The sequence below is a fragment of the Vidua macroura genome, chromosome 1 (genome assembly GCF_024509145.1).
Source record: "Vidua macroura isolate BioBank_ID:100142 chromosome 1, ASM2450914v1, whole genome shotgun sequence".
NCBI classification, from domain to species: domain Eukaryota; kingdom Metazoa; phylum Chordata; class Aves; order Passeriformes; family Viduidae; genus Vidua; species Vidua macroura.
The window spans coordinates 96902698-97046876 of record NC_071571.1 but is presented as its reverse complement, the minus strand read 5'-3'; the positions used below and the strand labels follow the sequence as shown (position 1 = coordinate 97046876).

Here is a 144179-nt window from a genome sequence, read left to right as displayed (position 1 = left end):
AATAAGAAGGGGCAAGAAGAAAAAAGACATCATTCCATAGGAAGAAATGCATGTACTTGCGTAGGTATCACACAAAGTTATTTTCAACACTTTACACTCATCAGATCTGATTTATTGTGTCTCCACATACCACAGAAGAATCAGAAGCTAGAATAACACTTGTAAAACAGACGTACTGGTAAAGGAAACGTATATATGTACATAAATCCTTCTCCAAATACATACATTAGATTTAAGTTATCAGTGGCTGTGGCTTGATTTCCCAGTAGCTGTTGGATGGCATTCAATGTGTTTCTAGAAAGCATCATCCAGAATAGATTCATTTGAAAGAAATAGAGCTCATGGTCTTCCAAACTGCTCTACTCCTAGAACCAAAACATTTCAGAAAGCACAGCTTTCAAACAGCCTAAGCACAGCCCTTCCAGCTAAAATGGTAATGTAGATGAACCTAGCTGATGTAAGATACCCAAAGTGTCACTGCAGTGTCACTTTGAGGAAAAACATATGATTCTCACAAAATATGCTGATTTGGAAGGGAACCACAAGGATCGTCCAAGTCCAACTCCTGGCCCAGCACAGGATAACCCAACAATCTAAGAATCACACCATGTGCCTGAGATTATTGTCCAAACACTTCTCGGACTCTGTCAAACTTGGTGCTGTGCTCACTGCTTGTTCCAATCCCTAACCATCAAACAGGTTAAAAACCTTTTTCTCATATCCAAGCTAAACCTCACCTGACACGACTTCAGGCCATTCACTCTGGTGCTATCACTGGTCACCAGAGAGAAGAGATCAGTGCCTGCCCCTCCTCTTCCCCTTGTGAGGATGCTGAAGACTGCACTGAGGTCTCCCCTCTGTTTGCTCCAGGCTGAACTGACCAAGTGACCTCAGCCACTCCTCACATGGCTTTCCCTCAAGGTTCTTCACCATCCTTGTGGCCCTCCTTTAGATGCTCTCTAGTAGCTTAATGTCTTTTTAATGGTGTGGTGACCAAAACTGCACAGAAGACTTGAGGTGAAAACAAAATCCATTGCAGACTGAATACCCTGTCTTGGGAGTTTAGTACTTTCTAAGAACTTAATACTTTTCAAAATGTTGCTGCTCATGTTTTTTAGCTCAACAATGAAGACAGTTGTACCAAGAAATACCATTCTGTATTTATTTCAATGTTTCTGAATATATTTCTATTTCTGCTCTTCATAAATGTCCACAATTTCAAAGGAAATTTATAATATGAAACCAGGGAATATTTTATGCCTCAAGAAGCATGTGAAAATAATCCTATAACCACCTGTGCCTTATTTTCCTGTGCAAAACTTCTGCTCTGTTAGACTATAACAAGCAGAACACAGATATCATGCCTGAAAGCAGTTTTTTCCCCTGTGAAAGTGCAAGGAGATGACCTAGGACTTTTTCTTTAATGTTTTGAAATGAGGTATCATTTGCATAACTAAAATATTTCTGCCTAAATACTGTTCTGAAAAAGCATTTTGAGGCGACATTGAGAAAGTTCTTCAATATTTTACCTTTGGGAATGAAATTCTGACTCCACCAAAGTCAAACCTTATACTCACAATATCAAGGTTGAAGATGAACTATTCTTTATCAAAAGTTTGTAACAGGAGAGAAATACTTATCTCCACATATATACTATCTATCTGTAATGTGGTCCTGGGATACTTAAAAATACAAAATCATATTCTTGACCAAATGCAAATCTTGTCATAATTGAATGGCTATTCTTTCTATTACAAAAGAAAAAAAACAAACAAAAAAAACAAACAAAAAAAAAAAAAAAACAAAAAAAAAACAAACAAAAAACAAAAAAAAAAAAAAAAAAAAAAACCAACACAAACCTGAGCATATAAAGCCTATATACCTTGCCTATAGAAACATATATATCTAAAAATATTCAGTCTATGAGTAATGTTCAGATATAATGTAAAAAAAAAAACAACAGTAATCAGCAATGATATATTTCTTCAAAACAATGTGGAATGTAGAACTAGAAAATCTTTCTCCAATCCCAATTTCTCTTCTGCAATAACCTTGCAATATACTACTACTCTGTATGCCACTGAGTGATTAAATTTTGATAAAGCTATTTTTCCTTAAAAAGGAAAAAATCACCAGAGAACTTTTCTCTCACCTCATTTTTATGTCAGGATGCAGCCCATTTTGAGTGAGAAAAGACATTGTCATTCAAGTAAAAGAGGCAAAAAACCAAGGTAGACTTCACTGCTAATAGTTCCATCTCAAGGAGCCACAGAGTACAAGTGTACTTGAAGTACAAGAGTAACTAACACGTACATATCATAAAGTGTTTGAGATGCAGTAGGTTTTCCAGCCTTTACAGTCCAACTAGGAGATTCCTACATAATACAATTTTATTGCAGAATATGAATCAGACATTCAAGTACAAACAAAGAGCAATGAACCACATAAAAAAAGGGAAATAGATACTTGCACTAGTGATATTTATAAATGCTCAATAAATTATATGAATTAAAGTATATTACACTCTAAATAATTATCATATTTGGAACTATATGCCAGAAAGCAAAGAACAATGTGGCAAAAATTGTTTCAGTTCACCAGTTTGTTTTTTTTAATTTTTAGAGTATGCATAAGTATACCATTAAAAAGTAAGAAAACTGTAAGATTAATCTAACTGCTCCTTATTTTATGGTGGCTTTACAAACAGTCTGTCTACAAAGAGATTGTTTATATCTTAAAATAAGAAAGAAACACCTGAATGTTTCCTTGGTGGGTTTTTTTGTGTCACTAAATTTTGAAAGTTGGTGGCATTTTAAAACAACTCAAATGATGCCGGAAAAAACCCAAACTAACAAACACAACAAACTTCTTACTGAAGTACAGAGCTATATTTCTCTTGTATTTTTATAGGGTTTTTTTACACAATTGTATCTTTCATTTCTGAGCATTACAGATTTTGACAGAACTTGTCGATGTTATGTCTAGAATAAATATGAATTTATGGTTTAAAATATGCTTATCACAATAAGCAAACACATCCGCAGTGAAATTTCCATGTTGTGAAATAATTTTGACACAATGGTAAGTCAACTCCCTGTCTGAATGGCTCTTATTATTTTCACATTTTCCAGCAAGAATGTCAATTTTTCCATAAGGAAATCATGCAGTTATGAAATGTCAAGACTTGAAGTTTCATCCAAATTATGATAATTTCTCTTGCACCCATTTTTGAAAAAAGGTTATGTTTTTTAGACAGGCGGTTGTGTTTCGAATATCATTTGACTTTCTTTTTGCCTAAAAAATAATTTAAAAACCCCAAACCCAACTCCTCAACAAATAAACAAACAAAATACCAACATTCTAAACAGACAAGAAAATCCTTGAACAAGCCAAAAACACTTTTAGGGATTATGTGAGATAAGACAGGCCACTGTACACAGCACATGAAACCTGGATCAAGGGCCAGCTCAAGCTAACTTGAGCTAGCTGGAGTGTGCTGAATACAAAAAATACCTAGAGAAACTGGTTGAAGAGAAATTGTAGTAAGGTAACCACAAGAAAGATGGAGATTTTTTTTTATCAGAGGTGGATAGAAAAGAAAATCTAAACTATGGAGCTGATGTCTAAACTATTGTCCCTGATGAGTTCAAAGAAATTGTACATTCTGCCTAAATTTGCATCTTCTGTCTAAATAAACAAACCTGTACTAATAAATACCCAGATGTTATCATCTAACAGAAGACTATCTTAATGACTTTGAATATTATTTAAGTAGTTGTACAGAAGGGAAAATATATTTTAGCATGCAATCACTGAATAATTTAGGTTGGAGTGACCTCTGGAGGTTATTAGGTTCAACTTTTTTCTCACAGCAGGGAAAATTTAGATCAGGCAACTGATCTGCACTGTACTGAATCTGTACTGTACTGTGTCACATTAAACCATTTTCCTAATATATAACTGGAATTTTACATGTTACAGATTGTGTGTCTTGCTTCTCATCCTGTCACTGAGCCCTTCTTGGATAGGTCTATATCTTTTATCAGGATATATTTAAAGACAGCAATTAGATCTCTCCTTAGCCTTCTCTTTTTAGGATTGAACAAAACCAGTTCTCTCAGCCTTTTCTTGTACTTCTTGTGCTGCTCCGCCTTGAGCCCCCTCAGGCCTCATGGGTCCTCTCCAACAATGTCCAACATTGTCTTTCTTCACCTGCAGAGCCCCAGACTGGGCACAGGGCCCCAGACACAGTCTCATAAGCATTGACTAGAGGAGAATAATGACTTCTAGCCTGCTGGTTAAATTTTTTGCCAATACAGCCCAGAATGTACCTAGAAAATATGTCAACACAAGGACACACTGCTGACTCATGTTTAGCTTGTGGGCCACCTGGGTGCCCAAGATCTTTTCTGCAGAGCTGCTCTATGCCCTAGTCTATATGGTGGTATGGATAGGTGTTGGATTTTTATTGCACATTTTTCAGGTGCAGAATTTTTCATCTCCTTTTGTTGAAGTTCTTGAGATTATTGTCTGAACACTTCACTTGAGATCCCTCTGAAGAGCAGCTCTGCACTCCAAAGTATTGAACACTGTCCTCAGTTTGGTTTTGTAGCACAGTGAAAAATGCTTCTTGTAACCGATTTCCACATGGACTTAATAGCTTTGATTCCAACTTTTTCAGCCCAGGGCTACTGAAAATTTTCTGTCAGGTTTCTTATTTATCTATTTCATCCACTTCTACTTAATTTCCCCTTAAATAGACTATGGAATAACATGTCAAAAGCCTTGAAGAAATCAAAGAGAGCATTCAGAGCTCTCCCCTTGTATTGTGCCAGTAATCCCGTCAGCAGAAGGCAATCATGTTGGCCAAGCACAATTGTCCTTGGGAAATTTGTTCTGCGTTTTCCCCCTTATCCTTGCCTTTTTGAGCCTGGCCACAGCTTCAGTAACAGGATACTGCACATGACCAGGAAGTAGTTCCAAATTGTTTCCTTTGAGCAAAACTCTATATGGAGCTGCTTTTTACCTTACTTTTTTTTTTTTTTTTTTTCCATTAAAAAAATACCTCTGAAGATTAATGGAGTGAAAAGCTCACTATCTTGTTAGAGCTTTTTGTTACCAATAATGACCATAATGTGAAAAAGTTCAGCTCAAACTTTTCTCTGTCCTCAACTGCTCTTAGTATTGCTGTCCTAGGAATGATTCTTTTTCTATGAAAGTCATTATTTCTGAGACCCATTTAGCATTTTCTGTCTCCAGCTAAAGGAAGATGTATCAGGCAAACCCTACCAGCTTGCACTCTAAATCAAAAAGCAAGGTAGGGCATATTATTATGAACATGCATTGAGCCTGAAGGGTCCTGAAAAGTGCAGCTCAGGTCTTTCTTTTTCCTTCCAATTAAATTAGTAAGTTTCCTGTCTATCTGACAATAGTGCATATTTTATCTGACAGTGTTTTGTTTGAGAAAACCACAGGGAATCCCAGGTTGGAATTTTGATTTCTTCTGTTTGTAATGGATTTTGGTAGCTACCCTGCAATATAATTAATTAAGCTGTCAATAGATATTGCAGCCACTAGAGAAAGACAGTCTGTCAGTACTTTCCCCAGATGAAAGGCATATTAGAAATGTTTCCACATCTGAATGAAAAAGGTGAAAATTTACAAATAACATTCTCAGCACTTCACTCTCCTGCATGATTATTGACAATTAAAGCTATTCATTTCTTCTAAACCTACTTAAGACTTTCAGTATTGTCTCAGAGGCAGATCAATAATTATGAAGAAAATTAGTTTAATTGCTAGATAAAAGGATTCTAAAAACTGTGAATGACCTGAAAGCTACAGTGCAAAGGGGAAAATATTTTTATGGAAGTCTTGATCAAGGGTTTTACAGTTAGATTTGTTTTTACCTTGGAGAAAGGTCAGGAAAAGACCAGATAAGCTGAAAGATAACATTAAGAATGACATTATATACTGTGTAGCCTTTAGCTCAATATCATGGGTATCTATATTGAACTGATCATCTTAGCAGCGATAAAAAAATAACAAAACTGATTAAACAAGCAAACAAACAAACAAAATAACAAGGTAGGATAGATAAAATAAGAAAGATCAAGATAGGAGCCTGATTCCTTTTAACAAATGTATTGGTTATTGGAGACTGTGCAACCAAAATAAATCAAGATTTGTAGATGTCCTCAAATGACAGAGCATATACATGGTAACAAACGAAGTCTGAGAACCACAGCAGGCAGAATTAGCAAAAGTAATTAAGACATAATTTTCTATCTTGGTAGTTCAACATTTGAACACAGGCTGTAGGGGAAAACACAAACAAACATAAAAAAAAAAAAAAAAAAAAAAAAAACCACCAAAAACACAAAAAACCAAAAACAAAAAACCCCAAAAATCACCCTGCTGTTTAGCACTGTTAATTGTCCCAGTTTAATCCCAGCCAGCAGCCAAACCCCACTCCACTTGCTCACTCCCCATCAGTGTGTCTGGGGAGAGAATCAGAAGGGCAAAAGCTGGAAAACTCGTGTTGAGGTAAAGACAGTTTAACAGTGAAAGAAAAAGCAAAAGGCTTCACACACACGCAAAGGAAAACAAGGAATTAGCTCACTTCTTCCCATGGGCATGAAGCTGTTCAGCCATCTCAGGCAGAGCAGGGCCCCATCACATATAATGGTGACTTGGGAAAACACCCACACTCCTAAGTGTTCCCTGCTTCCTCCTTCTTTCCCCCACTTTATATGCTGAGTGTGATGCCACAGGGTCTGGAATATCCCCTTGGTCAGCTGGGGTCACCTGGCCTGGCTCTGTGTCATCCCAAATTCCTATGCATCCTTAACTTCCTCACCAGCATGGTAGTATAAAAAGCAGAAAATGCTTTGGCTCTGTGTAAGTTCTGCTCAGCAATAACAAAATATTATCACTATGTCCAGCACAATCATAAACAAAACACAGCCCTATACAAGCCACTGTGAAGAAAATTCTGTCTATCCCAGCCAAAACCAGCACAATGATAGATCTAATTTTTAAAAAAGTACACAGTTCACACACAGTGTGTACTAGGACACATAATAAATACCTACATCTCAGAGATGCTGCCTTAACCTCTCTCTGCCCTAGAACTGACTCAAGAATCTCCTGCTGGAGTTAAATTGTCTGTAGACAATGTAACATAAATGAAAAAAAAAAATCTAGTGTAATTACCTCAATATTAATAAGAAAGGGTGAAATTAGGCTTGCTATTTCCAACACTTATGATGGGATAATGTTGTCTAACCTATAACATCCACAGAGCCCATATAGACCCAAACATGTAGAATCAGTACACTTGGAAACAGAAATATTTAATTTGATTCCCTCATAAGTATCAGAAGTATCAAAATTCTTTCATTTACACTGCTTAAAAATAAGATACTGAAAGTCTTCCCCTTGGTAGGCATTCCACATGTATAATGTGTTTAGTCACTGCAAGATTAAAATGCCTTTCAAAGCATCTAATTTAGCAACGGCAAAGGAAATTAGAAATAGATTTTTACATTACAAATCTAAAGAAATCAGCAAGATACTTTAAGTGAATCCTTCTAGAGGAAGATTATTGATTACCAGAAAGTCTTTGGCTATATCATTCTAAGAATCAGGCTAGTAATGCTTGAAGTGCATTTTCTGGCACATCTAAGGACATTATAAAATTTGCTTGAGAAGGCACAACATAAAAAGAAACAATTCTTCCCTCCACACACACAAATCCCAGATAAAAGCCTGACTAAAAAGAGGTATTTAGATATTTCAAATGTTAAAATAAATTTACCTATAGTTTTACTTGTACTAAAGTCTCCCCAGATTCATAGTTAGGAATGGAAGCATCTCAGTTCATGCACAGGAAAAGCAACCTGAAGTCCATTGTGAGGAAGGAAAAGGGAAAGGAGCCCAGTGAAGTGTACTTCATTACCATTTGAAGCTAAAGCATTTTTAGTGCCTTCTTCTGTAATTTATTGGTTCAATTTACATTGGTGAAAGGGGTAAAAACAAAAAAAAACCTTCTAAAGAGTTCAGAAAATAAAAAGGTGTAACTAGCTTTAGTTTGTTGTAGAATTTGGACAGAACACCACTATGGGCAACTAATAGTCATTATTACTGTCTGCAAATTAATGTCACAGTGCATAATAAGTATGTACTGACGAAAATAAGTTATAAATGATCTCTTGAACTACTTTTTTTTTCTCTACAGAGTTCTTCTTAGTTTAATACATGAATTTTACCCTTAGTTTGAGATTATTCCATAAAAAGTACTAGCAATTGCATTTGAAACTTCTTAGTACTCAAGCTGAACAGCTTGTAAAGGAGTAAGGGAGGTCATAAGGCAGTAAAAATCATTCAGAGATAACAGAAATGCACCATATTAATTATTATTACACACTCACTGTAGAGCTAGTTTACTTGCACAGTAATTTCTTGCAAAATACTCATCATAAAGCTTGCATATTTTCAAAAGCATAATTAAAACAGCAACACAGCTTAGAATTTGCTCCATGTGCAATAAACAGAATGCTGCACTAACTCTTACAATATATCAGCCCCGAGGTTCAATGTAAAATGGGTCAGTAGATGAGTATGTATCACACAAGCCGAAAAAGCCGATGGGTCATTTTAGCTCATAGATGTCCTTGTAGACCACATGACCAATGAGGGGAGAACAACATTCCTGCTTACAATCATCAAATAATGTGTTATGGTTTTTTTTTTTGGAATATGGAGTAATGTCCAGCTGCTCTTTGACTTAGAATAAACCTGGTTCTGGTTTTCCTTAGAAAGACTTGATTCCTATAATCAATATTTAAAGAAAACAGCCACAGGACTTATAAATTTCAAAAAAAAACTGACAACAGCATATGTTGTGTTCTGTTGTATCTCATAATATAAGGTATAATTTATTTGTGGTATGCTAACTCACTAGCAGAAAAAAATAAAATTAATTAGTTAACTTGGTACAAGACTTTAAAGCACTCCCAAATATGCGTATGTAACCCTGCTTTGAAGTTCAAAAGATGCAATAATAATTTAAAATCACAACCATCCAAACTACTCTTCAGTGCAAATTTTAAATTTAAGATATCGTCTCTCTCTTTGAGTTATTTTTACTATTCCATAAATGCCCCAACTAATATTCCTGTATATTAAATGAAACACATAAATAAAATCAATAGATTTTTACATTATTAATTTAAAATGCTTATCAAAAATGGAGAGTCAATTCTATAAATAACCAGGGCAGAGAGTTCATACTCCTTAACTTATGAATTATATATCTACCACTGTAGAGCTTACATGAGCAGTACAGAGAGTGGACAATATAAGTATCCCTAACTTCAACACTAAGATACTGAGAAAACCCAAGAGACTGACATCAATGAATACCTCTAACACATCCTTGTAATGATATCATATTTGGTTGGGTTAGCCCTCACACTTTGCAGATAAGAATTGATTTGATACCTTCAGAAGAAATATTATAAGGTAGGTGGCATCTTGCATCTTTCATGCCTGAACCCTTCAATGCAGTATTCACAAAACAGACATAATAAAGGATAAAGCTGTACACTGGAAAAGGCTGAAGTGGTTTTGCTCTCATTATCTCCTTGTGTACCATTTTTAAAGGTGTGGAAAGCAAGAAACCAGAACTTTTAGTTTGTAATACCTCTCCCTCCATTTTCAGTGGGAGTTTATAGGCTGAATATTATGGAGCATGAACATAAGAAGCACATTAAGGGCTCTATAATTTAGAGTGGTTTGAAGAAATCTCTTCCATATGCTTTACTCTTCTGTCTTCAGAAAGTACTAAGTGGTCACTGGAATGCAGTCCAATAAGACCCCTAAATACCATGAGTTATATGGACAACTTCTTTTCCTCTGTCTCTTCTCTAATTTCTTATTGTCTTATCCAAAGCACTAAAATTCAACAATGATTATAAACTTAACACTAAGACATTGTAGCTGAAAGCAACACAAACTTAAATAATTGCAATTTGCACACTAAATTAGGCAAAGAAGAAAATAAACAAACAAAAGCAAAACTAAAACTTTAACATCTATGTCATTCTGGTATGAAGATGGAAGGAGTCTGAGTTGGAATAATGTTTTATTTTGCCCTGGGGAAACCTAAGGTCAGCACACCAATGCTCAGTTTCTAAATTTCATACTATATCTGTGGCTGAAAAAAATGGCACTTTATAACCACCATAATTAATTCTAACTACCAACATTTAAAAGCAATTGTGTTAATTAAAGACTGTGCAAAATGTTTATTTCTTTTGCTGTGTATGGTAATAAAGCATATCTTTCCCAAACTGACATTGCTAATCTGCAATTTATCTTCTTTTTATAGCTCTTTCAGAGACTCCTGTTTTGATCATGAGAGGAGATTATTTAAAAAAAATGTCAGAAGTGCAATGGGACTTTAGACAGTTATATGACAAAGTTCATTAACAGTGACATACAAATATTTACACACTGCTCATTGAAAAAAGAAAAAGCTAACTGCATGCTGCAAGAAGTTAAAGAAAACACAGTCTAATACAACTGCTAAAGGCTGCCAGGGCACAAGCTTTTCAGCTATCCCAACTATTTCTGAAGTATCTCACCTTATGCAAGGTCACAATGTTCGACTCATTTCACACTCACTTCAACAGTAGATGTCCTTCCTCTTCCAAGAAATTGTTTTCAATATTTTTTCATAGTAAGTAATATGTGTCTCTAAGTCTAAAGTTGAAATGGAAATTATATTTTAGAAATAAGCCTAAGCAAATGAGTGAAGCCATCACACTCAGTTTTGACACACAGAGAATTTACTTAGGAATTGTTCAAATCTTTATAGCCTATAATGTTAAATGGATATTTATGATGTCTGTAAATGTCAGGAGTATTCAGTCTAGTCAGATGTTAATGTCTGAAGGTGCTATCAGATTAAAGAGCCTACAGAGAAAAACAAGCAAAAGATCTCAGCCTCAGTTTCAGTACCGTTTTAGATTTATCATTCTTCCAATTATTTTTTGCTCCCATAGATTTCATTTTGGAAAAAATGGGAAAAGAAGTAATATTCAGACTAATTAAAATGCTGGGAGCACAAAGAGCAACAGTAACATAAAAGAAAAAAACTTTCCCTTATGAAAAGTTTCATACTGTCAGAGGTGGTCTTCAAAGACTACATGATTGAATTCAGGAAAACAGATCTACAAAAGGAAACTACAAAGCTATTGTCATTTGGTTCTGAATGACTGAAATCACAAAGAACATTTCCTTTGGTCAGCTCAGGGGGAGAGAAAAAGGAAAGAAAACAAAAACAATATTCAGAGTAGGAAAAGGGAAGAAGCACAGCCATGCATGAAGCTCTTCTGGAATCACCAGTGAAATACTCCATACAGTTCTGAGTACACAGGGAGCTCAAGCTGGGACAGGAGTAGGGAGGCACTTCAGGCAACCTAATTTACAAGAGGTTTCATCTCTAGCTACACAGATAGAACCTGCAGATGAGATCATAATCCTCGCTGAGATTTTCTCTTTTCATCCAGAAACATTTACAGTATTGCAATACAAAAATAAAATGTTAACAGTTTGAAATAACAAACCCTTGGATAGCTAATTTTTTAAAAATAAAATATTTTCTGCATGATAATTCTTATATCTTAACTAAAATCTCACATATGTAAATTCCTGTTCCATTATGGGGACTTAATAACACAGAAAACATGACTGTAGTGAATGCTGTAGCAGAACATTCTCTTCAACCCGTTTTGCAGTTGCACATCAAGATATTAAGAATATTGAATAGATTGAAACCTTCACATGATGGCAGACGCTTGACCATTAAATCTGTTTTAAAGGCCCTCTCCAACACATACATTAAGCAAAAATAATGCTATTGAGCAGCATAGCCTTTTCTTGAGATGATTTCAAGAAACAAGCAGGCCCTTAAAATAAATTAAAACAAGTTCATAAATGGAATTAAAGAAACTACACTTTACACATTAAAAAAAAAAAAAAAAAAGGAAAAAAAGTAAGTGAAAACATAAGTGCTTTTGAAACCATATGAAGCTTTTCCATAACTTCCAGAGTTCAGGCCACAGCTGACCCTATAGTTTTCAGAAATATTGGAGAACTACTTCTGAGGCATGAGGCAGCTTTACAATGAAAAGGAAGGCAGGAATGTTATTCTACAGTGCAATAAAATATTTTCTTACAAATTCCAAAGTGATGTCCTTTTATTGAAGGAAAAAGGTCATATTCCAAAACACAGAAAATATGGACTCTTATGAGTCAAAACCTGACAATTAGAAGGGTTAGGAGAACAGGCATTTCTTTATGTTGAAGAAAACAGCAACAAGAATATCCAATGGATTGCCAAACACTAAATTACATTTTTTTTATGACACACAATGCCATGTATTTTAGAAAAGAATGATAGTGATTCACTTAAAAAAAATTAATTAGCTAATAAAACTGAAAAAAAAGTCAAGACATTTCAACAGAATTAATCTGCGAGAGCTCAATGATACCAAAGAGAAAACCAATTGAAAAGACAAAATATAAATAAACCAAGTTTCAACAAGTAAGACTAAGGAACACTTCAGGTGTTTTCTAATCATAACAGGGAGCTAATGGCACTGTTGCTTTACTTTTATAAATGTATTCTCTTTCATCTAAAATTTAGTTGGAATTCACTATATTTTGCAGAACTTTTACTGGGGATTACAACCTCAATGCTCCAATGGTTCTTGAGGTCTATTATACCTATTTGCTCTTATTACAGCAGTATTCCTTGGCACAAAACAAGACTCTCAAACATGTTTCTCCCCTATCTACCATTATTTTTTTTTTTTCAGAAATTGTATATCCTCTCCAGATATTTACGTTGGTACATCCTTTAAGGCATTAAAGTAATTATGGCCCACTTCTATTAGATTTCATGAATAGCTGGAAAATCATGCACAAAATTAGTTGTAGATCAGTATAGAAACATATCTGTATCTCTTAATTTGGTTGCTCAGAACTTATCAGTTCTTCCTTTCCAATGACAAGTATGTTCAATCAGACAGGATTTGTGAAAAGAGATAAAAGGAATACAACCAGATCAAGCAGAAAAACTCAAATATTATTAGCTAATAGAATCATCCCCCAGTTACCCTGACCTTCACTCTCCTGTAGTGCATGACTGGAGAAGTGGACACACAGGACCCCTTCTCACTACCTACTTCTTACCCACTTCAAAATTTATTGCCCATATTCTGACAACCCAGTTGCAGAGAACCTTCTATAATTGGCTTTTCCTTGAGGGCTGTATAATTTTGGGAATTTTACTACCATGCTGAAGGTCAAAAAAAAGTTCTGTACAGGAACTTTCAGCCCAAATGGCCATTAAGTATGGCTCACGTATATATCAGATTGTGTCATCCACAATCTGCCATTTATGATCTGCCATGTGCTATGATCTTTCTGTTGGCTACTCCTCTGGCTGTTTGTTCTGTCTCAAACATTATATCAGATTATCTTTTTGTTTCTTTTTCCCCTTCTAAGGATAAAAAGTAAGCATAAAAACATCTAGTAACTCGTGTTAGGTCTCACTTGGATTTTTCTTTTGATCATACATTGGTTGCTTAATTTTGCTCATATCTTAAACAAAGAATCCAGTTTAAGAACCTAGAGGCTTTTATTTTATGGCAAGAATAAACCCCAAACCCAACAAGAATCCAAAACCCTCCCCTGTAACACAAACCAAACAAATCCCAAAATCTCTTTTAGAAATGGTTGGGGGTTTTGTACTGAGTTTTGTTCTTGTTAATTTGAGAGTTTGGTCCCTGGAAGTTGTTTCTGTTTATTGAAGTCCATTTTTTTCCTTGGAATGGGAAAACTTTCCATATCTTTTCGTTGAAGCCTATTTTTTCTATTAAAAAATGAGAAAACTTATTTTTCCCAAAGTGGAAATTTTCTACTATGCAAGGAAAGACATGCATTCAAGCATTTAGCTTCCTCTGTCTTGAAACTATTTTCTCTCAGGGACAATCTGGCATGCTGTATCTGTATAATAGAAAAGATTTGCAAAATGCGTCCCTTCAAAATCTTGGGCAGCCCTGACACTGGTATACAGGCAAACAAGTGACAAATCACATTTACCTACAGAGAACCACTTTATTAATAGAATTAATAAATTCATCATGTATTTTCATTACTATCGCATCTGTTTGGACAGTACTTTGAGAACTTTAGTTTCTCAGACTCACAGCTCCCTCAGCAGCTCCTAATTCATGCTTTCTAGACCCTTCACCAGCTTTGTTGCCCTTCTCTGGACTCGCTCCAGCGCCTCAATCTTCTTTTTGAAGTGAGGGGTCCTGAATTTATCACAGCACTTGAGGTGTGATGTCACTGGTGCCGAGTACTGGGCCATGATCGCTGCCCTGGTCCTGCTGGCCACACCATCCCTGATACAGGCCAGGATGCCTTTGGCCTTGTTGGCCAGCTGGGCACACTGCTGGATCACGTTCAGTAGACTGTCAACCAACACCTTCAGGTCCCTTTTCACTGGGCAGTTTTCCAGTCGTTCCTGCCCCAGCCTGTAGGGCTGCAGGGGGTGGTTGTGACCCAAATGCAGGACAAAAACCTTCACCTTATTGAACCTCATGATGTTGTTGATCCTCAGCCCATCGATCCAGTCTGTCAAGATCTCAAGTATAACTTACTAAAGGCTAATATTCCATGCCCCCTTTGCCCCAAAAATACTAAGTACATGAAAAAAGACCAAAGAGATATGCTAGAACATCTGCTTTAAGTGGGGAATTACCATCATAATTATAGATTGTCATGCAGAGAGAAATTCAGAGGCAGAGATTTATTCAGGAAGATCTTTCTTCCTTTTTACTTTTTCCTCCCCCTAAAGCTAAGCTTTTCCCCACAATGAAAACTAACAGAGACCAAAACTAAGAAAACAGAACTCAGCCAGAAGCTATATCTATATTGCCCATTAATTTAATTCAAACTTCAAAATTTTGTAGCCTACAATAAAGTGGTACAGTTTAAACAAAATTAGATTGGTGTCTAAACACTGAATCATTTATGAGCACATTACATAAATATATTTACATTTTGTGCTACATTTTTTGCATTTGGCCTAAAATGCATCTCTGCAGTTTGAAACTTTATATTATCTTTTTTTGAAATCAAGGCCTTTGGATAATTACAGTTACTTTTATATAAAGAAAAAACTCTGCAATCTTTCTAACTTATTTCTAGATGTAATTGCAACTTTTGTGGCTGCATTTCATTGCTTTGCTTTGAAATAAATAGTAAAATAGTGGCAAAAAATAACATTTAATATTTGATCTTTATGCCTATTTTTTCTTCATGCAAACTTTTGGTGAAGTACCTTCAGATAGATTTAATTCCATAAATTTAAATGAATATTTTTGTTTCAGAATTACCTAAATACATGGAGAGGAATAATAATTAAATATGATAGACTCTATCCACTTGTGACTGAGCTCACATAAATTCAGGTTTTTGGAAAATTATGCCTGGTTTGCAAAATTCTGCAGATCTTCAAAGTCTACATTTATTTATTTATTTATTTATAAAGAAATATCTTAATCACAAGGAAGTACATGTAGTTGCATGTAGAACACTGTCTTCTTGAGTTTTAAGACAAGTCAACAGATAAACACACAAATACTAGTGCACTAGGATTTTTTTTTTGCAACTTGCCATAAATATCAGTTATTAACTTTTAAGTACTACATTAGAAAAAAGTAGATGAAAACATCTCATTGTAGTCCATGATAGCATCCAGGATGTATGCTGACAAAGTAATTGACAGTTGATATGTAACATCATCAGGAACAATTTCATGGACATTTTAATGAAAAAAAGAAAGTGGATATGAAAGCTACACAGACAAAACACAGGCAAAGTTCAGATACACAGAGGGAAAGGTCATAAACAATAATTGTCCTAAGAGCCTGTGGTGGACCTCTGAGCTGGTGAGACCTCTCAGAAGTTCTTGTGCCCAGATAATCTTTTATAGAGGGCTCCCTATAAGGAGCAAGTTTTGAAAGCACAGATTTATTAGACTATGAATCAAGATAGCAAATTTTAACTGAAAAAAAATCAAAGTGACTTGGGTAATCACAGTGTGGATAAAAGGGTTTATACCCAACTCACCCATTGCCTCATATGTCTTTGCAAGAGTATCTTGCTTCCAGGCTTGGTTTGAGTCACTCAGTAACCTTCTGTGCTGCAGCAAACTCTGCACAGCTTAGAAAGTGAGTTTTAAGAAGCTCTTCCTTCTTCATCAAAATTGACATCTCCCTTCTCCTGTCAGCAGTCTAGCAATTGTGCTGTTCAAACTGCCTTTCCTCTAGCTCTTCCCAACATTCCTTGCAGTTTCTTTCCTCTTCTGTATTTGACCAGGATCAGTAGTCACAGATGGCAAGGATCAATCTTTCAAGTGGCTGTGCCTGACACAGTATTTAAGGAATGAACATAATTTAAATATGTATAAGGAGGAAAAAGACACATATTACCTCTCCTGATGGCCTACTAAATTGTACTATTTATATTAAAATGGCATCAGAAATAGAAAACAAAATAACAAATAATGATCAGATGCTGCCATTCACCAATATCCATATTTTCCATAAACACCAGAGGAATTTCATTAACACTAGAGGATGGAATGCTTTTCCATGTGTAATCTCACCTACGACTGATGTGACAATCTCTTGAAATCATTCTGAACTCCTGCATACAACATTTCGAACAGTCTTCTCAGGTCAGAAGTCATGGGTGATACACTTAAAATCACTTTCCATCCTCCAAGAGATCTTCATGAACCCTTACATATCCCACTGACTTCAAAGATAATTTTGGAATTTCCCCCAGGTCTCCCATGTGGCCTCCTTGCCTTAAAGACAAGGCTTTGTGTGATATGAATGAACCTACACTCAGTGCCTCGGGAATGCCATGCAAAGCCAGACAGCAAATTTCTGCCAAAATCTGTCTGATTTATTCTGTCACATTCCTAGTAGCCTAAACAAATTTACATCATACCAAAGACAATAAAGAACAGCTGAAAATTAATATTTTTATATATAATAGAAACAGAATGAAACATATAAAATCAGTCATCATTATAGTTGTAAAATGTGCAGATTCTGAAATCCTGTACCTAGTGAATATGAAGGTTCAGGACAGTCAAGTGAGTCACTGCTTTTGCAGATGTTGTCTCCTATATCTTTCCTGATAACATTCCCAAGCACGTCAACTCCAGATCTGATAGGGTCTTAGGAGGAAATGAGGGATGGTTCACATTACAAAGTCTGCTACACAACAACTGCAGTGAAAAACTGACTCCTTGACTTCCTCACTAATGGGCACTTAGAACACTTTGGAAAGACGCAAGAGTTAACATTTCCCCACATACAGACAATTGTTTTCTGATGTATTTCCTCTGTCTGCTTGGTCAGCTCTGAGCAGAGGCAGCTGCATGGGGACACCTGACACCTTTAGCGGAGCTGGAGGCAGAGGGGAACGTGGCACAAACACATTAGTTATGGCGAGCACCTTCCAATCCTCATTTTGACCTAGATTTAGCAGAGGACTGTGCCTTAACTTTAATTCAGTAAGATGTCCTATCACATTTAAAATAGGGCAAATTTCATAGCTAAAATAGTGATATCTTAGATGGTTCACTGTAGTGGGCAACAGTGAACAACATTCCTTGCTGTATTTTGGTTACTGTCAAAGCTACTCACTAAAAATCCCAGTAGACCTTTCATCCCAATAATGACTTTTCTTACTTATCACAGACACATTTGGCTTCCTGCAGCTCTTAACCTTTTTAAAACTGAAACACTACACAATTAATTGATTTATCATTGTTGTCTAGGAAGAAACTAAATTGCTGGAAAGTGAAGATGTCAATAACATTATCTTGGGTCAGACAGTGGCTTGGCATGGGATGTGAGTGGGCACATAAATTAATTTATGTGCTTTCAGGTAGAACACTAAAGTATCTCATGGTGAAACTGTAAAACTAACCAGTACATTTCTGCAAGGATAGGATACCACTGGATGTTGTGAGGTTTAAATTTAAATTAATTTCCACTTATTCTTGCTTTATCTTCTTCCTAAGCTAATTGTGATATTTCTTTTGGGAATAGAATTCCTCAGAGAAAATGAAATGAAAAGTTTGTTTTTCATTATTTTGCCCACAAAGTGTTTTTATTTGTTGGCCAACCCTCTCTCCTTTAGCAAACTCTTCCAGAGCTCTGGCTACAGCACAACCTTTAGGGTGCCCTGCTGGACCAAAGTGCCCTGCTGTATTGCCTGCAGCTCCCTCTTGCAGCCATGAAACGTCAACCTTTTGGTTAACTCCATAGATGGCCCCTCCTCCTTCAGTCTTTTCCCCATTTCTCCCTTCATCTTAAATGCTGTAGTTTATCCCTAAGCCATTGTATTGGGTACAGGTTCCCAGGCACTGGCTGGGGAGGGCTGCCAAGGGTGGCCTCCCACAAGGAACACAATCTGTTCCAACCCACCCACTTCCAGGATACAGTTGAACACCTCAGCCATAGGTAGGGTGTCTCTGAGAATGTGTGTTTAAGAAAGAGTAAATAATGCTGCAAGCAGTTGAGAGAAACAAGTGAGAAAAATGTGCGAGAAACAGTCCTGCAAATACCAAGGTGAGAGAAGAAGGAGGGAGAAAGGGTGCTCCAGGCACTGGAGCAGAGATTTCTCTGCAACCCCCAGAGAGGATCATGATGAAGCAGGTATTTTCACTGGGGAGGATACCACACTGGAGCAGATGTACACGCCCTGAAGGAAAATGCAGCCAGTGGAAAGATCCCTGTTGAAGCAGGGGAACAGCATGAGGAGGAAGGAGCAGAAGAGAGGAGCTGTTATGGATTAACTATAACCCCTATTTCCCATCACCCTGTACCGCTGTGGGGGAGGAAGTTTGGAGTAAGGAGTGAAGGAGTGAAGTTGATGCTAGCAGAGACGAGGGATGTAAGGAAGGTGGTTTAGTTTTTGTCTTCATTTCTCATTATCCTATTCTATTCTTAATTGGAAATAAATTAAATTAATCTTTCCCAAGGTGAGTCAGTTTTACCAGTAACATTAATCAATAAGCAGTTTAACTGTTCTTTATGTCAGCCCATGAGTTTTCCACCCTATATTCTACTTGTCTTGTTGAGTAGGTGGAGAGGGAGAGGGAAGCTAGGTGGGTATCTGGCAGCCAGCCATAGTCAACCTACCACATTCTTCCCCTCCCCCCATCAAAAAAAAAAAAAAAGGGAAAAAGAAACAAAATAGGACCACCACTCTGTTTTTCACTCTGCTCGAGTATTGCATATTCGTTCAGCCCAGATTACATCTTGTGTAAACAAAACAAACAAAGATCCAAATTGCTGGAACACAGGCTGGTTTAATATTGTAGAACTCTGATTGCTAAGATTTTAAAATTATAATAATTCATAATTGTTATTTCAGTATGATTACCCACAATCCTGTCTGATTCTCCATTTCTTACTAGTGGATTCCTTAGGGGCTCAGAGAAGCACTAAAGCTGTTTATAATGGGAGCATTTACAGAAGGGATAAAAAGGTAACTAACAGTGGCAGAGAGGGAAGGGCTAGGAAAGATCCTTATCAAGTTCATTGCTCTTTAACAAGGAGACCTCCTGTGCCACTACACTCTTAAATTTCATCCATGCAGAGGTCAGCGCATACAAAGATGACCAAATTTTCCACATATCACAGTTAAAATTCTACCGTGTGTGTTTGCTGCCTGCTCTGCAAGTAAACCACTTCAAACATATCCTTGAGTCCTCGCACCTTGTTACTCACCTGTTTGCCTGCAAATTTCCTGGCTATGGAGCAACATATGTTTTAAAATAGCTCTAGTAAGCAGTCATTCAACTCATGCACCTCATCTTGTCTCTGTAATTGCACCCAGAGGCTTTTGCCACATTGCCACTGATCACAGAGCTGTGTGCTGCATGCTTTGGCTCACATGGCTTTATGCTAATGACAGGGCTCACACGGAGGATTTGCTGGTCAGTATAATGCCCAACACAACCGTCTGAACACATCCACTCAGTAAATAATGTAGCATTTACCTGATATTTATTCCAGAGAGTACTTGACAAGTTTATTTTCCTGCTTATGGAAGTAATTGGCACCCTCTGGTGGTGTGTGGCTCCTACTGCTTGACAGCTCTCCCCAGATGCCAGAAGCAGCACCAAAAGTGTGGTACCGATTCCTGCAATGATGACAAAATCACCTAGAAGCCCTGGAAAAAAACACTGCTCAGTTCTGAAAGCAGACTCAACTACATTCAGCTGCTTAGATTTCAACCCACCATACTGTACAAACTAAAAAACAATTAAGAAGAAGCCATTCCATTTTTCCGTCCCTACACATTTGAAAAAACAGACAACCCCAAACCAACCTGCGCTTTTACATTTTCTTTGGTTTAAGATGCTGAAAGTTTACAAAAACACCATAGACAATTAAAATGGAGTCAAGCAGGAAGATACCAGGACAATGAAACTTGCAGTTACTTTCCTAGGTGTGTGTCTCTTCCTACAGGAAATGTTATACTAGAATTAAATTCAACTTTTAGTTTGTTTTGTTTATTGGGACTTTTTTTGGTTGTGGTTGTTTGTTGGAGTTTTCTTCACGTTTTACAATAGCAAAGTATAATTTCACTGACAAAGCTAATCTAAATCAAATTTCAGACTGGTTTGACTGATAGGTAGGAACAAGGAAGCTGCTTTACTGGTGCCTACCCAGTTGTGCAGAAGATTATGTAAGCTTTCTCAAAGCACTTGTTCAGAGAAAGGGCAACATACAGAACTGTACGCATCACGTAACTTGTTATGAAGGGCAATAAGGCAAATATTATCAGACCTGGGGCCATGTGTGCCCTCATTCTTTTTTTCTTTTTGTCAGTGGAGCGCTCCTGCTGACAATATTGAGAATGTCACAACATTCTCAATTACTCATTACTCTGACAGCACATGAACTAGTGAGGAAGAGATGACCAATTTTTCAAGACCATATATTTTGCAGACACACGTTCACATTTGTAAAGTACAGGTGGGAGCTACAGTTTATTCAACACTGCCCCAACAGCTATTTTTGCTGTCAACTAATAATTGGAAATGTTCAATGGAAAGAATTATCTTAATCATCTTTTCCTAACGTAAAAACACAAGTATTTTCCATAATGTCAACAGAGTCTTGTAACTGTTTTCATGGAAATGCTTCAGATCATGCCTTTTCTCTTAAGAAAGGGAGCATTGAAGAGATCCAGTGGCAGGGGAATCCACCATGTTTTGGACCCAATTTGCTTATTTCAGAAGTAGGCTGGTAGAGAAGGGCAATACTCTTGAGTTTTTCTATCATTGTCCTTGATGATCACCATTATGAAGGGGAGATTACTGCCTCTCTCTATTTCATATATAGTGAAACTGAAATTAAGATCTGCAAGATAACTTGTTTTGTTGGTTTGCATGGCCAAGCTTTGGTAGTAGCAGGGTTACAGGGTTGGCTTCTGTGAGGAGCTGCTAGAAGCTTCCTTCATGTCCAGCAGAGACAATCCCTGGCTGCTCCAAAGGTGGACCTGTTGCTGGTCAAGGCTGGACCAATTAGAAATGATGGTGATGCCTCTGTTGATAACATATTTAAGAAAGAAAATAAAGTTACTGCACAGTTGTAATTGGAGCCAGAGAAGAGCGGGGTGAGACCACTGACCAAGGTCAGTGGAAAAGGAGGGGGAGGAGGAGCTTCTGGCACTGGAGCTAGAATTCCTCTGCAGCCTGTGGTGAAGGCCATGATGAGGTAGCTGTGTCCCTACAGCCCATGGAAGTCCATGGGGAAGCAGAGATCCACCTGCAGCCCATGAAGAAGACCCACACCAGAGCAGGTGGATGCCTGAGAGGAGGCTGTGAACCCATGAGAGACCCATGGAGAAAGGAGCCCCCACTGGAGCAGCCTGTCCTTGAAGGACTGGACCCCAGAAGAATGTCCCATGCTGCAGCAGTTTGAGGGAAGGACTGTGGCATGGACTCACTTTGCAGCAGTTTGTGTCAATCTGTTGCTCATGAGATGGACTCACATTGGGAAAGTTCATGGAGAATTGTCTCTCATGGGAGGAACAGCCTGGGTGAAGGAGGGGAACTACTCCTTTCCTTGAACAGCAGGAGAAAAAACATGTGATCACTGGCCATAACCCCCATTATCATCTCTCTCCTCATCTCATCATCTCTCTGGGAGAGGAGGTAGAGCTTGGGAAGGAGGGAGGGATGGAGGAAAGATGTTTTTAAAGTTATATTTTACTTTTCATTATCCTGTTCTGGTTTTATTTGCAATAAATTCAGTTAATATCCCTAATTTGAGCCTGTTTTGCCCGTGACAATATTTCATGAGTAATCTCTCTCATTTTATGTTCTCTCTCCTGTCCAGTTGGAGGGGGGAGTGAGAGAGTAGCTTTGGTGGTGCCTGGCATACAGCCAGGGTTAACCCACTACATTTGTGCAAGGTCACATAGTCTATCTACATCAAGCTTCTACTGCCAATTTATTGTCCTCCTAAAACAACCATCTTCCACTAAGCTCAGAATCTATTTTGGCAATTAATATTTTCAAATTAATTTTAATAAATTTCATATAATGGAAAAAAATTATAGGTCAGAAAGTGTCTTTGAAAGTCACATGGAAAAGATTCTTATTCCAAGAAAAGCTAACTTCAAAGGTGTGGTCAGAAAGTGTCTTTGAAAGTCACATGGAAAAGATTCTTATTCCAAGAAAAGCTAACTTCAAAGGTGTTTGAGGCCTCTTGTTCAACAAGATTCTTCCTATTCAGCAATACATTACAACATATCTATTAAAGAAATGCAAGAATTCATAGAGAAAATATTTTCTTTCCTCATCATTAAAATGTTTCCTTTTGGACAGTATTTGGTCACACTTGTGTCTGAAAATAAGCTATAATTATAGAATTAATCAGAATGGGTTTGGTTAGAAAGGACCTTAAAGATCACCTAGTTCCAAACACCCTGCTGTGGGCAGGTATGCCATTCACTAGATTAATTTACTCAGGACCTCATCCAACCTGACCTTGAACACTTCCACTTCCACTTCCACTTCCACTTCCACTTCCTCTCTTCTTGAGAGGAAGAATACAGGGATGTGGCATCCACAGCTTCTCTGCGCAAACCATTTCAGTCACTCTGATTAAAAATTTCTTCCTAATATCCAGTCTAAACCTACACTTTGTTTAATACCATTGCCCCTTTGTTACACCACAATCCCTTAAACCCAGGGCTAAACCTGGGTAGACCCAAAAGAGGAATACTGACCAGATATCTTCAAAAGATAAAAATCACACAAAATTTTACTGGAAAATTATGGAAAATCAAAGAGCTTTGGCAAATGATTTAGTACAACACAGCACAGACTTAGCCCATTCAACAAATAAACCTTTAAACGGATTTGATGCTATGATGTTATATAAAAAGAAAGTTAAAAGAAGAAAGAGAAAAACAGAAAGACAGGGAAGATATAGAAAAACAGACATAGCTACCAACTCCTGGGTTCCAGTGATATAATGGGTAGAAAACTCCAAGATGAAGGTAGGGTGAAAGAACAACACGCTTGCCTCATTGTCAGCCTTCTTAATATCTTGACCCATTCTGAGCCTTCCAGCCACTCAGCCACTTAGGGGCTGGGTCAGGCAACACTGTGAGTCAGGCTTCACTGTGCTATGATTGACAAACACTGAGGGGCAGGTGGATATAGAGTTGTGCAGGGCACTATCTCACCAGAACAAGGCCTGATCCACGCCCTACCACACATTCCAAGATGTCTCTAAAACAGATCACCTTTTCTAGTCTCTGACCCTTATCCTATCACTATCTGCCTATACAAAAAGTCGCTCTCTCTCCTTTGTGTCAGCTGCCTTAAGATACTGGAAGGCAGCAATGTGGCCTCCCCAAAGCCTTCTCTTCTCCAGGCTTAATAACCTTTGCTGTCTAAGCTTGTCTTCATAGCAGAGGTGCTCCATACCTCTGATCTTTTTCATGGCCTCCTCTGGACCTCTCTAACAGGTCCATATCTTTCATGTCTTGTGTGGCGGCTACCTGCCACAACCTCAAGCAGACGAAATGAGCCAGCTAGCACTGCCCATGTGAGGCCGGGTGGCCGCCACGTGTGTGGGCACTCCAGGGAAACGGTGTCTGCCACCCTGGTAGTGCTGAGTGCTGCGGCGTGGGTTACACAGCTTTGGTAGCTTCACACGCTGAGAGGAGATGAAGAGATGAGAGAAGGACACTTGTTCGCGAGCCCAAAGAGTCTTTATTCCTCCAGGCAGGGCAGGAACAAAGATGCTTTCAGGGTGGTTGCAGAGACAAATGCTGGAGAAAAAAAGATGGCAGCAGATTAAACAGGGAGTGGGCGGACAGGGGTGGAAACCTGGCTCGCCCAATGGGGACAAACGAGAGAGAAATGACATCAATTATAACAACCAAAGGTAACATAACAGAGGTGGGTACAGAGTCCAGGGACAAATAGAAAGGCTAGGGTGGGGTGATTGATACAGAACTTTCTTGAAGAAGCTGGGGGTGGTTACAAGATTGACAACCAACAGGGAGTGAACAAAGTCTGACTGACGGGACCAAATAAGGAGAAAAACAGGAGAGGTGAGAAGATTGACAGGTTACTGTGGATCCAAGTGGTGGGAACTCTCAGGGTAAACCACTGTGAGGGGAAAAATGAGGGAGTACAAGGAACAAACCTAACTAACATTAATAAAACAACTGACTAAATAACACAAACCCACAAAAGTTTTGGGCATCCCAGAAATGGACAGAGTGCTCCCAGTAGGGTCTCACAACAGCTAAATAAAGGGGCAGAATCATCTTTCCTGACCTGCTGGCCACACCTTGTCTTACACAGCCTCAGATATACTTTGCCTGCTGGACTGTGAGCACAGAGTTACTTCATGTCTAGTTGTTAATCTGGATGAACCTCCAAATCCTTCTCCACAGGAATTCTATCAATAAGATTGCCATGACCCAAGTGCAGCACCCTGAACTTGTTGAATTTCATTAAAGTCTCCTGGGCCCACTTAAGCTCATCATCCCTGATGGCATCCCATCCTTCTGTTGCATCAAATGTTGTTGCCTGCTCTGCTCACTCAGCTTCATGTTGTTTGCAAACTTTCTGGGTGTGCACTTGATTCCATTGTCAATGTCATCAGGTCCCATAGCTTGTAGCTGTTTAACTCCATCAAGTGATCCTGAACCTGCTACTTGCTTATAGTGGTAGGGACTTCACTCCCCCCACACCCATGCAGAGGATCAAGGACTTGAGAGAAGTAGGAAGCCTGACACCAGAGAAGATTGAGGAAAAAACTCATTGAGTGCTTCAGTGTTCCTATTAGCTGCCGCCAGTTTACCCTTCTTGTTTCTCAGAGGGGTACATTATCTTTGGCCTTTCTTTATAAACTGTGTACTTTTAGAATCCCATTTTTTAAATTCTTCATGTCACTTGCCCAGTCCTGCTCTAGCTTTGCCTTGGCTTTCCTAACCGCATCCCTGCATATTCAAAACATATCCCTGTATTCTACCCAGGTCACCTCTTTCTGCTTCCACTGTCTGTTTATTTCTTACTGCTCAGTTTGAGGAGCAGATCCTTGCCCAGCCATGGCAGTTTCAGGCCTGCCTTGCTCCATTTCCTACACATCAGGACACAGAGCTCTTGTGCTCTAAGTGGCCTTAAAGAGAGGGCAGCTTTTTGTCCTTAAGGACAGTTTCACAGAGAATCTCATTCACCAACTCCTTAAACAGCTGAAAGATTGCTCTTGCAAAGTTCAGGGTTTTGACTTCACTCCTCATTATTTATCAGTTTTGAGGGCTGGGGTTATTCCTCAGTTTTGTCTTCATTCTTTCTTCCAGTAGTGACACCAATAAGGGAAAACTGTCAAGGTTGCTCAGCAAACATCCTGGCAAAGCCAGCACTACTGGATCTATATAGCCAGCACTACTATATGAATCAGGTATACCTGAAAAATGCTTTATGAATAATTTCTAATGGTGGAAAAGAAGCAACAATTCTCTTTTTTTACCTGATGATAGAATGTGAACGTCCTCATTTACCCTAAAAGCTCTCTGTCACCAGGTAAGCTCTCCAAATTTTATTCACAAAGATTATGTTAGCCTTCATGGTGGTTAAAAGTACAGAATTTAATGCTGAGATTTTAATCTTGTTGCCTTCCTCCTCAGGACAAAGGGGAAATGGAAAACAGCCTGTTTATTTAGCAAGGTAATAATTCAGCTACTGATTGAGCAGTTTAAGGATGATCATATTTCTAAAAATTCCCTAATTCTAATTAAAACTAAATCTAAAAAATTAATTACTCTTCATTTAAATATTTACAATATAATTCAATCTTTAGCAGCATTAAATACTATGCAATATTCATTTTGTATTTACATCAATATATATTATTCTGGGAAGTTTTCTCGTGTTCTGCACTGCAGCTTACCACAGCAATGGTTTGAAATTGCCTCAGAACATGAATTTTAAAGTCTCTTCATACAGTATGTGGTCTTTAGAGTCAATTAAGTTGAGAGGAAGAATTCTGGAACTGCCAGCTAAGACTTTTCAAGGTTGGTAATATTCTTTGCTAATGTCTGTTACTTGTCCTTAGGTCTTTCCCCCTTCATTCTCTCCCATGAATATACATATCTATTTTGCTTCATCAGGTAAGGAAAATTTAATGTGCTGTTTGTAAGTTTTGATTTTACTTTCTATTTCATAGTGTGCATACTATTTATACTGAATGCAGATCTCAGCTGTAGTTACAACAGTAATTTAGAAATTATTCTTTTCCATCATGTCAGCAATTATCTACTGAATTTAATTTTGAGTATAGAGAAGACAAGGATCAAAAATAAAACAATCCACACATAAAAAAGAAAACAAAATATTTTTTAGATGAAACTTGTAATTCTTTTTTGCAGACCTGTTAATAAAGTAAGTTTTAATCCAGCTGACAGATCTAGAAAAAAATAGAGTTAATGTAAATATTTGAACATAAGGCATTGTATGCCATGCATGACTCTTGCTCAGTCTCTCTCCCCTGTGTGTCTTTGGACATGGGAATACTTTTTTGTGTTTATGTTTTCGTAGGAGTATTCTTCTAAGGAATAGAAAAGTAAAAGTCATTTTCTGGAAGATCCACCAGGTCCAAATCCAACTATTTTACCTTCCCCTCAAAACCTATCAAACCTCTTGTAAAGTTCCATGGCAAGATAAAATGAGTCCAGCCTCATTCAATCTCTTTCCACCAGTTATATATGAGAAAGAGCTTTTGGTTTTTGATTTCTTTGTTCCAGACATCTGGTAATTTATAGCAATAACATTTTGAAGGATGGACACTAGAATGTATTTAAGACAAGAATCTGCAGGGGCAGGCAGCTTTGTGTTGGTCTAGCAGGGGCTGCATGGCTATGATTAAAGTTAGCAATGAGGTTAGGATTGAGTCAATAGACACCTCTGGGTTTAGGTGTGTTTACTTCATACAGGTTACTATGTCTGAAACCAAAGTAGTTTTAGGATCTGTCCATGCAAGGTTTCCTGTTCAAGTTTTTATTTGAAGCACTCATTGCCTCTTGACTCAAGTGTTTCCATGTGATAAACACCATAGGACTTGATGCCATTTTATAAATTGGATAGGAGATTTATCTTGGCGAACTGGAGATTTGAAGTTCATTGTAAAGAAGATGCATTGTAAGGCTGCTGAGGAAGCAGCAGCAGCTAACCATGTGTTTTTCTTCTCTTGTGCAACCCATTAACTTAAACACATTGCAGACTGTCCAGGCACCCCTTGCTTTTATAACACAAAAGTCCAGCATGTTTTATGCAAGTCTATAGCTCTATGGGATTTTTATAAATATTGTAGATTGTTAGTCTTTGTCTATTTCCACTCTCTTTATTGTACCCAGAAATCACATCGTTTCAACATTTCACCTCAATTGCATCACTGTGATTTTGGTGTGCTTGATGACAAGAAGCAGTTCCTTAACAAGGCAGGTATTCCAACTGTGTCAAGTTTCAGGTACTGTCTATATCTGCTTTATGTGTGAACCTGATGTGTTTGTTTGAATTTGATCTTTGTCTCCTAATGGACATGAGAAACCTGATTTTCAGTTGTCAATTGATTTACATGTGCATGACAGTTTTACAAAGGAGACAAAGGAAATGGGTGGTTCTCTTTCAACCTTTTTTTTTTTTTTTTTTTTTTTTATGAAAACTGTCAGAACATGTTTCTTCACGTCTGTCTTGGCTTGTATCAATCCTATTCAATGAAGTTGAAGTTCTGGTAAAGCACTATATTTTGGTTGTGTTATCTTTTTAAATAAATCAGAAACATATTTCTCTCACCACTAACCAATCATTATTGCAGTGATATTTGTACAGAAAACAAGAAAAGTATTTTAAAATTAGAATTGATTGCTTGGAGGTGAGAACTTTGAATGAAATGAACAATTAGGGAACAGCTATCACCAGCTATTTACCAGCGCATAAATTCCTTTCCCTTCTGCATTTATTGATATTACATCCAGACCAGAATATCAAAAGGAAAATTTGGTTTGGCACAAAATTTACATTACCTCGAATTTCTCTGAAAGGGGTGTTTTGTCCATAATTGTGTTTAAACAAGTTCCTTTTCTTTGCCATTAGGTGTCTCTGTAATCCTTTGTAAAACACCAAATGCCGCAGGACTTTTTCAGTGTTTCCTGACTTTATGTGCAAGTCAGGATTCTTTCTAACCCTCTCTCTTATGCTTTTATTTGGGATCTTAAAAAAAAAAAAAAAAAAAAACTAACTAGGAAAAATTCTGCAGTGTTGCTTCCCAACACAGAGAAGTAAGGAATTTCTTAATACTGCTTTGTCAGAATACAAACAAAATTAAAAGCATCAATAAAAAGTCTTCCCTAGTATACCTCTTGCTCAAGTTGAGGAAAACTGAGAGATAAGGTCTTACAAAGGACAAGGTATCCATTGTCTACTGAATCTCTATGTCCTCACAATTTCTGTACCATCATGTAATTATTGACTGATTTTCTAATCAAAATATACCAAATTTTATTTTATCTGTATTACAGCTATCCATAATGATAATGTTTTTCTAGAATGTAAACCATCCAGCTAAGTTTGTGCAAGATGCATCCATACCACCATGCTATTTGAGAAAAGGAGTTAGGAAAACAGAGCTGCAAGATAGCATCTCTCAGCATCTCTCCTGTTACTTTGCAATAAGAGATTAATTAAAGCTGCTCAATCAAAACAGAAATCTTAGAAAACAATCCTGACATAGGTAGCAATGAAAAACAAGAGCTTTTCATAATAATTTTTATTATCTTAGCACAAAAACACCACATCTGCCAGATTACTCAAAGACACATGATCTGCCTAAGTATTAGATACCTCTGAAGCAAAGGCCAGCAGCCCACAGTGCTTTCTGAGGGGTGACAGACAGTGTGACAGCAATTCCAGCTGTGGGCTGGTGTAGACCCAATTAAGCTGTCAAAAATACTCCTAGAGTTTAGGTGGCTGGTCTAAGAGGAAATCTAGTCATATTATGGTTTGTATATTTTTTGGTGTGGCTTTTTTTGGTAAAGCTAGTATAGGTCTGGGGACTGGGCTAGATAGAATCTGTGCCTGACTGTATAATATGAACAAAATTGGTACATGCACCCTCATTGCAAATCCTTTTTCCTTTAAGGATTCCGGTATCATTAAAATCAAGTTTATTCCTACAAACCACCCAAACTTGCAAGCAGTTGCAAAATCCAATGTATAAGTTATAAAAAAAGAATTTATTTCATCCAAGACTCATCAAGAAGTGATAAATGTGAATTCCAAGAAGTGCATTTTATGAAAGACACTTTTCAGAGCAAAAACGCATTTCAGTTTCAGCTGAGTAGATGCTTTATGTTGTAGAAAAAACAGTTTAGTGTACCATCTGTTGCTTTTAATAGCAAATGAGCAACATGAATTGTAGTTAATACTGTTGATGTAAAATATAAGAGGGATGTTATCAAAACTGCTCAGTGACAGATAGAAACATGTTTTGAAATATGAATGAGCTCAATAAATTCAATATGAAACTTTTACAAGCCAGCTGTTCTCAAAAGATAAGGCAGTAAAAGATTTTTAATGAACCCCATGCCAGGCAAATGCAAGATCATTTCTCTGGCCCACATGATGGTGGGAGAAGCATTACGTATATAAAGCACACATAGAGTGACCATTTCATTTAACCCCCTCCATCTTGGGAGAACTAATTATATCTTGTACAGAGCAACGAGAGAAGTGGTATGAAAATATCATCATGCATATGTGTATTTATCTCTATCTATCTATCTATCTATCTATCTATCTATCTATCTATCTATCTCTATGTCTGTATCTATCTCTGTCTGTATCTATCTCCTTAGAAGAGATGTTGTGACAAAGATTTTCTACAAAGGTGTCCAGAAAAATCCAAATAGCATTTCTTCTTTTTTTTCCTCTCCATATGATGCTATAATGATGTGAATGATAGTGCAGGTCTTGGCTCTGTAAATGCTTCTGTACTGGGACATGGCACATGAATAACAGCCCAGCCAATGAACATAACAGCTGCCTTTGAAAAGTTCAATATTGAATTACAAAAGAATGAATCCTTATAACAGCTTCCTCATTTTAATACTGAACATTATACACCCTCTATATAATGTGCATTTTCAACTCTTTGGATGATCAAGATTATTATTTAGGAATTTTATCTATACTGTTATCATTAAGAGTAGCCATGTTTCGTTCCCCTTCTACTAGATGGTATCTCATTGCTTTTAATATCTGCAAAATGTTCTTTCTCATCCTGAATGGTTCAAGAAAACAGACAAAAGTGTTTCTTGACAGACAGCAAGGCTCTGAAATCCTTTACATATTGTCTTTTAGTATTTGGCCTTTTGGTGAGGAACTTTTGCTAGTTTTGTTAATCATCTAGAATACCAAATAGATTCTTTTTATCTTCACTAATCTGGAATAATAGAACATAAAAAGAGCACTTAATTAATGCCATTCATTTTTTAAAGAGTTTTCAGATCTCATTGAAAACATACAATTTATAAATCACCACAGGTTTTAATTCAGCATTCCTGTGAATTACTCACCCATGATGAATTATATTCTACTTAAATAGAGCTGACTTCTGGCCCAATTACTTTTCTGCACCTATGCTGAACATTGGTCAATAATAGGTGTAAATTATATAGCTGGGGTTAATTTAGCAGAAAATTACTATCAAAATTATCAAAACAAGTAGCAAGATAATCTCATAGAATCTGGAATCTGTGTAGTCTGATCTGGCTCCTTTGATTCCCTTTATAATATTTGCTTTTGTTGTTTATTTAAACTTGTTTGAAATATGGGTGTAAATTGATAAATTAAGACAATGGTGCCAGTTGTAGATTGACATGTGGCACTTGAATTTACTCCTCTGGGAGGAGGATGTTAGGACGTTTCTGAAAGTCTAGTGCATACAAATTTGTCTAATTTCATCTAACTTACACATACCCTGCATTTTGACTGCTGAATCTAAACTGTAAACTTGAACATTTGAAGATGTTTATCTCAAAAGAACTATTCTTGAAACTTCAGGGTTTGTTTTTTTTTTTTTTCATGTGGCAAATGTACTTTGTCCTGCTTTGCTTTACTTTCACTTTCATAGAGCCTTCAACTTCCACATTATTGATCAAATTGACATTGCTTTGACAGAATTCCAGGGAGCCCTGTAATGTTCGTGGCAGTTCCACCACTAATAAAATTGTTTCTTTACAGATGGCAAGGACTAACTTTATATCCTCAGTATCAGGCATAAAGAGACAAATAATAAAATGGTTTTCAATAACATAGTTCAATATTGCTTGTTATAGCTCCATATCCATGCACAGACCATCATAGAGACAACAGCTTTAAATAATTAACAACAGGGAGATATATTGATGCTTAAATGTCTCATCTTAAATCCTGTTATCAGTAATGACAGTGACTATACTCTATTAGCTCTTTTCAGGATTTTATCACTGGAGATGATCACACTGTATCAAAAGGAATAAGTAAAGGAAACCGACCTGCTCATAATTCTATTAATATTACTCTGATTCTCTGTTTAAATTGACATATATAGATTCCTTCCAGGAGCTGTTGCTTTATATGACAAAAATTTTGCTCATGGTTTTTCAGATCCAAACCCATTTCTTTACCTGATAACTATGGAAAATTTTAAATTTCACTATTACACAGATACAATTTACTGAGTACAGGGGAATGTTCATTTGTTCAATAAGCTTTTAAAAATCTTACTGAGAGAGCTTTCCATAAATTCACAGTTACCAGATATGCACAAGGTTTTCTTATCTTCTCTCCTGGACACAGTACCCAAACATGTATCTCACTAAAGCAGTAATTACAACAGAGGCAAAAGAGAAATTCTGTAACAAACTAGCTTAAATATGTATGCAGACATATGCATATTAAATTCTGCTGGGAAGAGATTCCTTACAGCAAATGAAATCATCCTTCAGCTTGGAAAGAGGCTTTGGATTTACTGAACAATGTTATAAAGCAAAAATATTTATTATTTTAATTATATATAATCGTTTCTGATGCAAAACAAGTTCAGAAGTCAATGGCATTTGAGTGAATAAATAGATTAGACTCTGGTCTACTTGTTGGTTAATTTACATACCAGTCATACCCTTTTACACTTTGTATAGGGACATAGTTCTTTCTTCATTAAAGAACTCCACTGGTTAACAGAAATTTAATTGGAGCACTAATATTGCTCCACTGGTTAACAGAAATTCCCCAAATTTAGAAAGAATTGACTGTTAAGTTAAAAAAAAAAAAAAAAAAAAAAGTAATGACAAAAGCAAGTTCAGTTCAGGTAGGCTGACATAATCAAATTGAAATTAATAGATTCCACTGCTTAGTTTGACTTAAAACAGGAAAACACTTCTTGTAGCTATTTTGTACATAGCAATTTTGTTACTGCTCTCATGTTCAGGAGTACTGAGCATGCTGCATTTCCTTGATCTAATTTAATATCAACTCCAAGTAGATTGCCAAGGATTTTCTTTTCACTGTTTTTAAGCTTCAAGTCAAACAGCTCTCTACCCAGTTAGTTTCCAAGAATTTGCAGATCGTTACATATTCTGATTTGGATCTTAGACAAAACAGTACCACAAACTACGTTAGGGATCTAGAAATCTGTGTAGCCAGAGTCATGTTATTTCCCAAATATATAACATCTCAAAAATATTTCACACTTATTGGTCCATTTCATAAAAATCTATAAATATATTCTGAATATTTCTGTAATATTTTTCTGTATGAGAAAGAAATATATCTAAAGGTATCAAAAGCAGATGTTTGTAGACTTTTGTAGTGAGGAAGACATGAGCCTTAGCCCTCATTTTGTCTGTCATTTATAAAGGTTGTGCTTAAAGCTAACAACCATTCTTTTCTATAATTTTTAAATTTAAGTTTTAAATACAAATTACTCTTTTTATTTCTAGGCTTAAGATAATTATTATTAAGCTAAAAATTCTCTGAAGGTTCTGTTAGCATTCAGTTGCTGTTCTTGACCGGTTAAATATCAAAACTGTGAAAATTTATAAAGTAATGGCTCAAAGACTGTGGAATGGACCAGCCATCTGGGAAAGTAAACAAATCAAATAAGCAGGAAGTAACAAAAACATAGTGAAGCAACCAAACTCCTACAAAATGGGAAATTTCTGTTCTTGTCCATGGAACTCAGATTATGTAATTCAGGACTTAGTTTTGGCAAAGACTTTTCAGAAGTTTGGGTTCATTCCCCAAGATACACTTTACAGTTCTCAAAATCTAAAACATTCATGCCAAATTGGCATGTTGTCCTATGACTAATGAATTCATGTAACTTCTAATTGAATTGGTCTGATGTGACAAGTAGTAATAGTCTAGAGAAAACATATTTTATATGGTCAAAAAGTACAGAGACAAATGTCCCTTTAAAAATTTACAGAACATTCCATTTAGAGATTTATTAGAGATCTAATTGTTTGACTTGCCTATATTAGTCATGTTTTTCATTCCCCTCCATGTGGATGGAAGGAAATAGTTTAAGTGCATCACCTTCCACACACTTCTTTACACTTGACCTGGGACATAATGCAAATTAAAATATTCCTCAGCAGGATGCAAGCCTAATGCATGGAAAGGATTGCTTAATTTTGGTTTTCTTTCAGCAGAACAATCCCAGTGAATGCTCTTTGCTGTGAGTTCCAAAGTAAAGAGCTGCTCCACTCCTCTGCATGCTCTGAGACCTGCACCAAGCCCTGCCAAGGCTGTCTGCAGTTGAAAGGCCTGTGTTGAATTTAAGTTGCTGGACAGAAATATTTTCCTGATGCAGGACCTGGATCTGGTGTCTACAGTAGCTTTTCTTTTCTCTATTTACTCATAATTACATATTAACTTACAAAAAATCGTCCTCTTCTGCAGGGCAGGGTCTTTGCAACAGCACTGGAAACTAGGTGTAGCCTTACTCAGGATCAATTACAATTATTTTCTACTACAGCATTGCTATAGAAATGTATGTCCCTAAAGGCAACCATCACAGAACTGACAAGAAAATTATTTTTTTATTAGAACCAGACAAGTCACACCGACATGTTAAGTAAAGCATGATTTTATGTATATTCTGAGGCCTGTTGGCTTCACAGACAGCAGGAGGGATAATGCTTGCATTTATATCCCCCCAGCATTAAAGAGCATATGCTTGCCCAGCTTGTCTGGTAGACACCAGTGGAGTTTTGCCCTTGACAGCTCCTGTTTATACAGATGGTTTTAAAAATGTTACTGGAAGAGAAAACAGCCTGCACTGTAGGAAGCACCTTACATAGTAGCCAAGACTTAACAAGAAAAACTATTTTCATCATTCTCTCTTGTTCATCTAGAAAATTTGAGGTGAATTTGAAGGTTGCCCTTAAAACTAAATTAAAACTTATTTTTTGTCTGTTATATTTAGACATGTCAAGATTTTATTAACATGATATTTTGAAGAACCTGTTTAAGCAATTTATTAGAGATCTGGTTATTTGACTTGTCTGTATTAGTCAGGTTTTGTGCTCTTCTCCAAATGGATAGAAAGAAATAGTTCAGGTGAATCACCCTCCACATCTTCACCCTTGCCTTTGGATGGAATGAATCACTCTCTAAGCTCTCTAGAGCCTATAACTTCCTGAAGGCTGCAAGGGGAACCAAGCAAAACCAGATATAGATACGTAGGACCAATATTTAATTCCAGAATCACATCAAAGTTAAAGAAAGAATTCCCATCATTGTCAGCTTCTATAGGGCCTCCATCCTTTGTCATGCAAACTGACAGCTGTAGGACTACTGCCACCAATCCGACACCAGTAATGTGCCTCTGTAAAGTACGCATTTCTTTTAAAGGTGCAGGTGGTGGAAGTTCTGGTACCTGGTTTTCCTGATCCAGAATAAGATTCATTCTCATGCACTCGTAAAAACAGTTCTGTCCCAGCTGTCTGCATTCATATTTGGCTAATTTCAAGCCCCTACCCTCAAAAGAAGCACATCAATACAGAAGACTACACTAACTTCTGCCTTTCCATCTGCAGTGAATGAAGGTACCTGGGATGAAATCTGAGCTTTGTGAGACTTTTAACATTGACTTCAGCAAGACTGAGAGTGTGTCCCAGAAAAGCTCCCCATTCTGTGGGCTAAAAGCCTAAACTAAAAAAAAGGATATAGTATAGCAATAAAATATATTCAAATAATTAATTACCCATCTTACAATTCCTTTAACATCAGAACATGTTCACCTCTGCAGGTTCATAGTATGTCTTGCCATTGCATTTCAGGCGATGATAATACAACACTGCTGTTTGCTGACAGTAGTTATTTAACAGCAACAATATGTAAGCCAACTATAACAAGATAGAGAGATACAGGGCCAATAAAAAACAGAAATTGAAAGAAAGAGCTTTCAGAAATTGATAAGACATGCCATTATCTGGAATAATGTAACTAAAAAGTCTTAATATTTTTCTCATCTTTATGAATTCTAATGATAAAATTAAATACGTAAAAAAACCTTACAACAGATTTGCAAACAAATGAAACTGCTATATTTGGAAAAGTTTTAAGAATTGTTTTTGTATCATTGTCATAAAGTCATGTAAACATACTATCACATTCATTAAATCATTAAATCAGAAATCAGAAAAAAAGTCTAACCTTAAAACAGTCAAATTCAGAGCATAAACCTTGAAACAATATTAAAATAAAGTTTTCCTATCTCACTGGTCAGCAGTGTACAAGTTTGAGAACACAGTTATCTAATGCTTAATATATATTTTTCTTCTACGTTACACATATCTTACAAACAAATTTTTGCCTGTACAGGTTTCACAGCAACACAAACACCTTTAAAGTAAAGTGCAGTTTTGTGCAATCTATTCTATGAAGTCAATCTGCACTGATTAGAATTTATTTTTGAACCACAGCTCAGTCAACTTTAGATGAAATGCAATAATGACTCTGCTTTGGCAGTACTGTGATGAAAGCGTTATTGAAACAAATGGATTTTTTTCTTTGTTTTATGTAGATTTTTAGGCACAGCACCTGTAGTACTTGGAAGTAATTCACTTCATTAAGGAAGGCTGCATTAAATTTACGCTGCATGAAAATTATAATGAAAGAGACATAAGAGGTTCTCCTGTTAAAGTTAGAGGTTTATTTATCAGGGTGAGGGCAAAGCCCTGTTTTGGTGAAAGAAGTAAAAGGTAACCAGACATCACTAGAGCCACAGTGCGTTCAATTTATGCACAGACATCTGGCCAGTAGCTGCTTCGGTGAAGGTGCTGTATAGATTTGGAGTTGCGTCCCTACTGACAGTGTATTGAGAAGTTATTGGGTACATCTGAGAGCCATTTAAATGCAAATATAATGTGAGTTTGTCAGTGACTAAAAACAGTCTTCCAGGCAATGGCATTAATAATTAGAAACCATCTGGTACCATGAAAGCTTACAATCCTTTAAGTGTTTCTACAGGCCAAAAGGATGGGATTTATATCCTACTGAAATAGAAACACCTATGCTACATGTTAGTTCTCTGACAATTAATATGCAAAATCAGATCGATCTTGATGTTTTTCCTCTGGGTCATTCCTGGAAAGTAAATAAATGAGAAGTCTGGAAGAGATAGTGCCATAAACTTCACAAAGGAAATTTAAAGAGAACATGCAGACAGAGATGAATACCTGAAAAGATGAAGGAGCTGTGTTGAAAACTTTGCCTCCTTTTTACCTGATAAGATTATGAAGACCATAAAGCAGGTTGATAATTCAGCAGTCAGATCTCTTTAAAAAATTATGTTCTGTATTTTCAGTGTTTGGTATGTAGAAGTGGATTCAAAATAGATTAATTAATGTAAACCCTTTCTCTTTTCTGGCCCTTAGAAGTTTGAGGGTTGGAATTTTCATGCTGTAAATATCAAAATGAAAATCTTCTAGTCTGTCCATCAAAACCTAAACTATCTTTCATTATCTTTGTTTTCAAAGAATGTATGGGCAGGTTATTCTCTATTAAAAATAATTCAATAACATCACACCTTCAGTCTTCATCTGGGACATTAAGTAAATACTGAAAAAAGATAATTTTAAATTTAAATTGGTAATTGCAGTAATTGTCTTCTTCAACATCATGTTCACATGACATTTACAATTGTCATCTTCACTTGTTAGCTTGCATGAGTTGAAAACAATAGAGAAATTCAGCTTCAAAGTTTATTAGTGATAACCAGATATTAAGGATATGGAAGAAAGCAAAAATTAAGATATTTCGTTTTGAGAATTTCAATAGCTAGAGAAATAACAGGAGAGGCCCACTGTAAGCATGAAAAATTGCAGTTTTTATACACAATTAAACTGTTGAAACATCCCAGAGTGTGTCTATCAAAGTAAAGAGCTGGTGGTTTATCCACTGTACTTCTGATCTGAATAATGCAAGTTTCAAGGCTGAACAGTCAACATCTGCAGACTATTTTAGAGTCTGTGTTTCTCAGACACAGCTCTGTTTCTCAGACAATAGTCTATAGAAACTGAAGCTGTTCCTAAACTTTATTCTTACATGTGCCAATGTCATATCTCTATTTGCTGTTCTTGTAATTCATGGAAGAGTTTCTTTCAAAAACTTCTCTCAGAAATAAGATATGCCAGAAATACAGAAACTGAACCACCAAAATAGTGAATAGCAAATGTATTGATTGTGTGTGAAGAGGGTGTGTAAGTGTCTGCATGCCTGTGTCTGTGTGTAGCAGATTTTCACATCTCAGTTCAGGAGCAGTATTTTTCCTTTGTGTAGGTGAGTATGGCAATTGAGACTTTCTTTCAAGACTCAAGACAGAGGATTTCCTACATACTACTTGTACTTTGAAATATATAAGCTCCGAGCAATGAAACTGATTTCCTAGGACAAATCAATTTGAGACTTTCAGCTGTGAATCAAAATAATTTTTCTGTTTCTGGGTTGAAATTGTCAGATTAAGAGGTCTTGATATGCTTCTTCTTCTAACATGCACTGCTCCTATACAAAATCAAAATTGTCTCTGATATTTATAAAAAATGTCACAACTCATGAATAGATTATTTTATACCCTTACTTCAACCATTACACGATGTATTAAAAAGTCAAAACCATTTGCCAACAACAATGCTTCATTCAATATCCCTGTATGTAATAGCTGCTTAAGTAACTAGATTTCATATCAGAATCCATTTGTTCTCTTTTTGTACATGAGAGGAATTATTTTCCTATGTGCTTATGACTTTCGGTAGTATATAAATCTTAATCAATGAGACAAACCTAAACTAATGAGACAAACCTAAACTAAAAAAGTAAATATTCACTTCCCTATAATTTTCAGTTCATTTTCTGTGCGACCTTGTCCATCAGCACGGTTTTCTAATATTCAACCATCTCACCTCTCTTCTCAGCTAATGCACACACATTATTTTGAAAAGAGAATCTAGCAATAAGGTATTCCAGATATATTTGAAACAGTGATAATTTTATAGATAACTACAGAGCTAACATCACATCAAAGATTCTTAAGAGTGCAGGTCTTAGATGGTCTGTAGATAATACAAATTTCTAGATATAACTCATAAATTTTCTGCAGAACAGTGTCTGAACCAGGTTAATATGCAATTTGCCACACCACAGTGACATACTTGAATGAATTCTTGCATTTCATGTTTCTGCATTCTTTAAAAAGACTCCAAACCAGAAGTAAAGGAAAAAAAGGGGATTTTTCTTAGGTAGACAACTGAAAAGGAAGTTTAGTGACAGCCCTGTAATCTGGTCACTTGGAATTTACACTCTGTAAAACACATGCAGATTCTTTTTCAAGCTGTAGATGTAACTCATAATCCATAAAGTATTTATTTTGTAACATCACTCTCAGAACTGATCCTCCAAATCCCCATTCACATTTTTCTCATGATTTTTCTTGCCTAAGCTCTTGAGAGGTTTATAGTTTGTGCCCTCCACAGTTTGTTAGCTTAATTTTACTGAATTAAAATATATTAACATAAATGACAGAAATAATATATAGAGCTTAAATGAAAACAATTCCAAAATATTTTGGCAGTATTATCATAGATTTTTTTCAAGAATATAAAGAGGCATATTATAAACATTCTCTTGCAAGTTAGGAAAACAGATTAATTACAGAGGGAAATCTATAAATAGTTTTAATCAGTGTTATTGCTGAAGTCTAAGAACTAGCAAAAAGAAAATAATACAGTGAAGTCAAGAGACTATATAAAAGAACAAGCTTAACATTTATTAAAAAATTATCCAGTATAAGAGCAAATTTTAAAAAAACAGTCCCCAAAGTCAACATCAAAACAATATCTATAATTTACATATAGAGATTTACAGTTTAATTGCATTATAATCTACAGTCATATCAATCTGGCTTATAGAATATAACTTTGGAAAATGTAATGGTAAAAGTTTCCAATGCTCAAATAGAATTTTTGACCTATACAGCATTTTAAACTGCAAAAATGGGGTCAAATAAGATCACATCAATCAAGGGAGATATGAACCATGACAAGAGTCGCCTAGTAAGACATTGAACTTATAATAAGAAAACAAATTATAGGGTGAAATAATGATCCAAATTACAATACATGCTTTGATCATAATGTTTCCCCAAAATTTGTGTAAACCAACAAGATTAATGCATTTAATTTCTAATGGGAAAAGAAATTTGGATTAAATATAAAAGCAAGAATTCTTGAGGAGTTTCACTGTATCATTATATCTCCCAAACAGATTTTTTGAGCAGGTCCATTTCCACTTAAGTTCTCTTTCAGTCAACCAAGAAATTCTGCCTTTATGGAATTACTGTAAAAGATGCAATTACTTCAGAAGCACCAACAATCTGTCCCATATTATTTATTTATTAGTTTTGACAAAAAGAAAAAAATACGTTAACTAAACATGACAAGTAACTCTTTCAAAGATGCCACATAAAACAAAAATTTTCTCTCTGTTCATGTCATTGTGTAAAGGAAATGAGGAACAAAAGAGTCTGTTAAGAAATGTCTGGTTTTGACAGCATTTTCTACAAGTACAAGGCAGCAATCACTTCAGTGTTGGCAAGAAATGGAAAATATGAGCACCTCCACATAGGAGGAAAAGGAGAAGAATGTATCTAGGGTGTCTGAATTTAAGATGACCCTGAACATCTGGCAAAAATCTTTCAAGCTCTTTCTTCTTCCCTTTGAAAATCACTTGCTTCGAAGCTGTGAAAATTACAATTGGTGGTGCCTAAGTCCTCTCTACTGCTACAAGAAGGGTTTCTGGAAGTCCAAAGGCTATATCAACCACTTCACTGTTCAACCTCCAGATTTTGGTTGGTCCTGATTGCAATGTTTTAAGGTTCTCTGTTTGTGTCATGAGGATGGAGGAGAAAGCAAATTATGTGCTCAAAAATATACACGTATTTTTTAGTTGTCATATTTGTTTCTTTCATAACAGATATAGAGATAGAGGTAATTTTGGGACATAATTCATCAGATCAATATTGAACAACTGCAGTAGCATGTCAAGATTTCTGCTACAAAAGTGTTATCTGTAGAGGCATCTCAGACACAGAGACAGTCCTAAAAATGTCCAAGTCAGATATGTAACTAATCAAGACTATGAAGCCAAAAGCCCTGAAGTCATTGCTTTCCCTGTATTATCAGGAATTCAGGATTTTAGACATTTACGTGAATTAATTAGAACTTTTCATTTGGAAAGTACACAGGTTCAAGAGTTAGGGGAGATTTAATTTTTTTTTTTCTAAAAAACTCACAATAACCACTACTAAACAAGAACTTTGCAAATCCCATCTATTTGTTATTTTTAAATGAATCCTTTAATTGCCTTCAATTTTGTACCACATTGACATTCTTTATAGGAACTTGAAAATCATGACTCTTCATAGACTAATGGATGATTTTGTGTTAGTACTATCATTACAGTTTTTGTGACAGAAAGTAAAGTCTCTGTTGACATTATTGCTTTTACTTCTGAACATCAAGATTTCACATACTAGAGTTCTGGGAGTTTTAAACTTAAATAATCCCCTTTCCCTTGGAAACTAAGAAATATTCAGAAATGTATCAGCTTTGTTTCTCGTAATTAAACAATTTATTTTATGAACATAAATCCCTACTTCCTAGACCAAAAATTCTGAATGTGACCAGCAATGCTTTGACTTGTAAGGGTTTTCTTTGCTTTTAAGATACACTGGGTGCTCCTCATGAGCAGTGAGCCGCACACACAGCCATAGTCATGGGTGAAGTATGAGTATTATTGTCTTCAGTATCTTCTAAGATCTCAGGAAAGGATGCCACTTGCTCATAGCAGATTTTGCTGGGAGTTTATTCATTTTAGGTAGTAAAGGCCTGATCCAAACCCCGATGAAGTCAATGGAAAAAGTCTCCCATTGACTACAATGGGCTCTGGATCATGCCCTAAGTCCATTCTCTTCATTAATTCAGGATTAATAACAGGATGTCTTTCCAGTAGCCTGGAGTGCCTAAGATCCCGGAAATTTCAGCTGAACAAATTCACTTTAGCTTGTCATTCCGTTTAGAATTTGAAATCTTTTTCAGTGAGAAAAAAAACTTTATATCGAGGAATTTTCAGTTCCTGGTTATAGTCAATCCCACCAGTTCAGTGAAAATCCTTGGGCATCCTAATGAGAAAACAGGAGGAGCAAATGGAGCCAAATAAATTTATGTTTTTCAGGGCACACTTCAGAAATACAGTGTAGACTCTGGTTTGACCAATGAATAGATGCATGTTGATGCTTTTGGAGAGATCAGGGTAGAGCCTGACTACAAAGAACAAATTAAAAGATTATAGCACACTAAAATATATAAGGTTGTTGATGTACTCTTTAAAATTAACAGATAAGGAGAGACATGACATTTTTCAAAATTTTTTCTCCTTTTGCACAACAAAGCACCATCAGTTCATAAATAATGAAAAGTGACAGAAAGACATTACAAATAGCAATAATACCACTAAGTTTTCTGAACTTGCAGATCAGAAATTGTGAATTGTAAATGTTATACTAGTGTAAACTTTGACAGACAGACAGTAAGTACATAGAATAAGAATAGTGTTGTTAAATCAGACATAAAATATATCTGTATTAGGATCTGTTTTATATAAAAATAAAAATCTGAAACAAACACAGATTATTATATTACTGTTTAAAAATTGCATTTCTCATAAAGTAATGGATAGATCAGCCATTCCAAAAGATCTCTAGTGCTATTCATTACTCACATTTCATTAAATTGCCATTAGCATTATTTATTATTTTACCTTGATTATTCATACTGACAAGAATGGCTCAAAAGTTGAAGCACGTTTTTTAACCCAATTACTAATTGTTCTACTAACACCATCATCCAAGTTGCCATGTACCTTATGATAAGGATATTTCTAAAGTTAAATTCAAGGACTTTAAAAATCAATGGAAATTTGCCATAATTTCAATAGTATTTGCTATTAAAATATCAGCACATTCATTGATCTATAAATTCTTGCAAACATGCCACCATCCTCGCACTAAGCTAGTGAATCACATTAAAGTTTTGTGCTTTCAGTCTTGCTTCTTTTTTTCAGAGACACTTCTGCAATGTCTGTTGACCACTGTTTGACCACTCACATGTAGTTTTAAGCAATATAAAAGTCTGCTGACAGTTCTTATACTCATTAATTTTAGAGATAAAGGAAGGAGATCTTAAATCTTCACATCAAAATATGGCAGTTTTCCAGAGGAATAGGTTTATTTTGCATATACATAAATAAATACTTACTCAGCCAATGACTCTCCCACAATACAAAAAAACTCATGCTTGGATCTATGGTATGAATCATCATGGACTCATATATTTCTCTCCAAAGTATCTGAATAGTATAATTAAATGATGTCATTTTTACCACTTTCTTTGCCTTGATGAATTAAAAAAAAAGTCATCTTATTACTTTGCTGCAAAATAAATATTTAAATTTTCAAATCTTGCCAGTTTTTGTCAAAGGAAAATTTTCTTGTATTACAAGGTAACTTTAATGATATCTGAAACTCACATAATCATGACCAACATCAAGGAACACCTGATTTGAGCCTAACATATTCTCCTAACAAGTCCTTTTTCTCCTTCATCTAAATATTCTGGCTAGACACACTACTTTAGCTTAGATATAATATTTAGTAGCACAGAAACTCCCCCAATTGCAACTCTGTTAAATAAATCCAAGGACTGTTTTCAGTTTAACTTGGTATCTTTTTTCCAGCCCTTCATACTTGTTGAAATTAATTTTATTCAACATTGTTTTATCCAAGTCATAGTCTGAAAGAGAAAAAGAGAGCATCCCACCACCTGGATCAAATTAAAAAGATAAAATTAATGCAGTTTAAATGATGTTGTGTGGAGCTAATATAGACAAAATAGTTTTCTATCTATTTGTTAAAATAAAAGGCATTAATTTGCTTTCATGTGTTTTTTAATTTGTCCATTTATCACTTTCAGATGAAAGGTAAGGCTACAATCAGCAAGATCAACAGACATCAAAGCTGTTTAAGCAAGGTTTAGCAACTGCTTCCTTGACACATATATAGCTCAGCTACTAAAATTAGTCTGTGCCATTGGATTATAAATAATATCTTGATCTGTGGTTCCCATTTGATTTAACTAAACAAATATTACATTCCTGTCTTACGGTGACATTGGCAAGATTTCAAACCCTGGAAGCTGTCCAGGATATACAGTGCATTGAAAAGACTGCACATTAATTTTCAGACAAAAGAAAAAATATCAGTCAAGATGAAAGGCTTTACTGGAGAGGTCTTCACAGCAAAAGGCTGAATTGAGAAAAATTCTTTCTTGCCCTTACTACATTCAGAGCAAGGAACTTAAAATGTGCATGAAAACACTCAAGAACCCTCATTGGAGGGAAAAGTTAATGACATGATAGCATCCAATATATCCTTTAAGTTAGTGTTAAAGTCAACAATTAGACAAAGTTATTCAGACATCAAATAGGTTGTTTTCAGCAGTTTTAAGTCTTTTCAATATACGTGAGACAGACATTTCAGATCAGTCTGTAATATTCCTCAGAGACCTAGATAAATCAATAAACAAGGCAATAATGAATTTGCAAGACAGTTTTGTCATTAGAAAACCTTGTAAGTAGTCAATAGTTTAATTCTTACAAGGAGTGGGAATTGCCCTCATGCATCTAACACCCTACACTCTGTAATTTAGGTTTTAAAATAAAAAAAGTAGACTTAATTACACAATTAGAAATAATGTTCTACTGACATGGCACATCAATAGTTTGGATGGGATTTTACATTTTCCGCTTCTATCCCCCTGCTGTTATTAAACCCAAGTAAAAATTTAAATTTTACTTAATTTCAGATGCTCTAGAAAAGCCTTCAGTTACCATCTTGCATATACCAATACGCTGTGTGAATGTGCACAGAGAAGTGATAATTAGCATATTTTTGGCCTTGCACATAAGGCCCAAATCAGTAACTGTGGTGTAAAACCTTTGCTTAGAGCAAAGTTAGGATTTTCAAATATTTGCCTGAATGGAGGGTAATATACCTTTGTTCTAGTATTAGCCAGGCAGTGCTACTGGTACATACTCTGCCACCCAACAAGTACATGGTCACCAGAACAAATCTGAAAGAAAATCAAGCCAGAGTCACACAGAATCATACATTTTGTAAGAGACTTTCAAGATCATCTAGTCCAGCCATCAGCCTTGCACCACCATAATGACCCCTAAACCATATCCCCAAGTGAGAAACCTGGACTCCTCAAGCATTTCCAGAGAGGGTGACTCCACAACCTCCCTCGACAACCTATTTCAACGATTAACCATCATTCTCAGTGATAAACATTTTTCTAACATCTGAGTTGAACTTTCCCTGGTACAACTTAAGGCCATTTCTTCACATTCTTTTGACTAAAAAATGACAGAAGTGACTGACTCCCACCTCACCACAATCTCCTTTCAGGTAGTTTTAGAAAGCAATGGGGTCTCCCCTCAGCCTCCTCATTCCCTTTCTCTTTCCCTTCTTCTCTCTATCACTGTAATAGCTTCTTCTTTGTACAAGAATAGACCAACATTCAAGAACATTTTAGAGGTGTTGCTTTGCCCATATCTCCTGCTTCAAGCTCTTATCTGAATCTTCAAACCCTGATATCACATTCCTTTTTATCTGTATTGTCAGGGATAGCAACCAATGACACAAATTGGATCAAAAGGCCTTATCTTCAGTTGTCCCTGATGTTAGTAATGACCTGATAGATTTAAAAAGAATGAATGGATAAATGTAATGAGGCTCCAGAAATTAATCCAACTATCAGGAGTAATAATCTTGTTTTCACAATGGACATTTTGTTAAATATAAAGGAGGTTTATTTTTTCTGGAGAGTCTGATGAACAAGGATTCTTAATAACTAAATACATTCTTTTCCTTTTTTTCTTTTTTAAATTAAAAGAAAGGAGAGAGAAAATGTATGTTTGCTCTCATACTCTCATTCATCATCTCATTTCCCAATTCATCCTCAAGCAAGCACATTTGGTAGATTAAACCTCTACTAGAAAAAAAAAAAATGTTCCTACTTTTTTCTCTTTTTAGAAACCATCAAAACTAAAGCGTATCCTGAAAAGTTTTAAAATAAAGGAGCTTCCCTTTACCTATACACAAAGGAACTCAATTAAAAGTTACAGAAGGACAGAAGAAAAAGCAATAACACAATATCAAAGAACATGTGGCCGAGAAGGAAATGTTCACCCTGAGATATTTAATATTTTAATTGGTTATCTGGAAGAAATAAGAAACTGCAAGTTATGAGTCTGAATCTAACCTTATTAAATTCAGTGGCAAAAAGCCCAGTGAGTTCAATGGGGCCAAGATGAAGCTCTAATTGAATTAGAAACTGACTCCAGATAAAATATGCTACCTTCTTCCCCTCATCTTCCCATTTTAGCAAAAAGAAATAAGAAAGATTTATTGAAATTCATCACAGAGGCAGTCAATTGAGTTTGTTTTGACCTGGATCAAAAGAAATAAGTATTCATGAGGCGAGTATTTTTGACTATGAATTCATTTAAACAACAATACTGAACACTGAGCTTTCCAGTAGAAGCTGACTACTCTACTGGAGTGTTTAAAACCTGTCCTGCACTAAAACCTGAGGTGTCTAAAAACCTTGGAGACAAGGTAGCTCTATCTAAACACAAAACATATGGAACTGTCCTCTAAAAAATAAGTGAAAATGCAAAATTAGTTGATAGGAAAAGACCCCTTTGTTTTTAATCCCCTCTGCCAGTCAGCATTTGCTGTAAACTCAGATAAGGTCTAAGTTCACATAAGGAGGGGCTGACAAAGGAAAACTTTTACTGTTTGCAAGATGACTTATCAGTTGTTACTGGTAAAGCAGCAGCAATAATACACTAGAAAAAGACCTCAGTTTCCCTTTTCCAACACCCCCTCAGGCTCTTTTTCCTCCAGCTGCTACTGGTTACTACCACCCCTGTGACCTTGGTCATCCGTGAGAGTGACCGCGCTGAGAGGAGGGGTGGCTGCTGTGTGAGGCATATGTTGTAAAGCATCTCTTCTTCTGTAGGGATTTTCTTCCAGCCCTCAGAAGACGGACTTCCCAAATTCTACAGAATAGCAGAACTGAAACATGGAAAGACAGAATCAATATCAGACACTGCTTTCAATTGGAAGGTTTCAGATACTGTTACCTGAAGCTGTAAATTCAGCTTAATGGAAACTATTCTAAAACTAATTGCCTGTAAGCACAACACTGTAGCTGTTCTTGCATAGTTCTCTGTAAATTACTCATGTAAGAATTATTCCTTCTCTTTTTAAAGACAAATATTCCTTAGATTAATAGGGAAAGTGAAAGGCGTAAAGAGGAGTCCCATTCCTTGGCCCATTGGTTAGATGCCATTGTCTTCCATGTGGCAGGCTAAGCTTGAAACCTCCCAGATCAGTTTCAGAGTTTCATCAAAATGAACGCAGATGAGCAATCACCTACTAATAAATTAAAAGAATGTCAGACAGCCTTAATCTGCCTCTCATGTTTTTGTGGGTTTTTTGGTTGTTTTTTTTTTTTTTTTTTTTGTTTGTTGGTTTTTTTTGTTTTTTTTTTTTTTTTTTTTTTTGTGGTTTTTTCTTTTTATGACAGGAAAAGAAGCACTTTTACAGCAGTGGGACTTTATTTATAGTACTTTGGTTTCTGATGGGGTGAAGAATCTAAAAAACTTTTAAAGTTTTTCAGATGAGGCTGTTTCCTTCTTGACTCTCCCTGCAGTGGCACAGGCTTGAGGAAATGACAAGTACCCATCTTTCCTTTGGCTTCTGTTGTGCTTAAGCCAGAAAAGGTTAAACTATCCAAGATTTCAACCAAGATTCAGCTTTGAGACATTAAATACCTTTGACTAACATTCATGAAGGGAGATTTAAAGACACAGAAACCAATAACAAAATACAAATAAAGTTAGGGTGGAGTTTCCATAGTCATATAGTCATGAGCTGGTTGAACAGATATTTCCTAAACATCATGACGTTTTAGCTGCATCTTTTTTTTCCCCCAGAATAAAACACTAGAGCATCTTCAGAAAGTGAACTGATAAGTCTTTTTAACATATGTTCATCGTCATATAAATTGAAATACATTTTGTAATACCAAGCATAAAATATTCTGGAAACAGATTAAAGCCTTCCCTTGTATTTCTCTGTCCAGCTTCTTTGTGTAATATCAGTCCAAATACTTGCAGCATTAGCTTGGGCACATTTGCAGTTTTCAGCAAGCTGATGACTGCTTATTGCTGTCTGGGGATGTACAAGCTCCTGTGTTTGTAATAGAGTATCCATGTACCTGGGAGATATGCATTCTAAGTGATGGAAAGCATGCCACATCAGAATATTGATAGCATATGTCAGCATAAGCACCACATTTTAGCAAATTAGTCAGTATTAAATTCCACAATATGCATGACTTGGAGTGGGGAGAGATTCATGACTTTTGTTCAGACTTGAGCTTTCTGCAGATTTTTTAATCTAGGATGAATTTCCGGCTGAAACCAACAAAGGTAAAATGCTGTAATATTCTCATTTCATGTTTATTGGATTTATGAATTTTATAAAACTTCAATAACGATCTTGGGGAAGCCTTGCATAAGCATCATCCATGCATTTTATGATTGAAAGGCTATATCAGCACTGAGTTCTCCCCAAATAATACATTATCCAAGCAGTAGATGCAGAGATAAGCATTACTATTATTATGAAAGAAAAAGAAATCTGCTTTATGCCTTTGTTCTCCCTTTCTCCTTCACAATGTTTGCTATTATTGTAGAAATCAGCATATGAAAAAGGACAAAGGAAAGCTCCGTAGAGATGACTCTGTACTGCCTTGTCTCTAAAAGGTCCTCTTCTAAGGTTCTGTGGATTGCATCCTTCAATGTGACATTATAAAACATCATTGTATTTTGCCCCATTTTTCAAACAATGCTCTATGATTACAATACTGACTTGATGCCATCCATAGCTATGCATATGTTTTTCTAGGCTCAACAGGTGGTCCATATTGTAGTTCCTGTGATCTATATATAATCTATAAAATAAGTGATGTAGTGGAAATTGTTGAAACTGTGTTTCTAATACCTTTAAACAGCATTTAGGAAAGTAGAGAGTCCTTAAATATTAGAAGTAGATGAAAACAACTTAACTAAAGTCTTAGCAGACGATGTCTGATCCAGGTCTAAAAACAATTTCCATAAACTCACTAGAGAATTTGCAAATTATTCAAAAGGAACAGAAATGGCTCTGCCCCATATTATGCTGTACATTAATTTTAGGCACCAGTGTATAATTATTTATTTACTTACCACTGCTGGGGTTTTGCTTTTTTTCCCTTATCATCGTCCTCTGATTTCCCCTTTCTCCTCAATAAGCTTTGAAATTGAAGACAAGGACTGTTTTCATGTAGCAAAAATAGCAACCTGTGAATTGAAATGTTAGGCTTTTTTGCCACCTAGCAGTAGAAGGCACCATGTGGATCTAATACTCAGATTGTTCTTCTCATTGAGAAAATGGATTAGTAATCTTCTGATGAAAAGTTTTTCTTCTTTTTTCTGACATGGCGGGTATTCAGCACAAAAGTTGGCTTCAAACTGGATAGCAGATCCTGAGAGGCTGGAGAGCTTCGAAATGTTAATAAATGTCAAGGGGTGAGGTAAGATAACCAAATTTAAATCTTCAGAACTTCATTCTCAAGCTAAATGTCATTTGAGCCATGGCATAAAGTAAGAAGCATTTGATAGATATTTATCAGCAAACAGGTTTCAAGAATGCTAAAGAAAATCCAGACAGAGTGATAGAACATATTTTAAATTAAATTAGCTACCCTCTAATTTCTACTTTAATTTGGTAAAATGTAAAGACAAATAAAAGGCAATACAACTATTAGTTAAAGGTTAACTGAACCAAATTTTTCATCACCCACTAACATCTGCTATTATCATCATAGCTGGAGGTGGGTTTTGTAGTCCTAACAAAAATGACAAGAGGTCTGTCACAAAGTGCCTTCTGAATTATCAGCTCATTTAGTGCCACCAGCAGCAGAGAATGCTGAGCCTCAGAGGCTGAATGAGAAGATTCTGATTCAGGAGCTCTAAGAGAGAAGTTTCCTATTTAATTAATTGGCAATTATGCCCTTGGTATGCCACAACATTAAATCATATACCTTACAATAGGGAAAACAGAGGGACTAAAATTTTGCAGTATTTCAAGGTGTATTTACTAGGTTCAGAATCACACCATACTTCTAAACACTTTCACTACCATGATCTACTTCTGTTCCTTCTCAAATATTGCATTTTATACCTCCCATTTAAATGGATTGTTCATCACTATGCACAGATTGTATAGAAAGGAGCTTGTTGAAAATCTGTTTGATTAATTCTGAGACAGAAGAAGCACTCATTTTCTCAAAGCATTAAAAAAGTTTCTAAATGTTCCCTTACTTTTTACTCCATATATTCCAAACAGATGTGTGTTTAAAACTTGATGCTATATAAAGTTTATGTCCCTGTTGAGATTTCCATAAAAGCTTATGCTTGTTGAAATTTCTCTTTTGATCAAATCCAATTGAATAATAAAATCTTAGAAAACTAAAATTGTGCAGAACTTCTAGAGTAATCTCCTATTTTTATTTTTATACATCTCTAATCTAATAATTTTCTAGCAGCACATTGTGATCCGGATGAACTCTAATGACATTTGATAGACTTTTTTATAAATCTGTATGCTATATGCCAGCACAGGAAATATTTTTTTTTTCTTTTTGAGTCCCTGTAAGCTACTGAATTGCAAAAGATATGCTAATCTGATAGTCACATAAAGACTACAAAGTTTATATCACAAAAAGGAGGAGTAAAACTAAGATTTCTAGCTGAATTAAAGAAAAAAATCCCAGATTTGAAAAGTGTAGCATATTTAATAAAAATGTCACTAAATCCTTGCTGCCTTCTGCTATGAACTCTAAGTTTTCCATGTTAACATCACTCTCTTTTTCAATCATCAAAGAGATGCTAATATTAACAAATGTAGATGTCATGTTGACATTTTAAAAATGTAGGATTTAAATTATTTCTAGTGACATAATATTTACCTAGATTAGTGTAGACTTTTTATCAAGATACTAAAAGCTAACAAGTTACTTTATGTTACTGAAGTTATTCTCAAATGATAGCACAAGTCTCTGGGCCAGGATCTTGGCCATGCAACTTAGATAACAGTTGAAGAAATTCTTCCTGGAGGCAGATCTGTAATGTACTGTTTCATTACTAAAGTGGTGCCAGATATGCTCAGAATATCAAACAAAATCACCCCATGGGTGTTTTCTGCACCAAAACTAGTCAGTAGAATGTGGGAGTGAAAATGTTGGAAAGAAATTAAAAATGTCTTCCATTTGGCAAGGAAAACTCAAAATGCAGAGCCTTGTCTCTGAAAAAAAGACAGCAATTCTTTCTGACCAGCAAAATCAGTTGTGCTTAAAATAAAGGATATCAGCACCTTACTGATTTTTAAATGTTGAATTTTAAATTTTAAATTGGTATACAGATATAAAATCAATCCTATTCCTGAGCTGAACTTTAGCTTATGATAATATGAAACTTATTTAAAAATTAAGGCGAGGATTGGGTTTGTGTAGCAACCAAGGGTTCAACTCTAACTTCTGAAAATATTATTGTTGCTTTGATCATTGGGAAAATATGTTTACTTTAGATTTCTGGTGTTCTCTTTAATTGTTTTACTTCTTTTTTCAAACCTACATTGATCACCTAAGTATGGAGCATTAAATTTTCTTTAAACTACTGATTTTTAAAACAAAAGGGAAAGAGTAGATGATTTGTGTTGAAAACTCCTCTGGCACTGATAAATGAGAATGAAGCTCTCCTTCCCCAGTACAAATCATATTTTCGGCTTCACTAAAGATGGTTGAAGTCATTCACTTATAACAAACTGATTTTTCTTAACTAAAACTTTCAATGAAGTCAGAAAAAAAAGCAGGATCTCGAAGGAGGATGTGACTGAAGCATGAATCAGGCACTGCAGTTTTACAAGTAAAATCTCAGATGAAAGGTGTTTTCATTTAGTGATGCAGTTGATCCAACTGAATGGTTCATTTAACCAGATACATTAATCTAGCATCTGTGCAAAAAAAGCACATTTTTTTTTCACAATAGCTGCAGCATGCACTACAGGTATTTTCACATCCAACTAAACTAAATACCAAGTGATTGCTTTCCTGTAAAGCCACCATTTTTTAAAGTAGTTAAGTCTGTTTATTATGTACCTTTCTGGAGGACTGACTGAAGAATGGAAAACTTAAAAGATCTAAATAACTAGATGTTGCAGAGACTGCGTGTAGCAGCACAACATTACCCTCATATGCCCAGTAAGTCTTTGTCTGCCTACATTTATGCAAGAAGCTTTTAAGTCCTTCCAGAGCTCTGAATAAAATTGATACTCACAGTCGTAGCATCTTTCTCCTTGGGATGAAGAAGGATTGAACCACAGTTTTCCTTTATCTGAGAATGAAGAGATGAAAAGATGCTGCAGAGTGTTGGTCAGGACTGTTACTTTGGTAAAGAAATCTAAGCAATCTTGTTCTTTCCATTTTTCATCATGGGCTTCTTAATTTGTCTCTCTTCTCCCAGCTAGGATTCATTGCTTGAAGGGGATAGCAGCTTCCCTTTTTTCCCATGGTGACCTTGTTTGGAGATTGTGGATCAGCACAATTCCTTTTCCTGGGAAAGAAAATGGATGGAAGCAGCAACTCCTGCTTCTTCTGGTAGCTGACGTTCTTACCTTGCTGTTCTTACCTTACCTCTGCCACACCATTGGCAAGTGTTTGCCAGGCTGTGCACTGTTTTAATAGATATGCGAAGGAGGCTAGGACAAGGATTTATGTTTGTGGAGATACATACTAATATAAATGCAGACAGAAGAAAACTTAGAAGTGCTGGACATGGTTTGACAATGGTGTAAACTGGGAGAAGAAAAATGGTGGATGAACAGTGAGTTATGGCTATCACAGGAGCGGTCATGCCAACACATGGAGGTAGACAGCCCAGACAGCACTGATGCACAGTCATTAAAATGCAGACCCAGTATGCCCAGTATACCCTAATGAGGCCATCCTCCTGTCCATTCCAGTGCTTCTTCATAGCTTTTCTTGTTTTATATAAATTGAGAGTAATTAGGATATGCTGAGATCTCTGCTGAGATCTCATGTTTTCATTTTGCTGTTTATAGGCAAGGTATAATTAAGATGGCTCTAAAGTGACAGATGGGAAAGAGGTGGTGGATCCAAGGGTAACACAAAAGCAGCGAGCTGATAGATATTCAGCATTTCCAGTGAATTTTGAGGTGAGACAGGAACAGAGCTAAACTCAAAGTAAACTCACTGTGGACAGTCATGAAAGGCAGCAAGTGATAAAGATGTAAAGTGATCATCAAAGAATAAAGAGACATGATCCTAAGGTAATGATGAAGAGCAGTGGAGTTGTGAATGTAAGACTTCACATCAAGTGCTGAGCCACAAATGAGGAGATATTTTCAGATCAGATATAGACTTCTATGTTCAAAACAGTTTTGAATGGTGCAGCTTTTATCCTTTGTATATGCCTTAGTACTTCAGCTGTGCTCCCTCAGCTGAAATATCTTTGTGGTATCAGGGAGATTCACACATAAAGTAGAAGACACACCAAAAAAACCAAATTTTGTTTGTAGGACAGTGTTCTGTGAAGTGTCCTGTCTTTCAGAGCTGGACATGAAGAGAATGCTTTTATTTGGTGGCTAAAGAAATTATCTGCCATAAAAATGTTTGCAAATTTGGGAATAGGTATTAGCAAAGGTCCTTTATATTCTTCTTCTAATAATTATACCTTTCTGTGTTTCTTTTCTTTGTCTGATTTTTTTGAGGGGTGTGGGAGGTTGTGGGGGCTAACAATTTCTCTTTAACAAGAAACCTTCCTACTTTCTCTTATTCCCTCTCACAGGCTACATTGTTGATAGGTTCAAGAGAATATCTCCAGCATAAAAATTGAGAAAAATTGAAGGTGCTAACATTTATCAGAGACTTTTTTTTCCAAGCTGTTTTTAGAATTGTGAAGATAGAAAAAGTTTAAATGAGGATGATTTACAATATGAACTTCCTGAGTTTTTTAAATGATTCTGCAGAGAGTCCTTGACAAATTGCAAAGGCCATATTTCCCAGAGCAGAGAAAAAAGGTTGAGTGTAGCTGTTCAACTATCATGCAAAAAGAAAAGTATATCCATAACACATTCATGGAGGGAAAAAAAAAAAAAAAAAAAAAAACAAGAAAAAAAAAACAAGACCGCAAAACTATAACCAATATTTCAATGGACTATGATAACAAAACCTCATTTTTAAAAAGTATGTAAGAAATAACCATACCGTCAACATAGCTCATTGCACCAGTCAAACCAAAATTATCTAGTAAATATAATTCTTAGTTTTAGTTTAAGGCAAACATGAGGTAAAATGCATGAAGCTAGGACTAGTAGCTCAGCTAATCCACAGTAATTTACTGTGTTATACAATATTAATACATACAGCTGCGTAAATTTAACTCAAACTTCTTTTCCATAAAATTTAAAGCTTGTTTGAACTTCCTTCTGGTTTTAAACACGTGGATTCATAATAATGAAAAATACTGATAGGAAAGGAAAGCTGCTTACTCCCAGCAACGACCCCTTTTATTTTAAAATTTTGAGATTCATAGATCACATTAAGATATCCTACTATTGTGTGATAAGAAGCAAATATTATCTTTACTGTTTGTGGTATAGTGGACTAGGCTATTATTCACCCTGACTATACATAGAATTCAATTACTTGAAATTAAATATTTTAATTATAGTATTTTATCTGTGTTTGAATTATTTTAAAAATATTTTTAATAGATATATTTTGACCCTGTTACCCCACTATACATGTATTTTGTAATTACAATGTTTTTTGTTTAAGGGTATACCTAGCTATTAGGCACTATGTTTCTAAAGGAGTTTCCAGGATCCAGCATTAGCATTCTCACTTTTCTTGACTTGTTCAGTTTATACAGTATTTTATGTTTCTCCCTCCTTTTTCTGTGGCACAATTAGGTATTTTTTAAAGAATGCAAGGATGTGCATGCATTACTAATATCTGTGTCTTCTCCAGTTCAGTTCTTTCAGTTAACACTTCACTGGAAAAATCTAAAAATGAATTTTATTGTGTACTTGTCTGGGAGGGACTAGACAAACTCTGTGTTACAGTGGAATTTAGGCACTTAGACGTAATTATACAGTGACTTTAAAAAACAAGTTCAGCATTTTTCTGCGTGAACAATATAATTCAATCAAAGCTAAATTCATATTTAGGTTTTTCCTTATTTTATACACTATCTCAAATACTAAATATCTATAAATATACATACAAGTGTCTGCATGTATATGCATTTCATTTAGCAAATCTTTAATTCTTCCTTCATTTTATAAGGGATTCATTGGTGCATCCATTTTAAGCATGGATGTGTCAAATATCTTAACATATATTTAAAAAAAGGATGATGAGCTAGGACTTGGAAAGGTTAAGGAAAAAACCAGTGATAAATTGCATGAACTTGTGAAGAGCTCCTGATCTGGAAATGAACTATGAGTGCATACTGCAAACCCATGTAACTGAGGGATGACTCAATGACTCTCAATGACTGCAGAAGACAGAGGACTGTTTTTGCAGCTAATATGTGAAAACAAACAAATTATTCAAGCTCAAAAAATAGTTGTAAAATACTCTGTAAATATAAAAGTAGTCAAATACCTGAAACCCTTCTTCTCATGTCACTATTACGTCACAGTTGTAGAAATCAGATTTTCTGCATTTTTAATTATGCAAATTATATATTACATATTTAAATAGCTCATCTAGATCACCTTATTTTTTATGTCAGTCTTTTCAGTTTTCTTTTTTCTCATGTACTTATAGTTTAGGAACATAGATGAAATTCTTTACACTTTTTCTAATAAATCTAGCAACATTTTTATGCAGAAAAACCTAACAAACATGAATGACACAAGATGTTTCAGAAGGAGCTGGGATTTGTTTTGGAAGAGAACTTGAAAGATACACTTCAAATAATGAAACTGTGATTTTATGCATGGTTATTGAGTTCTTAGATGAGGAGGCTTTCAACTTTACGTAATAGTGGCTCTTCAACCTATAAGTAATTCCTTAAAAACGTAACCTCTCAAATTTGATTTTGGTGTTGGTTATTAATACTTAACAGCTTGAATTACAAACATTAGTTTATCTTGCATAAAGAAATGGTTTATGTCTGTATTTCTAAAGTTGGAACCCAACCATAAGATTTGTGTAACTAAGAAAAATCTGCTACTCTACTGTACAGAAGTAAACTTCCTAACAATTACCATGGAAATAAATTAGTTAAGAGTACAGAATGGAATACATAGCTTATCACAAACCTTTTAACTGAAATTAGGTGATCAACCTATTATGAATTCATTTAAGTATTAAAAAATTAAGATCTGTTCAGTAATTGAGGGATGAGAGACAGTTGATTCTCTGCTATATCTGTGTTTCAAGTTCCTAGAAATTACATTTTGAGCTTGATTTCCTGAATTACACAGGATTGGTAAATTAGGTAAAAGAAAACATTGCATTAAACTCAAGGTACGAAATTATTATACATTGTTTTATGTATTTTTATATAAAAGTTACAAGTAGCAAGCATATGACACAGAAATGGAACAGTAACAGCAATAACTGTGAATGCATGCTTTTTACAATGTATCTAATAAAGGGATTTTTGCCAACTCAAATATTCAGTAACATACATGCAGATTAATTTCTCAATGTCAAATTCAGTCATATTGCTAGATGCTTATCCAACAAACGTTTCTATTGAAGTGATTATGAATGGCTAAATACCTGATTTCAATAAATTGTTCCTGAAATTGGGAATTTTACTTGCAACAAAAAGAAGAGAGAAAAACAAAAAGAGAAATGACTGATAAGCATAATAACCAAAGTCTTATTGCCTTCTAGTAATTTTACTCAACACTGCTGAATTTTTTCATGATAAGAGAATAGCTGGTCAGAGTCCATAAAACCTCTAGCTGGTGTTTCCAAGGACGATAGTTTCATATTTCATTGTAGCATGTTCAAAATCACCCAGGAGCGCACTATTCTCAAGCAGTCTATATAATGAAAACAACGTACATATAACAAAAGTTCAATGTAAATCTTCTTCTACATATCACACAACATACAAGTAAATAACAGACATAAAGCAGATCAACTTAAAGAAAACTATGACTTAAAAAAAAAATCAAAACAAATAAAAGGACAGTCTCAGGAACTAATTTCTTCCTCAAGTTTTCAGCAAATTTCCAAACACATTTAATAACTAAGGAGCACTTTGTGGCCAGAAACCAAATTACAAAAGAAATATATTTTTGTGGAATGGGTATATCAGGCTAAGGAGGTAAGATATGTCTATACTTCTTAGGTTTACATAAAGGCAATTAAATTAAATTGGATAATTGTCCTCTCTCTCTTTCAGAGAGCTAAGATAGTTCATTATAGATTTTTCCATTCAGAGTTTGCATGACTGCATGAATAGTTGTCTGAAATCAAAACTAAGTTAAAATGTGTTCTCTCTGAGGAAAAAAAAAAGCAGAAAAATATTTACTTAAACTATCTCCAGGCCAGTAATGGATTATTTCACTGCAAAATTGCTTTATACATATATACACATAAAAATGTATATACACATATCTATGCTTATATATACACATATATAAACTGATAGACTAGCAGCCATCTATAACTCCACTATGAACATCTGAAATTATGTTTATTAATTGCTGATAAAAATTGTGCAAAATTAAAAGTCTCAGTAAATACTCCAAAAAGTAAGTTTAATTTGAAAACATTAATCTTAGTGCTACAGAATCCTAAATCTATCAATACTAACACACACTCTTCCCCAAACCCTTCACAAGATTGGATGAAAAAAATGAACTGAAAACACATACTTCCACATCTTATTGACTTGAATTAAATTGCCAAGTTTTACATTCTATATCACATGCTGGGGCTCTAACTTTTATTTTCGTAAATAATAATTAAGAAATAAATAAATGAAATGCAGGAGTCATGCAAAGCACATGACTTCATAATGCAGTTGGAATGAAGATAGTTTTTGCTAGGGGCTGACTGTAATTCTGTCAAGAATAAGGAATTAACAGATTTTGCTTAGTTTTCAATGCTAAAATGGTCATCTGGCTTTCAGTTTTTAGACATTCAAACCTGTTTCCATATAAGGTGACATACAATTTGAGACCTAATACACATTTTAGCAATATAACAAATAAAATGGAAAGCAACAGATGTTCAATTGCTGTATAAGTATGTTTACTTACCTCAGGTTTTTCTCTTAGACCCTAGTTGTGTTGTACTCAGACTCATGTTTGCTTAGAGACCCAATGAGGCAGAACCTGGAATGTTATGGCTATTTCATTCAAAATAATAGTGTTTGCATAGAAAAAAATAAATATATGCATATAGATACTTTATAAACAGTACACTTTGATAATCTGTTTGATATTCATGAAGTAATTTACATAGACATGCAATTGGATTAAAATAACAAAATAAGTTTGTTTTTTTTTTTTTTTAAGAGAAAGAAATGCCTTAATGTGCAAAGAAAATATGGAGATCATGTAAACAATAACAAGAAATGTATAAATAATGCATGCAAGAGAAAGCACAAATATATTAAAATAAGGGTTATGTGTTCTTTTTCAAATAAATTGTATAAATTTTTTGGGTTTTTTTTCTTTTACTTGTAAACTTTTAATCATTCATATTTACAGTGATTCAAAGTGCAATATACAGAAGAAATAGCTCTTTTATTAAAAATATTATGCTTGATTTTTCTTTTTTATTGATTAGAAATATTCCCATTAAATTAATTTTTATATGTAAATATATATGTGTTCATTATGTTGTCTTATTTGGCAAACCAAAACACTGTGATCAATAGTGGAAGAGATATAGTGAAGTTTTGGAAATAATGTCATTCATTATATAAAAGGTAATGTTCCATGAGGAAAGTAGTTTCCTTACCCCAGGACTGTGTTCCTCATTCTTGTGTCATGCATCAAAATGGATATATGTATCTTTTATTTATTGATGAACTCATTTAGAGATGGTTAGACCAACAGTGGATGATATTCAAGGCCACCTCAGTTACAAGGAAACCACATGTATGTGGCTATTCCAAAAATCTAAATGCACACAATATTCTTTGGTTTTTAAAAATTGTACCTGTTCTCTGTTGACCCGTGTGTGTACGCATGTAGGTATATGTAAAACAGTAAAAGAAAAAGAGAGAAAGAAAGAGAGAAAGAAAGAGAGAAAGAGAGAAAGAAAGAGAGAAAGAAAGAGAGAAAGAGAGAAAGAAAGAAAAAAGAAAGAAAGAGAGAAAGAGAGAAAGAGAGAAAGAGAGAAAGAAAGAAAGAAAGAAAGAAAGAAAGAAAGAAAGAAAGAAAGAAAGAAAGAAAGAAAGAAAGAAAGAAAGAAAGAAAGAAAGAAAGAAAGAAAGAAAGAAAGAAAGAAAGAAAGAAAGAAAGAAAGAAAGAAAGAAAGAAAGAAAGAAAGAAAGAAAGAAAGAAAAAGAAAGGTAAAACGGAGATACAGGATCCTTCAGGAAAGAGGAGCAGAAATGAGAAAGAGAGACAGAAAGAGAGATAACATAATGGCATGTGCGATCAGGAAACAGAAATTTAAACAATAAATAAAGAAGAAAGAAAATACATCTTTACTGGACAAAGAATGAATATGCTTGGGCAATCAAGTCCTTACACAATAGTCTTCATCAAAAATCTATTGATACTGACCGCTGAACAGCTTTATCGTGTCTGGACAGCCTGTGACTTGTGGTTGGCACCTCTTCAATTTCATCTATCTCACACGCATCAGCAGCATCTTGTGAGTAGCTATGCTTCATGACAAGGATATTTCTCCTGTTCATGGGCTGAACAAGTGGTTTTACAGGCTGGGGTTGTATTTCTGTCAAGACAGAAGCATCTCTTGTGCTGAGGTTACTACGGCTGCCCTTAATACTAGACACTTGTGATCCACAGTGATGGTCATGAATGCATTTTGAAGAGGATCTCCGCAGTTTATGATAATTTTCAAAGTCATCTGCAACGTCAGCAAGGTCAGCTGTAGTCCCTGTCCCTCTAAGGGTGCATAATTCATAATGAGGAGGCTCAAACACCTCCTGGAACACTGTTTGATCAAAGTCTGTTTTCCTTTGGACAAATTTTTTACGAGGCTGCTTGATCTGTACTATAATAGAGATAACAATGAGGATGATCACAATGCAAGAAGTCACCCCAATTATCGTCCCACTGGTATTGGTAAGTTGGTCCAATAGGTTTGCTTTTCTTTTTTCTGTGTGACAGGGAATAAAAAAAAAACAAAAACCAAGCACAGCATTAATTGCAGTTCAAGAATAAAAACAACTATGATGGGTTCACAGATTACTGCAAGGGTGAGCCTAGTCTATTTCTGAGTTCACTTAATCAATCTCACTGACAAAAAAGAAAAGAGGAAGAAATCAGATATTTGTGAATGACAAAGAAGCAACACACAAATCCTTTGTGTGCCTATTCACTTGGAAACTTATTTATTCAGGGTATATTGCAAGTTTAATTAAACAAAATAATTATTTTAATTTTTTTATAAAAAACAACAACCATAACAAGCAGATGGCATCAGTGTCACTTCTGAACTCCATTTCACTGCTAAAACCCCTAAGATTTTACAGATGTTCTCTTCATTATTTTTCTCTCTCTCCCAGTAAATATATGCAGCTAGGACATTAGGTCCTATGAAAGAACAAGATTTTAAAGGAATTAAGATCTAGTATTTGTGAGCTGAGTGGGAATTTTGACAGCGTTCAATGAAAAAACTAAATCAGGAGAAAATAGAAAAGTTATTAAAATTTAGATTTCAGAAAGGAAAAAAACACAAATTTGTGCAAGATATTTCTGCTTTTTTCCCCGCTATTAATTACCAAAACCTTTCTAAACAGCCATAAAAATCCAAAAGCTAATCATATCTACTACCCTTTACTCAGGAGCCTCTAATAAATTAGTCAGCAAATTCTGCATTGTGAATAAAGCAGAAAAATGCAGTAAAATAATAAAATGAAAACAGTTTCCCCCACGTCTTGTGCATCTTTCTCTGTGATTGGCTTTCACAAGGCTGCAGGCACAATATGGTGACTGAGCCTTGTAGAAATTCAAGTTGAAAGTGCTTGCATCAGTGTCTCTCAGGCATAGCAAGACAACTGTGGTTAAATTTCAACACCCAGTTTAGTGTAATTTTTCCTGGCAACCTAAAACATATAAAAGGAATTAAGAAAAAGCCTTTGAAATGGAAGTTATTGGCACCAAAATGGTAACATTAATATCTTCAAAATCTCCTAGTTACCAAAACTTAACTCTTCAGTAGATCATTGTCTAAGCTTGTAGATTCATTCTGTTTCTCTAACTGACTGACACAGACTCTGGAGAAAAAGCAAGGGTTAGAAAAAGCAACACTGCAGCAAACAACATTTTTGCTGGAATCAGCAAATCTCCTTTTTGTAGTCAGAAAAATGAGAGGATAGATGCACAAAACCTGATAAAAGATACTTGACAAAGGAAAGATGAAAATCATTCTGGAAATTGAAGAGTGATGAAGGTTTTCTGTTTTCCTCTATTGTGAAGAACAAGAGAATGAATATTCATTTCCCAATTGTCTGTTTAGTTTCTTAGAAGAATATTATGCTATGCCAAAGTTTAGCTGTGTTCTTTTGAAGTATATGTTTGCATTTGTGTTTTACCCTATTGCACTACTTGTCAGGATTTTACAGGCTTCAGTAGACTTATGGGCTGACTGCTAATCCACTTCATTCTGAATTTTTTTCTTGATTGGTTCCTAAATTTGGCATATCCCATGCTTTCAGGAACAAATCTGCAGTTGGGGGGAGGCAGGGGGATACAAGACAGAAGTGAACTGTCTCCCTAGCTGCAATGTAAGTTTGCCAAGCTCTTTTCCCTGCAGACAGCACAGATGCTGTTTTGGGGCTTGTTTGTTTGGTTTTTGTAACAGAACCACAGAAATATTTAGAAACCATTGTCAGTACATTGGTAGGACACATCACTCCCTGCCTATGAAAGAAATATTACATCTGATTTCCAGATGTAATATTTACAAGCTTGTTCCTTGCACTTCAATTTCACTTGATTATAGGCAGATTTGGTTGCTTTCTGACAGTGTTAATTCCACCTTCCTGGGTAAGACTACCTGGGCTATTATGGGCATATCATGCAGCTAAAAGACATCTGCTACTTATATCTTACTCCACTACAAAGGTAACTATGGCAAAGGAACCAAAATATTACATTTAATTATACTTTAGATTGTACATAAAGCAGAGAGACCAAGTGATCAGAAAGCCTCCCAGAAGTGCATAAACAAATAGCAGGACACAACCAATGCAACACCAGAGAAAAAAAAAAAAAAAAAAAAAAAAAAGAAAAAACTGAAAGTAAAATCCACTGGCATTTTTTTACTTTCCTTCATTTCTCTATTGCTTAATGCATGCTCTCCCCAAATTACTCTTCCTGAGTTTTCACCCATTTGGCACATACTTAGCAAGAAACTGAGTATTATATGCTGTATGTCATGCAGGGCAAATGACAACTTTTTTCAATTCTACGTGTTACCTTTGCAGTGGTTTTCATCCCAGGGATACACACAGTTCTGGAGTCCATTGCAGACCAGTGTATTATTTATACACATATTACTGTGGCAAAAGAATGTGTTGGCTTCACAAGGGGCTAAAAATGAGAGAAATGATAAATGATATTAAATTAGCAAATCATTCAGCTCTCCTCTACAAACACATCTAGGAGTGGACATGTATTCTAAAATAGGACAAAGCCATACAACATGTGTTCCTTGTGCATATTAAATATTTGACATGCAGCATGGAGAGCACTCAAGTCACAGACTCTTTATTATTCTGTGGCAAGAGGTTCTCAGTTTCATCTAAAATGACTGAACCTTCCCCTAGTATGACTCTTCTGGATGTAGTGGGTTGAATTCCAAACACTGTTGGGAAGTCATCGATGTGCTATCAACAGTTTAACCACAGATCCAAAACATATCACCCTGTGGGCTGCTACGAAAAGAGTTAACTATCCCAGACTGATCCAATGAGTGATCTTTTAAAGTTTTTGCTGAAACCTCAATTTTATAAAAAACTTGTGTGACTCAAAGAAGGTATGTACTTGACGGTGCATATCAACGGTGTCTGACCATTTATACACAGAGAAAGTAAAATTATTCTAAAATTTTTTTAGTCATAAAAAAGCATCCTTTTGATCACAAGTATGAAGATAAAGAAGCACAACAGTCTTCAGTGTCCCTGAAGCCCATGGCCTAGAAGAATCATGCAGATTAAAGCTGCAGGAAAATGTTTTTACTGATGGCCATGTATTATTACTGTGAAGAAACTGCCTGAAAGCCTTTGGAAGGTACTGAAGATGCTGCTAAACTGTTGTGTTTACAGAAGTATTGGGAGAGCATTAGGTATTGGGGTTGTGAAGCTATTGATCCAAAAGTGCATAATATAGTAGAGATAAATTACTCCTCATATCTCTTCTTTAAACAAAAAAGACTTCTATAACTTAGAAGAGCTACAAACTTTGTCAGTGTTAAATTGTCAAAAATGAACTTATGTATTTTTCAAGTTCAATCAACCCAAAAGTGTTATTATATTTATTTGTAAGGGAGAGATAAATAATAAACTAAGACCCCTAGCTAATCAGAAAGCAGTTAAGATGCTTATATTACTGATACATTGAGTTTGATTCTTCATGGAAATTGTTCTCCTCTGCAGCTTTAGAAGCTGTTCCTATGACAACATAAATGCATAGCAGAGAGAATGGTTTAGTGGTTTGCAAACAAAGGACAATACAAAGGATTTGTACTGTAGATCTTAATGACTCAATAGATCATGCCAATAAATCCGCTTACCAATAAGTGTTTAAGATATCCATACCTGTTTTATTTGGAGCAGTTATGGTGTGTTAAGCAAAGAGTAAATGCCACAAAATCAAAAAGCACACCCCAAATATGCAACCACTCACTCAGATATAACACTGTACATATACTGTATCTCTTAGCCAGAAGACATCAACCAGCCTGTCTACTGTTCAATTTTTGTTTTTAAATCTGGTATACCATCTCCTGAGGTGCAGGGAGCCTGATCACATTTTAAGTTTGTTACAGAAAGGATTCTACTTTATGCTGGGCAGATCAGAAGAGCACATGTGCCTATTAGAAAGGGAAATCCTTATCTGTTGCTGTCATCTGGGGACAATGAAGGCTGAGCCTGGAGGATGCTGTGCTACATCATGATGTGACACATAACGTAGATAACACATCAGAGGCATAATCATCCTTTCACACTCTAGCTGCAATCCCTGTTTCCAGGCTAGGTGAGGATCTTTTGGGATGTTTCCCACATGCAGAAACAGTCTCACTGCCTACTCTGAGCAAAAAGAAGTGAGAAACCTAAGAAGATCTAAAGAGGCACCCATTCAAAATACAAAGTGTTCCAAAGAAGAAGACCCAAATATCAAACAGAGAAACTTCAAGGAGTGACACAGGAACAAGGGGGAAATATTAAAAACAAAAGCAAACAAACAAACATTTGCAGGATTGCGATAGGTTATATGATTAAAGCCACAAAGAAAAAAAACTACAACAAAACCAACAAACAAAAAAAAAAAAAAAAAAAAAAAAAAAAAAAAAAAACAAACAAAAAAAAAAAAACCTGACCAAAACACCAAAAAACATTCAGAGTGGCATGATGGATCTTAGAAGTGAAGTCAGAAGGACAGAGCGCTGTCTGTCTTCAGAAGTATAGTGGTGATAAGTACAAAAGGAGAACTAAAGGGAGGTAGCAAAGAAGTGAAAATAAGACAGAGAGAAGTGTACGGGAAAAAACAATGTCAATTGGTTATTTTATTCTGCACTAAAAGAAATAGCAAGATTTTCTAGCAAATAAAAAATATTAGGAAATGTTTCATAGATGAAAGAAAAATAAAGAGCAATTTTAAAAACCCTTTTTTCATGTTTAAGAAGAAGGAATAATTATGCAGAAAGGTGACAGGGACATCTGGAAGCCAAAAGCAAGAGAAAGGAGGAAAAAAGAATGAAAATGTAAGTTTTCTTAAATTGTGTTATTGAATGGTGGAGTTAAAAAAATGGTATGTGAATAAATGTCAAAACAAGATGAATAGTGAAGCAAAGCAATTTCAGAACCAGTACAGCAAACTTAGCATAAGATAAACCCAAATGTAAGCCTCAGAAAATTAATGACAAACAACCCCCTCTTGTTCATGTTTGTAAAATTAAAATAGCCAAGTCTTCTCCTTGGTTCCATGAACACAGAATGATTAAACTGGACAAGAAGTCAATATGTTTCCCTTACTCTAATTAAGGTTTTTTTTTTTTTTTTTTTTGAATGAATGAAAACTTGTCAGTCCTGTTGTACATTGGAGGAATTTGCTTTCTTGCCCAAAAAAAGGCACGGCAAAGGAGTCTTGGGATGCTACATCAAGGACATTCTAGTAATATAAAAAAGATAAATGAACTGATGGTAAACCAGATTCTTTCACAGCAAGATGGATCTGGTCCTGATGCAGGCCTAAAGCTGTTACAGAACCCAAGATGACAGAGGAATCAAGCAATATGTGATAGCAAGCTTGTGGATGTTTTCATAAAAGGAAACTACTGCTATCATTAACTTCAGCTAGATGAAGCAGCACAAACCTCTCCACACACCAGAAGCTGTACTCTGTCACTCCATGGTCTTTCCCATCACTATAGAAATGCCCTTTATATGAGAGAAGAGCAGGAATGCAGAAAGCTCACCCAGGTGAGGAGCCAAGTGACTTTTTGGTCATGATTAGTGGAAAGCCCTGTGGAAAGCTACCAATATTGTACTTTGTGTGTCTGGACTACTTGATGAGGAACAAGCAGTCAATGAAATCTTCTTCAGTCAGTTGGAAGTAGCCTCACGATCACAGGCCCTGGTCCTCATGGGGATTTGAACCACATGATATCTGTGGAGGGCAACACAGCAGGGTACAAGCAAGCCGGGAAGTTTCCAGAGTGCATTGATAACTTCCTGACACAGCGAATCACAGAGGGTAGTTCTACTGTTCCTCATACTTTTGCAAACATGAATCAGTTGGGAAGGTGAATGTCAGGAGCATGAGATGATGGAGTTTGGGATGCTGCAAAGAAGGAATAAACCAAAAAGCACAATCATAATTCTGGGCCTCAGAAAAGCAGAAGTTCACTGTTGAGGGGTCTGGGTGGACAAATGACGCTGTTGAGCAGGACGGGACCAGAGAACTCCATGTCAGAAGGCTAAGAAAATGAGCTCTGATTTATTTCAAATGTACCGCTCTATATATAGAGGACATCGAGAAGACTAATTTCATTGGTCTTAGACTAAAAACATATCACACCGTTGGTGTGCAGTGAATGACACACAGTGGCAGAGCATATCCATAAGCAATGTGAATAACAAGATAGATTAGAGAATTATTTGCATTCTTTCCCAACTGTTTCCCAGGCTCTTGCCTGGTTAGAAAACCTTTCTCTTTCTCTCTGACTGAGCTGAGAATATCCACAGACAAATGCCATGGGAGATGGTCCTGGAAAGATACAGTTCAAGGAGAGTTGGTTGATTCTGTAAGATCATCTCATCCAAGCTCAGCAGTCTATCTGAACTGGCCAAAATCAAGTGAAGGTATCAGTTATCCTGCATGGATGGACAATGAGCTCCTGACTAAGCTGAAACACAGAAAGGATACATATAAGTGGTGGCAGTAGGGTGGCATGATCCCAGCAGAAATATGACTTCTCTGAGTGGAAGGGGCTGAGGTTAGGGAATATTTTAATCAACTGGACAGACATGAACTCCTGAGTCTTAATGTGATGCACCTAGTAGGTGACTCACATCTTTGTGAAGCCACTCTTGACTATCTCTGAAAAGTCCTGCTGATTGAGGCCTCAAGGGCTGCTGGGCAAACAAGATCTTCAAGCAGATCAACAAAAGGAAATACAAAGTCCTGTGCCTTGGGAGGAAAAATTTCATGCACCAGTAAGTGCTGAGGACTGACCGACTAGAAAGCAAGCTTGAAGAAAAGGTTCTGGTATGCAATAAGGTCACCTTGAAAATCACCTAGAGCCAGCAATGTACCCTTGTGGCCAAGAAGGCCACCACTGTCTTGGATTAAAAACAGAATAGTCAGCAGGCTGAGATGTGTGATGCTTCCCCTCTATTTAGCACTGGAGAGACCACATCTGCAGTGTTGTGTCAGGTTCTGGACCCCTCAGCACAGAAGGGTCACAGATGTCTGCACTGAGCCCAGCAAGAGGCCATGAAGGCCTTTAAAGGCTTGAAATATTGGAAGTGAGAGGAGAGGCTGAGAAAGCTGGGATGATTTTGAGCAGGCTGTTGTCAATGCATCCAGACACCCACTGGGAGGGAGTGAAGAACACAGAGCCAGGCTGTTCTCAGCAATGCCCAGTGACAAGACAGGAAACAATGAGCACTAAAGGAAATACAGGAAACTCCCTTTAAATGCAAGAACTAACTTTTACTTTGAGGCAGGTCAAAGACTATGCAAGAGCTGGTATACCAAGTGAGGTTGTGGTGTTTCCATCACTGAAGACACTCAAAACCCAACTGGGCAAAGCCCCGAGCCACCTGCTGTAGCTGACCCTGCTTAGAACAAAAGGATTGGACTAGGTCATATCCTGAAGTCCCTTCCATCCCTTCCATGGCTCTCTGAAAAAACCCTGACTTCATAATTAGATTAAAAGTAACAGCTGGGAACACACAATTGTGTTATTTCTCCTGTGTCTCAAAGGTGCCTTCAGTCAAGCTTACCAAAGTACTGGCCTGGAAGTAAGTGAGATAGCATATTCAGCACAATGAACTATTCATAATTATTATAACACAACTGAGAAAATTAGAACTACACATATAATTCAACCTGATATATTTTAATAAAGTTAAATCTCTAATCAATTCTTTGATTTTTGCAGCACAAAAACATTATATTCTAAATTTAATCACTAATTAAAGAAACATTTTTTTGAAAGGTTCTTTTTCCTAGTTTATAATTGAACCAATAATTATTTTATATAAAATAATAGTTTTTATAAAATCATATATACAATATTAAAAATACAAAACATTTTAATTCTGCATTATTTTAAATGAAAATATTTTCTTTTTATGCCTGTGAGTGCTATGTGTAGGAATAACTTGTATCTTAATATACAAACAAATTTTGTAGTTCTTGAATTCATTATAATGCAACATTTCCTACTTTACAACAGCTATTTACACTGAACACAAGATGGTGCTCTTATCCTAGAAGCTATATAAGCAAGTGCATTAACAGGAATGGACATGATATCCCAGAGTCTTTTTCAGGTATAGGAAACATATGTTTAAAAACCCCAACTGGAATAATAACAACTCTCTGTTATCAAGAAGGTAAATATATTCTATTTCTAGTACAAAATAGGAATTTGTTATGTTATTTATATTTCCAGAAGATTCCACTACAGTATGCAAAAAAGTTTCTGTTTGGTATTTGAAGGTTACTGCTTTCAAAATTCTTAGAAACTGAACCAATGTAGTTGCCTATGTTTTCTCTACTATAAGAATGGTTTAGAAATGCATGTGCCCATAACTTACACTTTTTAATTTATTAACAAAAAATAAATATTTTAATCCTGAATATCCCCAAGGCAGAGAAACATAAATTGTATTAATAGCTCTTCCATATGTCATCCTGACAAAGCAACAGGAAATAAAAGCAGTCGTAGTTTATATTTTACAAAAGTTATACTGGCTTCACTCAGACAATAAAATAAATAGTCACAAATAAGGCATTCCAATTTATATTATAAAATTACATAATTTTTAAAGCAGTATAGAAATTAAATATTCCATGTTAATAGTTATTATACCATTGTGACGTTATTGCATAAGTAACAAAATACACTATCTCTGTGCATTAAGCATTATTTCATTGGGCATTGCAGGACACTCTGGATATCTATTGCAATCATGGGCAGGCCAAAATATTTTTACAAGATGGAGCTAAAAGCAGATCTGTTGTGGAACTAGTGTGCAGCCTGGCTGTTCCACTCCAGTGTAGTGCTTTCTCCAGTGTATTTCTCACTATTTCTCAGCAGCATCCACAGTTAGTGAAACTCCTTTGCTTCCACGGTGTGAACTAGCTGAGCAAGCCAGCTTGTGTATCTATGCTGTATTTCATTGAACTGTGTGGATTTACCCTTTGAGCCTGTTTCAAGGCAGGGATTTCAGGCCAGGATGGGATAATCTTAGACAAATATCCTACCCTACTTGTTATTTTTAGGCATATCTCTCTCCATACTTTCTCCCCTTCCTTTCTTGTCATAACATTTTTGAAAGGTCTTCCTTCCTCCTAAGGGTGAATGGAAAAACTCTGAAATCCTAACAATGGTGAGATGTGAGAAATATTTTACACTGAAGTTGTTAGAAATTTCACACCTACTCCTCCTCTACTCAAGATAGCTCATTGCATCATGCTCTGCATACACAAATTCTTTAAGTACAGATCACTTGGGTTTTCCCATTGTTCTTTAATGAAAAATAGGACTTTCTTCCCTCCACAAGAGAAGGAAAATTTAAATTCTTCGGATGTTCTTTGAATCACATTGAAAGGAAGAAGTTTTCTATCAGTATCTCCAAGGAAAAATATTTATTGAGAGACAGTTTCACTTGCTTTATTAAAATTATAAAATTATTAAGATTGTTATAGTACTGTGCACTACAAGTATATGATTTGCCACTAATGAAAAAAAAAAAAAAGGCTTGTTAAAATACAGCTATTAGAAACTTGAAAATGAGGTGGGTTTAAACTTATGCTCTTTCTCAATCACCTTCAGACAGCTCTGTGCAAGATATGGATATTTTTATGATAGTTAATACCACATACAGGTCAATAATCTAATCTTTCAAAAACACCTATATGTGTTTTCATGGTTTTTTGTTCAGGGTTTTTTTGATATACAAACTGAGCAGAGAATGGCAGGTCAGGAGCCTGTGCTCAGAGCTCCAGCCCGTGTTCTTTAATACACTCTGGGCACCACAAACAATTATTTCTTTCAGGGTCAGAGAGTCACTGGGATGCTTAGCCAGTAAGGGTTTTTCACTAGAGATAACTGCAAATAGCACAGAAGGGAAGAAAATCACAGATGAGTGCTCGCCAGTAAGGAGGCAATCCCAATGGTTTCTTTTGAAAATATTAGTGTGGAAGCAGAGAGCAAAACCAGCAAAGCTGCAATCTGTTTACATGCTTAAGTCCTTGCAGAGAGAAACTGCCTCTTCACAGGTTGCACTAAACAGCTTGCTGTTCCCTTTTTCAGTACTTCCCTTAGCTTTGCCACAAAGATACAGTCCCTAGGACTGCATACCTGCAGTCCCTCTTCCCCATTAAAGAACTACTCATGCTGGGTCATCCTGTAAACAAGGACTTGAGTGCCATTACTTGATCAAACTACACACTACTCTTCTAAGCATGGCCGTAGACTTCTGCCCCAATATGGCTTTTGTTCATAAAAATAAAATAAGAATGATAGAACTTGTTCTCCATTAAGAAAGTTGAGTGTGATGGGGCTCTAAAAACCAGACAGCTCAAAGGGACAATAAGAGAAGGAATGAAGTTTTTCTGGTCTGGGGTTTCTGGTACAGGATTATGAGCACAGAAGGAAGCTGTGCTGCCAAAGGGCAGTCAGATGTGAGAAAGTGAACATCTTGTCTGTGCATACAGAGGGTTTTTCTCCTATGCCATATGCCCTGGTTCTACAAATCTGCTTTTAGGCTAAAGCGTAGGTGTGTCTGCTGAGGAGCAGCTCTTTGAAGAAGCTGTAGGTGTAGCATGTCTGTCATTAATCAGGCTGGAGATCACTCTTCAATCATGGAAAATGAAATGAACATTTAGTCAGTGGGTGAGAAAACAAAGACTTATTTTTCAAGTCTTTTTACCAGATGAACAGACACCTTTTGATTATAAGATTTTTTGTTTACCTTTTACTGATTCTTATATTATTTTACTGATTCTTAATTTTTTGGATATTTAAAATCTAGTGTAACGGTGACTCCTATGTACAAAAATATGATCATGCTTAGAAGATATCTTGAAGATAAAAAGGTAAGAATATAAGGAGTCAAACCTCACAGTGAAAGCTGAAATAGTTAATAATGCTGACAATGAAATATCAGAGCATGACTCTAAATTATCACCTATTAAGAATTAATCAGTTATTAAGTGTTACTTAGAGCTCAACTACTATTTTGATGATGATGACAATAATTCCTGATTTTCTGGTGCAGGAAATTTAACAAACTCATGCATTGTATGCCTTTCCTTAAGACATATTTATAGCACTGCTGCTCTGAAAGCATCACTGTGAGAGGTTTGGAAACTTGTAAGACTACTTTTTAGATGCCAACCAAAAAATGCATACATACTTTCAATGGATTTGGAACACACCGATTGAAACATATGAAAATAATCATAGAAGAAATCTCTTTAAGATTTCTCTGTTCTACACAAATGTCAAGTCCCCTGGAAATGGCTCTGTAACTGGAATAAACACTGAATAGACTTAGACTGAAAGAAAACAATGCTCAGGCTTAGTAGCTTGTTTCCACAAAATACCGATTCCAGTACACAGAGCCTTGTATAAGGGAAAACTCACAATCTCAACAGCCTAACTGCACACTAAGGAGAAGAACTTGAGGAGCAACAGATCACAACATTTCCTCCCATGGTAGGAGGTGTGCATCATTCCCACAGGAACAGAAAATACAGGAATTCTACTTTGTCACTCTTTCCTGTGCACATTACTGCAACATAAATGTAATCTTCTTGTTCCTTTCTCAGTTCTATATGAACAAAATAGAATTTTTTCCTCTCTTTGTCCCTGAATAGACACGCAGGTGTCTGTTCCCTGATGCACATCTCCCTGAATGAGGTCTGACATTCCTTCTCTTCCATGCAGATGATCTAATTATTCCCACACGCTGCTGAAAGATGCTCAGTTTACATGCCATGAGCTGTGTCTCAGAGTGTGTCTCACTGACATCTGTTCTAGCCAGCTCCTGACAGCCAGCACCAGTGTGTGGCATAGGGCAGCACTTAGGGACAACTGACAAGACACAGAAAATACCATCTGCATCACCTTTAAATCTTTAAAGTTAATTCCCAGCATTAAAATCACATATGCAATTTCTCCTACTATTTATCAGCAGGCTATGTAGGCATATTTCAAAGTGTTATTTAGCCTTTAATAAATTTTCAGCCTTTAGTGAGCAATGACTCTTCAGAGCAAATTCACAGAAAGCACATTATGTTTGTATTTTGAATTTCTCAGTCAGAATACTATTCAGTATAAACTATCATCTTCTTACAAGAAAGGAGTAGCTCATAAGATGTAGCATGTCAGGTAAATATATTAGGAATACTGTAAGAGAAAGAAAAACCCACATTTTTCCTTATTATCCTTTAAAATATGAGAGCTTTGCAAACATACACTTATTCAAACCTTTGTTTCAAGTTAGTCATCATAGTGCTTCACTCTCCAGTTCTTTATATGCTCTGAACCTCCAGTGTCTATGCAGTTGTTTCTAAGGTAACAGATCAAGATGCCTTGTGAAAAAAATGAATCACATCTTGAATATTCAAGACATCTCCAGTTGCAGAAATGAGAAAAGGGCAGTATCATCTCAACTAAGGGTTCTCAGTGTCTTTTAGACCCCATCCTGATTTGCAGGCAAGATAAATATAATCCACCCTAACGCTGAGAGTGTGAGAGTACAGTGGCGCGTGCAGTTTCAGGCATGTAAAATGTCAGAATTTTTTTAATCAGAGCCATAATTAAGGAATTATGGAGGCTGTTCTCAACAGAGACTCGTTGCTTCATTGCAGGGTACACACATACAGAATATAGATGAAGAATGTATTTGGGGGGTTGAGCCTTCATTCCAACCACTGACAGCTGCAAAGAAATTTTTCTTTCTGTCAGACACACGATGCACAAACCAAAAGCACATTAAAAATTAACATGAACCAGCATGTGAAAATAAATGCGCCTTTCTAAAGAGGCCAAATATGTATTATTCCTATCAAAGGAAACAAATTGATATCTTTCACAGGACTTTCACAGGATTATCCGGGTCAATAGTTTTCAATGAATGGAACTGCTGGGTTTTGTTGAGGGATTTTTGTGATTTGTTTGATTATTTCTTTTCTTAAACTAGATAGAACTACATTTTGTTTCTTTTACAGGTTATATTGCTTATTATTTGAATCCAGATTTCATATAAAAATATAAGCACAAGTAAGGCACATAAAGAGAATATTAATCAAAATATGAAAGGCTTTTAGAAACCTTTTGTTGCTACAAAAAAAAAACCCTAAACTCTTTGCTTAACAAGACACACATGTTCACCGCCATACGCACACACTCACTATCAGTGTTAAAATAATCATAAGGTATTCTTCAAATGCATATCATAATGAGATCTAAAAAATCAAATTCAGAGAAAATTATCTGACTTGATAAAAACTTTCAGAGCGGTGTTGTTTTCCATGTTGTGTAAGGAAAAACTTTCATGTAGCTTGGGGATCAGACAAAAGTCACAGTTATATGACTGGACAGGTCATGGCCACTTGTACCTGTTTTGCTGGTTTTGAATCTTGTGGTCTGTCTACTGCATTAAAAACTATTGCTCACTACAAATGCTTGGAATAAAAACTGTTTTGAATATTTACATAGCTTGTTTGGCAACATACTTCAGTGACTGCTCTGCATGAAGAAAATATTAACAGATTTTGGGACTTGTATCATTTAACAAACAGAAAGGCAGGTGCATTGATTAGGTCTTACGTTCTTGGAAAGATGTGAAGAGCATCTGGAATCGGCTGTTTCGACTGCCTTCATCTGCCCACATTCGGATTACACCCAGACCTGTTCTCAGCATCACATCATTAGCAACTGTGCTGCAAAACTTTGCCTTCAAATCCTCCACCGAGCTGCTTCCGTCATAGACTGCTACAAAATTCCTTTTGCATTCGTTGGAATTCTGCATCTCGTAGTCCAAAAATCGTAAATAGATCTATAAATCAACCAAACAACAAAGGCAACATGTACAGACATTTGAGAATGACTGAAAAAAACATTAAGAAACATTGCTCTACATTGCAGGAGAAAGAGTACACAATTCCATCAAAATAGTTTTTCTGAATCTGATGATCCATAGGGTACTTCCTTGAAAGGCCATTAATATGCAAACTGAGCCCTGTTTCTACTTCTTGGCATTTTGTCCTGCTTCCAAGTAGAATGTCACAGAAGAGCTAGCTATTTCTTTGTTCTTACCCACAGCAAGGTCCTAATTTGCAAATACATACTTTTTTTTTAGAAATATGTGCAATGGTTCTTCAAGCTGGAGGACAGATAAGCTAGAAATTTCTTCTTTTACTGCTTGGCACAATATTGCTCTATTACATGACTGACATGTGAAATAATAAGGCAAACCATTGTTGCTCCCTCCCCAGAGTCAATGTGTCATCTTATACGTTTCTACTACACTGATTCAGGAAGTAAGAATCTGAGAGCCAGGCAGAACTCCATTATTAATCTTTTTATGTTTCCTCAAGGATCTGGCCACCATCTGAGCTCTTCTAAACAAAGCATTACGGTATACATTTTCATAATTTAACTGGCTTGAAATCAAGCATATTTTTTGTAAACTCCTAGAAACCTATGTCTCCTGCATACAAGCTAAATTGTCTCATAATGTAATAGATATATTGCCCTTTGCAAAGAACTCTTTAAATCTACCTAAAAAGAAGCAGGGGTGAGGATAAAAGACTATTATTTGATATTCAAGTGTAGGGAAAGTGATATTGAGATATCACTTGATATTCAAGTTTAGGGAAAGCCACCAATTTTAAAAGCAATTGATTATAAAAGCAACATCAAATATTCAATTCACAGAGAAGGCAAGTACTATTTTAAATAGATACATGATACATAATCAAACTGCCAAGGGTGCTCCTTAGATTTCAGGAGAATGATACAGAAAGGTGAATTAGGGCAGAAATTGTATAAAAAGGCAGTAAGCATACAAAACATAGAGCTGTATGCATCTTCACTTGAAAAAATTACTAAAAAAGAATTCGCATTGTATTAGATATCAAATATACTTATTTCCAAATAATTTTATTAACTTCAGGTATTTTTTATATGCACGGAACAAATGTTTCATAAGCTCCTCTGCTTTTGCAAAAAGTACACAACCATTGCATATCCTAGTAGCAACAAGCCTCATAATTTCACCTCATTAATATATTAAAACTCTTATCATTTAAGGATTATGTGCTCTCAAGCAGTCTGCTACAGTTTAATAATAGCTCAGTTTTTTTTAATGGGCCTTTTCAGGTATTGTATTATTGTATATTTTCATTCCTTGTTATGCTTTGCATGTGTCCCTCTGAAAAGAATATTTGTGAAAAAATTTTACTAGCAAATGAAATTAGGTATACCAAAGACACGTTTTCTTTCTAATCTTTTTTAATATGACTTTTACTCATATTCCATCATTTCCATTTTTCAGAAGAGTTCAGAGGAATATATTTCAATTAAAGTGAAGTTAAGTGTACTTTACTTTCACCGTGTATCCTGGAGTTTACATACTATAAATTAAGGAATCTGCTTGTATTGGTCTCTACAAAATGGAACAACTAACAGAAATACACAGACATATTGAGATTGCAATATCCTTCATCAAGGTATAGTTTTTTATAGTTTCTCACTTCATTTACTGTTTGTTCAGTAAAACAGTGAAATGATACACACTGTTGTGCTGACAGAGAAAGATCCCACATGGGGAGATCCCACATGGGGGAGGGAGGTATGGGAAGAGGCAGAGCCATGATACAAACACCCAGCAACTGATCACATTTAGGACACACCAGAGAGCTGCTTCTGTGTCCCAGACACCAGATCCTCCTTTTCAAGGAAGGGTGTTAACAGTCACTGTGCAACCCTGGCACCAGCCTCTCCTAGGAAGCTGCTGAGACAGCCCATAGTACATCTCTGCATAACCTAGTGAATTAAGTGTGCCCCTTGCATTTCTTTTCTCAGTTAACTGAAGCAGTCTGCTTCAGACAGGTGTCCCAGCCTGCCAGCCTTGTCACAGCTAATGCAATGAAATCTTCCTGAAGCTGATTATACCCAATATTGCCTACATGTGACTGTTTCCCAGGAAGAGAAATGTGTCAGATAGATGGTTCACAGAGAACAGAGGGCCTGTCTGTATATGCTTATCATATGTACACCATTTATATTTATATGCCATATACATACATATGCATACATATATATATGTATTACATATATATATATACATATTTGATAGACCACAAAGTTATACTGCAATCTATCACATCACATTTTTGTCTATTCCTCTCTTCAGGAAAGCTCATATTTACTCCAGAAAAAAGATTACATTACATTACATTACATTACATTACATTACATTACATTACATTACATTACTATCTGATGGCAGAACAATAATGAAACTATACCTACTGGGTGAAAGGCCTTGCACACTTGTTCACATGTTCTCTATTTCTATCCTGCTGCCTTTTATATATGCATTTATATGTACAAATGCATGTGCATATATATAAACATATGTATTTCTTTTAAAGGGTATCCCATTTCAGTATGGAGATGTATTTTTTATGAGTTTTCATTCTTACAAGAAATGTGTGCTAATCCTCACTGTGGTTACAAAATATCAGCTCTCCCAGCAATTTCCAGCATTCATCAATTATTCCTGACCTGTTCAAAAACACTGTTCATATAGCAGTACAGACAAAATCTTATTTCTATGGGCTTATCATTTGACATTCTTTAGTTTCTGGAGGCACACCAGCCTTATAAAATAGTAAAATATTTCTTCAAGTAGTAGTCATAAATACTGAAAAGGAATCAAGGGAATATTAACTCGGCTTTTTTTTTTTTTTTTGAGTCTTCCAGTGAAGAAGCCAAAACCTTCAGTTTTTCCCAAGCCTGCATTTTGCTGTCAGTCATACCTGTTCATTCCTCTGTGTGAGAAATTCAACCAACACCATAACATATATAGACCTGATAGGTAGTGGAACCACTAGAAAGAAATATTTGACTTAGAAATCTATGTCTATACTGCAGAAGAAAGATGCCACTTTCTCCAATGCCATGAAGTTTCATAAATTAGAGAAAATAAGTTACTGATGTTCTGAGGTGAGTTGGAGCTCCTTTCTCATAATTGTCTTTGGAGATGACTACTCCCAGAACTGTATATAAAATATTGAAGACTTGGTACAACACACCCTGAAATCAGTGGGTATATTTCAATCTATTTATTTGAATCAGGCCTTTGGCTTAAGACTGCAGTGCATTTTTAAAAATGGGAAACTGATTACACAAACTGACAACCTGACATTGGATCAGATTTTATTTTAAAGAGCAGGAATAATTTAATTGCATCTTCACACCTCTGCCAACTTGTATGGTTTCATTGCTATATATTTACCATTGTTCCTGTCACTGGCTGTAAGACCCACACTGGCAGAAGAAAATGACTAATAATAAATTGAGTTCCCCAGGGGAAGAATAAAACTGATTATATGACAAACTCTTATTTAATGCAAAATGTTCCCTATACTTAGCTTTTTTAAATCAGCGGCAATATTCTCATTACTTTTGCTGGTATGTGGATGTCACTAAAACAAATGCATCAGAAAGTGAGAGAAAAATTATCAGTATTACTGGGTATTTCATTTCCAGAGATCTTAGCCATTACTTCTACCATCAGTGGATAAGAAACTTTCTTCCCCTGAAAGAAAATGAACTAAAGCAGAGGTCACAGACTCAAACACCACCATCTGCCTTCATTAAGCATTTTTTCATTGATGCCAATAGGAGATTTTGGAATTAACATTTCCATAGATACTGACACATTATATTAGCATAATCGAGACATTCTTGCTGAAGAGAACATCTTATTTGAAAGAAGTATAACTGCCATGTCTTCTTTCACATTTTTATTGCAAAGTATTAATAAGAGACTTTTGTCAAGTCATCAGCTCCACATTACTTAGGAGAGGGGGCTGTTCAAGTATTAGATTAACTAAGTTTTGAGATGTCACTGCAAATGCCAATGTCATTAGCAACAAAACTGATAAAGCCTCTCTGCAACCGTGGCACATGTAATTTATACTCGGTCACATAATATTTTAAATAATTCTCTTGTGACCTGTAAGTTTTGTATTGCCACCATAAATAATAATCAAAAAAGGAAATGCTGGGAAAGTTTTACTATTTCTTTTCATTTAATTTTGAAAACAACAAAAATCTCTGACTGAACATACTAGAAAAAAAAAACCCAAAATTATTATAAACTATGAATAATATATCACCTCAGTAAAATAGTCAGATTATAATCTCCTCATAGTGAATCACTTCTGATGAGTTCGATTTTTTAATCAATCACTGAAGGTTACAGATGACAACATGATTGATCAGGCCAGCCAGGAAAAGCTTCAAACCATATCCCAGCATATCAGACTTAATATATGTGCAGAGACACTCAGTCACCTTAAACCAAACCAAACCAAACCAAACCAAACCAAACCAAACCAAACCAAACCAAACAAAAAGCCATTGCTCAGTTGCCAAAAGTAATTTAGACGTAAGAGAAAAACTTCCTCTTCATCCAAGCATAATGGCCAGATTTTACATATTTTCCTTCTGGTTTCGGTCAATTCACTTGTAAGCACAGGACTGGGTTAAATTGTCCCATTGCTCAGTGATCAGTTACAGCACCTGCTTTATATTCTACATCTTTTTCAGCTCTGTGTGAATAACAAAGTACTTTCAAGATGATACCTCCAGTATTTAGGCCTGGGAAGCCCAGTTTTTTTAAAAAAACAGCAGCACTAATTAGTGCAGCACTAATTGAATTCCTTCGAGGCAACCAGACACCAAGTACACCAGCCTAAAAAGCATACTACCAATGAGTCTTGAATTTGTCATCTGAAATGGTCTATCCTCTTACTTGGATACTATTCTTTTTTTTCAATCAACATTACTTCAATGCAAAAGTGTTAACAATACATGATCTGTTTGGATTTTTGTTTGTTATTTTGGGGGATTATTCTACGTTTTTGGTCCTTCTCTTACTAGTCTGAGACCATGTTGTGCAAACAGGGACCTCCATACCTCATATTTTCTTCTGTTCTGGAGCTTGGAGAATACTGTCTGTCAAAGATGACAATTTTATGTGGTACTTCTAAGATACCGTGATTCACAGCCAAGGCTCACATATCAGAACACCATTTTTCTAGACAGGTGAAGCTCTTTGGATTTATTTGCTTTGTCCTACTTGTTTCTTCAAACTTCTGTGACTATCCAATAGTTGACACTTACTCTGTCAAGTCATCCTTATTTTTTTTCTAGTACAGTCCAAAAATGCTCACAAGTGAGCAACATTTACAACTCCTAGGTGCTATTCTGCTTTCTAACACTGAAAACTGGAGATCAAATCCTGATTCTGCTGTTCTCTTTGACAGACATTTTATTGCTTTCTTTATTAGCTTTTAAAAATTACATTTCTTAATAGTTACTTGGTTTGAGGATGTTGATGTTCATTATATTTCTATACCTGAATGAAATAGATTCATGGTAACTTAAAAGTGGGGTTTTTGAATGTGTTACTCTGGCATGTGCATTGACATGCCTTCATAGCAGAGATTCTACATACATGATTCCAAACATGTACTTGTCTTGCACTTTCATCTCAGAAAACTATTTCACATAAGGGATTTTAATAGTTTAATATAGGTAAATAATATTTTCTACTTGTTTAAACATAATTTATTAATCTTGTACTGACCATATATACATATGCTGGACTTTTAAAAATTCATAATATTATTTGAATTATTTGTATGTTAGTAAGCTTCAGAGCTTCTTCAGAGAAGATCATCTGAAGCTTGCAAAAGTATCTCTGGCTGGTAGGTTACTCAGCCTTTAAATTTTATTTTTCTCTAACATTTCAAGAATCACCACTCAAATGGCTCCTATTAAGTTTTAGTGCACTACTTAAAGCTTCTCTTCTACAACTGATTAAGAAGCCTCCAAAAATTAGTGTATCTTAGTCTGCCAGTGCCAACAGCTTAACTGCTTTTCTTACACGTCTCATCTAAGAGCACAAATTTCCACTTCACATGGGAGAACAGAAAATGTTTTGGTTTAGTCATATTAGTTTAAACAGATTCACTTGCAGCTCTGCAATTTTCTTCACCTCATGTTTCCTCCTGACTGTCTAGGAAATGCACGTATAACAGCCCAGTCTCTCTCCAGACTGCACACACAATGAAGGCAGGCACCTGGAACCAAAGAATCATCCCTCCATTTGATCAGGAGTGTGCCAGGTAGCAATGCAAACCCTCAGTAAACATGCAAGTGTCTTGATCATTCTGAGTCCCACTGCCCCGCTCCTGGCCAGCTTATGCTTGGGCTGGCCCCGCTGCCTGGGCAAGTCCAGCCACCATGGCCAGGCCTGTCCCAGTCTCATTAATCATGTCCTGCCCACTGCTCCCCAGTGGCTCTGCTTGAAACAGATGCCACCACTCCCTGGCAGCTCAGGGTTAAAGATGCTGCCGTGATGTGTCAAATCTAGATACTCATTAATTGACACTTTGGGTTTCCTTAATCTCTTGTGTTAAATCTTGCATGCTATTACCTTTGTCGAATATCCTGTTTGGTTTGGGCAAGAGAATTAGATATCACTTTGCCCAACTACTTTAGAACTTCATTTTATTTCTCATGGTGCAAATAAAGAGGCTACTCCCACTATTCCTTCAGTCTAAATGTACTTATTTCTTATTCCTCCAGAACAGACTATTTCCACTGGACTACATTCAAATTAATTCCTGTTTTGATTCTGTTTTCTGAGGTGCCCAGAGTGTCTGATAATAAATGGAGTTTTTAATAGCACTGTTTACTGTTTTTTTCCCAACATAAGATTATCATATTTGTAAATATTTTATTACTCATACTATCAAGTTTTGCTGTGTTATTTTTTCTACAGAGCCTCTCAAAGAACAAGCATGACACAAAGGTACATTGCTGGGAAAGTTACCCACCAAAAAGAGCACAAACATGGTTTTGTCTTCCTGGGGGCTTTGTCAAACTATGCTGACCCATCTAACATAGAAAAACACTTATTGATATTATCCTCCAATACTTCACCCTTAACAGAAAGTAAGAAAACTATAATTCTATTCATTTTCTTATTTTCTAGTCCTAAATACAAAATCTTTGTGTATCCACTGCTTGCAGCAAATGATGTCCATGAAATTTTTCAAATCACTGTGCAACAAGCTTATACACTTCCTTCTTTGGGCTTTGTTCTACACTGAAGAATTTTCAGATCAGGAAATTCCTCCAGCACTTTACTGTTCTGGGTGAGTTGGCTCTTTCAGTCAGCAGCTCTCAATTTTCCATTCTTGCTCTGAATACTAATTGCGGTCACATTCTACATGAAGTGCAGCACCGCAGTGTTACTCCACTCAAAACTCACAGCTATCTTACTCAGCAGGAACTGACTTTGAATGATTACAAGAAACACAGACTTTACAAATAGTCACTTTCACTATATAAGACTCTAGCTCTGCATATAAGTTGTGTTCAGATTGCCTTCTGCACTTAGAGAATGTTTGGGTTCTGCATGCATTTCAGATTTATTTTTGTCTGTGTGTGTGTCTGTGTTGGAGTGTGTGTGTGTGTGATATAAACAGTGATGGCTCTCTTTTAAGTGTGTGCAACAAATTTTCTGCTTTCTGTCCCATTCCAGAACACTGAGGATAGAAGCGTTAGACCCAGACTGTCAGATTGAAGCTCAAGCTTAGAGACCTCAAGTACGCACTTCCTGGCTGATCTCATTGCTCATACATTGAGCTCAGACTTGGCTGGAATCTGGAATTGGAAACCAAGGGAAGGACTTGCATCTTGCTTCTGCAGACAGTTTAGACTGGATGAGCTTACGCCAAATGAAATTGCAAGCAACTCACATTCTGGCATAGTTTAATTAAGAAACTAAAGATTAAAAAATCCAACACAAATTCTCTCTGAGAAACTTGCCTTTTAGGCATAATTCCCAGTAACAAACTGTGCAGCCCAGGGTACACAAACATGTGGGTTTAAAGATGTCTGCTGAGTTCTCACTGTTCTTTGCAGGAGAGCTTGTTTGCATAGGTGCAAATTGACATAAATAAAAATGATGTCATTAAATAACTGTACTGAATATATTATCAATTCAAGGTTAGATAGGGACAAAGGAAGTTGGCTGTAAAAAATGGACAGTAGATTCCAGTTCAATTGAATCAGATCCATAAACAATATTATCATAAACCTTACTTCATACAAAGTTCTTAAAAATTTATCCACTTGTTCCTCCTTCCTTAATATCTGTATATTTTTCAACTTGTCCCAGTATGATGAAACCATAATTGCATGTGTGTGTGTCTATACATGTATATACTTGTCTGTGTGTACATAAATATATCTGTTTGAAAACCACACTCAAGTTCAAATGCTAAATTGGGCTTACCCCCCCAAAGATTGATCTAGGCTTGAAAAATCTTTTTTTTTTTCCTAGCTTGCTGTGAAACCTTTCAACTCCACATTAGGAAACACTGATTTATATACTTTTATATTGCTCAATCTCTCCACACAGGTAATTCTGTAAGATGGGAACAGCAGGATCCATCAAGAGATGACCCAGTCCAGCCCTCTGCCTAAAGGTAGGATTATTAATGTTTCTCTCATTTTTCACAGTTTGTTATCTAACCTGCACTTGCAGACCGCTAATAATGCCAGCTGAACCAATCAGCCCTCCCTGATGTTTGGATTTTTTTCTTTTGTACTTAACCTGAAACTTTCTTTTAGAGTGTGGGACCCTGAGTTATCCTACAGATACGGGCACCACATTCCTTCCTCCTTGTAAGAGCCTGTTATTGTATTGTATTACTCTCCTTCACAAAATCTTCTAGATGACATTAAATAACATTCAGTATTACTTCATTTTTCTAAAACTTTCTTGTTGCTCTCCATTCCAGATGCCCTTCAGCTAGGATATGCTTTTTGGAATGCAGCACAACTAAATGCAGACATGAAAGTTTGTGAAGAATTAATGAACTTTAATTTTTATTCCTCTACTAAGAGTGGTAGTTTAGTATTTTTCTGATACACAACGTATTTTCAGTTAAATAAATACCTAGTCTGGAGTTTTATATCACAACTGAAGTATGGATAAATACTACAGGCAGGTAAAATTGTGATTTTTAGCAGGGCTTTGAATCATATAGAATTTCAGAGTCAGACCAAGTAAGAATATCACAATTACATTATATGATCAACCATAAACTTGAGTTTAGACTTTAAGGAAATGCCATTGGCTTAATTAACTGTGCTGATTCTAATAACAATTCTGTGCTTGCTTTTTTCCTTTCTACTAATACCTAAATGCATCATAGAATAGTTTAAATTTGAAGGGACGTATAAAGGTCAATTGGTCCAACTTCCCTGTCATAAGCAAGGAGTTTTCATCTAAATCCAATTGCTCAGAGCCCCATCCAACCTGGCCTTGAATGCTTCCAGGGATGGTCATCAACCAACTCTCTGAGCAACATGATCCAGTGTTTTACAACCCTCATTGTAAAAATGTCTTACTCATATCTAGTCCAAATCTCCCCTTTTCTAGGTTAAAACACCTTGTCTTACTGCTACTGATAAAATGCTTGTCCCCTTTTTCCTTACAGGCTCCCCCTTAGTACTGGAAGGCTGCTACAAAGTCTTTCCAGATTCTTCTCTTCTTTGGACAGAACAAACTTTCATCTCTGGAGAGGTTCTCCATTCCTTTCACTATTTTTGTGGCCCTCCTCTGGACTTGCTCTAAGAGGTCAATGTCTTTTCTGTGCTGAGGACCCCAGAGCTGGATGCAGCCCTGCAGGTGGGGTCTCACCAGAGCAGAGCAGAGGGGCAGAATCTCCTCCCTCTCCCTGCTGGCCACGCTGCTTTTGATGCAGCCCAGGACACAATTGACTTTCTAGGCTGGATGCGTACATTTTTGGGGCATGTTCAACCTCTTATCCACCAGAATCCCCAAAACCTTATCAGCTGGGCTGCTCTCCATCTGAAGTTCATATCGATACTGAGATTTGCACTGAATGAATATAAACTGCCTATAACATATGGAATAATCATTCATCAGTCCAATCATTTATTTTCACTACTTAGCGTAGCAAAATGGGAAGCTCATCTACTTAATTGAAAACCTCTATCAATATTAACTTTATCCAAAAGTAAAAAAAAAAATAAAAAAATGTTATAAGATGAAAGTATATTCTGGAAATCAGTTATCTGTAGTTTTTATGAGCCAACTCTTTTCCTATACTTTCCCAATAGGAAAATGCTGATACTAATGACTTTTTCTCTTCTGAAAACCTTTCCTGAAGAGAACCCTTCAACATTCATCCATGTGTCATTCTGATGATAAAACAATTACATTTTCAGTACAGTATCCTCACTGAGGTTATACAAAAAAAAACCCTTATCAGTTGAAAGACAGCAGAGAGTAGTGCATATATAAATTCTACTTTCTAAAACCTTTCCTGTCCAATAAAAGACAGCTATAAAAAGTATAATGTGGGGTGTCTTTTACACAGTGAATGCAAGTAGGTGGGAGGCATAAAGCTGTTCCTATTGCAAAGAGGGGAGAAGTGGTAGTGTAGCCAGCAACAATTAATGCATATCATAACTGATAAGTTATGGATAAGAGAGAAAATCAAGGGGAATCCAAGAAAAGTATTTTTTTAATTCATCACAGCCCTCTCATGTTTCTTACAAAGCCCTGGCTTGCTGACTGTGGAGGAAAAGAAATGAGAATACTCTTTTTGTCTCTTTCTCTAAACCAAAGGAATTAAAGGCTTCGTATGGAGAAACATTAATTTACTTTAGGTCCTTTTTCACAGTTCCCAGATGAGAAACAATGATGACCTCAGGGAACCAGCAGTGCTCCCTTAGTTGTCTCTATGTTAGGTATTTGAAATATACTGAAAATTAAAATTATAATATTAATTCCCACTTTAAAACACACATTGATTCTTTAAAAATATGAGAAAAATTAAGGATGAATTTAAGAAAATTACTTATGGCACAAAAAGCACATTAGTACTGCCCAAATCATCATTTATGAAGAAAGGTGGTTATTTTGGCTGAGATGACAAATTACCCTTCCACAGCAGAAGGAAAAAATAGTTTACAGTTCAAGCTGTAAAGTTATTAAACGAGATCTGACTGTACTAAGAAATGCACAATATATTAGAAAAGGCAATTTCTTAAATTAAATGGCAAATCAGCAAGTGGATGAAGGACTGACCTTGGATCGGGGTGGTGCTCGGATGTACCATTTACAGTCTACTGCTTCAGTTTCAGAAGCTTTTCCTTCTTTAACAATTTGTACAGATTCCACAATTCCTTCAGGTCCTCCCATCTCAAACTCACAAACTGAATAACAAAACACCAGAAAAAATGAAACCTGAACAGCAAACAAAAATGTTTTCTACAGCAGAGTATAAAGGCCTCCAAGTTAGAAAAAAACCCAAAAACAACATACCAACCTGGCAATGGCTTCAAAACGCCAAGGTCCTTAAAATCTGGATCTTAAAAATAGAGAAAGACAAAATTAGTTTTGTTCAATATGTAGGATGTTAAAATTTTATAATGCACTTTAGTTATATAATTATACAGATACTTATTGGAAATGGGAACTATTTCAAAACTATAGCAACACAATAATTATTAATGCAGAAATGATTGATACCATCACACCAAGATATTTTTTCTGTTATGAAATCCTGCTTTTCTCAGTCTGTCTCTTTCAGAAGGGTACAAAAATATTTCTGCATACATTAGCAAGTGAGAACATCATATTGCTAACCACATGACATTTTAATACATCAGCGTAGTGAAAGAAGATATATTTACAGATCCATTCAGAATCTTTTTGCCTATTTTGCATTTTGAAGAATAACACTCAACTTAACTAGAGAAATCTGAACTTAATTCTGTGTTTATGAATACTCTGCCATCCCTACTGACCAAAAGGAAACACTTCCTTTGTCAGAAGCATCCTTTTGGTCTCACTGGAAAAAAATACCATAAGAATAACCATTAGCAGCTATTGTACAAACAATATAATAAGTCTAGTACATGAGCTATTTTCCATCTGATAAACATGATTGAATTTACTATCTGAGAGGGATTGTATCAATCCTTTATAATCAGGTGTAATACAGAGATGAAATGAGTTTGGTCTTAGACCTGTGCTTCAATAGACAACCATCCATATACAAATCATCATTTCACAAAATTTGGCTCAGGTTGAAGATACCACCCAAAACCAGAAATATGGGACGCTAAAACAATTCAAGTGATTTCTTAGAATAGACTGGTCTTGTCTGGGAAATTTTTATCACTTGCACTGATTTTCTACCTAAAATGAATGTTGTGCACTATTTTTCTCATTTACTCATGAAACTGATCTTGTTTCAGAACTGGGTCAGTATAGAAAGAACTATAAATAAAAATTTTTAAAAATGTGGAAGAGAAGCTTCGGAAGAAGAACATGCATCAAACGAAAAAAATACTCACAACCAAGCCACAAAAACTGCCCTTTCCCTCTAGCCTTACTCAATTAAGAACAGTAAGAATCACAACCAGATAATATAAAAAAATAGTCTAGTGCTGTATAAGCAAGATCAGCCATTTTAATCTAAACAGTCCAATTGTGTTGATTTCAAAACCTGGAGTTGTAAGATCACTTTTTAAATTGCCCCTCTATAACCAGGCTGCTGTTCTTCCCAAATGTCTTTTACAGTTGCACAACATAAATCATGAGTAAATACTCATGAACTTACAGGACTGCAAATACAGCTGAGTAGGCAATTAGTATTAATTGTTACACATTTTTATAGGTTAGTAGGTAGACATGATTACCAACAAGATTAAAGGTAATGAAATATTTCACCGAATGTACTTGGGATGATGATATCTAGCACTGAAAGTGAGACACTTAAAGGAAATTTACTTTTACTTATGGTTTGAATTACCATCCCAACGGTATCTCATGTAACTTGCATTTCTTCCTTTTACTGAGTTTGCAAGGATTACTCTGATTAACTGAAAACACTCCACCACATTAGTAAAGTACATAGGAGGAAAAAAAGCAAAAACCGTCCTGCCAGAATTTTCCCCATATGAGAGTTTTCATATAAAGCAATGTTAGTAGAAAGAATCCAGGCTGAAGTACAATCTAGACCATACAATTTGACCCACAAAACAACTCTGGAAGTATGTTCTCGTTTAACAATACAGTTAGTTTGGAACAACACATACAGAAATGAGCAATCCGTTACCACTCTAGAAATATGGTAGACCTGCTTAGTTTTAAAAAATAAATTTTTCCATGTTCTCAACAGTTCAAGACTGAAAGAGAAATAAAAAGTACAATATCTAAGGTGATAACCCTTCATCAAATATTGCTATTATACTAATACTACTATAATAAAAAAAATCTCTAAATAAGGTATTATCACACATGCTTAAAATTCACCCATGTTTGAGCATATTTAACTAGCAAATATTTGCTTTTTAAATAGTGTCCCATTAAATGGATTAGATTTTAGCAGCTCTTCTGCATGTAATTCAATCAAATTGTTATTCTCAGTCTGGCTGGGTCAAAACATTAATGTTATATAAACACTGACTGGCTTGATCTTACAATAGACAGATCAAAATCATGTTCCCATGTGGAAAACACCCAAGACTGGAAAATTCTTCTGTGAAAAATAAGATGGATCACCCATCAGTAGAGGAAAAAAAAACAGAAGCAAAATAGGAAGCAATATGGAGCTGCTAGAGACAATCCAACAGAGGGTCATGAATTTTTTAAGGGACAAATGAGGAAAGGCTGATAGAATTGGGATGGGTCAGTCTGGAGAGGGAAGGGTCACAGGTGATCCCACCAATGTGTACAAAAACCTAAAGGAGGGGTGCAAAGAGAATGAAGTCAGGCTCTTTTCAGTGGTGTCCAGTGACAGAACAAGATGCAATGAGCACACATTGAATCACAGGAAGTTCCATCTGAATATCAGGAAACACTTCTCCAGTATGAGGTGACTCAGGACTAGCAAGGTAGCCAAGAAGTTATGGAGTCTCTATCCTTGGAGATATTCAATAGCTGTCTAGACACGATCCTAGGCAAACAGCGTTAGGTGACCCTGCTTGAAAATGGGGTTGGACAAGTCAACCTCCAGAGGTACCTTCTGAGACCAGCCATTTTCTGATCCTCTGATTTTGTAATAACTAAACAATAGAATTGGATAATAGTGAAATAGCCAATCAAAAGTCTAGACCTGTTATCTGAGGTAACAGCAGAAGTTAGACAAATCTCTATCACAATGCAGACTTGGTTTTGTGGAATTTGCTCTGTGTTGCAGGACCATATATATCCACCCTGGAGAAATATGAAGTACTTAGGCCTGGTTTCAAAAACCTCAACTAGGTCTTCATGTGAGACAGTAAAGATTTTGCATGCTAACTTTGGAATCTATTTTTTTCCATGGAAACCATACTACATGTCTTTATTTTTCATTTCACTGTTCCTATGTGAGAAGTCTGGCTCTTCTAAGTAGCTGGCAAACATGGAATAGAATTTAAATAGAAAAATAGGAGGCTAATTGAAAGGAGTTAGGGGACCTATATGCTCAAAAATTTTATGAAATTAAGAAAATTGTAAAGGTAAAAGGCATTGTACATCAACTGGACTAAGTCTTCAAGAAGTATGTAAATGACCTTGTTTACAAGTACACTGCAGCATCTTATGGGATTGCCCAGCTGAGGTATAGCCACACAGAAACTTGTTTACCCACCCATGCATGCACGTATGCATGTAACGCCTCACTCCATGTCACTTACACAGAAAGTGAAATTGTTTAAAGTTATACTACTTGCATAATTTCTGTAAGACACAGGAAAAATGCATAAAGTTCAAACTAATTACTAGTAACATGATGTTCTGCTGGTAAGTATTATTGCAAATCAATTTTAAACTATCATATGTTGAATTAAAAATTCCACACTTATATAAAGATCGTTCAACTTGTCTTCAAAGAGAGATGGCACAAGGCTTTTAAAAGTAATGTTGTAATACAGAAAAAATTGAGTATTTTTACTCTTGAAGGCAAGAGACAAAATTTGCAAGTACACCTTTCACATTTTATTCATCTTTCCTTAGCTTTTCATATAAAATTCATCTGGGCACTTTCTTACCCAGCAAACTTCAAGCCTGCTGGTTTCACTGATAAAAAATAATACATATTTCACTGTAGAAGTCAAAAGATATAAGTCAAAATTTTAGTATCTCTCTTAAAAAATGGAAGATTGAGTTTATGTGTTCCTGATAATATCTGGACTACAGTATACTTAATTAGACAATTTTTTTTTAAATTGAAGTGCAATACATACAGTAAAGAACATGAGCACTTGGTGTAGAGTTAAAAGTCAAGAGGAAGGAAATGTGTAATACAAAATTCTGGTGCTGAATAACTTCTGAAGTATTTTCCTCTTTTTTTCCATAAATGAGATGTGGAGGAATTATTTGAACTATCTGAATAAACCATACACTATGAAGAGTTGAAGTTTAAAACCTAAGAGGGTTTTGCTGTTTGTGAATACAAAAACCTCCTTTTTAATGGATGCATACAGAAAGTAGTCACAATAGGTTGAAGCCATATTTCCTAATCAGAAGTAGGGAAATGGTCCACTTTTATTCACTGATCAGACAGCTGTAGATATATCTTTTCACTTCTCTGTCTTTGACTAGAAATAGATATTAAAGTCTTATCCATCAATATTTAAGTAATTTTAATGCATGCACGTGCTTGTCTGTCAGATAACTTATTAGAGACCTGATTTGGCATGTAAATTCTCATAGAAAAGAGAATTGCACTATACAGCAAGCCACTAGTTATTTATCTGTAAGTTTACTAAGTCAGGTTCTTTTACAATGATTTCTGGGAGCCTAAACCAGCCTTGCACTTTTGAGGGGTGAGGTATAGCTCTCTATAAAAGCAGAGCTTGCACAGCTCAATACAGAAAAGCATGATTATTCTAAGGTTATTTTATGTCATTGCCTCATAGTATATGATGATAGAGCAAAAGTATTGGAAGAAGATGGGCAAAAGATTTTAAAAACATAAAAATCTTCTCAAATAATCACTAATATAATTCTAAAATAGAACATTTCAGTACATAAACATTTTTTTGTGGTGTTCAAAGGAAACTTAGCTATTCAGCTGGGGAGAGTGAAGAAAAAATATTAAAAAAAAACAATACGAAGTTAAATGTCTATGCAAAACCCCACAAATTATTTCTTATTAGCCTAAAATGAAATTTGTTCTGATGGCTCTTTTCATATTTGTAGTCTTCTTAAAACTTCCAAATATGTCTATATTTGTATTAATGATATCAAAAGATGTTCAAAGAAAGCCTATAGTTTGCTAGACACTGTGGTAAGTTCTGTAATAATTATAGTTGGCAATATTATGTGCTGTATTTGCTCTTCATTTTCTGTTTTCTTTTTAAGGATAATATTGTGATCAATTGCAGCTCTTTTGAAGACTACATATTTGTAACCTAAAATAATGCTTCTCAAATTTTTCACTTCTTAACATCGTCATGAAAGAACTCAAAGCTGATAAGTGCAAATGTAGCAGTGAATATGACTCCTGCTATTTCACCTTGAACATCTACCTGCCATTAAATCAGCAAAAAGTCATATGAAAGCAAATATTGTGGAAATAACACAAACTATTACCCAAAAGTTTGATTGATACAATACCTTCTTTCTTTTTTTGGTTTTTTTTTCGTTTGTCACTTTACGACTCTCAGCTCATACTTACAAAGTATATGTTTAGTGTAATTATTATATATAGAGTGATTTGTAAACTAATTATATTGCTATGGTGAGCTCAGTAAAATGAGATATACTGCAAGTGTTAGCAATGGACATTTGTATGCCACAATTAGGTGTTTCTTTATTTCGTTGCAATCTGCTTAGAAATAAAAAAGACAACCTCAAAAAAAAAAAAAAAAAAAAAAAAAGAACAAAAAATGTAAAACAAAATCCATGGCTTTGCATACCTTCTTGCTAACATTGGTCAAACTGAGCAGATAAGAGGCACCTGAATAAATTCCACTGGAACAGAGCACATGATAACAGAAGTTGCAGTTAAATTTCTATTTTCATGCAAACAATGACAGGCTTTGAGATTTTATCCTGCTTGTCTGTTGTCTATTCTGCAAACCCTTTAAAAAGTAGGACCTTTCTCCTGTGTAAATTTTGTTATGGATGGGAGCCATGTCGGAAAGCAAAAGGTTGCATGAGATTCTGGGTCTCAACCTCAAAGGGTGTTTCAACCCTTTGATTTGTGCTCTGAAATCCCAGAACTGATAAGTGTTTTTTGGAACTGTCCTAGTGCCAAAGGAGAGCAAGAATGGGCAGCAATGTCATACTCAAACTGATGAGTGGAAAGAGGAAGTCCTGGAGCCTTGCTATGTGTGGGATCTTTTTATTATGTTAAATATTTACACTAGCAGCTGAGCGCTCCAATTAGGCATTATATTCCCTTTATGCGGTACACTCTGTATGGAAATGCAGGGAAAAAATGATCCCATGATGAATATTTCAAGGGCTACATATACCTTCACCTACCAGTTGCCCAAAAATATTGAAACAAGACTGAATGAGCTCAGGAGTCCACTTTATCTGAGTAATGCAGCCTTGCTGTGACAGTGCAGCTGACTTGATCGCCAGGACTGACTATCAGTCAAGGGCAGCACCTTGTCTGTGTCTCCCCAAGATAATATCCTGGTGGCTTCCTGTAATTGACTAATCATCTCTGAACTGGACTAGGAAGAAAGATGTGCAATGCTATGGTGCTTTTCCTGAATAATGTTAAATTCTAAGTGTTCCTAGTCATGCAATTTCAGCAGGATACTACTAAAGGCTCAGGATTTGTCTCATCATTTTTTTTATAGATGACTCCTAGCCCAGTCCAAGGAAATAACACTTTAAGTTCATATCAGAAGACCAGGGGGAAAAAATGAGCCCAGAGATTTAGCCACAACTGAGTACCAGGCATTACTTCTGCAGATTGGACCTATTTACGCGTGGCTATTTCTTGCTACCACTGAGCGCAGAATCTGCACATCCTTTTTAGGATATTTATGCTGTATCAGTCTGCTGGATGGATTTCTCAGGACAGAAGGATCTTATGAGAATAACTTTGTGATTTAAAATAGGCTTTTTTGTTTTCAAATGAATACATTCACTATAGTGTTCTTTTGAATAGCTACATCTTATAGTTAACAGAATTACTACTTGTGCTGCTTCAAGTAGCACTGTATGACCTGTTGTTCACTGCACATTGTGGCACATTTCCAGTTAAAAAAGAAATTCAACACGGTGTTTACACCTATTAATATTCTCCTGCTGTAGCTGGCCATGCCAGTGATGGTATCCTTTTGAAGATAACTGCATTTCACATGAGAAACTCAAATATCTCCTCTAGTTTCCAAGTGTGAATAACTCACTTTCCACTTTAACAAGCAAATTCTTCCACTGTCTCCAATGTTTTTTTTTCTCTTACAGACTAGCAAAGCACCAGGTGGTCTTTTGCTAAAACAAAGTATTGTGTCAGAGCACACCAAAGGGAGCTGAATTGTGTTTGGAAAAGCAATTGCTTGCTTAATTGTGTGGCCATATATCAGGAGACAAGAGACAAAATGCTACAGAAAATAAGATTCTTAGAGTAGAAACAAGCGAAATAACCACAGACAGAAAAAACCTCATCCATAAATTTACTATGCAACTGCTAGATTTTTGAAAGTAGTTGGATGAATTATATTCTACTACTCTCCTGTAACAAAATCATTGTATGATTCAAAAAGTCAATGTCACAGGACATTCTAAAATGTATTCTGTATCCAGGGTAGAAATCTTTAGGATCAAAGGGGAAAAATCTAGGTTTTCATCCCCACTGGAACCTGAATGTTCTCTTTCTAAAGGAAAAAAAAATCAGAAAAAAAAAAAAAAAAAAAGGAGTATATATCAAAGGAAAAGTGAAATTCATTTTTTAAACCCAAATGTCACCTCCAATTGTAATTATATATGCCCACCACAGACACTTTCAGTGAACAAGTAGGGGAATTATAAAAGCCACACAGCTCAGTGAGTTGCTGAGAAAGGCATATTAGCACCATGTCCCAAAAACAACTGTGGGAAAAGTAAGTCTTCTGTCCTGTCATTTTAGAATTCATAGCAGTATAAATTTCAGTGACACCAAATCTTTCCTTTTTCTTCTGCTACTCTTAGGAAGTTTTCTGGCTAGAAACTGTCCTTTCAGGGAACACTGAGCTGTTGACCTCAGCAGTTTCCCCAAATGTACAGAATGAGAAGATGTGTTTTTAAGAGCTTCAGCTGCAGAGTATATCGGGGAGCGTCTTTGGAAACATTCTAACACTTTTGCTTCTTCATCTTTTAACTGCATAGGGCAGCAGCTCTCTCTGAGGAAGTGTTTCAGAAAGAACATAGTTCTGTGTTAAACTGTGAATTCCCTACATAATTACCCAGTTACATTATCCACAAACATGAATTTTACATTTTATTATACAAGGTACATTCAGATATTAAAAGGATATAAATAGTATATCGGATGTAAGCTATAATTATTCCCCCTTTTCCAGTATTATGCAATTCAGCTTCCCCTGAGATTATGGGAGGAAAAAGTTTTTAGATAACTTTTGCTTAATCTAGACTTTACAGCCAGTTTTTCTGCCTTACAGTTAATTTGCTTCCTGTTGGTTCCTGAGAGTGACATTCACTTTAACTTCATGAGAGTGGCATTCACTTTTGTTCAAATTGGTAATTTTTCTCCAATTTCATGCAATTAAAAGTGCCAGAGAAAGTTCAAACCACGCTTAATTCCTTATACTGACCTAGAGTAGACATAAACTGTTAGAAACAAGACAGAGGCCAGCTGGGACTTCTATTATTTTGATAAGAAAATTCCTACTGTATGCTTTACTATGTAAACCAAACATAATTCATACCAATTCTAGCCCCAAACTTTTCCATTGAAATTAATGACTGAAAATTGTTTCTCATAAACAACACTAACATATGTTTTACTGCATGCCTGTATGAAAAAATCAACATGAAAATAAATTCTAAACCAGGGGACATTGTCTTCAATCTTTTATACTTTTTCTTTTAACAACATTCTTTTAGTGGATTCTCAGTCCTCTCTAAGTAGCATTTGTGCCACATGCTCTGTGTTCACAAAATGAACTCAAAGTGGTTTGTCAAGAAAATCACAAACAAGTGAGTCTGTGGGTAAGTGAAGACTTGGAACCAAGAATTTGAGTAGAGTTACATTCACTTCTATAAAACTCTTTTGCCTCTGACTTTTCCTTACCCCAGAAACTCCAGATTCTGCTATCCTTAAACAGTGATTATATTAAGTATAGATTTGTAAGTTTTTAATTCTATTATAATAACTTTAGATTTTAGGTTTAAAAATTATCATTTACATGGAATTTAACTGATTTACATTTTCCCTCCTCTGATCAATTTCTACTGGTCTGAAGAAGTAATTTTCCTTTCACTGGATTTACTCATAATTTTAATACTGATTCTAAAAGAAGCCAGTTTAGGCCCAAAATCTGAGCTGAATTGATTGAGTCCTACACTAACTGTAGTTACTAACTGTTCAGCTTAATACAGAGAATAAATAGTGATCTTCTGCACCTCATTAATGAAAAAGACATTGTGATTCATTGAATCACAATTTAGAAAGGCAGTGTTCATAAGTCCTTATGTCTGCTTTATACAATACCCAATATTGCTATGTAAGTGGCTGAAGAGACGGGGAAAAGAACGGCAAAGTGGGTACTGATTAGAGATTGTCTAGTTCTGCTATTGATGTGGTAATATTTAGAAGGAATGAGGTCTCAGGAGAGTTTTGACTTGCATCAGAAGCAGGTCAAAACATGATGGCCAGTCACAGCTCTCAGGATTGTTATGTAGGGGTCAGCCGCTTACCCAACAAGTAGACAATAATTAAATTTCATTTGACCATATCAAGTTTTTGACTGCCAAACTGCAGGATTTTTCCTAGCTTGATTTAAAAGAGTCATTTAAAGTTCTAGAGATAAAAAGGGAAAAAAAAAAAAAAGAAAGTCAAATATAAATTAAACCTTTCATTTAAAAGTACTTGGTAAATCATTGATCTATACTTGTATTGAAATATCACTAATATGCAATATTCTAGAATACAAATAACTGTTTTAGTGCTAAAAATGATTTGTGTGGAAGATGCACATAAAAATACAGAGATCCAAACTACCAAGTCTGATTTTTAAAATCCTAGGCCAGCATGTAATTTGTTAAAAAAAAAATATATATATATTTTATAGAATTTCAGTATGGGATTCATAGTTAGTAGCAGTTAATAAACAACTGTCTAAACCACATAATGAAATTGACATTTAAGAATAAAATATTTTTAGGAAGTATTTTGTGCATTCTCTTTTAATATTAATTTTCACATAGACTTGAGAAATGAGCTACAGGAAAAGAAAGGGAAAAAAAAAACCAAAAGAAAACAAAAGGAGTATAATACAATCTTTTGTTAACCCACATACTGCAACCAGCAGATTTGATAACATTGTCTCTTGAGCTTCAACTATCAGATAACATCTGGCAAATGATGTATGTAAGTCCTGTTACACAACATCTTCTGGCTTCTCAGTGTCATCTAGGGGACTGATATGTGACTAGAATAATACATTTCACACTGCCTGCTTCTGTCATGCTAGTACAAAATTTTAACAATGGATGTGTCACAAAAACAAGTTTATTTATTTATGAATTCTCAAAATATATTTTGCAATTCCCTTTTTATCATCTTATTCATGACTCAAGCAAACTTTCTTAACAGAAATTGATGGATATTACATAGACTTTCAGCATCTAAGTATTCAAATGAACTTTGTGCAGCTCTAATTTGTAATGACCTCTGGAGCAATATTTTTGAAATGTTGATCAAAAGTATTTGCTTACTTATTTTCACAATTTTACAATGAATTTATTCCTTTCAATGGCATCCTCAATTGTTTCGTAAATCTCATCACCCTATATATTAAAAAACAAAAATTAATTGGAAGTACATTTTACAATGTGCATTCCAGAACATTTTTTTCCTCATTGAAGTTAAAACCTCCTTTACAACCCTATTTGAGGAAACCACAATGTCAGGCATTCATCTCCCTAGTGAATTGCAGACTATGCTGTGATCATGTAAGCAATGTGCATTTGAAATAATCAAGAAGATTTTTCAGAGAAAGAATACTATTCTTATTATTATATAATAATATAATTTTCTCTTTCAAAAAACTATCCATAAGTACTGCTCCATTTTTATTTTAAAAAAGACCCGTTGACAATGGATACACAAACAAAAGTTGTAGTGGGAATGTGGTAAAAAATGCACTGGTAATATATTTTATGTTTCAAATTTTAAATCCAAGGCGTGGAACCAGTACTCACTGCAAACAATTGCAGAACTTGTATCACTTCATTTTACAACTTGTAAATCTGACTGATCAACTGAGTTAGACCAAAAAAGCTTATCTGAATTAATTATGTTCTAAGCAGAAGAAGATTGAAGAAAATAATTTCAGACAATTCCAGGGTAGCTTTTATAGGGACAAGTGTATCTAGAGGAAGAATAGCACAGGAAGCAGAAAAATCATTAATAATGGTTTATTAATTACAACAAAAACTCAGCTTACTGTAACAGAATATTAAAAAAAAAAAGGAAAAACTGAGAAAATTGAACCTATTTAAGACTATATTAGTTTGATAGTGATCAAATGCTGAATTGGTATGGATCAACCACATAATTTGTGTGAAGGTAGAAAACTAGTTTTAATTCATTAAAAGAGTTGAAGAAACAGTAGTTTTGCTCTCCAAAATTAATAGATATTTAATTTGTACTTAGTTCAGTAGATAGAAAGGTAGAGGACAGTCTTTAACCATACTTACTTTTAAGTAAGAACCCAAGCCTAGAGATTGCCTGGATTTAGGCACATGCTTAGATGTAGGCTTCCTGAAATTCTTTGCTAAATTGAGACTAGATTTAGTGGCCTGTCAGTGCAGCATTTGAGTATAGTAAGCTTAAGCAACTGTTCTTTGGAATTATCCTTGGGCATATCAGAAAGTAATTTCAGAGATTTTTGATGGATTACAGCATTAAATTATAGTAGCTGTTATTTTTATTTGGCCTGAGGACCTTTATGAAATGAACAGGTTTTGTAGAGAAAAAATCAGGACACCTAGCATTTGGATTTGTCACAATAAAAAAATAAAAAGTGCAAATTGAAAATATGTATACATTGAACATAAATTGATCAAAAAAATGACTTGTTGATTTTCCCAAACAAAGATTATGTATCTCTTTAACTAATGTGAATTAATAGTATAAGGAAAAAAACCCTACTTTAATTTACTCAATATTCGCAAATATTAAACAACGCCCACAATGAGCAGGTGACTCTTGCATGAACCCAACTATATTGAAAATTGAACCCTTTTTAAAATAGGATTAAAAAAATATAGCTTCTCTCTACCTCAATTTGTCATGATCATTTTTAGGACAGCACACCTTGTTGTACAGGTGTCATCAGTCAATGTTTTGAGAGGAGCTTTGTTTGTATCTTCTCAGTGTATGTATAAGATAAAAGCATATATGATGAACAGAAGTTGTCAGAAGCTTGAGATAGGCTATAATTGTACAGAGAGAGAGAGAAAGTGAAAAAAAGGAAAAAAAAACAAATTGGACTAAGTCAGAATGTTCATAAGCTTGATTCACAGTCTTGATTTTCCAGGAGTTTTGTGTCTGGCAATAGATATATTGGCCAGATTTAACCATAGAGATGATACCTACTTCTCACAGAAATCATTGTATGATCTGTTTCTCACATGAAAAAGACTTTACATGATAGTATTTCCCTACCCCATGACAGCAGTATGATACTAAAGATTACAGACTCTTCAATATCTTAGCACATAATAGGGGAAAAAGAGAAGATGGATCAAAGGCATAGATACTCCAATGGGCAAGATAACTTTATGTGCAAAATATTTAAAACAAAATTTGTGTCAAAGTTGAATGAAACATGATCTTATTTTTAGACCTGACCATCAAAGAAGCTCAAGTGTAATATCTGAAATAAAAGTATTACATAGCCTGCATTACTCAACAAGACAGTAAACAAATCAAGATAGGTCTCAGCAATCAATATGGCAAAAGATATATTAAGATGTCAACAAACACCTACTAGAACTACAAATATGCAAATAATATTCAATAGCATTCACCTCAGTACTGGTAGGCAAACGAATTTCTCTGTCTTGTCCTCTTTACAAAAATGTGAGTACTGTCCTTGGAAAATGAACCAATGCTAGACAATAGATGAGTGTACATAACAAATGGTGACAGAGGATTTACTTATTATCTGACACATTTCATAATTTGCTAAACATTTTATACTGCCAAAATATTCCATTCTACAAACAGAAACATGACTCAGTTTTGTAAAGACTTAAGTTTGCAAAGTTACTAATTATTGGGCAAGAAGCCTGTTTATTAGTTACAGGGAATATACAGTATGTGTATATTTCTTTAAGAAGAATTAGCTAGAAGCACTATGCAAACAATAAAAAATCTGTTAAGAAAAGGTAAATATCTCAATAAAGATCAGTATTTATTGCTGTTAGAATTAAGAAATGCTTCATTAAATAAATTAGAATAATCTACAGTCACGGTTGCTTGAACCTATGCAAAAAGATGACTGAAAAGAAATTACATAAATATGGGTTTTACCTAACATACACTGATAGTTAAAGAAGCAAACTGAATAGCTATATTAAAAAATAGTTTTTCTGCCCTGACAGATGGAGCACACTCACACTGATTGGACAAAAGCACTGGGGCAATTGCTAAGATTTATTTGCTATACCACTAATTTCTTATAAACCTGTAGATGCAATGCATAAAGATGAAATTTGAACATATTAAAAAAAATATTATGAAGAAAAAGAATTGCTTCAATGTCAGCAGAGTCTCTCCAGATATCCACATTTCCCAGGTCCCTAAGAGAAGCTATTACAGACATAGTGTTGTCAGGAGGAAACCACAACACAACCACCCAGGAGTGCATCACAAAATGAGCTATTAGAAAAACTGCCAGATGAGAAAATCAGATGACCTGGAAAACCTTTGAAGAGTAATCAAAAACTCCTTATTCATTACATATGAGAAAAGAATTTCCATTTTTTCCCCAGAAGAAGTGCTACAATGTTTGAATGAGAACTACCAAGTAACACAACAACAGGCTTTGGAGGTGCTGTTCTGAATGTGGGCAAATTTTCGTTGTAAATAAGCTGAAAATGTTCATTGTAAATAAGCTGGTTTTAAACACTTGTGGAAGAAGGACTACCCAGGCTTTCTGTTCCTTATAATCCTCCCTGATCTGCTACTTCCAAGTGCTTCACAAACATCACAGAAAAATCAAGAATTAATAGGGAAAACAAATTTCCAGGTCCCACTGGTTATTTCCTCATTTTATAAGTGTTTAAAGCAAAGGGTAGTCACTTTATATCAGACCTAAGGTTAAGCTAACTCAGCATAGTATTTACATAAAGTCAAAAGTTTATCCTTAGGGAAAAGAGGATAAGAAAAAGACCATATTTAAGGAAAATCCTCTGCTGCTTCTAAGATTTATATTTAATTGCTTTGTAACAAGTAATAATAGAAACTATTTCTAGAATGACACCAGTATTATAAAAATGCAGCTTACTCTAAAAATGTTGGCTTTCTAGGGCTAATTTTTAACGTATATCTAAGCTTCCTAAAGATCCCTCACAGGTGCTCCAAAAATACAGACTTTTGGTCAGAGAAATAAGACTCCTCTAAAAAGAATATTTATCATTGCAACATAATAATCACCATTATTGGTGAGGTCACCTAAATGAAGAAAAGTGTTTCTGTGGAGGTGGAATAGAATTATTTGTACCTGTACTGCTATAGAATATCCTAGTAAACCTTCTCTAGAAGTCCATGCCAGCTTATTATGGAATGAAAACAGGGAAGGGATTTTTGTAGAGAACGGGGTGCACTGATGGCCGGGGAAGCAGTAAGTGTCCCTAGTTAAGCTGTCATTTTTCTTTACTCCAGTGCTAGGTGTTCAACTTCCTTCTGTTAGTAATATGATACTCCGAGCACACAGGGATTTCTGAACTAGGAAGTTCTGTATTTGACTTTTGGGTATTGTTGAAAGAAACATATAGCTATGTGATGGCAAGACATAATATGGGATCTGAGAACCCCACGAGACCTTTTAGATACTCATTTGCTCCACATAAGGAATTATTTTACACTTGAAATTTAATACAAACCTGTGATCATGATTTTCAATGTAATACATCACCTACTTGAGAGAAATTCCTTCCCTTTCCCAAGACCAGATGCCCTTGTAAACAGCAATGAAGTGCCTTACTCTTATGAAGTGCACTTGTATGAACACAATAAAAGTTCATAACTCCAGGAAGCTGCTTATAGCAATTTGAAGTCCTGGGAAGTTATATCTCAATAAATAAAACAGATTCACACTTTCTGGGTTTTTTTGACATCACATGGTTCTGTCTCAAAAGTTTAAATGAAGTTATAATGAGTAATTTCTCATCTTCCAAACCAACTCTGATACCAAAGGAAAACCACTGTCGTGTTCAAAGTTAAATGGCTCTGCATTGTTTGTTGGTTCTCAAAAAGCTTAACTGGATTTCAAGATGCCAAAAAGTGATTGTCATGCTGATACTGAATTAAAAGTAATCAGATCAGGTTCAGAAGAGTAAACAAAAAAGTACAAGCAAGTGACCTAGCTCACATGGATATTCAGCTATTCCAGATGCCTAGGAAATATCCCTTGCTTAAACACATTCAAGGCAGAAGATGGACATTAGATGGCAAAATGATTTGATAAGATTTTATCTGAGTTTCTTAGAATTGTGATTGAATTTAATAAATTTAATAAATACATTTTTCATGAGTTCTAAAATATGCAAATTTCCCAATGAGGGGGAATTTGGGTTGCTTTTTATTTTTTTCCCTCATGATAGATGACATAATTATTCTACTTCTCTGACATTCACTGTAATGGGAATATAAAAGTACTGGTACTCCAGTTAGAAAGTGTTTCATATTCCACTTTTTGGGACACAAGAGTATAAATCTTTTTTTTTGTTTTCCATTATCAGGCAGTTGAATAGAAAACATTACTGACTGACATTTATATTAATGAGGCTAAATAAAAACACAGATGGCTTCTACTAAGTGAAGGAACTGAAAGTAATGATGTGCTATCCTAAGCCACTGTCCTGCAAAATCAGGGACCAGGATAAACAGAAATCTGATTATTCTAGCTGAGCGAGAAAGCCCAGATAAGCACAGCCTCTCTCTGCCTGAATTCTTGTCTATACTAAAAAAAAAGGAAAAAAAGATTCTTTTTAAAGAAGAGTTGTCAATAATTTGAAGTAGTACTTGAATTTTTCTACACAAAACAGTGATTCAACAGCACTTTGGAAGACAGTCTTGAGATGACACTTTTTAGAAAAAATGAATGTAATAAATTGAGTCAAAGAACCTAGAGCTGTGAAATGAAATTTCAGGTGTAGGCCTTTCAGTGGCCCAAAGACTGGCAAAACAAGAGCAAGGATGACTTATCCTTGTGTCATGGGTTTTTCCCTAGTCAATCAAAATTGTATTCAAAATGAACCAGCAGGACCTAAAAATATTGTAGCCTGATATGTGTTCCTCTCATACATCAGATTTCCTTAAAAAGAAGCAAGCCAATAAAAAAGTTTGTATATATTTATGAAGGTTCAATAGTTTCAGATAGTTCCATTTTGAAATGAATACAGTTAATCAGAATTTTAAAATAAAAAATAAAATTAAAATAGTATATAAAATAGTTTTAATTTGTTTACAAACTCTCATGTATGCAAAATGGTTGAAAATTTATGTCAAAATGCATCTGATTATTACTGATATTAGCTGCAATTATGCAAAAGAGGAATACTTTTTCCCTTAGCTCAGAGTTTGACATTGAAAATATTCTATTATACCATACGTACTACTTCATTCATCCACGTGTCACTTAACACTATAATTTAGAAATGACAAAAATGAAAGACAAAATTATTCTCTTAATAAGGAACTTTTTTTGCAAAACTTTCAGCAATTTTACCAGTTTCTGGGTGTGTTTGTGTTGATTATGTATGTAGCTCTGATATTGTTGCTAAAGTTTTTTCTTCTGCAAGATCTCACTTTTTAGAGTACTGAAAAGACCTCTGAAAAAAGGTTTATTTAAAAGGAAAAGAATGTATGGCAAAAGAGTTACATTTGTTTCTGAAACAACAGTCCCTAGTGGACTTTTGCCTTGGTGGATGGATTTCCAACCATTTCAATACCAAGGAGTCAAAGAAATTATTGAACAGACAAGTTGTCATAATTGCAAATTATTAGTCTATCCCTTAGGATTTTTCTATATAATTTCTTTTCATAGGACTTAGTCCAAACTAGATTTAAAATGCCTTAGGTGCAGGACTCTTTCCATTTGCACAGACTAATAGATCTTCATTTCAGCATTTTCCATTATATCCTAACTGATCTTTTTTTCAACTTCATCCAGTTATCTGTTTTGATACACCATGGAGACATTGTAAATAATTTTTCCCTGTTTCTCCAGGTGCCATTCAAATAACAATAAATGGTTGCAGCTTCAATTTAGTCAAATTTACTTTTTATTTTTTGAATCTTGGCACACACCCACATGTTTAACAATGCATCTCTTTATTCTCCATTAAGATCTCAAATGCAAAAGAGGCAGATGAGAGACACATGGGGGTAGGTGGGGACTCTCAAAGATTGCTGATACTCAAGAAATAACTGTGTTGCACTTGTCTCTGGATGAACAAATCCTCCTCTGCAGGTTGCAGTTAGGAAGACTGTCCTGCTTTCGACAAGTGAGATGAATAGCAACAAAAATCACACATCCCCTGAGCATTCAGCTGCTTTAGACAGCAACAGTTTCCAAATGAGTCTTTGTTTTGGATCATTTTCTTCAAGTTCTTTAAAGAGAGGTTAGCCAAAAAATTTCCTCTGATCTCTTCATTGTTCATAATTTAATTATTTAAGTTGTCACTACCGAAGCTAGTTCTAGGTGGTTTAGGTGATAATTTCTGTATTGGAGTCCTCTCTATGTTACTCTGTTATACTCTGGAGTGGAATCCTCTCTGTGTTACTCTCCTATACAATCTCAAAAACCATCCTTCTGTTTTAAGAGTTGGCAGGAGCCACTCCCAGTGCACACATATGGACAATAGATCTAAAAATGTCATGCCTTATCCATGTCTGCATAACAAAAGACTATCCAAGTAATAATGTGGAATGTGAAGTTCTTTGTCTTATTGGTGATCAAGGAGGCAGCAGTGCTGTTTTGCACTTGTCAGATTAATCATATTCTTATTTTGGCCAATATTCCTATTAACTCTCTACTACTTGCAGAGCTTCTATTGAAATGTATGGAGGGGAAAAAAAGAAAGAATCAAGGAAGAAAAAAGATATAGCTATTCCATCTGAAGTCTAGAATAATTTATGCTGCTGTACCAATTTACCAGCATTGATCTTTGTGTAGAAATTCTCCTTGAATCAGTAGAAAAGGAATGAGAATAAAACATGATCCATGAAATTGTCTTTTACTTGAGAGTCTAAGTTGCAGATTTTGCTATTAATATCTTTTCAATCATAATTTGGAAAAAAAGGAAAAGGTAACGAAATCTAAAGCAAAGGACTTATGGTGCAGGGCAAGGAAATGGCAAAAGCCCACAGACCACATGGTAAGTGAGAGATAAAAATTTAACTCACTTTTCAGAGTGGATATGCATGGTTATAACAAAATTTTGTCTATTGTCTTTGAATTTACAGCAGATACAAATACCTGGCTATCAGATCATTTGCTACAGAAATTCTCTCTTCTGTTCCTGTTTGAAACTTCTACATATGTTTAGCCACTGAAAAACAGTATAATGGACTTGAAAGTTAGTTGGTTAGTTTTATAAATATTTTCCTTGTATTAATGAAGGAAAACCAGAAAGAAGAACAACATAGAACATGTAGACCTGCCATCTTCTATGATGCTACGGGAGTATTTAAGGAAGAGGTTTGGGTCTGCTAATTTTAGGCAGTATTCTAAAGAATATTGTTCTACCTAAGACAACAATTTAGCTGAAAAAATAGTGACATAATTGACAAAATTACATAATAATTACAGTGCTTTAGAGTGAGCTATATTAAAACATGACTCATCACTCAATACATAAGAAGTCACAGAACTACGTCACATCCAGCAGTGCAGTTGCAGTGCAGTATAGTGGAGCTGCAGCCAAAGAAGAAATTTAAAATCAGCAATCTTTTGTTAATAAGTGGGGGAGCAGGGGAATTAATGGAAAGTATGACTATGAATTTTGTTTTACTTTAATGAATTAAACAGTGACAAGGAATACTTGTACAATTGCAATTAAGATTTACAACCTTTTAAGAAAAATATTGAATACATGTTACTATCTCAACCTCACATATCCTCTGGTAATACTTGTAATAGTTTGCTTTATTGAGGAAGGAGAACTATTCCACTCCTCAGCTGGGGAAATGTTTGGTGAAGTGGAAAAGCAATGATGGAATTTTCTGAGATAATTACATTTTTTTATTAGAATACTTTATCAATGATCTTTTTGAAAGAAAAGCTGTACAGTGTAACAGCAAGCATAAAACACTAAACTTCCCATTAAACATTTTGAATGACCTTCTGTAATAGCATTCACTTGAAAATAATACTTTTAAAAATTGCAGAATCTGAAAATCTTTCCCTTGAATAAGCCTTACTTGTTATGCAAAAGATACATATGACTTTTATCAATTTCCTATCTATTAATACCTTCCTTGACAATAAACTATGCCCCAGCTAAAGATATTCTTCAACAGCAAGATTATACATCATTAGAAAAGTTACAGTTATAAGCTTTTTCTATTAAAAATGTGATGGTTTGTACTTACCAGGTGTAAAATTATATCGAGCAGAAAACCCAATAGATTCCAGTTCAGCATCAGCAAAAAATTTAATCCACAGGAATCTGCCACTGGATTTTATCATAGGTGGATTTTGCTGTCCACAGAAACGTCCAAGGATTGGGGAAAAGCCAAAAGGTCCATCTCGTACTTCTATGTGGTCAAATTTACACTCCCAAGAAGGCTCTATGGAATATTTTTCATCAAAATGTAATTCAATGCATTGTCTAGGAGCAGCTGGAGACAAAAAAGAAAATGATTTTTTAACCCAAAGAATGTATTTTCTAACCCAAGACCTTTCAAAACTAAAGCAAAGCTGGAGAAAATCAAATATATCAGTTTTGTATGGATCATAAAATTTTGTTTAAAAACTTGCATGAAAATTAGTACATCTGTATTTTTAATAAATTTCACACTGTAAGGTTATTTGTTGTTCTCCTTTAAAAGATGTATTCTTGACAGCAGTGCTTAGTAAAGCTAAGAGAGAGATATCTATGATGAACAGAAAAATATAGCCAGGAACAATTTCTTCAAATAAAAAATGTTTCTAAGGAACTTACATATTTGGAAAAACTTGTATTTGGGGGAGGAGTGTTAATCAGAATACTTGTTTTATACCAAGTACTGACAAAGAGGATGAAGAAAAGGCTGATCAGAACTGTGCTACAGTAAGGACAGATTATGTTCCTATATGTATTACAATCAATAACAAACTGGAGTGTAATTGCATATACTCAGAATTACTTCTTATTGGAAACATAAGAACAAATGCAGTGAATTCTCACTTAAGAAAGAACTAGATAAGGATGATAACAGAAGAGTAAACGATATACTGAAAATCTTGAAGGAACTTCATAGTGGCCACTTAATTAGACATTTTAAAGAAAATCCATCTTTAATGATAGGTACTAAGTCTATAGACAGTCAGAACGACCTCTAAAACAAATATTTCCTGGCAACTCCTGTATAAAGCAAAAAAAGTAACTAGTAGAAATACAGTATTTTCTTAAAAGGAGGGGAAAAAATCATGGTTTGATCAATACATTTTATCAGAGGCAACCTCCTAGAGGTACACTGTTTTCTATGCTTAATCCTGGCCATAGCAAAAACTGTGTGCCTTCCATGTCTAGAGCATTGTGCATTTTTTGTCAGACTTTTGCTGACAAAGCCTTCTGCTAAGACAAGAATTTCTTGTGTCATTGCCTTCTGTGCCTCTCATGGGATCATGTCCTACACTTTACACATATTGAAAGAGCTTTGTATTACCATGAGCTTTGCCACAGTTACCATTCTTTTCACATGGAATTATGGAAGATCAAACTCCATGCCGAGTTATTAGCATGGAAACTGCTTAGCATGGAAACTGCTGCCACTCCAGGAGTCAGTATCTCTACATTTATTTCCTCAAGAGTAATAAGAAAACTGTCAGTGTTACAAGAACAAAGATCTTGTTTGGATTCTGAAATGTTTTAAAATAAATCTTTTGGTATGAACTCATTACTCACATAAGAGAGACTATTTAAAATTAACTGAGTAAGAAGATATCAGGTAAATTTTGAAATCTTTATATAAGAGCACAAAGTCAGATCCCTCTTACAACTATTTCATGTAAATAAATACAGCCTCATTTTATAAGAAGCATTTGAGAAGTAAGTTAATAAAACACCTTATTGGGAAAAAAAAAAGATAATTTTAACAGCTTTACTTACAATGTTATTATAATTGGATGATTGATATTTATTGAAACATTTAATTTAACATGGGAAATAAACCTTTTCTACTGTTCTCAATTTGAAGACATTCACATTCAGGGAAATACTTGCTAGTGACTTGTCATTATTTATACTGATTTACAGGAAATTTGTGATCTTTATGCCCATATAAATTCAATAGAAAAAGCAAAGGCCTATGTTTTACATATAATTCTTTTCCAGTCTATGGAAAAGAAATTACTTTGAAAGTACAAAAATATTTACAAAAGTAAGGTCAGATAATAAAGCTTGTAAAGGAGATCATAATGATGTTATCCTTGGTGAGGTTTGAAGACCAAAGTAAATCTTTTTAGGTTATAGTAAAAGCTTAAATACCTGGAAGATATCGATTAATTTTATTCAGATGTTTTTATCCTTGACTTTACACTTTTATAAAAATTATTGATTTAAACTCAACTAAGCAATACTAGGACAGAAGAGAGCAATCAGCAAGTTTCAATTTGGGATCATATCCTGCATGCTCTTATACCATTTAATTTGTTGAGAGCTGTTCATCATCCACCTAGGGACTGCAGAATCAGGTATCAGAAACTCTATCCTGACAACACTTTAGGTAATCTTAAGAATGCTCATCATGGCTTGAAAATCTTACACATTCATGACTCCAGTGTTATGCTATTAACCTGTCTAGAGCTTTATTATTATGTTTTAATGTCATAAACTAGATATGAAGATCTATTCTCCTATTACTGTTAGCAACATACAGCAGCATAGCTGCTGTGCTTCTTGCAGCCACAAAGTGATTGCTTCAAAAATGGCTTATGCCACTATCACAACATATTTGTCCTTTAAAAACTTTCTTTTCTGCTGCCTTATTTCATACCAAGAAGAGGGTTATAAGTGCTGGTCCATAGTTAAATCCTTAACCGGTCTTTTCTGTATCCAAGACTCATGTAAGGTTAAAAATGGCCACGAGGCTCCCTCAGAGTTCAGTCATTTGACATGTTTTTTGGTGTTGAAAAGGAGCCCTAGAGCCAGCTATAGCCTTGGTATAGGAGGCTTTAAAGTAAAAGGAAAGATTGTGGGTAAATAAAAATCAGGTTTACAGAGTTGCACATGAGAGCTATTGGCTGGGTGAATGAATGACCTGAGAAAAAACAAAATTTCCACAACCATAATCTCCATGTAGCTTTCTGAATCTCACACCATCAAGCAGTTTTATGACCAGAATATTGCTATCGTTTACACTATTCTGCTTTTATTTATTTTTCAACAAACTCAAGAGGAGGCTTTTCCTAGTGAAGCTTAGATCTTGCTAGAGGATCAGAGAGAATAACATCAGCTCAAGGAGACCTGAAGTTTCCACTTTTCCCTGAAGGTCCTGTGAGTAGAGGCTACTTCACTTTAAGAATGAAGAAGTGAATATTCATTAGCAGCACTTCTCCACTGGGGATAAAAAAAGGCTGGGGATTAAGTTTGAAGGCTGGACCACTGCCCATTCACACTCCTTAAATGTAAAGTCATGTGGCATTGTTTTGGCCATGCCACTAGGAACATTTCATATTTCTGTAACTGTGTGTAACTCCAGGGTGCAACACACACATCCATGACCTTTTCATCAGATGCTTTTAAATATTTTTCTTCTTGTGCTTCATATTTAGTTAATGATTAAATGTTTTGTTTGAAATAATCTACATAAGACATAAAATTAATCAAAACTTCCTAGATATGATCAGAAGAGATGAAAACACATAATTCAAATTCCCAACTTTAAGTTCCTTTTAGCAAAAATGGTATAATTTCACATTTATGCTCTGGCTTTAATAAGGGGTTTCTTTGCTAAACACAAGGTAGAACAAGCAGCTATTGTTTAAATACACATCTTGTGCCACAGCTTTTGCAACAAAGGGTGTGTAAATGAGGTCACAGGAAAATTTACAGAAAATAAACTGTAAGTCCAGAATAGCCACTAATAATAGTGCATGTGTACCTACAGAAAAATAAAGCAAAAAAAAAAAAAAAAAAAAAAAAAAAAAAAAAAAAAAAATCCAGAATATGCAAATCTTCCAGACTGGATTGGCATCTGGCCATCTAATCAGAAAAGGAGGGATGGAGTGGTTATTTCTGGTATCCTAATTCACAGGTAAAGCCCATTCACATCTTCAGAACTTCTTCTGTGGCTATGATGTCAAGAAAAGTTGTTGTCCACTCCAAATGAAATATATTGAATAATACATTGCCTCATAAAATGACTTGATTTCAATTGCCACAACTTCCATATTTAACTTCCAATTATCTTTCTTCAAAAAATGTTTAGAACCATAGAAAGGTCTACTTAATGCTTGCATGTCTTGTCATATTTTTTATCTAATTATCTTACATAAGTGCTGTCTCAAGATTTTACATCCAGTGAGAAAAAAAAAGAGTCATTGGTTTCCAGCTTGCAGTAGAACAGTTGCAACAAAACTACAGAATTAAGGTTTTAATTCTGATAAGCCTCTAAGTCTGTGTAGTGACAGCTGAAGTTAAGTGAAAGAATCTGTTTCCATTTGCCACACTGCTTGGAAATGAGAAACAACTGAACACCTACTGCCATCTCTATGAGCTGTTACCTTACTAACAGTTTCAATAATCCTCATTCCTTCTGGTTATCCTGGTATTATTGATAAGGAAACCCCATACATCTTAATTTAAAAATAGGGTTCTTTCATTGTTTTGGTGAAATTTTTTTGAACACAAAAATCACTGTGAAATACAAAAAGACTTTGACCAGAGGTTTTTATTTGGTGATAACATGACAATTTTCTAACGCTTGTGAAATATGAAAGAGTTTAATGATCTTTTGTGAGAACATGAGCTCTTCAAGAGTGGTAACTCTCTATGTTCACAAACTTGTAAAGTGGAAGATATATTTTATATCTCCATAAAGCAATTCTAGTCCATAACTATATTTATAAATAAGCACCTAATTATTAAAAGCAGAAGAGTGGTTAAATTTTTACAGGTATTTCACTTACAGGATTGTTAAACTGATTCTCAAGTTATAGTGTGTATAGTATGACTATCCCACTCCCCAAATATTTTAATATAAATAAAAGCCTTTGCTCCTACAAAATCTCCAGTGCAAATTTCCTTTTGGCACACATGCCAAATGTTCTGCAGTCTGGCAAAGGCTACTGCTGTCACTGCTGTGATTGTTCTGGGCAGCTGTGAATTTTGTCAGGTTAGAATCATGAATATGCAAAATAAGGGTGAAAATTGGCCAATTTTTTTCAGCTCATTATCTATGTTTTCTATATGCCAACTAAGATTGAAAGAACAAAAAAGAAAAAAAAAGAAAAAAAACAAACAAAAAGAAAAAATTCTCATTACATTTTGAAAGGCAGATGGGATTCATCAGAAGCTCCTTGGGGAGCTGTATCCCCCTCCTCCAAGCCTCACATGTGACACTTCTCTGTAGAATAACAATTTTTGTACAGAGGCCGTGATTTCTAGACGACTTAAAGGATTTCTTTTAGAAAGGCATTCGACCTGGACTTTAAAATTCCTAGTTGTCCCAAGAGTTCATGAGTTCATTATTGTTACTACTAAATCAGAATTAAAAAAAAAAAAAAAAAAAAAAAAAAAAGAGAGAAAAATCAGAATAATCTAAGAAACTTCCAACTGTTTGATTTGCTTATGTCTTTATGTCTTTGACTGCTAGGATAGAAGCCTCTGCCATCAGGAATCTCCTTTTCTTTCAGAAATTCACAGTCTATGATCATGGCAACCTTTGCTAGCTCCTTTACATCACCAAAATAATTTTGACATGATAAAAGGATTGCATACATATAAGTTGAGCCACAATGGAAAGGAAAAAACATTGAGATGAAATTCAACTGTTTACAACACACTACAAGCTGGAGTCCTCAGTAAAGACCACTAAAGTCACTATGAATTGGGTTTGAATTTGCCCTAAGACTATGTTTGATAGCAAATAAATGAAGGAATGAATGCAAGTGGCCAGGAAGGAACCTAGAGATTTATATATGCATTTATTCTCATATCATGTAGCTTTCAGTATGTTATCTACAGTCCTGGTAGGCTGAACTCCCTGAGACACACAACAGGGAGATAGTGATGGGGGGATGATATTATAGACCACATCAACAGTTCCTCTAGTTTGGTGCTTGGCATTCAACAAGATTCAGAAGCTGTTCAAGCATATAGAAATTTCAATACTAAATATAGAAATAAAATGCATAAATAAATGGTTCTGTCTTACTCTAAAATATTTATTTTCTCCATTAGTCATGATTATCCACAATTTCTGTAAATTTTTATCTGATATCAAAGACATTGTTGTCAGTATTTTTTTTTAAATCCTTTAATATCAGTGCCTTAAGACAATGAGTTTCACAGAATATAAAAGATGTGGGGAAAAGTTGATACTTCTTTATAATTTTCTGTCCTTTTATATGTTGCAGAAAAAAATATGGACAAATAATTTATTCAAATTAAAAAAAAGTTTTTGTTGACCTTCAGTAGTTCTTTTGCCTTTTTTTTTTAAATCTGCCAGATTTTAAAATATTATTGCTCAGATATCTTCCTATATCTCTGCTTATTTTTGTGACATTTTCCAGACAGACAAGACTATTTCTGATTTTTTAGAAGACAAAAATAGACATGGGGAGATTAGAGCTGAAAATGTTGTGCAATGCCTATGGTTCATTGTGGGTTTTGAAATAACCAGCTGCAATCCAAACTGTTATTAGGCTGGACGGGAAGAAGAAAATACCCATGCCATGAAAAACTTGTGTTCAGCTGGATTTTATAAGACTGAATTTTCCAATAAATTATAACAAGATGTCTGTTGAGTTTACTCTTTTCCTTATACATTACTCTAAACTTGTCAATGTGGAATTTCATCTTCGTCATAGAGGCTGGTTGATTAAATCTTTCCTTCTTAAATTGTTCTTTGGCATTTCCATTTTTAGATATTTTAAATCACATTATGTCAACGGTGTATTTTGCAATCTTTCAGCATATTAACTACATTTTTGTAAGCACTTAATTACTATAATAAAGACAAAAGTCTTTACCATATTGGACTTTCAAGCACCTTCTTACTGTGAGGAAGAACATGTCACGACCTGAGATGTGGGACTAAATATTACAAAAATGGTGAGTTATTTTCTACACCATTTCCCTTTAATGGTAAAACATCCTGTGTTTCAGATCTTTGAAGATAAAACAGGCTTGCTTCTTCCCAGTCTCACAGGTGTGTTAGATAATTTGATCAATATATGCAAAAAGACCCGGATCTAGCAACATAAGTGTAACTAGAAAAAAATAATGCTAAGTTGTACATTTTGAACCTATACTTTTATCTTCTTCAAAAATATGATTATTTTAAACCAACTATTAAACTATGCTGGAATTTAAATATTTACCATATTTCTGCTTAAATTTCATACATATACAGACTAGCATAAATTTTATTTTAAGAATTTGTTTGGCTACATTATTTATAATCACCTCTTATGACTTCATTCAAGTTATCTAGGACCAAAGTGGAATTCAGTCATTTTATTGTGACTTTTGACTTTCTAAAAGTACATAGTGTGTGTGGGTCTAGAACAGTTCATTCAATTTAAATCAGCTATATATCTTTGGAAATATATCTTGGTACTACCTGCATCTTTCATAAAATAATTATTTCTGTAATTCCTTGCTCCATTATTAATTAATTAATAATTCTCTAAATGAAGCATGGAAAGAAGACCATCACTGTTTTATTTTACATGTATTCACAACTCATGAGAGAAGTTTTTTGATTCCAGGGATTTACTATACAGTACCTGATTCATCTTTTCTGAGCTCTGTGAAGATCTAACCTCTATTACTTTCCACAGATCCATTATTACAACAATCTCTCCAACATCCATTGTACTAAGACTAATGGAAAAAAACCACAGTTTGTTTGTATTACACCTTTAGCCTTTCCTACATCATTTCCATGCCTGCAATTGTATACTCTTTAAAAAGTAAATTTTAGAGATGCTTTGTTCTAGTATTTATTCTCTTCTAGTTCTATTTTGTAGGTTGGGTTTATTTCATGTTCATTTCTTATGAACAACTGGATGGAAAATAATTTTAACAATCACTATATGGATATTTTCTGTATGACTTCTTTTACTGTACTTTGCCTAGCTAAGCTTGTCATCCCTGGTTCAGTTACAGTAAGTTTAAAATGTCTGCATGAAAGTCAAAAGCATTGTTGTTTCCTATGTTCACTTTTACTACTCATTTTAAAATATCCTTTCTTATGTCACATTACATTTTAGGCTCTATTCATTTTCTAAGTATCCTGAAATAAATTGTACTGTTTATTACTGAGTCTTACACACTTACCACCTTAACTAATTTATGAGTTATATCAAAAAAGAAATCAAGAGCTTCTCTAAATCGTTTGTCTTGAAAAGATTTATTACCATGACTTTACCTACTCTTCACATATAATAAAACCTATTCTTTTTAATACAGTTGATGGTAAAATATAAAGATTCTTCTTTTGGTCACCTTCTATAATGTAGACACACTCTCTGTCCGGAGGATACTTGTTGGGGTAATTTGGAGAAGTGAAGATGCCTCCTTCTGCATATTTTGTCCAAGTTCCACACTGCACTGGTCTCTGTCCTTCGGACACAGTTTGCTTTTCTGTGAAATGATGACATTAAGCATTATATAATTAGCCCAAAAATTATTATGTCCATGTGACACCTAGAACTCTCTAACAGGATAAATACAACAGCCCCTTTTCTGCCAGCAACCTCAAACTTTTATCTGTTGAGACTGAGTGTGATAATTGATCTAGGGGGAAAGAAGGCTGTTTTTTAGGGGTACAAACAGGTAATTGTTACTCAAAATATGTTTTTCAAAGCAGAGGACAGGGGTAAAATAAATTTGCATTGCTTTTAAAATAATAACCTTCTAAGGAAAGCACATGCTTGAGAATTGGATGGCATGAATTTCCCACTCATACATCTCAAAAAGCTCAAGCATGTGCTCTATCAGCATGCTTCATGACATAATACAGGAATATATCAGTCACAAAATCAAAGATATAACCCAGAGAATTATTATCATATATAGAAGTTGTTTTAAATCTTTGTCATATTTAGTCTATATTCACTGGACAGGGGTATTCCTGCAGGTAGAGAGGGGAATTCCTGCAATCTGGTTCATAGATTATTTTTATCTCACTGTTTGCTGTAAAATTAATAAATAGCTCTGAGGCCAGGAATCACAGCCCAGAACTTTCCTTTTCCTAAGTGAATCCTCAGAGAGCAGAGTCAGACCTTCTTGTCTGCTTCCTTCCTAGCCCTGAATCTCTTGCATTTCTTTCTGTTCTCTGGCAGAGAGACTGGAGTCAAAGGTTTGGGCCAGCTCAAGCTTAAGAAAATCAGGGATCCCTTCCTAAGCATCTTGCTTTGACAAGTAGGCTAAAATGAGATGGATTATTCAGAAGGAAATATATCTAGGCTGCTATTAAAAGGAAGGATTGTAGGTTCTAGACTGGTGTTGCTCTGAATGAGGTATTTAATAATCAAAGAGCTGTCCCATGTAACTTAACCCCCTGGTGCTTAAAGTAAAGAGTAAAGGTGTTTGAGGCTTCCTCTTAGGATCAATGGATGAAAACAAGCAGTTTCCAAGGATGATATTAACCACCTGAGATCTGACTTATACTCTGCAAGCATTTCTTTTTCACCCTGGTCAGTAACCAGGCAGAGAATGACATGGAGCCCAGTTTCCTACAATGAATTCCAGCCTGCAGGGACTGTGCATTCAGACACAGGTTCGGACACTCACTGTGCTTTGCAGCATTCCCTGCTAGGCTCTCCTCACACTGAGCATCCAAGGCTTTCAAGACTCTCTTTCTCTACTCCCCCTGCACAAATGTACCCATGATACCAAATTTCAGGATTTTAATTATACTTCAGCAAGAAAAAAGGTTTTAAGTGTAGGTAGCTGAGTGCCCAAACTGGACTTCCTCATTTGAAAGCGGTGATCTTTAGTTAGAGTCAGACTGAGCCTGATGAGCACCCCTGGATCTTTTGTGTGTATACAGGCATGTGAATACTCCAAACAAATGGACAAAAGGCAGACACTGGAAGTAAATGAACTACTAAAAATTTCAAAAACTAAACAAAAAACTTAAATCCATATTTTGGTCTCCAATAAATTGTCTGACAAAAATGTTTGAAGTTTACATACCTGTTCCTTTTTTGGTTGCCCCACACAAATGTAGGATGATTAGACTTGCTACAACTGAAAGAGAAATATGCATTAAATATCACAGAGTGATAGTTTCTGCAACCAAATTACTTATATTCATATATGCCACAAGAATAAAAATGAAATAGCATTGCTGTAAAGAAAAAGTTTAATTTTTACTTGCATCTTCTAATTGCACATATTGTATAAGCAAGTTTCTTCATGGCTTTTTCTTGTAAGTACTTATCTTTGCAAATGTATGCAAATAAAGAGGAAATCTTTTGGGTTTAAAACAAAATCCACAGACACTTATGTTCTAATCCTTTTTTTTTTTTTTCTTTTTCTTTAACATTAGAGAAAAACATTTTTACCAATACCTATTTATATAATAATAGTTCATGTCAGTGATAGAAAAGTGGCTGCTTTTAACAGAGGGAGACTAAATTTCAGTGCCACTGTATGTACTAATGTCTCTCACTATGGCATAATAAAATTTGAAAATTAGTACTGGGAGTAGGAAAGAAGTGAGAGGTTGGATTCTTCACATCCATCAAAGTATTTACAAATCTCTAGTGAAGTAAATTATTGTGTGTGCTTAACAATCTCATTAATCTAGTTTGACTTGTCGAGAGGGTGCTGCTTTTTTTGCTGCAGTGAATCTACAGCCCACTTTGCAAACAGGTATCTGCTGTCTCCAACTGTGATAGGACAACTATGCCTCTCGGAAACAAATGCAACCTTTCTGAAATGGACTTTGACCTGGAGAAAATGACTGAGTTTCTGGGAATTTCCAAATATAACAGTTTGACTAGAAAAGGCTAAGAGGCAAACCCTTAGTACAGTCCTAATGAGACTAATTTGGAAGATCAAAGTGACTAGCTAGCTACCTGATGAAGAAATCACACACTGATTTTCTTGTCATCATTCATATCTTCTTTGGCTATCAGTGAAAGTGGAATTGCAAGTGCAGAAGAGAACAGATCCATCAGTTCTTGGAGTGCTTAGGGCTTTGCCTCGGCTAGTTTGGCATTAGGCCCAAACACAGTGCCCAGGCTGCACTGACCTTAAGGTGGAAATGAAGTTGCCTGCTTATTCAGAGCATTTTGGATCAGTCAGCTACCATTTTGTTGATGACTATGATGAGGAACTGATCAATTAATAAAAGTAATTGAATGGCATACATTCTTCTTATTTTCCCTAAGAGACACCAAAAGACACCATGGCCTAGTAACTCTGATCCTTTTCAAGATGGTGCTTTCAACATTTTCACCTTTTTTATCACCATTTATGTGTAATTTTCACCCCAAAGGAAGCCAGTCTCCATATTTCCAGTATTCTGATGGCACTGAGATCCCTATTTCTATGTCTTTGACCTTTCCCATGTGACAGAGGGTTTGAGGCATGGATGATGGCTGCCCTATTAAGCAGGATAAGATTGAAATTCTGGGAAAATGAAGGCTTGGTAGCAAATTCACTATTTCTTGGTCAGGCTCACAGCCCCTAGAGACAGATGTTGGCAGCAATCATAGTTAAAACTCTTGTGTGTCATGAGCATTCAGTGAGAATACTACACCTTCTGCTCGGATCTGAATGCTACCTAGCCATTCATGCCCTTACGCTCCTCAGGGATGAATTCTGGAAATACATGTTAGCTGGGACTCTGCCTGCCAACCCTGTCAAAATCCAAAGGCAAGGCAGGAGTCACCCCTTTACTGAGTTTCTCATTTACTTTAGCTGTGTTTCATGCAATGATCATAATGCATCTGTGCTTGTAATCTTCACCAGCCTACACCTAATTTCTCAGCAGTGTAAAGTGGATTGATGTTCAAATATGGAATCAGCTGCCAGTGTTCCTTCTGCCCATAAATTTGTGGAAGCTAGAATAGGATAACTGAACAAACTCAATGTGAGAAGTGTTTCTTTTAGGCAATTAATAACAATGCATATCTGATTCTTAAATGTTCATTTCAAGCATCTTTATCTATTAGGTCTTCTCTCTTTTTCTGCACAGAAAAAAGTGAAGTTCAGAGAAGTAAAGAGAGTTGGTCCAAGTCACAGATATATTATTACCAAGAAGACAAAAGCCCAGAAGGGGCTTTTCAGTTCTAGCTGCAACTGCTAGAAAAGAGATTTCCAAACTACAGAGCTGTTTTCCTAAAGCATACTTAAATGTCATATCAGTATTTGCCACTAATAAGCTGTCGAAATAATCTTGATAATAAAGTCTAATAGACAAGCAGACACTAAGAAACTAAGTGTTTGGGAGTTTTGGTTTTATTCTAGATGTATAATATCTAACATTTGGATAGATAAAGTGAAACACTTCTCCCATGCTTTAAAAAAGAACAGAAAAGAAAAGAAAAGAAAAAGGCTCTTGTTTTAGTGTTATTAACAGCAGCACCAAAATATTCAAGTTGCCAAAAAGTAATTAAAATTGTGGTCTTCTTGGGAAAAGCCAACACAAATACATATTATTTAAGTAGACAAGGCAGACCATTTTATTCTATGATCCCTCTGCACAAACGCACCCACGATACCTCAATTTCAGGTTTGAATTTCTCACTCATTTTTCTTTCTCAAGCCACAGAAAAATAACAGTGCTTTTCAGAGAGGGGGTAAAAAAACAAGACCCCAAAGACACCAACCATGGAATCTTCACTCATTGAAAAGTGTCACTTGGGAAGTGTTGGCAGCATAGCAACAATATTGTCATTATCTCGGTTTGGGTATTATTTTAAAGAAGTTTCCATAAAATTTCTTGTCTTCCTCCTCCCCCTTTCCCTCCTAATCATGGGTGTAATTATAATCGTGCTTTCTAGTGCCACTCTGATTATGCATCTTTCCATCTTTTTTGGATCTGTGCATTTTTTTCATTACAAGCTGTACATTAAGTGATTTATCTCTTGGCCAGGCTTTTAGGAGGCTGTGATTTGGCACAGACGTGGCTTAGTCTGGCGAAGAGTTGTTGGACAAGCAATACCTGGTCATAGCGCTATTGTACAGGTGTGGGCGCGCAGAGAAGTGCTGGGAGGAACTGGGGCCAGTCAAGCCCCTTCAGAACAGTGGACCCTCTGCAAAACAGAGGCGGGAGAGGGAGTCCCACCTCGCATCTTGAGGCCCCTAGGGTTTTGGAAGAGTAGGTGATATATTTCGGTGCCTCCTTGCTAATCCTGGTGGATTTCAGCCGAAAGCGCCGCCCCCGCTCCGCAGCTCTCCGGGATCCGTGCCCGGTGTGGCCGCCCCCGCCCCCGCCGCGGCTCCCGGCGCTGCCCCGCGCCCCCTCACCCTCGCCGGCCGATTCCAGCCACGGCCGGGGCCCCACGGCGCCGCGGACGGCGGGGGCAGTTCCCTCCGCTCTCTGCCGGCGCGGCAAAAGCCACCAGACGCGTCGCGCCCAGGTGAAAGCCTCCAGCCCCCGGCAGCGTGCCCCGCCGCCCGCCCCACGGCGCTGGCAGACACCGGCTCCCCTCCGGTGCACCGCAGCGTGGTGGGGGAGAGGATGCGGTGTGTGCGTGGGGGGAGTTCGCCCCCTCGCCGAGGGAGCCTGGGCGTCCCGTTCCGCCAGGTGTGGAGGCAGCGGAGGGCAGGAGCCCGTGCGCGGCGGCGGAGCTCGGTCGGGGGTAGGGGGTGGGAAGGGGGAGATTGATACTCACTGTGAAAGAAGCTGCGCCCATGGGTCATGTCTGATCCTTACACAAGGGGCTTCGGTCTCCACTAATTCCATTTAGATACGGGAGGACTTCCAGTGGCGGGGAGAGGATGGAAGTAGGAAAAGAAGAAAAAGAAGAAAAAAAAAGGAAAAAAAAAAAAAAGCCCGAAGCCCACACACACACAGAAGAGCTGAGCAGCTTTTCCTCTCCCTCGCTCTCCCTCACCGCCTTCAAATGATCACCGCCGGCTCAATCCCATCACACCCGAGCGATCACCAGCACCGCCACGAGCGGTGCATCGCGGCGGCGGCGGGCAAGGCGGCGGCGGCGGCCCGCGCATCCAGGTGCCGGCGGGCGGCGGCGGCGGAGCGAGCCGAGCCCCTAGTCACCAGTTTCATACAGAACCAAAAGCAGATCGAAGCATTTCCTGCAGGACTCCGAGCCCAGCGACTTCCAGCCCTTCGGCTTCTTTTGATGCATTGAAGAAGGGATTAATGGGTCCGTCATCAGCTCCCTGTGCTTGCTCCGCTGAAGGGGTGGGGGCGGGCGGGAGGGAACCCAAAGAGGAGGGGTGGGGTAGAGAAAGATTTACCAAATAGGGGATTTAGTCATATTTGTGTGCAATGAGAACCTTATTAGAGAAGAAATCCTTTAAAATCGAATAAATCCATTTTTGCAAAACCCTCTCCCTGCGCATAACATAGTATCAAGCGGTAGCAGCGGCAAGAGGCTGAAAACACATTGCACGGTCTGAAATCCCTTGAGAATGGATGGAGCGAGAAAGAGATGGATGAGGATAGACAGATGCCCCCCTCACTTCTCCAGTCCAGGGCGAGAAGCAGAAGAAAACCGTGGAGACTCTTCCATTCATTCAGTAGAGGAGAAGGGGAAGGGGAAGAGGAGGGGGAAGGACGGGAGGGCGGCGGTGGTGGGGAAGGAATGATTTCAAAACTGGGAAAGGAAGGGCAAGAGGAGAGGGATCGCTTCCCTCTCCTAATCAGTTCATGGATCAGCCAAAATGCTGATGAGTTCCTCCTTGACCTGCACCTGCCAAAGGGAAATTGAAAAGATTTTCCCCCTTGAGAGGCGACTTCTTCCTCTACACACCCACACCCACGCACGCACAAAGACACGCACACACACTCACAAAAGGGAGCAATAAAAGTTTATCCGCTAATCCTCCGACCACAGATATAATGATTACCTCTTCCAATCAGCCCAGAGACGACTGCAAAATCTCTCCCTTTCTCTTCCGCCCTCTCCCAGCGTCTAGGACTTATCTTCCTCCCCAGCTACAACCCACCCCAAACACCCATCCCTTTGACGAGATTGCGGAGGGCTAGTGGTCAGAGCGGGAAGGGAGAGGGGGGAGAATACAGCAGAGAAAATCTATTAATAATAAGAATATTGAGGGAGCCTGAAATGGTCTCAAAGGAAAACAAGAGGAGAGGAGGAACGGATGAAGAGAAAGGGCTGTGTCCCCTCTTGGCCTCGGGAGCCGGCCCTGCAGAGCCGCGGCAGCCGGCACCCCTGACTCCCGCAGCGCCGCGGCTCCGGCACTCCCGGCCCGGGCGAGGGGAGGGCGGCAAGAAAGGACACGGAGGGAAGCGCACGGCTGGGGCGGCGGGGAGGGACGAGAGAAGGGAAGATTTGTGTCACAGAAGTGCAGGGGTAACAGCATGAGATCCCCCGGCTCCTCTGCACTGCTGCTGCGGCGACCAGGCTGGGGAACAGCCGGCGCGGGAAAGCCGCCGACCCCCGCGGGGATCGGGGCAGAGCCAGGGGACCCGGGATACCCGCAGTCCCTACCCCGGGCTCCCCACGCCGCAGCAGCATCTCGGAGGTGGGGTCGGCGCCGCTCCTCCTTGCCCGCACCTGATGCTCACTCCGCTTGCAACAGGAAAAGTGTGTCTGGAAGCGCAGCTGGGGCAGGGAGAGGAGGGGGCGTTGGGAAGGAGGCTGTAAGTCAATTAAAATGAAATGCAGCCCGACATCCTGCTTTGCGCGGGTGCAGAAAAGCAGGGGCGGGGGTGAGCGCAGGTCGGACGGCACCGACGGCTGCGCGCCGGCGGCTCCGCGGCCGGGCGCGGAGCGGCAGTGCGTGCTAGCGGAGCCGGGCTGCCCGCTGGGGCCGGAGGGGTCTGTCCCACACCCCGGGGTCTGCCGGCGGGCTGGGGACAGTGTCAGCGTAGACGGGGGGCCCGTTGTCTTCAGGGCACCTTTTAATGACATGGGTACCCTTGTTGCCTTTGGGACAGCACTGAGCAGCCCAGCAGCTATTCTGGAAGGTGAATGATGAGGAAGCCTGGATATTTATTCATGTATTTATTTGTTTATTTATTTATTTATTTATTTTTCCCAGTAAAAAGCTGTGTTTTAATAAAAAGCCTCAGGGTTTTTTTTTTCAGCCAGTGGATGGTCTGCCCCATACTCTGAAATGAAGACTGTATCTGCTGTCAATGCTTATGATTGCAGGCAGTCGGCAATAACAGTGTGCATATTAGGGTGATCTTGGCTAGCAGGATTCATCCATTCAACCAGCCAGTCGTTAGCCCAGCCAGCCTGACTGAGCACTTAAAAGTCCTGCAGGGTGAGAAGGGCACAGGGTTTTGCTACAGGGCTGTGAGTAACCTCTTTATAATAAGGAATATAGAAGATATAAGACTTTGTGAAAGCATTCACGTGTTTTGTGTAATCCATCTTGCCATTAGTAACATCAAGTTTGCAGCTGTTAATCTCAATAAACTGTCCTACTCTGCTTTCTAACCCTCTCAGCACTTTCTCTGACCTTCCTTATTCTCATCCACAATGAGTTACAGAACTTTATTTGTAGAGTAATTGAAAGACACCTGACTTATCCATAGGATAAACTTCTATACAGATGTGCAGTCTATCTTAGGGAACAGTAGAGTAACAGAAAAAGGGTAGTTTTCAAAACAGTCATACAAATGTTTATAGACAGTCAGATGTTTCTTCTGCAGGATGATGCAGACATCCATATGGCTAAGTTTCAAGTTATAGTTACTTAAAAAAAAAGGTAATAGAACAAGTAGGCATAAAACAGCTGATTTTGCTGTTCTGGGAAATGTGCTGTGTCACATCATACAACAGTGAGCTTCACATTTTTCCTTTACTGAAACAGGATGTTTTCAGTTTTAAAATTCCTAGATCTTTTATTGCCACTCATAATTTTAAGGATAGCATTGCAATAGTATTGAGAAACAGAAAGTGGTACATACCAAGTGTGTTTATGCCAAAATGTAATCACTAACTATCATTATGGAGGGAGACATCCACAAAATAAATGAGGCATGACCACAATGGCCACTGAGTGTTCTCATTAGCAATGAGACCTTAAGGAGATATCTCAGGATCTACATCACTGAATGCTAAAAGCTTATACAAAAGTGTTTATAAGCAAGTACCCAGGGTTTGCAATTTAGAGACTGTTCAAAATTGCTTTCTGCCTCAATAGATAGCACTTCTCTAGAGTTTGAAATTTTGAATTTCATACAACTACTGAAATATTCACCACCATATTTTTTTGGCTTTATGTCTCCTTTTGTTTATGTGAGTTTTGGTAAATGCTCTTTCTAGTAAATTAGTAGCTCACGCTCTTAGATGGGCAGATCTTCCATTACCCTGGAATTCTATAGCTAAATTTTTATAAACTTAGTGTGTATTTTTATATCCCTAATTAGCTAATTGCCAGAACCTTACATTTCTGCTAGGTAGTAAATTAAAAAAGGAAGAAAAAGATTGACATTTAATAAAACATGAAATGTTTTTAAAAAATGGGAAAGCCTAATAACCATAAAAAAATATGTCAAATGGCATCTTAGTAGTGTTAGGAAGTCTTTGAACTTACTTGGTAAAAGTCCTATTGATTTTTAAATGAGTTTAAGGGTTTTTTTAAGTTTTGCATTTTTCTTAGAGTAACAACATTGGCTTATTTTATTATATAGAATGACAACTACACTTTTAGATTAGAAATGTACTTTTATTAGTTCTATATTGGTTGTCAGCTGAATCTTATTTTTAAAAATAAGCAAGAAAGCCCAACACAATTATGTTCCTTGATTCAGTACATACAATGTTATTCTTTGTAGTTTTAAAGCATCCATTACATGGCAATCTCTTTATATAGTGCATTTTGTTGGCCTCTCTATTTCACATTCACAGCTGAATTTTTCTATTGATTTTTAGAGCAATATGTTTGAACCCAGAATATTTTATTCAGCAAGACATGAAGCACTTCCTGTTGTCTAACATCTTTAGGCCAACCTAAGACACTGATCAGCCTGAGGATGGTTGGTTTGGCAGAAAGGAGATCACTCTTTTATAGACTAGTTTGAGCACTGTGAAACATTTCCAAATTGAGATTACAAGATGAGAAAAGACAAACAAGCATGAAAATAGCTAACATTTTTTTTCCAAAACAGTAGTGTACAATCTCCTATTGAGATCTATGTGAAGCACTGGACAGTTTTCTTCAACAGATAGAAAAAAACCTTTTACCACTGAATTGTGTTATGCTGGTGTTTCAATGACAAGAAAAGAAAATAAAAATTCTGCTTTGCTATCCCCCCCTTCTGTGGTTAGCATATATGTTTGTATGTCAAAAGCAGAAGTCCTGGGCAACTGGCTGTAAATTGCCCTGTCTAGGCAGGGGGTTGGACAAGACAGTCTTCAGAAATCCCTTCCCATCTCAAACATTCTGTGATGCTTTGAGTCTGTAAACAGTTAGTGACAATGGATTGTAAATTGGGGGAACAGTTTCAGAGAGAAAAAGAAAGCCCTTAATATTCAGGACTGATTTGGCTTGCTTTCAGTTGTAGTGGGTAAGAAGATAAGACAATATATCTCGATTATTTTCTCCTTGAACCAGAGATTATTCAGTCTCTGTTAAAATGGTAAATTATTCACAGTTAAAAATTTCTCAGCATGGAGGAACCTTAGGTAAATTACCTCCATACCTTTCCCAATTAAATTCTTTCTTGTCAAAACAAAACCTACCCAGAATTTGTCCATCCTTTCTTGGCTACTTTGGATAGTCTTGTCTTACCCCAGCTCTGCCATTGACAACTGTTCTAACTATACCCCATAAAAACTAAATAAATTAATTCTTCTTTGTGTAGATAAAAGACTGAAAGTATTCAAAATAGCCACGAGTTTCTCCCACATTTTCAACAAAATATTCCTTAACTGGAAGAAACGGCACAGTTAGGAAATGGAGAAGGCACTGGCTTCCTTATTTATGGAAAGCAATCTATGTTTCTGAGGGTGGGAAGGAAGAAGTATGAGGCTGGTATTTCTCTTTTTTATGCCTTCTTTAAAAACATTTTGGATTCTGTGTCATGTGCAATCACAGATGCACTTTTTGCCACAATCTCTTTGTGAATGATATTTTTTTTTTTTTTTTTTTTTTTTTTTTTTTTTTTTTTTTTGGTTGCTAGAATGTAGCAAATTCAAGCTACAGTCTCAGTATAACAGTTATACACAGCGTGACATTTGGAAACACTGAAATGAATCATCAAGCTGATCAGCACATCTACATTCATGGTTTAGTTCAGATAAAAAATGTGGTGCTAAAATGAATTTCCCAATTGCCCTCACTTACCGCATTTTGGATTGCAAATTGGAGCAGACTTTGAGTGTGTGAGCTGTTTTTCTTATAGATGAAACATAGCTGAGAGATGTGCTCCTAGAGCAGTCTATTTTCTGACTTCTAAAGGCCATGCAGCCCCACAGGAGCAGAGTATAACTAGTGCTAAATAAATACAGGTACAGAGCAGGCACGGAGAACTGAGTACCAACCATTTCACCTTCCAGATAGGCTTCTTTTGCCCTGAATTGTATATTAATATGGACTAATTCAGTATTTCTTTCAACAGTGCTAGTAGCTGAAACATGAAAAGCTGAAATATATTCCATTCTTTGGTGATGAAACACTTACAGAGAGGCATAACATATTTCTTCCTGTGTGATACCAGGATAATGGAACCTTTTAGTCCCTTAAAATAACATCTTTCCTCTTATCCATTTTCTGGTCATTCACGGACTGTCTCTTGTAAGTGCAGAAGGACTTTGAGTCTATACTCTTCCAACAAATGTGTTCCTGAATATTACACATTTAGGACATCTCTTCTGACACAGTTTTCTTGAAAATTGAAGAGTATTTCCGTTTTGCAAACGGTCGGTGGGATAACCCTTAAGTATGGGAAGAAAGCAGTTTAAACAAGGAATGAAGAAAAATCTGACACTTTTCAACTGCAGTTTTTCACAATTAATCTTGTATTTAATAAGTGCAACTTGGATTTACATGACACCACACAATTTCAAAGGATAAAAGACTTCTCTTCTACAGTACACTTTTATTTGTTCTTCTCTTTTTTTCTTTTATCCTGTTTGATTAGTGTCACTCTGAAATGGAATGAATTAAAAAGTAATTTTTTGTGGTGATACAGGAATTGTCAAGATTGCCTACTGTACTCACTTTTCTTTATTTAGGACTGGGGTCTCCAAAAATGGGAGAAATTGTGGACTAATAGAGTATATAATACAACCTGTTGGGGTGCAGAAAGAATTTTTTTTAAACAATTAATAAACAAAACAACACAAAATCATTTTTAAAAAAAAAAGTTTGTTAGTTCATCCTTATCTAATCCTTCTTAATTTCTATTTTTGTATGTGGTTTATAAATACAATGCATTAGTACAGTAGTCTGTGTATGTATTTTATAAATAAATAAATAAATAAATATTGGGTCACATGACAAAAAATCTCTTACTAATAGGGGTTTGCTACCAAAAAAAGTTTGAAGAACACTAAAGTTCTGCCAGCTATCGCCTCTGAAGCAAATGGTGTTTGTAAAAGTGCTAGCTCAGGTTCCACATTTAAGACAGAGATAAATTTGTCACTTAAATTAAGGCTTTCAATTACCTTTAATTCTACCATTTCAAGAACATGGGCAATTCAGAAGGTGGGGGGGCGGGTGTTTGGTTTTGTTTGGTTAGTTGTTTTAGTTTTTTTCATTCACATGTTGATGATTTAGTTTATGAATTAAACACAGACATGTTGCTATCTGAAAGAGCTCAAGAAATTCCATACCTGTTATTGGCAGAGTCTGGACGAAAGCTGTTGAATGGGAAGAGTCAAAAAATTTTCACTTCTCCAAGTCTTCTAGTAAGAATTTTGTGATTATTACTCTCCAGCTAAAATAACTAACATCAAATAAAATCCCAAGAATATAAACAAAAGAACAAGAAAAAAAAGATAAATTTTTTTTCAAAGAAACAACTGTAAGAACACATGAAACTCATGGCAAATCTTCCCAAGATTGTATTCTGAATCATCTATCACAGGTTAAGAATTTGAAGAAAACAGTGGAAGATAAACCCTGAGAATCTGCATAATTTAAAATTAAAGCCTGAAATGGCAGAAGTTAAAATTAGGTTAAAATAGATAATTAGGTCCTTACAAAACTACTATGATTACTACACAATAAAAAATTATCCAAAAATTACTAGTTTATTATTATCTGATTCATCTGCACTTATCTCTGAGCCATTCCATTGCAGCTTTTACTACACTCTTTTTCCTATAACTCTATTTAAGGTAAATAAACCCAAATATTCAATGGGGCTCCCACCTGAAAAATGTATTGAGAAACAATGTAACATATATAAGGACTGTATGAACCTGTAAGAATGAAGAAGAGTACTTAAGAGAAAGTATAATTCAGTTATATAGAAACTTGGATGTTTTCCTGAAATATTCTCTTTAGGACTGACAAAAGAAAATACCCCTTAATAAGACAAAGCAGCACCATTTCTCCTACATAGTAGTGAGGAATCTTAGAAGGGTTAATTGGAAAGTTCAACTAGTTCTTATTTCATTAGTGTTCCAGTGGAATGCTGTAATTAAATGCATTTTCCAGGGAATTGTTAATAGGGTTCAATTTACCATTTAAGATAAATACTCTTTTTCAAACTAGGGAGGCAGGGTGAGTCATATTTATTATTTAAGTGGAATATTTATAATTGTGTGCCATGGAAAGAAGTGCATGAATCTTGCTGTCTTGCCAAACATTTCATCCTTGTGAGAGAGTAGCAGAGATGGTGGCAAATCATATATTTCGGAGTTAAATTAGTTATTGCAAGACACTATGAATTTACTAATTACTGTAGTCCTGGTTCAAAAAAAAGCATTTATTTTTAATCTCTTATGGAACAGAAATTTGAAATCTGCATGCAATTTTCTAACTTCCAAGTCAGCATCTTTGCTATATCTAGCACATGAGTTATACATGTAGTGCACACAGCAAAGCTACAAGTTAATAAATGATGGACTGAGAACTAGATTGAGATGAAGGCAGAATGGGAAGAGTTAGTTGGGAGCACTGAATTAGAAGGAAAAGCCTAGCTTGATCAGCAGTTGTAAATCAACAAAATTTCACTGAAGATGCTGGATACACATTTGTCAGTCCAAGTGAAGTCTTATTTTAAAAGACTATTTTCTAGACTAACACATAATTCAGATATTAATTGTATTGTTCTTTTCTTAATCTTGAGATGGGGACAAGGGGGAAGGTTGGTAGAAGATGGAAAGAGTACATGTATAATGCAAGTAGGCACAGTCCTAACAGAGATACTTGAATACTAATGGATAACACTGAAGACTTAAAATAGATTAATTACAAATACTAACAGATCTAGGATTCTGTATACATCGGGTTTTGCTTTCAGGGAACTGACATCAAAATATTCTAAATAAGGCAAAATGATTGTATTATGCTTTGGAGCAATATATTAGTATGCATTGAAGCTGCAATTTTTCCAAGGAGGTAACTAAAAATACAGAGTCCTTCTTTGACTGTTACTTACATGAATAAGTTGTTACAGGTGAAAGCTTTTCTGTTTCTAGTTCAAAATGCATGTCCTGTCATTTAAGTCCTGTAACACTTTTTCATAATTATCAAAAATATGTTGAACCCAGCATTTTAAACACACGTTTCCTGTAAAAAGTAAACCATTTCTTTCCAAGGCCTGATCTGATGTAAAACTAATCATCTCTTTTTAAAGTCATAGCTAGGACAAAATTTAGTATCATTAAGTCAATAATGTTAAAATTACTTTCAGTTTCCATCTTCTGAATGGCCTTTCATTCACAGTGTGCATATGCAAATTTTGACAGAGGTCTTCATCATTAAATGAATAGTATGCTCTTGCACATGACAGTTTTTTAAATTACAGTTCATCTTTCTCAGTGTATTCTGCATCAGCCTACTAAACTGAATAGCCTCAAGTTTAGCTATTCAATTTTAAAACTGTCCAACATTATTAGCAGAGCAGAGAAGCAGTTCAAAAAGTAATTAATTCCAGGGCTTAGAGTAAACTGCTATTTTAATTAAAAGAACACTAAATACTAATGTCCTGATTCTTTGTACTTAGAACATGAAATAAAATGTCTAAATCACTTACATTTAATACATTTTAAATGCAAGCTGAAATACATGAAAGGCACATCTCCTGTTCCTGCTCCTTATACGCTGACTCAAAAAAAGGAAAAGATTATATGCCATATTTATTGGTTATGTTGTGCCATTTTTCTTATTGATTCTCTTCCAGTCTCTGCTGAGTAGGAATATCAACAGTTACACCATAATTGCACTGTGTAGGATGCCAGACCTCAGCTATGTTGTTGTGACTATTACCACTTATAAACCCACAGAAGACATGAGGTCCAAAACAAAGAAGATGTGAGGTTTTCTTTTGAAGCCATGAAGTGCTTTTTGTGCTTTGCAAATTTACAACTTCCATCTTGTGCAGACTTTAAATTATACACAAGGAAGGCTCTTTACATGTGAAGAAGCACTGTGCAGAGCACTAGAACAGGCTGCACAGAGAGGTGGTGAGGTCTCCTCCTCTGGAGATATTCAAATCCCTCCTGGATGTGATCCTGTGCAATGTGCTGCAGGTAAACCTGCTTTAGCAGTGGGGTTAGATGACCTCCAGAGGTCCCTTCCAACCCTCATCACTCTGTGATTCTGTGAAACAAGACTTTTAGACAGTTTGGTTTTTACTACGACTTTACAGTCTCACATTTTTGGTCGGCCTCTCTCCTCATGCAGCAGGTGAAGTCTGCAGGTGTGAGTGCAGTGTGCCACAGCACAGCATGGCTGGTCCTAAACTAGCACTGATTCTCTCCCTGCCTGACAGAAATCTCCAGCAGGATCATCGCCATGGCCTGAAGAAGCTTGAGCTACAAGGCTCAAGAGATCAGGAACAGGAGGCTGTGTGTACCACATGATGGTGTCAGCATTGCCTGGGGCTAGCTCAAGTATCTATGTACAGATGTTTGCACAATACAATTCTGCCTCACTGCTTATGTTTGTGATGCTTATCTCACCTCACAGCTGAACTGCAGTAATGAAATACGTGTCGCCACAACGACGTGGAGAAAATTCCAGCTTGTCCAAGATGATTGACAAGGACACAGACTGTTTGTCCTTCCCTCTCCACAATACTTGAATTTCTCTATAATTTCTAATTCAGTTGCTATTTTGTGGCCAGGACCCAGGGAAACTAAAAGATCAGTTCAAATTTTGGTAAGGAAGACAGACAACAAGTTTAATCATCTAGCTAAAAACAAAATAAAACAAACAAACAAACAAAAAAACCCAACAAAACAGAAAAAACCCACCCGAAACAAAACCTAAAATTTTGTCACAGATTATATGTCTAGCCTCCAAGAGCATCTGATAAAATTTAAGTAACTGATCCTTCACTGTGAAGAAAATGACAGAAAAATACTCACCTTTCTTCCCAGCTGCAAGGTTCAGCACTTTGACCTTACCTTCTCTAAAACTTTTAAACATTTGTGCAGAAAAGCTGCATCTGAAATACTTGAAATTCTGATTCCAGGGTTTTTGGCTTTTCTTTTTCTGATTTAGACTACAGATTTAAATTAGAGGTGCTGCATCCTAAAGAATTGTTAAGAGGTTGACCATAGGGTTTTGTTTTATATATTTAAATTTCCTGTGAAAATCCAGTGCTGGACATAAGAATCTTTTGATGTTCTGGACACATGAGCCATTGTTCTTTGCCTCCAGATAAAATTTTGTCAGTTTTTTTTTTTGTTTTGTTTTTTTTGGGGGGGGGGTTTTGGTTTTTTTTTTTTTTGTTTGTTTGTTTGTTGTTTTTTTTTTTTGTGGCAGAAAATTTAATCTGAATTATCATGATATTATATGAGAAACAATTTTTTTTTTTCATCTGCACTATGGTCACATGGCGCGTTAATATTGGTCCAGTATTACCAATATGAGACAAAATCCTAGAAGGAGTATCAAGTATTAAGGCTTATCTCAAATGTTTTAGCATTTTTGATTTTAGGGTCCATTCTCAGTTTCTTATGCTTTTATAAGCTTTATCCACCTATGTAAGCTTTCTTCTGTCAAGTATCTGATTCTGTCTTTATATTTTGTAAAAACATCAAGAATGGTTGAATCATTTCTCAGTCTAATATAAAGAAATAAAATTCTGCTAATTAATTCTTTATCTGAAATGTTTTAGAGACCTTTCTTTACATAGATGAATATTAATTTAACTTAAATTTTTGATACTTCATGCAAATAATTTCAGTATTAAAAGTCTATACAAATTTGACCAAATTGGAAACACAGAAAGGCTATCTTCTAACCAGTGAAAAAGGAAGGAGGAAAAAAAGTTAGATATGAAAGGGCTAACATATAACTGAAAGTAGGCTTCTTCTAGATGGTGCTATTGCTTTGCTCTTGTGTGAAAAAAAGTATTTTTAGAAGAAAATAGATTGTGATAAATTAATTAAGATCTATATTATTCTTATACAAATGAGAGACATTATCAGGACATAAAATAATCTCACACATAGCATACCTAACTTCTAAGTGTATGTTATATTTATGTTTTCAAGTACTTTTCAAGGTAATTTTCAATTTCATATATATTGTCATATCTAAATTACATTGCTTCAATTAACACTATCACTTGATTTTTATCTTTAACATTTATACCAAAATGAGGCTTTTACCACAGAAAACTACCATCTTTTCTGCTATTAAAAGGCTTGAAAGAGTCATAAAACCCTCTGGGATTTGCATGTACATACTATTAATCAGATGACCTGCCCATCAGTCTGAATTGAGAGAGGTCAAATAGGAAAATATCTATATTACAGAAATGTTCTTTATAGAGCTATTTTTATTTATTAATATTTGTAGCATACTGCTCAATTCCTAAAGATCAGAATGTGTTTCCCCTCTGTTCAGATGCCTAATTTCTTTATATGGATTTAAGAATGAAGACTTCAATGAAAATAAATTGAGGGATTCAGTAGTATGAGTGTTCAGAAAACTGTTGCTCAAAATCACTTACCTGGCAAAAGTCCCAGGAAGACAGCACTGGTGTCATCTATTCAAAACATTATATTGCTCCTTTACTGCATCTCAAAGCTTTTATTGTATTTATTTTCAAATCTTCATAGAATCATAGGGAAATAAAAATGAAAGAGCCTTTAAAAGGTCACTAAATTCTCTGGCACAAGGCTTGATGCGCTATATATTTGTCATTCCTGATACAAGTTTATGTAGCCTGTCCTTAAATTCTCTGTTGAAGGAGATAACAAAGTCTCAATGGGCAGTTTCTTTCCATGTTTCAGTTGCCCTATTATTGCTAATATTTGCTCCGAATCTTTCTGGATGCAAATCCACCATATATGGACATAATGACATGGGTCAGCTGAGCATGTGTAAGCAACAAGAGACTCCGGGCTTACATTGCTCAGGGTGTAGTGATGCTGATCAGTTGAAGCTCACTTCTCCATTAAGGGAACCAGATTTTGCACTTTAACATTATGATCAGTCTAGTACTTGGCTCTGAGATCACAAAAGAAAAGTACAAAAATGGAGATATCCCAAAACATCAACTGCAGGTTTAACACTCAGAGTTCTTCCCTCTAAATTACCTGCAGAGGAACAGTTAGCCAAAGTACTGCCTCTGCAAGCTTCTGTGTGGGACACTTTAAGTGATTTCTAAGTGGTCTATGAAAAGTATTTTAGTTTTAGCTAAGTCACACCACTTACGCTGTTTGTGGATGGGATAATACAGGCGATACAATTTCTGAGATTATTTAAAATTTCATTTAAGAATGCTCTAAGTCATAGAGTAATGATGGGTTTTTTCTTTTTTTTTCTTTTTTTTTTCCACATTATATCTGTCCTTAATAATAATGCCCTTAAATGCTCTTGGAAATGCATTTTTAAAAGTCAGCCTAAATTCATCACTAAGTTGTCTTTACCCTTGCAAAATAAATTATTTCAATTTTAAAAGTCCTACCGAAGAGGTTTCATTTCCACAGTAGGTCTGAATGAAATCATAATATCACTCATTTCATTTAACGAAATGCTGCGTTTCCCAAAATAAGCCACCACGAGTCACATTCACATTCTGAGTTACAAGATGAAAATTTTAATAGGATCAATATTGGATTTCATATTGCTTTCAAAATCTGAAATACATGATGTAGAGGAAAAGGGAATATGTTCATTCAGTTTTCATTGCTTCATAGTTTAATGAAAACCTGACAAATCAGATGCATAAGGCAGACAATAAATAGAATATGTGAGAACACTAAAGTTTTATCAGAAAAAGAAGATGATGAATCCCATTTCTTGGTTTTGCTTACAAAGGAGGTGAAGATTTTCTCTCTCTGGAACTATTCTTTATGTGTAGTTCAAAGTACTGCTTAAACTGGAGTTGGTGTTAGGAGAATAAATTGTGACTGTAGCAATTCCAACTTGTGAAAGAAAGCTGGATAATGATTTGGATAACTATAGATCAGCACCATTATCCACAGTGGACAAGTGGTAGAAACAAGAGGATTAATACTGGTGTTACAAAGAATCAACACAGCTTTTGTAGAGAAAAAATGTCTGACACACGCACAAGAGTTCTCCAAGACAGCAATAAATGAGAAAATAAAAGGCAATTTGGTTAATAAAGTATTCTTGGCTTTTCAGTACATTCTGAACAAAAGTTTCTAAATAAACTGTCAGAAATACAAGGGAAGATTCAGTCATGGTAATAAGAAAAACATGGGAATTAATAGTCAGTTTTCACAACTACAGGGACTTGTCAGAGAGACCTTTTATGCTTTTGTCTGTTGTCAAATATGTTTACCAATAAATCTGAAAATTATTGGAGCAATGATGTGATATAGCTCTCTAAGAATACAAAATCAGGCAGAAGGGTCAAAGCTGAATGTGAAGTATAACAAAGGGACCTTATAATATTTGAATTAAGCATAAAAAAATGGAAGATAAAGAGACAAATGAAATAATACAAGGTAATTAATTTTTAAAAATCAACCAGTGACATACAATAAAAGATTCTGCTTTATTATTATGTGAAAGAGCTCCTGATATTTCTGCAGATAGCTCTTTAAAATATCATACAGAATTTTCAGCAGTCAAAAAGACAAAATAAGTGTTAGCCATTCAGGAATATTAAAAAAGAACAAATAAGAACTTGGTTAGAATGCATATTCTTCCATGCTGCCTGCATTCGTGTTCATCCCATTTAAAAAAAACTAACCTTAAAATTAAGAAAAATATGGATCCAAATACAGGAAGTATTTTGAGAGAAATTGAGTACCTTCTATAGGTTTGGAGAGAGGCTACTGACAGAAGATGGAAGGCCCACAGAATTATTAGTGAAATGAAGTGGGTGAATTGGGAAATCTAGAGTATGATTCCTATTTCTTTTTTTTAGGAAAGTGCTCTTGATGTTCGTGAGGGACAAGACATGGAACGAGATCTTGGTTTGATGCAATGCATAATAGTTTAAAATTTTCTTATTAGCAAGCTTTTCATGTTCCGTTTCAAAGGAGGAAACAAAAAAAAAAAAAAAAAAAGAACACTAAAATATTATTTGCAATCTCTATAAAAAGCCTAAAAAGATGGAAATTTTTACCTGGACCTGGTTGTATCATGTATCACTGGCCAAGTACTGGACTTCCATTGGGTGATCCTGGCTCTTTCAAAGCTGTCTGTTTCTCTGTCTGTCAGTTAAACAAACTCATATGAAAGACCTGAAAGATTCTTTTTTCCCCTGTGCTCCCTCGAGCAGGTCAAAACAGCTTGAAGATACTCAGATTCTTAAGCTCCAAGGGAGACTTGAAAAGCAATCTCCTACCTCCTTGGTGACCACAGAGCTCTTGCAATATTCAAGGCTCCCTGAGATGTTTGGGAGTCTCAAGGGCTTTTTGCCTCCTTAAGTCCCGAGGGCTCCCTGTCTTCCTGGAATGAGCTTAAGAGTCTAGAGTTTTCAGGTTCTTCTTACTTCGGGGTCAGCAGGAAGGTTTTCTCTTGGCCAAACACCCTTCCTGGGATTTCTGGAGTCCGTGTTTTGACACTGAGCATCTACAGAGTCTGAAAATCCTGGCTTCCAGTCTAACTGTCAGTACACCAGTAGCATTCCACAGCCTGGGCTTATTCTACAAATTGAGTAAAAGCCTGTAGTGGGATACACAGCTTTAGTCCTTGAAATATACACTCTTTTATTTGTTCTGATTCATTTACATTCCCAGAGGCAAAATCTCAGCTTAAATTTAATGAATATAGAGATTGAACTGTTAATTCAACAAATCATTTGGTCTACATACTGTTGTGAAGAGCAAAGAAACCTTAGCCAACCAAACAAAATCCACAAAATCCAACAGATCAACACTCATTTAACAAACTTTACAGAAAAGTTAGCAGCTTGATTATAAAAAAAGTTGTGTCTTGAGTCAAATCTTTTCTGTGTTTCATAATCCTAAGTAAAATAGAGCTTGCTTATTTTTTGTCTTTTTTTTTCATAATGCCACATTTAATAGCAGTATTTAAAAGAGGAAGAATGAAATTCACTTGCTTGGTATGACTCAATGTGTGAAAAGAAAGAAATGCAAATCATTCATATGTTTTGCTGTTCCTTAGTCCTCAATGTATTCTGCATTTACACATATTTTGAGTACATTGAATGAATGCTATTCCCAAAAATCTCGCTACAGCTACACCATACATTCCAATAGTCTAAGCTATATGTTAGGAAAAAAACCCAAACCCTGTTTAAATTCTTCAAGTCCGGCTCTCATCCTCAAGCACACTCAGAATTTCCTTTATTTTCTTGATTTAACATGGACCCATAACTGATGTTCATATTTTCCCTCGTGTTTAATTACAGATTAACTGGATTCATCTTTTAAGCAGCTTTAGGTTTGGAAACTGCAGTTCAGATGGGAGCAAGTGTTCTGATTTTTATGACTGAGTAAATGAAGAGAGATAATAATGAAAATCAAAATAATAGCATGATGAGGACATCAGCTCATAAATTTATTCTATTATGTGCCCTATAGATGTCATAGATGAAAGAGAGTGTCTGCTTCATGGTGAACCCAACATTTTTAAGAACTGCATTAATGAGGTTTGGCCATATTTCAGAATAAGTAAAAGTCTTTCTGGAGCATCTGTCACAACTTTGCTTTCATTGTCCTACAATACAAAAGAAAACTCCTCTCTTGAAAATCTGTCATACCCATCCCATATGCCCTTCTCAAAGTAGAATATGGATGTGAATGATCTGATTAAAATGGCCAGGCTTGAAGAATTGTGTTACTTTCCCAGATAAAATAAACTTAGAAAAGAATTTATGCCTCTGCATTGCAGTTGTGTGTTACTAATTGCAAGAGTACAGTGAGATTTTTTTAAAATTTATTAAATTGTGAATTTTTTACTTGAGTAATAGCAGTGGTTGGATAAAGAATGAATGGTTAAAAAATGTGATAGGATACCTTATAGAAGATAATTTTGACTGGCTTACACTTAATGAAATTCCAAACAGCTATTAATGAACAATCAACTCACTGTGTTAGAAACTATGAAGAATTTATCTTCTGCATTCACATAGCGTTAAGTTATTTCAAAGACATCATAACATGAAAGTTTGAACAAGGACGGACAATCATTTACAACACATGTACATTAAACATATAGAAGTACAAGACGGTTTTAATCTTTAAAATTTCAGAATCCTGACATGCATTAAAAAGATGCAAAATACGCATCTATACATGTGAGGATAAACAGGCTACACACTTACCAAATACAGCCAGGATCAATTGACCCCATGAAGAAAAAAATGTATTACACAAAGATTTGATGATGACCAAAGCACTTTGCAAAAATAAGTTCTCAGTATCATAGTCTTTTCCCCATGGGTTCCCTTAGAAATGTTAATGGGCGGGGAGAACGGAGAGGGATAGTCTGCCATAAGAAAGTGTAGATGATCACTTTATGCAAGCTACAAAAACCTGTTCTTCTGGCCCTGAAGTACTGAAAGGTGACTAATTAGTCTTCTCTGCTTTGGCACCTACCGTTGACTGTCCTTGGGACAATGTGTGACAATTTATCTCTGCAATCTTTAGTAGCTTGAAAAAATGAGATGATAAGATATATTTAGGGTTTTGACTAGTATTCATGTGGTCACAAGAGTATCTTACATTGTCAGATAAATTAACATAACATTAGTGTTTCAAAATCAGCAGGGTATTCCATAATGTAAAAGTACTCTGTGCAGAAAATGCCTTTCTCTCTGCAAAATACCCTTGAACAGATACTCTACTATTTCCAGAAGATAGTCATAGCAAAAAAAGAACATAGCTCCTCCAGAAGGTAATGAAAAGTCAAACAAGATTTCATTTAGCATTTACACCTGCATACACTCATTTTGGGGTTTTTCAAATGGTGTCAAATGCTGGTGGTAGAGAATAATAAGACAATTCTGAATATATCAAAAAATGCCATGCAGGAAAATAGATATTCCTAATGGTATGGTCACATGTCTGGGAATATGAAAGCTTTGATAGTGATTTATTTTTGAGAGATTCACAATACAAGCTGTTCAAGTACCAGTTCATGGGTAAATGGCACTTAGAATGTTGATAAAGGCAGCCTAGTAATAGTGACATGAATGATAAAGTGATATTAATAGCAGGTCCTTGGCCCTTTTCTTGTTGCAAGTTGAAAATAAGCAACCACTTGAGTTTCTGGTGTCTTATGAACTTCCAAGTGACTGCTGTAATCCTCTGTAAATCTGATATAGATCCTTGCCTTAAGCTACAAGATCTGTAAAAAGAACAGCAAAAGATAATAATCTAATTCTTATTACAATTTATTTTAATTTTTTTATTCAAAATAAAATAGAAAACTTTGTTCACTTTATGTGTGTGCTTTTAAATGTAAAGTTTAGGATATTCACTTGGATGTTCAGATTCAAAACTGTTTTTTGTTGCACTGAAAAACCTCACTCAAAGTATCTTATAACTTCAGGTCATGACCTTGAGCAATCAGGCTGTGATAATGTTTTCACCAACACAGGGAAACAATGCAATACAACAAAAATGTTCTGACATAAGATGAGGTCACAGTTATTTCTTTCTGAGCACATTTTTGTCTCAGTCTCCACTCTGATCTATTTTTATCAAAACACTTTCAGAAGACCTCTAAAAGCTACAGCCAGACCTTTTTTCTTTCAAATGCATTAAAGCAAGAGTTCTTTGTCATATGGTTTAATAGTCCACAGAGAAACAAGTCTGATCATATTTACTGTCAGCAGGGTGTTATACTTCCATTCATTTCAATTTTAGACAATCAGTACACTGAATTGTATAAGTACATAAATTAAATTTGTTAGGATCCAAGAAACAGCTACATAATCTACTTTACTCATATTATCTAAACATTTTCTGAAACATTTATGATCATATGTGCTTATGACTAGGAAAGTGTCTGAAATGTGCAAATGTAGCACAGCAAATCTGAACTCAAAAATTTCCTGCAGGAGCTCAAGCTACCAAGCAATATCAACACACCCACCTTGCATTGCTCTGTGCACCATTTTCACTCGTATAAGAGATATTACCCATGCATGTGGTTCTATTTTGAAACACTTTGAGAGATAACAGGTGGATATATTTAGGAGTTATCTTCTCTCTGATCTTCCAAAACAGCTCCTCTGTTTTCTCAGACCTGTGAAGAATCACAGACCCTTTGGAAGAATCTCTATACGTTTAAGGTGATGAATAACTAAGGAGACCATTCTGTGTTTACCAGCTGGATAATTGAATTCTCAAGGTAAAATCGGTATTATTCAAGGCAGATGTAGATGATTATCCTGCTAAAGAAATACATCCATAGGAGTTGTTTAACATTTTATGGCAGTTTTTCTAGTTTCAGAAAGATACAAGGTTGTGCAAATATTCATGTTAAGGCCCTAAAAGAAATTATTGAGCTATCTTACTATCTCTGTTCCATGACAGATTGGAAGAATGAATAGGGATTATGTCCAAGACAATGTCCAGTAATTTTTCAGTGACAAAGTGGATTTCTGAACTTATCAACAGGTCTCAACATCACAGGTTCAGAGATGTGAAAGAATGAAGTTCTCACATGAACAAAAATATACAAAAAGGCACTAAAAGAAAGCCTTTCTTCACCTCATCATCCTAATTTTTACATCTTACACGTTTTAGGGCACAGAGACCCTTTTCTTCAAAATTCCAAGTACATTTGTGACCTTACTGTCTCCCAGTTAGGGATGTCCAAATTATCCCTGTATGGGTTTAGAAAAGCAGAACTAGTATCTTCCCAACAATTGCTTGCGGATTGGACACCTGAAAATGACTCATAAGGCATTAAATATATAGAAAGAATAAACCTTATGTTAAGATTTTCCAGAGAGCATACTTAAATAGACAAGACAGACAAGTCAATTCCTTAAATTGTAGGCAGTCGGAATTTCTTGATTGCAAAGGGGAATGAGAAAAATTGTCTCAGTGCATGCGGCACAGGTTTCTAATATCCAGACAAATCATCTGCCATGAACATTCAAAGTTCAATTACCCAAATATATATTGGATTTATTGCTTAGTTTCACTGCAATTTCAATGCATTTTGTTTTTAGCAGATTTTCAGTCCGTAAGAATTCAGTATCCTATTTCCAGCTGCATTGCAGTAAGTGCAAAAATTATTTCATCATATTGCGCAAGGTGAACTGAAACACAAGAGGACTCCTTTAACATCTGCTGTTCATGAGCTACTGTATGGTAATTTTGCCATCTAAAAATATTCCTCTTTCTATGACTGATGTCATGATTCAGTTCTTACCATCAGTAAGTGGGGAGATTGTCTCAAGGAATCTGCATCTTCTCTGGTTTAGATTATTAGGCTTGTTTCAGTGTGAAATGGTAGCCTTTGGCTGCAAATAGCTCACCACATCTTTTCACAATCTGATTTCAGGAAAGGGGTTTATCAAACCAATAAAAACTAAATCTAACAAAGAGATATTGTGGAAAACAGTGTTTCAGTTGTTGTTGATCTTAATTCTCTTCAGGCCCTTGACATGGAGTGTAAACTTACAGTGGCCTTTACCTTGATTATTACAGGCAAATCAAACTGAAATTTAAATATCTCTGGTTTGTATTTACAAAAATAATTCTTCTTTTTTTTTTTTCTCACAACAATACTTGATAATTTTTTTATCAGATGGTCACACAAGACAACAAAACATTTTTTATAATCACAGGATACACAGTGTAAATTCTCCACAATATCAGGCATCAAAGTGCTCTTCTTTTTAATACGTACTTTTTTATTCTTTCATATTTTTCTGTTACTAGATGAGCTGCAATAAAACTTTGTTAGAGCTACAGAGGGTACATGAGATCTGAGAGATTTGCCTTTCTTTTTCAATCACATGCAAAAGAAAGCTGGAAACTTCAGGTAAAAGTGAGGAGAAAAGTATGCTTCAAAATATGGCCACTATAATTTTTAATATTACTAAGATATTAACAACTAATGGGATCTTCTTGATTTATTCCCTCGGGTTGCTTTTCTAGAATACTAAAATTATTCAGTCTTAGTAATATTTCTTGGTAATTTGAACACGAGATTTCTTAGCCCCAGACAATCACTGTTAGACAGCAGATTGCTGGTAACTGTCTACTGAAAAGACTGCAGTAGACATATATTATAACAAATGAAATGATGAAAATGCATATCTTGGTTAAAACCTTGATTACACTGGAATAATAAGAAAACCATTTTTTTTACTTACCCTTCTTTCCAATCAACTATTATACAATATATTTTAAAAGAAAATCCTCTAACTTGCCATATAAATAACTCTTTCATAGTTGATGATAAATTTGTAATTATTCCTTAGTGTAAGATTTCTCTTTATTATTTATTTATATAAATATAAATGTGTTCAAAAATACAAAAGTAAAGTTTGCTATGCACATCAGAAAGTCTGATTTCTTTTTGGCACAGGGAAACTACTTTTAGACACAGGTAGACACAGACCACTGCCAAGAGGAAAAATTACTTAACTGCCTTAAATGCAAGTGATTTTCTTTGTCTAACATTGTCTCTCCAAATGCAAACACTAGGCCAACTTCTTCTAAATTGCTGTACTTGCAACTGTAGAGTAATAAGGAAAAAAAACCACATGGAATAGAAAAAGATGATCTGAAATGAAATGGGAACTCTTGGTTCAGTGAGAGCTGAAAAGAATATGACAAGATGGCTCTAAGGATACTCTTTTCCTGTGAACTACATGTTTCAGATAAAACTGAAATCATGGAGAAGATAAAAAGAGATGTTAGTCATTTACACTTCAAAAGATTTTCACAATGACTAAATTTCTGTTCCAAGTGTTAGTGTCACACATAAGGATTGTGCATGATTCAAGATGTTTTTTGTAAAAATGCGTATAAATGCTAGTTTTTGCTTTGTTCTCAGGAGCACTCTGGTAGTTCCAGGGTATAAGTCAGTGAAGGTAGAGAAGCAGAATGGACTCCTTATTTGTTAGACAGAATATTTAGTGATTTTGAGGCTTTAAATAATGTATTTGCACCATGAATGTCATCACCTCTCATTCAAATATCTTGGAATACTAGTTAAAACAAAAAGTTATAATTCAACAAGGGCATGTAAAAAGATAGTTATCTGCAAGAAGTGTCCTTGCTTTGCTCTTCAAGTGTAACAATAGATCTCAGTGAAAATAACAAGATTCAATTTTTTTCATTATATAGTCAGTTAAATATGAACAATGATTCTATTCCTTAAAATACTTAATGACCATTCAAACTAAATGAAAACAAGAAGAAGATTTGTCATTCATTCTGTATAAATTAATATCCTAAATGCAATGTCTCATTACATATATAGTAGATTTCATCAAAGCTATAAGGTTTTCAGCTCTCTCTATGATCATTAGTTTGAACCTGCAAAGCCCTTAATGAGATAAAATGTACTAGCATCAAGACATGGTCAAATTTTGTCAGACAGAAATATGATACATTTCAGAAATACTGGCTTGTAGAGATCCTTTTGGCATTAAAAGTTGGTACTTTAGTAATTCTGGAACATCTGTAGCCATAAGAAGGTTTTAAAGATCTAAATTTTGGATTTTGACATCTGAAATGGCATTTATCACTGACAAATCTTTGTGTCAGTAATCTTATCTCTGTCTTATTTTAAGATCAAAAACTGTTCAAGATAAATAAATTCTAGCACTCTTATTTAGGGTGCTGTGATCTTTGAAAATATGTTTACATACTCATTTGAATAGATTTCACCATCTGTTCAGATATGAGTGGCTCCTAAATGATGATCGGCATAATGGTACTTGAAGTTTCCTTCACATGTGGGAAGTTTTCATTGCCAACCCATCTTTGCTAACCTACAAAGCAGCAGTCACTCACTGAGAAGGGCAAGAAGGGTTTTTATTTTAAAACTGCTTTTGCAAATGCCTTTAGTGCAGTTATTCTAGCTCTTATTAAATTGAATTCATTTACATGCAGCGAAATTAAAAAAAAAAGCTTAAATTAAGTATATATATTCCATAATTTGAAATAAAATATTCATTATTACAGAGCTATATGAACTATAAAAAGATAAAAAATATGTTTACATAGATTATATAAGTGTAGAAAGGTTATTAAGAGATCCTGGAATTGTTTCTCTTGATAAAGAGAGTGATCTAGGACATCCTGCATGGTTTTTATCAACCAATAGCCACATTAAATTAATGATTTATCATATTTTAGGTTTGTGTAGTAGTGACATGCAAAGACTGAGGCAAGGTGCCTTGACATTTTACTCAGGTAATCTGTTACTAGTAGGTCAAAATTTAATTTCTCCCAAATTTAATTTTAATAATCCTACACCTTTCAATATGAAAATGCCAACTTCAGGTGATTTAATTTAAGGATGAGGTTTAAGCCAATTCTGGATCTGATTTCCACTTCTGACATTTTGAACTATGCTGAAACCCACTGAGTTTCGTTCTTCCCAGTGCATCTTTTCTGTCCTACTTTACTTACAACTTGCTCTCATTTCTTGATCAGATATTGCTAGCAGTGCTATAGTTTTCAACTTTTTAACCCATGAGAAAATAATTCTGGTCTTTGGGAATGATTAGACAGGGCAGGCATACATTTGACACCAAAAATGTTGAGATAAATAGTGCCTAATGTAGTAAGTGAATGGTTTTGAAGAGTCTGTAGTTTGAAGTGGTTGTTAGGAGTGCAACAAAAAAGCCAAAGAAGAAAATTTTCCAGAGGGAAGCAACAAGAATTAATGCAAAACTTCATTAAAACATCTGACAGAATGAAACATTGTCTATAAGAAGTCGTGTTGTCTTTTCTTCAGCCTAGCAACTCACCTCTGCCTTTGTGTGATAATGAACCAGATGTATGAACTGATCTGGCTTCATTTTTATAATTTTTATCCTTGATTCATTTCACCAGTTAACTACCAACTCATGGTGAAAATTGGTTTCATTTAGAGAGGGTCTGCCAAGGTCTAAGTGAAACTCAAAACTGAAAAAAATCAAGTTGATTTAAAATTGATTTGACTGAAAGTTGAATTGAATTCTGAATTGAAATGAATGAATGTCTCACTCTTAATAAGTCAGATTTTCCCAGCAGTTACCACTTTTTCAAGTAAATATCTCAAACATGTAGAGGCCTTTATTATTTGTTTCTGAGACATTTCTGTATTGCTTTGGAAACATGTCAGCATGCTAGCACCCAGAGGTTTTCCTGGATGAAGGCTATAATGAAATGGTCAATGGCTTAATTAAATTGGTTGATGAGAGAAGTAGAATAGTCTCAGGCATACAAGGGTGCAGAAGAATAACTAGAATCTCTTATTTACAGAGTACACATTTTGCCTCTCTAAAGATTTTTAAGAGGAAAAATCTTCATAAGTTTATTATCTGAGTCTAACCAAAAAAGACATTTAGGAGCCCATTATTGTATTGGACAGATCCATCAGAAATTTTTAGGAACATTTTACAATAATAAATAAATCTAATTGTGAGGCTTTTTTCCTCCCTAAAATTTCTGACAAAACAATCTCCATTTTAGCCTTCCCTTTGAGTGTAGCTGTTTGTCTGATGTAACTAATG

General features: G+C 35.7%; 1 protein-coding gene across 3 annotated transcripts; it reads right to left on the bottom strand.

Annotated features, from left to right (window-relative positions):
- Positions 1-57043: 57043 nt before the first annotated feature.
- On the bottom strand, positions 57044-120148 carry NETO1 (neuropilin and tolloid like 1). Of its 3 annotated transcripts, none has more exons than XM_053979870.1 (11): positions 119635-120148; positions 115982-116035; positions 114287-114424; positions 106002-106250; positions 86325-86366; positions 86084-86211; positions 74476-74704; positions 63159-63272; positions 60276-60834; positions 58797-58871; positions 57044-57569 (listed from the first exon to the last, which is right to left on the bottom strand). In XM_053979870.1, the coding sequence occupies exons 1-10, from the start codon at positions 119660-119662 to the stop codon at positions 58811-58813; spliced, it is 1602 nt and encodes a 533-aa protein (XP_053835845.1). In that variant the 5' UTR covers positions 119663-120148; the 3' UTR covers positions 57044-57569; positions 58797-58810. The 3 variants fall into 3 exon arrangements, with proteins under 3 accessions (XP_053835845.1, XP_053835854.1, XP_053835864.1); XM_053979879.1 differs by having other exon boundaries at positions 58797-58847; XM_053979889.1 differs by lacking the exons at positions 57044-57569; positions 58797-58871; positions 60276-60834; positions 63159-63272; positions 86084-86211 and having other exon boundaries at positions 74543-74704.
- Positions 120149-144179: the final 24031 nt, after the last annotated feature.

Coding starts and splice junctions, on each gene's coding strand:
- NETO1 (XM_053979870.1), bottom strand. CDS start 119,662: ATGACCCATGGGCGCAGCTTCTTTCACA. Junction 86,212..86,324: donor CGTTTTGAAGCCATTGCCAG/GTTGGTATGTTG, acceptor TTTGTTATTCAG/TTTGTGAGTTTGAGATGGGA. Junction 63,273..74,475: donor CTTCACATCTTTCCAAGAAC/GTAAGACCTAAT, acceptor TCTCATTTTTAG/CCCCTTGTGAAGCCAACACA.